Here is a 141240-nt window from a genome sequence, read left to right as displayed (position 1 = left end):
TTGACTTTTTGCAAACGTGGCAAGTCTGTATGGGCCTATCTGTGTCTCTGTTATCGATGTTCTTCAATAAGACGCATCTCAGGCTTGTGCGCTCCTTAAACGTGTCTCACGCCAAATCGGGAGCCATCTTTACGGGACCACATGACCGAACACTAAACAGTCTTGAAAAACAAGTTTCCGTTTTAATTATCACGATGGGCTTACCCCCTTTACAATCGATCGAGGAAGCCTTTGTCAATGTACTGACCCATCAATGAATCCAAAATCATTCGGCTGAATTTGTTCCTTCAATCTTAAATGCCAAATGTTCATAACATAATAGGCTATAGCTTGGTGTAGGCTAATAGCATACATGACGTGAATAAATTAGCCAGATGCAGGCTTTTTTTTACGTGTAGGCTACATTTTCCAATCTTATTAAGGCTAGGCCTATCAATATTTGAAACTGGACAATTTTCCTTGTTCAGTGTTCAAATGGAATACACTGGTCAGACATGCAATTTTTTGGGAAAAAAGTGAAATACGGTGTTTAGTTTCCAAATGTGTTTTAATTCGCTGCGAGAAAAGAGAAAATAAATCGACTGATACAAAACAGAATCTCGCCTATGCACTAAATACCAATATCAAATTATTCGTTTGCAAAGTGAACTTGTTTATTATCTTATACTTTTGTCTTATCAAAAACAAATTCAGTGAAAGAGCATTCATGACTGCCAATAGGTTTCCAGGAAACTAGAGTGAGTGAATAAATATGGTAAATAATAGGAGAACAAACATGTTTAAAACGTTCACAGTTTAGTTACACAGTACTTACAATATTTCAAGCCATTCCAGATGTAAATGAATGTTTAATATTGATACATAATAATGTCGTTTTTATCTTCAACTTTTTCTAATAATCTTTAAAACTGCATTCAGAATTAAAACCTAAACATATATTTGTTAACAATTGTATTTACACTTTGACCCCGAGTATTAACATTCTATCAAAATAAAAAGTAAAATACATTGTTAGGAAAAGTCCTCTTCGACCTGCAGTGAAGATGTGGGTTCTGTTTTATCGGTAGTTTGTCCTTGACAACAACATGGACACATTTGTAAGTGTGCGTGTGTGTGTGTGTATCTGCCCATCGCTCAGCTAATGCCACAAATAGTAACCTAACGAGGCACGAACGATGATCGTATGACTCACGTAGTGCCTCGGGAAACCGGTCCGACCAAGCTTCTCTGTGCGTTTAAAACTATTAATAATTCATGGTGAACCAAATAATATCACCTTGAAGTCAGTTAATAACACAGTCTGAAATTAGAATTTCTAGTTCAGTCAAAAGTTCTCCGGGACGGTGGGCCTCATTACAGGTGTGAGGTGTAGAAGGCGGGCGCGCCATACGCCTGGGACCCCAACATGAAAGGAGACAGAACCGCGTGACTGGAAAGGAAGGGTAACTGCGTGGTGCACACCAGCCCACCCGGCCCGTGACCCGGATAGCCCGTGTGCATTGACAGGTGACCGCCCATGGGGGGAGACGGGCTAAGGGGGCTAAGGCCCCCCAGTCCGTTACCCTGTCCGTTAGGGCCCCCTCCGCCCCCGCCTGTCGGTGCGCTCGTGTCTGCTCCCGGGTTCTGTTTTTTCCACTTGGTTCGTCGATTTTGGAACCAGATTTTGACTTGGGTCTCCGTCAGGCTGAGTGACAGTGCCAAGTTAAGCCTTTCGCACACCGACAGGTATCGAGTGGACTTGAATTTGTTCTCAAGAGCAACAAGTTGTTCATACGTGAAAGCAGTCCGAGCCCTTCGAGGCTTACCAGACTTTGAGTCCGAGCCAGAGCGCTTCCTCTTCGGCTTAGCTTGATGACTTTGTCCATTCGACTCTGATTGCTGGTTCTGCTGACTACCAGACACTGGGCTCTTGCTCCCATGATCGTCGTCATCGTGGTGTCCTAGCTCCCCTTCACCGTTCCCCGTCACCGCGCTGCTGCTCTCCTCACTACACAACTCGTCCGGGGCCTCGCTGTCAGAGTGTGATCCACGGTTGAAGTCGTTCTCACACTCGTCTGACCTGAACACAAATCCGTCCTCTGGAAGTAAATAAACATTAAATTAAATGTTGTTATTTAGAGTAGGCTATATTTGAAAAACGAATGAAATTCTATCAATTTAAACAAGGTAGCCTAATATTTAAAAAACTTCCCACGCTTCGAAGCCATGTAGGCTATTAGTCAGTGCAGGATAACTTTTTCCAACCAGACTTCTCTTCCAAAAAAGACAGAGTGATGACTAGGCCACTATCTCTCCACTCCACATCACCAAATAAAAACGACAGTATTTATCTCATCATCATAGCTATAGTAAATACGTCATTTAGAAAGGAGATGGGCTAATAGTTTGTCTTCAGTGTGATGTTATCGATTGAATGTCTTGGCATATTTCCAGCATGAAAGTTCTGTAGCCTAATCATAGAGGATATAGGTAAACATTTTAACATTAATAGCCTACATGTCATTCGGAATACCATTTGTATGGGTTTTTAATAACATCTTCATTACAGCTATGCCCTTAACACGCATATAGGTATACCGTCATTTAATTGTTTTTTGATTGAGAATCAAAATTGGCTTAAATTGCTTCAAGTCAACAACCCTTAACTAGAGTGAGCAGTTAACTTTTTCCTTGCCTGGGTCTGGTCTGGCTAATTTTACTACAAGACACTGATCACAGATAAAATGTTTTTAACACCACAGCAAAATCAAACACATTTGCTTTATGAACACAAGAATGCATCATCAGTTGTCTTTCTTCTAAAATAACCTACTGGCAATTGTATTTAGTTGGTTAAACTACGAAGACTGTGACATGTCTTTGACATTATATTGTCTAACACAGAAATCCATAGAAATCCGTTTACGCGCTGGTATGCACGTCCAAATAGTCTGTTAGGGCTATTGTCATAATTTTGTGTGTATAACAACATTTTAACTCAGTGTCTGACATGATTTTATTGTGGCAAGGTAACTTTGTGAGGTGAAGTTATATTGACCAAGCATTTAACAAATAGGACTTTACATTCAATTGACTGAATGCAACATACCTTTTCAGAAACACATCACTGATACATGTCCAGTTTAGGCCTGCCTATTACGCCAACCTAATAAAATAGACCAACCTAGTAAAATTACTGCCCAGGCTTCAGGTAAGAGTAGAGAGACCATTGAAATGCATTGGGGCCATTTTGGTAGATTTTAGCAGCTGAGACAAATATGAATCCATGTCTGTTTTTTAAATCAATATTTACATAATAACTATAATAGCTTTTGATAGTGTAATTATCCGAATTTTAACCTTATAATTTAGATGTCGAAGACGAGTGGGCAAGCTGGCTGAAATGTTCGATAATAGGATATTGATCTGCCGTTGCATGCATGTCACTCTGGGCCGATTCCAACCATTTTCTCGCAACTTTAACCTCGCCAGGCACCTTCAATTAAATGTAATCGAAGGCTTTTAATTGTTTTTTCTTTAGATATTACAAGCCTTTAGTCTGAGGCTATTCAGTGACAAAATCAGCTAAATAGGCTTAGTATGCACCATTTTCAACGTTGGTCCATAGTGAATAAAATACACAACAACAACAACAAAATATCAACAACAAAAAATTATGAACTTCTGTGCTTTCCATTGAAATAGTAGCCTATATGCTCCTACCAAGCTAATTGTAGATCTGACACTAAGGCTGTAGCTGAAACTTCTGCCCCAAATAAGTTCACCAATAAGTTAGTTTCGGAATATAGGCCAATAAGTGAATCTATTCGCCTGTTATCCATCTGACATTTACTAATGCTTTAATGACAAGCACCCTTTCAGGATTTCAGCAATACATTAGATGGAAATATCTAGGCTATAGGCCTGTAAAAAATTATGTCTTTTCTGGCTTTTACATTTTTATTTAGGCTATTGAGATTGTTGGAGAGAGAGAGAGAGAGAGAGAGAGAGAGAGAGAGAGAGAGAGAGAGAGAGAGAGAGAGAGAGAGAGAGGGAGAGAGAGCTAGAGAGAGATTTAACATGGTAATATAGTAGTAGCCTTACAGATTGAATACAACATTGAGGTAATAGGCCTATAATTACATTGACCATGAACTTTATCCTACACTATTAAGTCGATGAAAGAAAGGAGAGATACTCACTTATTAAGCCTGTAGGTTTTTTACACGGGTCGTAATCTTCGTATGACTTCTGATCTAAGGCATGGTTTGAGTCGTCTCCACGGTTCTCTTCCCCAAAGGCGAAGTCAGTGCCTGTCCGGTTGGGATTCTGCTTTTTGCTCGTAAACTTATTTGGGTCCAAAATGTCCAAAACGGAAAATGAGGTGGTCCGGTGAACTGTGGGCATCGCCACCGGAGCCGGTTCCTGTCGCGGCGAATTGTTTCGGCTGTCCCCCTGCTGCACTTCTCTGCCCGCGGGACAAGAGAAAACCGATAGTTCGTTGGCAACGAGCCGCTTCTCCCCGTGGTTGTCCATGCTCTCCGGGGCGGCCACGACGATCACTGCTGTTTGCGCAGCTACACCGGACACAGGCGGAACGATGATGTCCCCAGTCTTCTCCCTATTCATGACTTTCCAGACAGGCGCAGGAGCGCGGTCTTCCTCTGCTCTACTATCAGGTCTACCAGCACGAGCGTTAAACTTAAACCACTATCACAATCGAAAACATAATAGCGCGTGCAATTAGAGTCTGGTTAAGGTCTTGTGTGTTGTGCCTAGAATTCCTGCCCTAACAGTGTTGCCAGATCTTTTCTACCGCTGCTCCCCTCTCTGCGGTACACGCGGATGACAGCAGGTGACCGGGCTCTGTTCGATGTTGATCTCAAGTGCTCAACCCCTTTTTTGGTTTTTAACCGTCCCCCCAGGACCCTCTAACGTTTATGTCGCGCACGCACCTCGCTCTCTCTCACGCCCCCTCCCTTCTCGGTCCGTCGCCAAAACTTAGACACAAGCTACGCCTTATTTATGCATTCATATTCAACTGCGGGTTGTAATTGGCTACAAATTAATCCCATGCTGCTAATAGCCTATTATCTCCGTTTGCGCACGCGAGGCCAACAGAGGCGCAAGGGAGTGAAGGATGGTGGAGCTAGTGATGTACTCAGCTGTCAGCGCGTGGTTTCAACTGAAGTTCACTGGACTGGAAAGAGCCTAAATAGGCTTAGTCTTCCTCCCCCTCGCCTCTGACCCGATCATAGACCACGATAATGATTGTTTTATGAATTATTTACAAGAGAATAAGCAACGATCATCTCTGACTGCCGCTTTGGAAATTATGTTTTAGTAAGAGCCGTATTAACACGAATTCTAAAACAACAAAGGTAAAAAATGACAGTAGCCTACAAAAGCATTATAATAGCAAACTTTACAACTGGTCCATAGCAGCAATATACTACTAGTAGTATAGCCTATTGTAACGGTACGCTATGACTTTTATCAATTGTATAAATATTAGCACAAATTAATTTGGTTATTAATGTTCCATTTGTATACGCCTATATGGCTTCTGATATACTGTTCTTATAAGGAGCCTAATATTAAGGATTTCATCACCAACAAAAAAGCCAACATGATTCACAACGTTATAGTCATCTCTGTCTAGACCCCTCAACTAGACAGCTTTTTCCTGATAAAGTTCGTGCTTGATAACCCTAACCCTAGAAATATTCGTTATCTGTAATGCAAATTATGGGACACTTTCAAAAACTCAATTATGCATTGAATAAACTCATTAATACCACTGTCAGTGAAATATTGATTTCTAATCTGAGACGTCATTATTGTGCCAGAAAATAATAGACCAAAGAATTGGATTTTGATTTAAAACGTGTTTATTCCAATCTCGAACTTAATATTCCATTTAGCCTACTCTCGTTTTATGCACCAAAAATGTTGGCGATGCTATATGACACACTTTGTCGGCGGGTATAGGCTATATATATAAATAAAATAAGGCAAAGCTAAACCTAACAAAATTGGATTTCCCACGTCTGGGGCCTGGTGGCATATACAAGGTCAGTTCTTTGCAATTACCGCGGGCAATGATCCTTTGGAAATTAGAAATTAAAAGTTGGGGAAAATAATGGGTAAAACAATCAGCCATAATTTTGGTGGGGATGAACATGATTATCCTATCAGAGGGGCAGGCCCAGAGGGAGCCGGGAGACAGCCCCCCAGCGCAAGGCCAAGCTTTAATTTAACAGCTATTAGATTCTCATCGTATCTAGTCTCTGTGCCAACAGTGATTTCAATAGTCTGTCTTCGACGTTTTTTAGGTTTTCGCCGTTTGTATGATTAAATATGAAGATAATTGCTTCAGGAGAGGACTAGAGTTTGCTGAATTCGGATACAAATTCAGGCAGCCCATTGATATGACTTTATGAACGTCGCTCAGCCTCCGTAGAGACCAATTCAGACGTAGGCCAATTGATTTGACCTTAATGCATACTGTAACGTTTAGGCTGATGGATGGCCCTACATAACACTGATATCATGGTAAAATGTTTTCAGAACAACCATAGAAAACGTTGTCCCTGTGTCTGTCGGTCACAGTAGGATCAAAGGCAATACTGCCACCTTACTTTGGCCGTATACCCGGCTCATTCTGACACATATAGCCTAACTCTATCTGACACGACAACAACGTTTTCTTCCCTACTTTTGTACCACGAGCGATTGGATTGGTTTAAGTACCTTCAAAATTAAACAAAATACTGTAAGGCAACGTCACGTTAATACACTGGTCCAATTTTGTGCATTGAATTAACCAACATTTCATACTGAGGTCCGCGTGTGTCCGGAGGTCTTGCCGTTGCGCGGCAGATTGAGGGGTGTTGGTGTCATAATTAGAATTTCCACGTTTCTGCTCGCAGTCTATTCTCCAGATTTAGATGTAGCACGCCCTTCCATTTGCATGTAAATAGTATCTTTCAAGGGTTCCTCTGGGACCCTCGTCCCAGGAGCTCCCTCAGCCAGAGGCTACTTTCATGCGCGGCAGCCTCGCGTCTATCTAAACAGACACTTCAGAGGGGTTGCCCGTGACGTCGCGTGAATTACCGACAGGGATCTGTCAATTATCTTCACGTTAATCACTGAAGTTAGATCTCACGGCACCGGCATCAACGGCAGAGAGTCATCTGTTGTTAAGAGACAATAGTCTGGTCCGCACGTGGGCACCGGCTCTCTGTGTTACTATAACAAGTGATTAAATAAAACAAAAAGTGTCACACACACATACGCACGCACGCGCGCACACTCACACGCACACACACACACACACACGCACGCACACACACCCACGCACACACACACACACACACACACACACACACACACACACACACACACACACACACACACACACACACACACACACACAAACAAATAGATGTCTGTTTCATTCAAGGAAAGTGACTGTGCCAGATAAAATGATATTTGTGTGTTGTAAATATACCTTTTAGCTTATATCACAGCCTTCATAAAGCCTTTTTTAGATCCAGGTGTCTAGAAACCGAAAGACAATGTGTCTTAAGTGTCTATCCCAGTCAAAATAAGATCAGACATATCTACACTGGCATCATATGGTAAAGAGATAAATCCAGTATGTCAATCTGGCTCATACAAGTTAAACAGACGAATATAATGCAAAGCACCTAATATAAAAAGAGTTACATGTTACTGCTCTCTTGCTAATGGGAGGGAAGTCACCTGCTCACCACATAAACACACACGCACACATGCACACTTATGCAACCACATTACTGCCTCTAAAACACCCACGACACACAAACACACGCATACACACACACACTCACACTCCAATGTTAACACACACAGGCACACACACCACCAGCGTCTCCCTCCCTAATGATCTTAATTAAGGTTAACGAGCTTGGCTCAGCCCCCAGATTATTAAATTAATCTGATCATATAAATGAATCATAATTAGTATAATTAGTAGCTGAGACATTCCTCACAGATGAAACAGCTCTCCACATACTGCCACCAGCACCACCCCCTTCTCTCTGCGCTCGAGGTACACACTCACAGACAGGGAAACAAGCTAGACCGGCCTGCAGGGTTTGATTGAATACCAGGGTCAGAGTCCTTTGTTGTGAATCAGCTTCTACAGCATCTATGTGTGCCTGCTCATTCCTCTGTGTGGACGGATATGATGTGTGGGTGCATGTGTGTGTGCATGTGTGTGTGTGGGCGGCGGGCGGGGGGGGGGGTCATCAGGGTTTAGGATATGGGTCGGGGGGAGTAGGCTGGGTGTGTAGTTCAGGAGAGTGGACGATGCAGGGCAGTTTAAATATTTCAAATGAGGTCTGAGTGGTAAAACCCTGACATCGCCGTAGCGATGGCACATGACAGTTAAAATGAGCAGAAATCAATATTCTGACCGGGTGTCCTGCGCTGATAAGAGCCGCCAAGACAATGTTGACTATTAAACTAGACAGCTTGAGATATTACACTATTAGTTATGCTATTTTTAATAATCTATAATATTTGGGCAAAATTAATTAATTCTGTGGGTCAGATAGTATCGGCTGTGTGGATGAGGTCGACGGGAGCTATTAAGGCTGGTAATGAGAAATCTGAGGACGGAGGCCAGTCAGGGACATACTTTATATATATAAATATATAAAACACTGAAGGGAGGAAGAGAGGGAGGAGATGACGAGTGCAGGGAGGGGAAGAGAGGTTCAGTTGAGAAAAGAGAGGGATAGGAGCGGGAGGGTGACAAAGAAACACAGACATGTATTCCGTGCATACATGTATTTACGTCATAAATAGAGAGACCCGGAGAGGAGAGGAGTGAGATGTAGGGGATGACAGATGATGGAGGGAGGGACAGGTAGCTAACACGGGTAGCTATCTCCCTTCTACTGGAGAGAGTTATGTAGGGGGAGAGCAGAGAGGAGTGGAGCAAGCTCCAGGTAACAGAGGGCCCTGGACAGAGCGCATGGAGGGGAAGAGACCTCCTGTTCCCATCAGCAGTAGTGGGGAGGAGTGCGATCCACAGGGCTGCGGTCGGTAGGTCTGAAACTCCTCCACGCTCCGTCGCTCATGTTTCCTGTTCCAGCTCTGCTATTGGCTGAGCCAAATGCTGGTGGGGCAGAGGCGAAGGGATGTTCAGGGTGAAGGAGAAGGCCATGCCACGCATCCCTGGCCCCTGATTGGAGGTCACCACGGTGTTCGCCCTGGTAACGCTGGGCAAGATGCTGTCTGATTGGCAGATATCACACTCCAGCAGTGTTGGTATTGTACTGATAGTTCTAAGTGTGTTTTGTTTTAGTTCCTCAGTTTTGATATGTTTAGTAAGTTCTGCTTGACTAAAAAATGACACTGCATCACTAGTTTTCAGATACAAACGAATAGTTTTATTTCTATGAGAAGTTATTTAACAGTGATATATCTAAGCCTTAATTGGATAGAGGTTGTTAACAACAGTTGTTATTTGGTTAAATACCTTACACAGATGAGTAGACCTGGTCTCTCTACATGCTTTTTATTGTATTATTGAATCGTTATTTAACGAGGCAGGCCAATTAAAACAAATACAAATGAAAAATACAAATGACAAATGGCCTCCTGTGGAGCAGGGGGCAGGAGAGAGAGACAGAACGTTGTCAGTGGACACACAGGGCCAAAGAGAAAAACATCAGTGTTCTCTGTTTATGAGTCCATGTTTGGTCAGGAGGTCAAACCGGTAGAATATAGGTGACAGAAGTATCTGTTGTTCCTCAGCTCCAGTCAGTGTCAGAGTTACAGCTCATCCTCTCAGAACGAAGGGTTTAACGTGCTGGAGTACAGAACTGGTCACTGATTGGTTTCTGGTTTATTGGAGGTTGACCTGGAGAAGTTACTTTGCCTGGCAATAACTCTGCCTTTATTAGACCCAAGGGCTAGAGGCTAATAAAATGTTGGTTTACTACCCCAGGGCAGCGCCGCCCCACCCGGGTTGCTGCTTGTTGTCCTGGCCTAGTCTCTGCTGGTCAGATCCAAGGGCTAGGAAGTGATGTAGTTTATAAACCAGACTCCAGCAGGAAGATATGGTCAGTAGTTCATAATTAGCTCTGGAGAGGATTCCTAAGAAACTGTCATATCAACCTGCTGATTGGCCATCTTGTTAACGTCAGATCCAATCAAACGCGAAAATGTGAGCATGAGACGAGATAATTAATACAGCATGTTCCACTGAGAGACAATTATACAGCATCTTGACTCACTGACTCTGTCTCTGGGTAGCTGGGCATAGCATTGTCTGACAATGCATCACTATTTATGGTATGTCATTGTCATAACAGTCATTTACACAGTTAACCTTTGCGTCGCCGCTGTTGCGAAACTTAATGATGATGATAACAAGGAATTGGACTTCGCCAAATGCTTGAAACTAATTTAATCACCCACAAAGACAACCAGCTATCTGTCTCTGTTCTCTCTCAGCCACCCCTTTTTCTGATAAGTTGAAATGAATAAAAATGGTTAATATCCCTCAGTGTTGGTAGATGTAATCACAGCTCCTCATTCAGAGATGCCCAGGTTTATAAAACAACAAAATTCACCTCAGAGACAGACAAACTAATCAATATGTTTCCTGTGATAGGCCCACTGTTCTCTCAATACAACCCCCCCAAATGTGTTCGGGCTTTCTAATACATCATGGCTTGAAGCACATTCACTCACAGAAAAGCAAGGACAGGATAGGAGAAAAGCAAATAAAGCCAATAGTGTTATCAACAATTTAGCACACTGATATGGTATTGATTTCCTTCAATGGCGTCTTCTATCTCTCCAACACAATGTATCCACTCTCCTGCACGCAGCTTTTATGGCTGAACATATTCCCCTTAGACAGGGGCTATCAAACACACACACACACACACACGCACACACACGCACACACACACACATTCACACACACACAAACACACACAGATTCAGTAACAATCCTGACTCCAGGTTAGTCTTGTTATGAACCTGTGACCCTCCTCGTCCTACATTATCCATACTTCTGACCTGGCAACTCCCATCTCCACCACTGCTCACACACACACACACACACACACACACACACACACACACATACATACACACACACACACGCACAAACACAGACTGAGCTTTGCTGATGTCTACAACAATAAAAAGGGCCAGGACAAGTAGGAAGGACAGTGGTGGAGAGGTGATAACTATAGGGAGATGGTAACTACAGAACAAGAAGCACCACCCTCTTCACACACTTCTAAACTCAGACGTCCAGCACAACAGCCAAAAGAAAAGAAACTTGTTTTATGGCAGGATAAATGATCTTCTGCCCCAGGCCTTGTCACCGGTTGAATATATTTATACAGAGGCGCTATTCTATCCATCATAGATTAAGTGGAGGCTGTAGCAGGCCTGTAAGACTGTGTTAATCACCAGAGGTTGGTAATTACAGCTCTTCCACGGCTCTGCCGATCCTCCAGCACTCTGCTGCCTATTGTTCATTAAGATCCTGCCCATTAAAGGCCTAATTAACAATTAGCATAAACATAATTAGTGAATGGTGACATTTCACTTGTTTCATTGTTGAAATAATTTCTAGAAATTGCCCTTGGAGAGCTTCTGTCAGAGAGCTATAATGGCAGCCGTTTGTCAGGAAGAGAGGGTGACAGTCACTTGCTGTGTGTGTGTTTGTGTGTGTGTCTGTGTGTTTTCACAGCAACATGCCATCACAGGCTTTTGGAGGCCAAAAGACACACACACACACCCCTGTCTGGCCCTGTGTATGTGTGTGTGAGTGTTTGTGGATGTGCATTGCATGTGTGTGATAGCATCAAGTCCCTGACTTCAGTTAAAACAATCTACTACATTCAGTAGACTGAGCAGCAGTCGGTGTGGCATCCATTCAGTCGAGATAAAGGTCAGGATGTCTGAGCCTTTTCATCCCACTTCTCTGCAACTCCCTGTTTGCCTTCTTATCCCACTCTCCCCGTCTCTCTTTCTCTTTCTATCCCTCGTTCATTCTCTCTTTTTGTTCACCTTTCTCCCTATTTCTATCTTCCCTTCTACTGTTATGGTGGACAATTCTAGCGGCACTGTGTAAATTTGAATAGTCAAGAGATGGCGGTTACAATAAATTTATTTTGCTTGTACAAATCAAGATTTAACAAAGTACTTTGTGATCAGTCATAACGAAGGAGGTGCTAGCCACAGGTCGTTCGCCAGAGTGATGAAGAACAATCATAAACCCCTGCCTTATATAAACTTTAGATCAAATGATTCCTCTGAACTCTGTTGATTGGTCAGCACTGCTCAGTGACAGTTTGACTTCATATCAAGTTCCCACGGTTCTTTAATGTGGCCTCTCTCCCCAAACCAGTAGATAGTAAAACCACAGGAGTTCACCAGTCAAATGGTCAACTGTCCTTTGTGTGGGCAACTTCAAACAAGTCTACAGGAAGGGTCAGAGCAGTTTGATCAGTTAACAATACAATTGAATCCACATTGTCTCCAGACCAGCTGTCTCATCCTCCCCAGGTGTCATAAACTGCAAATGGCATCTTTACCAAATGGAGTTGACTCTTCTTAATCAACTTTAGACACATTCCTCATATATAAAACACACACATTATAACTGTATTCCAAAATTTCCACGACAATTCCACTCTTTTTTTTTTTTTTTTACAATAGCATAAACCCAAACAATTAATCAAGAAAAAATTAAAAAATTCAAACATTAACATAAGAAATGCTAGTCTCAAGACAAAACCCATTGTACCCCGTACACCACAAAGTCCAGGTTGTCGGAACGGATGCCATCTTCAGTTGGCTTGTAGACAAACTTCTTTCAGTCAGTGTAGTCGAGTCCAACCAATTTCAAACGACGATCAAATTGCTCAGGGCAACTTTCAACGACACTGCACTTCGCGTACAGCTCGGAAATTTCCTTGGTACTACGCAGAACGCGTATCCTCTGCTTCCGTCTCCAGACAAGGTGCACGCTTGCAATGGTTAGCGTGTATCCACGTTGCTCTCCCCTCCGATCTTAACCGCCGGATTAGTCGTCAGGAGAATCTGGTATGACCCCGTCCACCTTGGGTTTTACCAGGCGTTTCAGGTCCTTCACCACGATCCAGTCATCTGGTATCAAATCATGCAGCGGTCCAACCACCGGATGAGGAATAGCCTCCTTCACCTGCCTGTGAATCTCACACAAAGTAGACTCCAAAAAAAGGTTGCACAGTGATAAACAAGCACATTCTCACAGAGGTCAGTTAAAGGTAACTGACTTCTTGTCGTCTGACTTAGTCTTCAAATTTCTGTTCTCTCATTCAACTGAAGTGATTAACACAATGTTGAATCCTATCAACACCAAAATAACTTCCATAAACAAGTGTGACCCATTATCATTACATAACCTCAAAGAAAAATCCCATCGAAAATAATCTAAATTAACAAAAGCTTGATCACTGAGCCCCTGAGAAGTCTAAAACTTCTTCCCATCAACAATCATTAAACAGTATCACTTCTCCAAAAATTGAACTCTACAAAATCCATCTATCAATACCCAAATAGTTTCTCTAACCTTAACTGTGAAGCTTATCGTGTTTAAATTCCTTTTCTCATAATACTTGTCCCACATATGAAGTATTAACAAAATGACTATGCATCCATTACAAATCCTCTTGTATGCTAAAATAATGCATTCTTCTTGATATCACACAAACTGTAGAGGCATGATCTTTCCATGTGTTAACTTAGCAAAATCTCAAGATAAATGTTTTATGCAGACCATACAACCTCCATTTTTTATTCTCATATCCTTCCTTTTTCCAAAACGCATTTTCTTGTGGATTAGTCCAAGTTCGAATCTCCATTCCACCATTCCTTTCTCCATCTGTCCGCTGTATTCTGTAATTCTTATCAAATATACTCAAACAAAACAAAATTCTCACTCTGGGTTAAATACAGTCCAATACTTTCAACTCAGCAATATCATATCAGACCCTCACAATCCTATCACAAATCCAAACTACTGAAGCTAAATTCATAAAACCATAAAACCCCCATAGTCACTCTCTGTTTGGATCAGTCAGTCATCAGTCAGTCATAAATTCCTAAACGTCATCTCTTCCTCTCTAAGAAGCCTGCGCTTCCCTTAAAGAATCTGTAACAAATGTTGTATCAAGTTCACACAACAATTTTCCTCAAAAGAGTCCTGTAAGCCCAAATTTGTCAAGTTAGGCTCATCCGGACATAGCAACATCATCTCATCACTTCTTGTAAACATACGTATCAAAGACATATTCTAGTTAGTTCATCAATGCATTCAGGCAATCTAGAAACTGCTCCAGCTAGTATCAGCACTAGCATTTTCCCTGTGGAATAATCATAATTGTTAGAGTGAATTCCACATTTGCATACAGCAAGTTGTGTCCCAGATCAAACTAAGAAACTTCCTGTTTCCATACCTTTCCCAAAATCATATGTAACACCAATGATGTATTTAACTATCAGTAAATATTTTAACTCTTTTCCCTTTTATGAATTAACAAGCTTACACTGAAGCAACCAACTTTTGAACCAATTTGTATAAAATAAAACTATTTTAGAAAACAACCAAATTACCCCATCTTTTAGTCTCATATTATCTTTTCTTATAAAAACCTTTAGGAACAGTTCAAATGAATACCTTTACATTTCAGATTCCCTTTTAATTTTTTTTTCTGTATTTAAATTCACCAAATCAACTCTCTCTTTTTCCAAGACATGTAGAAAACCAGCATCACTACCCTAAACCAGAATTTAATCTGTATGATTCCAAAATAAAACATAGACCATAAAATATTCTTAATGTAACCATTAGCCAAACTTATACCCCATCTATATTTCTATATAGGTTAGATAGGTAGAACTTCATAACTTGCTTTGGCTGCAGTCCAGAACAAGCTACTTCGTTCCAACCATCACACCACAATTTATCAGACTTAATGAGTCTTCCCAAATTATTTCAAAACCAAATTATCATAACCCTCTTTATGAACCAATACCATAATAAAACAACCTCATCACAGCCTAACTGTTTATCCCAAAACATTGTACCATGCCCTTAAGACAAAAGAAAATATAAACTCTCCCTTTTTCTTTTTAAACCTTTAAATTCACAATTTAACATAAACCCGTAAAACAAAACCTTATTCTTTAACTCCTCAAAAGTTTTATCAAAGCATGTAATGTATACACCTTTGAATATTCCTATATTTACCAGCTATCTCAATTACTCTTTGTTAGTGAATCAACTCAAATAAACAATCGCGCATTTCAAAACTCGAATCAAACAAACAGCGCCCTCTGGAACAAAGCAAAAACTCTCAACCTTTTTTCATTTCTTTTAAACAACACAGATGGTTGGCGTTTACCATCTATTCACTTAATTTTGCTAAAGTATAACTTTTCCAATCCAATTAGAACTAATTTATGAACCAGGGTCTAATTTCTGCATTTTACTGAGTACCATCACACATCACAGATTTTCCGCTCGTAAATACAAGTTCTGGTCTGAAAGGCTTCTACCTCCCAGTTTGGCTAGGAATTTAGAACAAATGTTAAATCATACATTCGTAAACCACCAAACTTCAAATTCATCTAAACGGACACATCTTTCACCATTAATACTCACATAAGTATGCAGAATTACACCCTCTGGGATCACCTTTGTAAAACTCATCGTAACGGGACTTTTTTTTTTTGTAGCCCCCACCTTTTCTCGGAATTTCTGAAACTCATTTAAAATGTCCTCAAACAAACAAAAACCTTGTTAGCAAATGTCTCAAAATACTCATCACCCAACATATTTCAAAAATAACCAAATTAATATGTAAAATTCGCTCCAAATTGATCTATTTCTCTAAATTTTCGTCTTAGTCAATTTCTCAATTTCCATCTGCGCATGCGTCATGCGGTTACTCATCCTGGATCTCAAATATCAAGCTGCAATTCCTTTACTAGCCTGTACCCGCCTGTCGGTCTGTTAGTTTGTTAGCCAATGTCGTTGCCATAGTTGCAAATTCAACTTCCTGGACTCTCCTTTGTCTCAGGACAGAACAAAATGCACTTCCTCCACGTTTTCACCATTAGCCATTAACCAACAGTCACAGCCTGGATTTTCTTTACAAGTCTATCAACCATTAGTACTATTTCAATTTCCACATAAAAATTAGGCTCCGAAATCTACATATGCACCTAATATCACTCGTCAGAGAATGACAGTTTACCCATGTATTAGCATTCTGGTTGGACAAAGCTTCAACTTCAAGTCCATTTAAATAGGTAAATATGAATACCACCAAACCCAACACATTTCAACAAATCATCTCAGCAGCAATAAACACACATATGTAGTACCTTTGCCCTTAACAACAATCGCAATTCAGTCTCTCTAACTAGTTCCCCTTGTATACACTTCAGTCCCTCGGACTGGCTCAATCTTTCTAATCACTTCTTCATAACCCTTTACATATTTCTTTAAACAACAGTAACATCTGTGAACTCCCACAAAATTAAAAATTAAACCATCGAACATTTCCAGACATAAACAAAAATATTCCTTAAACAACATAACATTTCCGTTTGAACACATAACTTTCTATAAAAGTTTCAATAACCCCGGGATTGTAATTCTTAAAATGAATACCGCTTTTATTGCCAAAACTGGCCTTTTACCAATTATCCTACCCAAAAACTAAATTTCCAGCACGTTATTCAATAACGAATCAAGCTCATAATATAGAAAATCGGTCTGTACATAATTTCCAAATCAAGAGTATGGCAACTCACAATATTTTCTTAAGTTTGACAAAGAAACAGAAACACACATCTGTTTTCCAACCAATATACTTCTCAATTCAACGTCAAATTCTCTATAAAATGAGTGATGTTTTTTTTGTTTTTTTGCACTCATGTGTGGGCCACTGCACGCAGAATGAGCTTCACTGAAAGAATCAAGCCGCTAGGCTCAAGCGCATGCGCCTCTTTTCAAGTGGAGAATTCAGTCAAAGAATATACATTAGCATTTTCAAAACAGAATGTCTCCGTCTTCAAAAACAAATGCCTTCTGGCGGTAATCAGACCGATGTAAAGTCTAACATCAAATATATAACGGTTAACAGAGTTGTAAAACAATATAACAAGTCAATCGTCTCTCCTCTACCAACAGTGTCATAACCGATAAACATTGTACGTCACCAGTTCGGAACTCAACTTCCGGTCACGAACCCCTCTGATTTGAGAGTTCGCTCACAATTTCTAGAAAACTTTCAACAGTGATGACACGTCTCCGGACATTCACGTACATTTTGCCTAAATTCCCACAATTAAAGCACGCATTTTGGATTGACCATACCTAGCAATTCGTGTTGGCCTACATGTTTTTCAACAGCATGTCAACACGCTCGGCATCAGCTTTGACCATAGCCCACAACACCACTTATTCCAAACACAAAAGGGACTCAAACCCTTTGTTCCGGAGAGGACTTTAACCTCTCCTTCTTTGAAACACAGTATATGCAATCGCAAGTCAAAGCACAAGCCTCAATCTTTGCGGGAATCCAAATCAAATCTATAAACAAATTCCAGGATCCTGCTTTCTTGACTTTTCCTAGATATAACCGGCTGTCAGAAGACATCGGAGTCATAGAGAAATGGCAAATGTCTGACCTCATGTTCATATTCTGTTCTCGCATTCCCGCAAAACCTCATGCGCCTGCGCATCCTGCCGCAACACCCCTGGCTGCGGATGAGGCGAAATTTGTTTGCGGAACAGCCAGAAAATATCAATCGTGAATCTGTGGGGAAATAGATAAAAAATTCCCCACACTATTCTGTCCTAATATTTCTTTATCCCTCTACCTATCTTCATCCAATCAGAAAAAGCTCTCCAATCAGGCTAAAATCTATTCTTTTCTCCACTTAAAAAAAAATCGTGTATCTATTTCTCCCCACGAACCTATTTCGCAATACAATAAGGTCCTTAAAACAAAACGACCCCACAATCGAAAATCCACATTTATCAATCCATATTTGCATTTGCAATAAACTATCGTTACCATACTTTTGTTTCATGTAATCGATGTTTGGACAGGTCAATTCTGCCTCCAGACCATTCATTTTTTAGAATTACAATCCATAAACGATAACCAACGACGGAAAATAAAGACACAATTACCCCTTTTCTTTTCTAAAAACAATTAAATTCCGACTTCACAACTTTCAATGAAAATAACTGCACAATCATAAATTACAAATATTCAAACCGAAAATTAATTAAAATTTTGATTTTTGTAATTTGTATATAGCTTGAATAGTAGACACCATTAGTTATTCTTTTAACCTCAAAAAACATATAAAACAAAAATGAACACGTGTGTAAAAAACTCAAACCTTTGTTTTGAAAATCCCTCAGGATACATCCTTTTCTTTTTTGTTCTCCACCTTCAGGGACTCAAACCCTTTGTAAACACTCACTCACACAGCTGATTTCCTCACAAGTATACTTTTCTCTCGGGACTTAGAATCACGTTTAGGCCGTTAATAAATAAGAACTGCACCAATGCCAATACAATTTCTCAAACTATCACTAACCCAACATATTCTAATCCTTAGGGTCTCAAAAAGACACATAACACGATATAACATGTGAATTTATCTCCCTCTATGTGTTTGTTTGTCAACAACACTAACTCTATGTGTGTCCGTCGACACACTTTTGCAGACATTTTTTACGACTTTCACGTAAAAGATAGGTTCAACAACCTTACCTTATTAATTCGTACGACTTTACACGTACAAGATAGGTTCAACAACCTTACCTTATTAATTCGTACGACTTTACACGTACAGGACAGTTTTACCTCTGCCCAATTACTTACTTAACCGAATTATTGACAATAGCCTAAAAAAAACACACATTTAGACAATTCAATATCACACAGTAACCAAAGGAATATCTCACCGGTTCTTTTGAAGATCCCGCGTCAGCCACAAAACGTCCAACGGGCGCCCCCCCTGGCCCTGCTGTCTCACGCATGGCGGAAGGAAAGGCGGCTTTTTGCCGGAAGATCAATTCGCCGAGAGGAGCCGCCTGCTGAACGCCGTAGACCAATGAGGATCCCGTACTCGGCCACCAAGTGTTATGGTGGAAAATTCTAGCGGCACTGTGTAAATTTGAATAGTCAAGAGATGGCGGTTACAATAAATTTATTTTGCTTGTACAAATCAAGATTTAACAAAGTACTTTGTGATCAGTCATAACGAAGGAGGTGCTAGCCACAGGTCGTTCGCCAGAGTGATGAAGAACAATCATAAACCCCTGCCTTATATAAACTTTAGATCAAATGATTCCTCTGAACTCTGTTGATTGGTCAGCACTGCTCAGTGACAGTTTGACTTCATATGAAGTTCCCACGGTTCTTTAATGTGGCCTCTCTCCCCAAACCAGTAGATAGTAAAACCACAGGAGTTCACCAGTCAAATGGTCAACTGTCCTTTGTGTGGGCAACTTCAAACAAGTCTACAGGAAGGGTCAGAGCAGTTTGATCAGTTAACAATACAATTGAATCCACATTGTCTCCAGACCAGCTGTCTCATCCTCCCTAGGTGTCATAAACTGAAAATGGCATCTTTACCAAATGGAGTTGACTCTTCTTAATCAACTTTAGACACATTCCTCATATATAAAACACACACATTATAACTGTATTCCAAAATTTCCACGACACTACATCCCTCCCACACATCCTCACCAGAGATGGACACAACATGTAGATTATCAGGAAATCAAGGCATGTAACATTCATGTATGTGATTATTGATATGAAATACATCAACAGCTCCTTGCTATTGAATCCCTCACTCAATTACAGCATCCGATGACTACCAACCTAAATCCAAACACCAATCAGAATTCAAATGAGCATTTATTAGTAGTGACAGGTGTCTGCTGTCTCCAGGACAACCAAACTACGTAGCCAGTCGACCTTGGTTCATCTGTGATTGGCTAGCATGTCCAGGGCTTGCCTGTGGTTGGTGGAGCTGGTTGATGATATGAATATGGATGGGGGACAGTGATGAGATACTTCTCTAATGTAGAAGAATGTTCTGAGTGACACTGACAGAGATGGGATGTGACAAAACACTTCTCCTCTCCGCTCCTCTACCATTCTTCGGAAGTATTTTCTGTTGTATCTGCAGGTTTATTTACCTCACTCATATAATAGAAAAATAAACTGCATGGGTCTTTTCACTGGAAAAAATGGAAGAAGGCAAAAGAGGGGAGAAGTGAAGCAGGAGAGAAGAGCAGTGAGAGGAGAAAACCCGGTCTCATCTGAAGACCCCAAAAACAGCAAATTTCTAATTTCCGCTTTGTGGGCGAGCTGTCTAATTGCTCCTTAGTTTCGCCAGTCAAGTAATTCTCAGCGCTGTCTTAAAAGCAGCCACTAGTGGTTAGGGCTGGGCGGCTGGACCCCTGCTGAACAATACTGACATTTCATCACCAGCAGCGGCTGAAGGAGAGGGGGTACCACTCAGCTCCTTCTCCTCTCGAATGGGCAAGCAATCTTCAGAAAATTAACTCTGAAAAGCTGTGGAAGAGGCGCACGATGCATCACCACAGAGTCTGTCAGCCTCACAACTATTAGAGAGAGAGGGTGAGAGCTGCGTGTGTGTGTGTATGTGTGTGTGTGTGTAGTCCTGTCATCTCATCTGTGCTGCCCAGACTTATCCTCCCCTACCAGTCCAGTACGAGACTGCATAGGCTATACAGAAGTGTGTGTGTGTGTTGCTGGCCAGGCTACGTAGCCTCTCAGGGATTTATGTGTGTGTGTGAGTGTGTGTGTGTGTGCCACCCTCTCACCCAGGCCTCATTTGACAAATGTGCCCATTTACCTCCCATCTGAACGCCTGCAGACACACGCTGGCCCTATGATGGATGAGTCTGAGGCAGATAGATCCAAAACTTCAATTGGACTGAAAATGTACACCATTACCCCAATCTGTCGACCTCTTTGGGCCTGTTCTCGGAGCAGAGAGGAAATAGGAAGAAATCATTAAAGGACGTGCAGTTTCAATCTGTTAGTAGACTGTAGCAGTTTCGCTAATGGGAAGGTGCTTTGGAGGAGGAGAGGGTTAGTGAAGAAAGACAGAGAAAGTGTATAACTAGCACCTATACTGGCTCAGTGGTGTGTACAGTGTGTGCGTGCTTGCGTGATCATGCGTGTGTGTGTGCATTTGTCGGCCTGTGTTTTGGTGTGTGTGCACGTGTCTGAGTGCATTTGTACGTGTGTCTGTGTGTGTGTGTTCATTGTCAGTAGCAGTGTTGTTTTGTGATCGTTAAAAAAGAAAGGACAGGAGGCCAGACACTGGCAAGGTCAGGCCCACCTTGTTGTCTAGGAGATGGGGACCAAAGATAAACACACCCCATCGCCATCTACACCCTTCACTCAGGTCAGCAACAAAAGGATGTGAATACAATAGTACCTGTATGTAAATATAGCTACAGCAAAGGAGGAATGCTTAATAGCGTAGAAGCGTTAGCCTAGCCTAGTGTGCTAACGAGGCCCTCAGAGGAACCTATTGATTTTAATTACAGAAGGCTGCCCAGAGGGACCCAGCCACCTAGCTGTTTGTTTAGCCTTGGTGCCAAGCACCCATGATAAAAATCACAGGCCTAATTATGCCCATAATCAGCTCTGATTGGCTGCTGGCTCCAGGGCCTGTCTATATGCTGGGAAGAGATGGGGGGTGGGGGGGGTGGAGGGAGGGAGGATTTAGTGAGGAAGGGATGGAAGGAGAAAAGGAAGACATCAGAGGTAGACAGACTAGTTAAAACGGACGGACGCCACTAGAATTCCTAAACCCCCACCTCCCTCCATCCACCTCTCTCTCCATCTCTCTTTTCTGACTGGTTTCCTGTGACCATCCTCTCCAGAGGAGGGGAATCAGCCTCATTCCACTGTACTGCCAATGCTATCCAGTTAAATTCAATAAAATTCAATCTTATAGTAAATTGTGTTCTATTCTATTCAGTTATCTATTGTATTCTTTATTCTATTTTATTATGCTATCCTGCATAATTTAGTATAATTGGGTGTGCTCAAGCCTTCGGCGAGAGCACAACCTTTGTTCTCTCACATATATATTATTGGGTGTGCTTTGCCTTCGGCAAGGGCACAACCTTTGTTCTCTCACATATATATTATTATTATTATTTTTATTTATTTTTGCCCCCCTAAAACTCAGTCAATATTTGGCCTACATAGACAACGTAGGTGTCAAAAGTTTCTTCTTGGTAGCGATTGAGTTGCTTCTATTGGAATTTACGTTCCGTTGCATGGTTTAGGCTGAAGTTAAGTTTTTGTGGCGAAAAGTGAAGCTAACGGTAGCTAATTTGCTAGCCACAGTCACTGACGTTACTAACGTCACTAACGTCACGAAAACACGCGTGACTACCTTTGGCAGAACATTCGTTTCGCATCTGTTAACTTGGGGGATAGCTAGGCTAACTATAGCTTTACTGCAAGGCAGCTGCAGAAACGCCACAAGCAAAGAGGCCAGGGTGATAACTATTTACTTATTTTACTTTGTGATATGACACACAATTGTGATGTGTAATGTACAGTATAAGCTGATATTATTAAGGAAGTACATCTACTTTCGGAAACAGTAGTCTACTATTTCACTGAAGTATTAGAATCATGACATTAGCCTGTGTTGCCCGGGCAACACATACTACAGTGGTCTATGATGTAGCGTTATCTGTTTTCAATCGTTAAAATAAACATTCCTCACATATACATTTTCGTTGTAGGATTTATTCTGACATTAGTAAACGATTTGTTGGTGAAATTACCATTACCTGTGGTTTCAAACCAGTGTAGCTCACTGCAACGCTGTAGCTTACGCGAGACACAATACAAAAACATCTACACTACACAGCTGTTTAGGAAGTCAAACGGCGACAGAACATGTTCGGCACTCCCCTTACTTAAATCAAAAGTCTAACTACTAACCTGAACTTCATTGCCACAGCCTAAACGTTGTCAATCTGTTCATGAAAATAATTAATTTCATCTTAAACCGTACAACGGAACGTTAAATCCAATTCAACCAACGCAAATCGCTACCAAGACGAACACAGCAGTAGTCTAGTACTGTACCGTAGTAGTACAATTTACCGGGGCAGCTTCTCCACACAGGGCTATATCGCATTTTGCGTTGTTACTGACAATGATCGCTACCAGTGAGCTTTTTATGAATGAGCGATTTTCCACTAAATAAATGTCAAGCTTATTTACGTTTTGGGGGGCATATTTTCAGTTAGCAGATGGTACTGTTTGAATCGCGATTCCATCTTCTACTGCCGGGTAACGTCGTAGAATAATCTTCAAAGGGTGTTCTTTATTAATGAATGAATGCAATGAGTAGGCTAAATGCCTGAAAATATCATGAAGGGAAAAACTTAAAATGACGTTTAAGTCATAGAGATTAGGTCAATTTTTACACCGGTCTGCCAAATTTATTCGTTTTGATTCAACGATGAGGCTGCCTCTTGCAGGGGAAATGAGAAGACATCTATTTAATTCTACACTTCACTCGTATTTTCAGTTGTAAATGAGCAGCAAAAAAAAATGCTTTTAAATCTATGTAATCTTTATAAATAATAAGTATGCATTTTTATATAAAATATACAGAAATATCAGTTGTAAAAATGTCATTCAAAAACGGACCCCTGTACAACCGACGCAAGCAAGCACACCCTACAATTTCCCCAGAAATTGTACCCTCTCTAGTTCTCTACACTAATCTGGTTTAACCTTTAATATATAAATTACTGGGACTGTGTTGACCTGAAGATATAATAGTTTTTCTCAATTGTTTTACCTAAATGTTTGAATGAGAATAACAGAAACAAATGTATAATCTCTGAACAGGGCCTTTCTTGTTCTCACCAGAGTTGAATGTCTTATTCATTAAAGCAAATTGCATGTGTTTTGGCAAGTGTGCAAAAGCATGTACAATTGCCTACAATTGCACAATTACTACACTGAACAGGTTGAACTGATTCTCAGTGAAAGTGTCCTACTCTTCACAATTTTTAAACATTCTTAATCACGTTAGCCTGGACATGCAAACTGATCCATTCAATTATAAAAATCTGTAAAACACATGAATATTCCACAAATGTCTATGACACTGAATGTTTGTTATCTTTTAAGATGGCAAAGACCTGCCAGCTAAAGGACTTTACATGTCAGAAATATGTAAAACTGGACCCCATATTTTTACTGTTCAAATAAAATAAAACATCTCAAATCCTTTTTCTGTTTACTACAGTATTGTACAGTATAACCATAACCTTTCCCTATGAACCTTTTACCTACATTTTGTAGACAATAGAATTGTGACGTCCCATGAAAGTTATGACAATTGTATTTACAGTCTAGAGAATATTACCTAAGACAAAAAAATGAACCTAAACTATTGACAAAAACTATTATCAGACTGCAGTACCTCATAACTGTAGCGAAGTGGTTCGGGAAAGTGCTCTCATGTCCTCGAAGAAGAGTCTGAGAATAGTAAGCTCAAAAGTTTATCGTTTTCTCTTGGTCTTAAGGTAGCTTTTTGGGGGGATACCTGGGTTCGATACCCAGCAGATCACATAAAGTGTCAGTTGTTTGGAGAGAGGAGAGGTTAGTGTGTGACTGTGTGTGTGTGGTGGTGTTGAAGGCCCGGTTCCAGATAAGCCATTCGACAGGCCATGGTCTCCATCACTCTCCCGGTACCCATGGTAATCTGCCTCCCATAGCCAGCGGCAACCCAGGCCTGCCGCTACGGTAACGCTGCCACGTTAACGAATGAACATCTTCCTGCTGTGCTACGGCCCTCCAGACTGACGCTGTCTCTGATTGGATAGTTGTTGCAGCACAATTACTCTAAAATGTCAATTTCACGGCAGCCTATTGGACAGATTAGTCCAGAATGTTTGCTAGAATAGTCTCCAAACGTGTTAAAACGGATAAGGAGGACTTGTGAGTTTGCTTGTGTATTTGTCTCTACTCATACACAATGAAATGACAGGCTAGACACACATACACATGCACACAAACTTGCACATGCATGCTCACACACAGTATAATGTTTGAGGAAGCAGTTGAACGACGGTAGGAAGTGTAGGTAAAAAAAGTAACAGAGGATGACTTGCTATCAGTCAGAACTAACCCAGGCTGGGGTGTACAAGGATGCACACACACACACACACCCACAGGGTTCTTACATTTATGTGTCTGTGTGAGCATGCATTTATTGTGTGTTTGTGTAATTGTGTGTGTGCTAGTGTTTGTGTGTGCTAGTTTATGTGTATGCATGCATTGTACGGTGCGTGTGCTACTGAAGGTGTGTGTGAGTGCGTGTGTTTGCGTCTGTGACAGGTTTGATGGACTGGAGCAGTAGAGGCTTAGAGCCTGCAGCTGACTGTGTTAGCTAGGTGAGCCGAGGATCAGAGAGCCCATTGTTAAAGCCTCCGTCACACTGTCACACGGCCTGACTGACATACTATTCACTGCACCGGCCAATCACACACACACACTTCACAGTCTTCACTTACTCCTCACAGTTCTCACACCCACTTTGCAAACATACCTCAGACACCCTTCACATGCTACACCAGGCATGACCACAGGCCTCAATGCTTTGTCCCTCTGGCTGACTGACTGACTGGTTGACTTGCTGACTGACTAGCTGGCTGACTGACTGAGTGGTTGGTAGGTTGTGTGTGGGAGGGACTCTGGGTCTCGGAGGTCCTTCACCTCTTTTCCTTGCTCTTCTCCTCTCCGTGTTGATTCTTCCCTCTATGGTCATTTATCTAAATCTCTCCTCTCCTTTAGGCAGTTTTATCAAAGTTGGCGGTCAGAGCCCGTGGCCTCCATCCTAAATGCCTCGCCAGAGATTTTAATTTTCTGGAGATTAATGTTCCCTCCAGTTGTGATGCTACAGCCTGCTGCTATCTGGCCTCTTGTCTCTCTAATATACCTACAGTCTCTAGCTAAACCCCACGCATTTGTCACCTCGCCACCCCCACCGACACCGAATCTAACAGGACGCGTCCAACAACCTGATCGCCGGAAAAGGGAATGGAACCATTTTCTCAAATTTCCTCTAAATTAGAAAGTGTCTGGCCCACTTTCCTCATGCACTTAAAATCACGGGAGGAACCATTTTTTCATTACGGACCGGCCATCTCTCGGGGGGCTTAGCTAAACACACACACACACATGCACACACACACACACACACTCACACACACCTGCTTGCCTGCTCACACATATCACTGCAATCATACACACACATGCCTTACAGACACATACGCAAGCAAGCACACGCACACGCTCAAACACACACACACACGAGCAAAGATGATATTTGAACCAGAGTGTCTTGATATACAGTGTTATCAGAGGGATTTTCGTTGTGAAGAAAATCTCTTCAAAATGTAATTATCGAATTGACACTAAAATGATACAATTAACAAAAGAATTGTGTACCAACCAATCTGCTGTACTTTATCGTTGATCAAAAATGTACACAGCTGCCATTGCTGAACAACAGCTGCAAATAATTCTTGATTCATATCCACCACAAAGCGTATAATCCGGTAATGAAATACTTCAACTAACTACACCAAATGTGGGCTACTGATTGTGAACTTATGTTGGTAATGCAGGCATGGCTGGATCCCACAGGTGCCACATCAGCAATTCATTCTCATTAGGCCACAGTGTTAGTTGCACAGCCAAGAGTAAAATTAGTCTGGCAATCACAATTAGAAAATTGCAGAGTCAATTACAACACATTAGGCCCTGCAAGAGCCAGGAGAGCTCCTTCTTCCTCTCTGATTGGCTCTCAGGGACACAGTGCAGTGCACCCAGACCGCACACCTTCATAAAGATATGCTGCAATAATTATAGTAATGGGATTTTCTTCCCATTCAATCTTCTCTTGTTCCTCTAATAACACCATTACAACCTGAATATACACTGAATAGATTACGGCTCTCTGTACTCTGCCCCCCTCCTCCTCCTCTCTCTCTCTATGAGTGTGTAAGGTGTTGCAGCCCCAGATGAGAGGTTAATGATATCCTCTGTAATAACAGCACCAGTAGACCCTCTTGAACTCCCTCTTTGTCTCCTGTACTGCAGCTTTATGTTGCTCCCCCTGATTCACAACCCCCCCCCCCCCCACACACACACACACACACACACCACACACACACACACACACCACACACACACACACAGAGCTCCTCAGAACGCTGACTACCGTGAACCTAGGGAATGAGCAAAAAAACACCATTCTCTATTACCATAAACAAACTGTCCAGTTCACAAATGCTCAGGGTAAATGTATCAGTGTGTGTGTGTGTGTAAACAGTGTGTGATTGGATTGGGTGGGGGTAGGGTTGGTGGTATAAAAAACTATTTTAAAATCTCCTCCCCGTAATAATATTACACCCTTTATCCAATAGGCTCCTTGCTTTGATGTGTGTTTAATTCACTAAACATGAAGAATTAATTAAGTATTCTGCATTTAAAAAGATTTTGCTCCCCTCCGTGGCCCCTCTGGAACCAGAACAGAGAGAGTGTCACATTGAGAGGGCCAACAAAAGAACAGCAGTGTAATAGCTTTTCTTCTTCTCTTTGGGCGGAAACTTTTATCTGGCCGCTCTGGTATTCTGTCTTATTCTCAGATTGCTAGAAAAGGATGCGCTTGACTGGGCCCTCACTGAGATGAAGTGTGTGTAGGAGGGGTGTGTGTATGTGAGAGAAAGGGTCAGTGTGTGTGTCTGTGATGAGAGAGAGGGTCAGTGTGTATGTATGTGTATGAGCGAGAGAGGGTCAATGTGTGTGTGTGTGCGAGAGAGAGGACCAGTTTGTATGTGTGTGTGAGAGAGGGTCAGTGTGTATGTGTGTGTGAGAGAGGGTCAGTGTGTATGTGTGTGTGAGAGAGGGTCAGTGTGTATGTGTGTGTGTGTGAGAGAGGACCAGTGTGTATGTGTGTGTGAGAGAGGGTCAGTGTGTATGTGTGTGTGAGAGAGGGTCAGTGTGTATGTGTGTGTGAGAGAGGGTCAGTGTGTATGTGTGTGTGTGTGAGAGAGGACCAGTGTGTATGTGTGTGTGAGAGAGGGTCAGTGTGTATGTGTGTGTGAGAGAGGGTCAGTGTGTGTTTATGTGTTTATGTGTTTATTTGCTTGTGGCCCAGTGGTCCCAGTAGTGAGACCAGTGTTCCAGACCATTGACACTGAACAGGGGCCTCCAGGTCCAGGGCAGGGTCTGACTCCTGGTGGGTCTTATGATCCTACCACTCTGGTGGCTCTGACGTCCCATGCTCCGGATTCAGACCTACCCAAGATACTACACGCGCGCATGCGCACACACACACACACACTATAAGCACACTACATCACCAAGACATACACCACACTGGATAGTCTATATCATACGTAGGTTCTGGTAATAAATATTGTCTCATTCCACCATCACATTTTTTGTTAATGTTTAGCTTTTGTATTCATTTAATATTAATTCACTTCCATCCAATCATGAGATTGAAAAGCTCCCCTGAGTGGCTGGTCTGGACAGGAAAACATGAACTTGAACAATTAATTTATGTGCAGTGTACAGGGGATTGAAGGGTAAGGGTCGAGGTGTGTGTGTGTGAATGTGTGTGTGTGAGATTGGGGGGAAGGTGAGGGGTCGAGAGGTATGGGAGGTTCTTAAAACACCTGGTTGGATGTTGGCTCTAAGACAATATTAAACAAGACAGTATCAAATTTATCTTTAAATTGGAGTCAGTAAGTGAACGGAGATGCAAAACACTGCTTATCCAGCATGAGGTTTTTATGATACCATTCTACTGTCCAAGATAAACGGCACGGCCAATAATAAAGTGATGATGATGTGGGGTGATACATAATAAGGCTATAATAATAAGAACAATAATAATAATAGAGATAATAATAAGCTAATCTCATTCTTGGAAGACCATCGACATGCTCGTTCAGCGACAGGATATGCATCACCACAGCCCGCCTTAATGACAGCTCAGCTAGCCAATCACATGCATGGCTGAGCCCTGACCTGTGAGGCTCTACACACTCAACCCCACTGACACACACATACACACACGGACACACACATACACACACTGACACACACATACACACACGGACACAAACACGCATGCACACATACTTTGTGGTGACTGCTCTCGATACACACATCAATACGCGTCTAGTAACTAAACCAATTTAGAGCAGATAGTAAATCCTTGCCACAGTTTAGAATTATCACACTACAAGAATATCCACCTAATTCAATCTAACAATTAGGTCCACTTTTCTCTGTCTGTGAAAATTGATTTGAATATTCTGCTGCCTTAAAAAAAATACTTTTTCTAATCTGTTCATAATAATTCCATTTGTGATGGTGGTGTCAGACAGGTCTGGATGAGGTAAATGAGAAAATGGGAGGTAATTGTTGGTATAGTATTGTGTTATCAGTGTAAAGCTGATAGATTAGAGGAGTGTGGAGTGGATGACACACCTCAGGAATATTCAACACTGCTGCTGATGATAATGCCAGCCGGATATGTAAGTGACTGAGATAGGGCAGATTATGTGTGAGTGTGTGTGTGTATGTGTGTGTGTGTGCATGTGTGTGGAGGTCTCTAACAAAGCTGGTGGTAATAGACTTGACTGCCAGCCCCTTCTCAGGCTCAGTAATAAATTATAGGACCAAACAGCTATATACCAGCCCGGCCAGATAACGGCCGCCAGCACAAAATGAAATTCTGCTTTTGTTGAAACATTATGATTTATGTATTTGTAATATAGCACTGCTATGATGCTGTGTGTATGTGAGTGTCTGTGTGTGTGCTTGACACAGTATAATAGTGTGATATTGTGTTAAATTATCGCCGGTGTAAGCAATTTCCTAATTTAATTCAGGCTGTTTGTAAAGGACGTTTTAGCTGTAAATAACACTGAGTTCATATTAAATTATACTAATAAACAGATTTGGTTATTGGTTTAAACAGCTAATCCTGGAATAGAATCCTGGGAACAGAACCCACTGTAAAACCTCCTTTTTGTCATCAATCAATAAAATATGCAGAATTATATGTTTATCATACCAGAGACATTAAATAAAATGAAGTAACGTTTAAATGACATTTGCATTACATGAACCTACTGCCAGATTTCTCCTCTACATGTAAACTCACACATGTTCTGGTCTATGGCAGAAAACATGACATTATTGAAAATCTATATGCAGCCTTTGGCCAATAGAAAGGTCAGCTGGTGAGTTGCCGGGGCAGATAATGGGTTCCTATTAAAACATAGGATGGTCTGTCCAGCCACAACAAGCAGATTTTCAGGTCTTCATATCGTGTTAGTGGTGAGGTGAGGGTGATGGCTGGAGTTGTGGAGAGCAGTCTAATGATGGAGGAGACCGAGCAGAGACACTCAATTGACCCTGAAGGCCAAAGCACTTGACCTCTGACCTCCTCTGGCTCTGCCTGGCTCTGCCTAGAGAGATCCTTACGGAGGACTGTCACACACACACACACACAGACACACACAAACACAAACACACACACACACAAACACAAGTTATGATTCTATACACTGTAGTGGATGGCAACATTTGTTTAAGTACATTATACTGTATGAGGTACAGTGGGACCTCATGTTAAGCGCCCTCCAGTGGTGACTGCTGGTGCTGTGCTACTGTACTTTAGTTTTCAGGAACACCACAGAGAGGACAACAGTGTCTGTGCGTACGGGCCTTGATTATGCTGAACACACACGCGTGTTTGTGTGTGTATGTTTGTGTGCTGCCTTGCAACATGGACTGAGACATGCAACTCCGGCAGTGTGACCAAAGAGTATTTAAGTTTTTAGAACCTTCAACCTTCTCCCTCCCTCATTCCTTCTCTATCCCTTCAGTTCTAACCTATGGGCATGTAGAAACAAGATGTTAAGGTAAAAGTGATTAGGGATAATGAAAACAGTCAACAATATAGACCCTATTGTCCTAACCTAACCTTGACCCGGTCAGGAAAACAGCAGCCAAACAGCTGAGGCAGTCCACATTGTCACCCAGCAGATACAGCCAGCAGAGAGAAACAGCCGTCCAGCAGAAACAGCCTGGCAGTGATCTTAACAGGCTGTCTTCAGAAGCAGTCTGTTGGGGCTGCTGGTAGACCCAGCCTATTTAAATGCTCCATTGGAGAGGGATGAAAGTTTATGCAAGGTCAGTTGGGATGTGGTAATTATAATCACAGCGTTTTGCCTCTGCAATGACAGCCATTTGTTATTCTCAGTCCACTAGTTCCTGCTCCGGCAGGATGTTGACAAGCGTGCTCTGATTTACTGGCCTCAAGACCTCCTCCCCCTCCATGCTCCCCTCCTTCCCTTTCCTCCTCTCTGCCTCCCTCCCTCCTCCCTCTCTCTCCCCCTAGACTCTGCAGCCAGTCAACCAGAAGGCCCAGCGCACTCTTTTCCACCCCAGCTCAACAAACCCCCCAGCCCCGCCCAAATTTGTAGCCCTGCAAACAGGCTGACACGCCTCTTGCAGAGTGAGACCCCCCCCCCTCCGAGGGGTTAAGAACATAGATGTTTGTGTATGTGTTTGTATGTGTGGGTGTTTGTGTACAGTATATGTGTTTGGGTATCTGTGTTGTGTGTGTGTGTGTGTGTGTGTGAACGTGTGCCTGTGTGTGTGTAAGTGTGTGTGTGTCTTCAGATCAGTGGCTGGTGTTGAAGCAGAGAGGTGACAGGAGCAGGGTCAGGGGAGCGGAGCTGAGAGACTCCCTGACCACCCCCAGTCCTCTGTTCTCGCAGGCTGATCAGCCTGTTCCTGCTCTGGGGAGGAGGGCGGTGTAGCCTCCTCCACCCCCCGCTCTCTCGAACAACACTTTGGGTCTTCCCTTCACGTTGGGCAAGACAGCCCCTCTTCTATCTTCCTCTGGCATCCCCTGTTCTCGTCCTTCACCTTCCTCCAACCTCAGCCCCCCCCCCCCCAGCCTCCTCACAACAATGTCCTCAGCATGCTCGGTAGCCATGTAAGACTAACCGTTTTATCAAGCGAACAGCAAGTACGAGAAAGAGGAAGTCCTGTCGAGAGAAGTTCCTGTAAACCTAGCCTCCCCATTCCCAGGCCCGGCTTCTCTCCTCTAGGCCAGGCAGGCTGTGAAGGACAGCTCCTCCTCTACCTCCTTCCACACTCATTAAACATTCACCTCTCAGTTTTGAACCCACACAGGATTGGCCCGGGAATCTGAAGGCAATGCAATTGTGCAATTTGCACACAAAGTGGTCTGAATTGATCTAAAATAAACCCTCAACTTTAAATGTGCAGGGGGGAAAAAAAGACTTGCTGATAATTACATCATTTAGGACATTGATTGCGGCCGAGTCAATGCAAGAGCTTTAGGAAACAGGAGATAAATGGCGACAGCGCCTGTTTCAGGGAGAGCCATCGATGTGCAGGCTGACCACAGGGAGATTATACGTTTTGGGAACGCACAGAGAAGCTGAGGACAAAATCAAAGAGCTGGAGGGGGGACAATAGGAGACAGCATTAGAGCCAACAAAAGATTTCATTAAGCCAAACAAGGCTTAACTACAAAATCAATATGTCATAATTAAACCTGGCTCGGAGCCCAAGGTGCAGAGCTAGGAGACGGACAGAGAGGGTCTTATTTGGACTAAATGATGGTCAGGCTTATTAAGATGGTGAGATAAATGTATTCCTCACACAAAAGACAGTACTCAATATACTTCTGCCTCTCCATTGTGACAGAAATCTCTTTTGGGTGAGGGGTGGGGGGGCTGGGGTGGGTGGGGGTGGGGTGGGGGGGCTGGGGTGGGTGGGGGTGGGGTGGGGGGGCTGGGGTGGGTGGGGGTGGGGTGGGGGGTGGGGGGGCTGGGGTGGGTGGGGGTGGGGTGGGGGGGCTGGGGTGGGTGGGGGTGGGGTGGGGGGTGGGGGGGCTGGGGTGGGTGGGGGTGGGGTGGGGGGGCTGGGGTGGGTGGGGGTGGGGTGGGGGGTGGGAGAGAGTCTCTCAGTCTGACAGAGAGAACTCTGATAGAAGAAAGCAAAAAAAGAGTGAAAAGAGAGTGAGAGCAGTGAGAGCAGTGAGAGCAGGGACACTGGAGATTCAAAATTAGGACAAGAGAGAGGACCAGAGAGACCCAAGAACTATCAGAGAGACAATAGGGAGGCCAGAGAACCAAGGTGCATAAGAGAGACTACATTTCAGAGAGGCAGAGAGAAACTAAAGATGTACTAGAGGAACTCTATACAGAACCTAAACAGACCAGAGACATCTGAAATACACCAGAGAGACAATAAGAAGAAAGGCAATCTTCTCTCCTCCCTCACTTCTCCTCCTCTCTTTCACCTCACAAGTCACCTGCAGCCCAGTTATTTAGATTAACATGTTGGAAGTGTGTGTGTGTGTGTCATACGTCTCTATCAGAAAAGGCAAGGTGGTCCAGCCAGGTCATGCTCAGGTCAAACCCTCTGCCCTAAGGCTGACAGCGGTGTCAATACACACACATTCCCACAAACATACTCACACACACACTCACACAAACACACACATACCTACTATCTCACTCATCTGGCCCAATTTCCATTAATTAGCTCTTATCAATTAATAGACTAGTTAATGTGTTAATTTTGTTGACGGCTTCCGGGAGGTACGCTTGTGAAGTGTTGCCCTCAGGGAGGGAGAGAGAAGAGGAGAGGAGAGGAGGGACAGACACAGAAAAATAGAGGAGTGACAAATAATGTACGAAAAAATTTAGGAAAAAAAATAAAACAATAAAAAGAGATGGAGGGGGGGGGTTAATCAGAGAGAGAGAAAAAAACTCAACCTGCCTTGAAGAGAGGAGAGCAAAGTAGAGATGTTTAGACAATTAAGCATCATTACAATGTTCTGCTCTATTAGGCTCTGGTGCTGTTACTGCTGTAATTACACTGCATGCTGGGAGAGAGGGAACCATGTAGGAACCAGGAGGTGAGTGGTTTAAACCCCACCTGAGGGAATATGCCTGGCAACAGAGCTGCAAGAGGGGGGGTGGGGGGGGGGCACGACCTGCCTGCTGGGGGCGGGGGGGGGACATGCCCCTGACACCACATGCACCCTCTCTCACAGCTGGGAATACAAGAAGGAAGATGGATGTGAACTCATGACTGTCTCAACTGTGACTTAGGCAGGATTAAATGCTGTAAACGCAAGCCAAAAGGGGTCGAAAAATCTGTGTGTAGGTTTTGCTCAATGCACACATATTCGTCTCTAAATAAACTGTTGTATGTGTGTGTGTGTGCTTGCACGTGTGTGTCCAAATGGCCACGCAGCGTTGAGGCCCCTAATCACAAGCATACAGCTCTTTAAGGGTGCGATGTTTGGGAGTGTGGGGAGGGGGTCTGGAGGCAGCCTGAAGCTCAGGAGTCTATTATGGACTTACATATGTAGCAGGGATGAGAGCCAAAAGAATCTGCCCTCAGTCACCTTCCCTCTCCCGGGCTTGCATTAACCCCCACTGTTCTAAGTGAGTGTGTGTGTGTTTGTGCGGGGAGCGAGGGGGGTTGGGGGAAGGATGGGGGGTTGTATCTCTAGGAGAAATAACAAACGAGGCGCTGGGTGCTGATAAGGGGAAGCTTGTGGCCGGTTGCCGGGTGATAGGGAACCCCTCATAGCATCTATCTCATTTCCAGCGGTCAGTCAGCACACCCTTTCCACCCTGCCCACCTCCCCCCACCCCCCCACCCTAACAGCTCCCTCACAGAGACGGAGAAATTAATATGCCCCCCTCCCCTGACACACACACACAAAGTCATTACAATAATTTAATGCTTGCACACAATAAAACATACTGAAGTTTTTATCTAAATGTGTGTCCTTAACTTTGATAATAAAAAAGATACTTGTTTTCTTAACCTTATTACTTAATTATCAGAGAACAAAAAGTAAATGTTTACGTATTTTGATGTACTGGAATTTAAGTAGGCTAATTGTAGCTTAAGATTCAATTGTAGTTCCAGCAGGGAAATACAAGGCTGTTCAAGGTTTCTCTGTTCCAATGTTGACCTTTGACCAGCTCCATGCATAATTTGGTTTTCTTGGTTACACATATGTAAACACGGGGTTAATGCCATGGCCATCCCCCTACCCAGCATCCAAGGTTCTATCAGGCTGCACAGGAAGTCCCTAACCCCTGCTTCCTGCGCCACAACACACATGTTCTGGTGCGGTAATCTATGAAATGAATCTGAGATTGCTGTCAACTCTAAAGTTGGTGTAAATTGATGTGTGTGTGTTTGTGTGTGCGTCTCTGATCCAGGATTTTCACCTCTAACAGTGACGGGGGTGTATTGATGTCAGAAACTTTAATTCAGTAGATTTCTGTCTCCTCTACAAAATGTTTATTTTTATGACAAATAATTAATACCTTCTTTCTCAGAAGTGTACATGCCTGAATTTGATAAGGTGTCGTCCAAGAGGCTGAGATGTGCACGTTAGAGTGGATTAATCTCTCTCTCCCCCTCGCTCTCCCATTCTGTTTCCCATTCCCTCTCCCGTTCCTTCTCCCGTTCTCTCTTTCATTCTCTCTCTCTCCTCTCTCCTTCTCTCTCTGGCCTCCACCTTTCTCCATCTCTCTCTCTCTCCTCTCTCCTTCTCTCTCTGGCCTCCACCTTTCTCCATCTCTCTCTCTCTCTCCTCTCTCTCTGCTCGACTCTGTGTGTGTCTGGGCCTGTTAGGGCACCTCCAGCGTTGTTATCCCGTCCTAACTGAGGGAGTGGAGTGGAAGACCATGTAGATGAGATAGCAGAGCAGGGAGAATTAGGAGACGCTCTCCATCCCCAGGAAGCCTTCAGCTACCCAGCCCAGATAAGGACATGCCAGTAATTAGACTCAGACAAGCGAGGGCCTATACTCCTGAGAAAGAGAGAAAGAGAGAGAGAGAGAGAGAGAGAGAGAGAGAGAGAGAGAGAGAGAGAGAGAGAAAGAAAGAAACAAAGAAAGAAAGAAAGAAAGAAAGAAAGAAGTGAGTGAAAGAAGAGAGAGAAAGAAGAGAGAGAAAGAATGAGACAGTATGAGTAACTAAGGTGTAGAGAGAGAGAGAGAGAGAGAGAGAGAGAGAGAGAGAGAGAGAGAGAGAGAGAGAGAGAGAGAGAGAGAGAGAGAGAGAGAGAGATAGAGAGAGAGAGAGAGCAAAAGAAGAATGAAGTGTGAGAGAGTAACCAAAGTGTAGAAACAGAGACTGGATTCATCAGGATCAATCGAGCAGCATCAGAGAGGACAGGTGATCAAAGGCAAGCTCTCCAGAACTCTTTTGTGTCTTCCCCTCTCTATCGTTCCATCACATTTCCGTGGTAATATCATTTCTGAATTAAATTTTATGGCTCATTACTTTGTGTTGGCGAGAGCGTCGGTAATGGAACTCTGGAGCGGGAAGGTGAGGCCGGTCTTTGTCGTGCTGGCCCCTCTCTCTCTCCGTCTCTCTCTCTTCCACTCTCTCTCTCACTCTCTCTCTGTCTCTCTCTCTCTTTTACTCTCTCTCTGTCTTCATCTCTTTCTTTAAATTTGTTCATCAATATTAAAGTGTGTCATTTAATCGGTGGGAGTCAAGCACGGTTCAGACAAGGATCAACAGTTCAGATCCACACACTCATCTGGAAGCATCATTTCATATCATTGACCTGTTCAGTACGAAAACAAACAGGGTTGGAAGACCATCTCCAGGAGAGAGACAGTGTTTTTACGGTAGCATGGACTCCTCTGCCCCCCTCCCTCTCTTCCATACTCCTCAACCTCTCTCTTCCAGCCACCCCCTCCCCCTCCACAGTCACAAGGTCAGGGGGAGTTTTAATTGTGGTGGGCTGCTGTTCTCCTCCCTGGTCTCCATGTGATGAATAGCTCTGTGGCTGAAAAGCAGGCCTGTATAAACAAGCTTATCAGCCCTCCTGCGCCTGAGAAATGACTCCTGAGTATCATTGTTAATCACAGTAATTGTTAATGTTAAGCGGCTCCGCTCCTCTCTGCCCACAACGTTATTGATTTCATTTTTTTCTCTCTCTTTTCTTTTTTTTTTCTCCCGCGAAGCCCCGCCGAGGCAGCGAGCTCCCGTTGGAGAACGCCAGGATTCTGCTAATTAGTTATTTTGCCCTCCGTGTCGTTGAGCTCTGGCTGTGGCTATCAGGGAGATAAAGAGAATTGCTTGTCCCTGTAGTATTCACACACACACACACACACACACACACACACACACACACACACACACACAGGGAGTCCCAGCTGTGGTGTCAGCAGCATGCCTACATAATAAAGTCACACCTTCACCTTTAGTTCAGCACCAGATAAGCAGCTGAGGTAACCAGTATCTAGATACTCCCATGATACGAGCAACGAGCCCAGCTGTGATATCTAGCACACCTGGATCGATTACTGTTAGCGAAATGCTTTCAAATACACGAGTGCACTCGATTGGGCTTACCCAGCACAATGATATCAATAGATCAGTCCCATAAGTGCCAACTGTTCAATCATATTCACCAAAATTATGTTCACCTACAATACTAACCCAACCAGGACAGTTTCCCTCTCTGATGTGAGTGGCTTGTATGTATTCTTCTGTTTATCACATTTCCTTGCGTTGCTTCAACTCTTCTGTCAAATGGAAATACAGGCACAGACACACTTGCGTGCTTGCACACAAGGACACATACATACACACACACACACACACACACCACGTACCCGCTAACAGCTTGCTCGTAGATGAAACCATACTAGCAAGGCAACATCACCACTTATAATGAATGACCACTTGGCTGACTGCTTGGACAAGCTCGTTCACTAATTAGATGAGCTTCTTCAATTATCTGAAGCAGGAAGCAAGCTAGTGCACTCGTTAAAACTGCCGAGCAGATGGACGGAGGCCCGTTTACATCCAATTTGAGTCACTGTTTGAAAGAGTGGAACTCATGTAAGTGTGTGAACTCTGGGCCTAATGTACTAATGCTTTTGCGCCCACTTCAGGCGTATTTATTTCGCAATTTGCGCGTAAAAGCATGGCGAGGTATGTACAAACATGCAGCACTCAGGTAAAAGCGCATACTGCCTGTCGCTGAAAATGGCAAATTGTGCTTTTCCGTGTCATGCATATGCATTCATGGGAGGGTCAAGGGGAAAGTGGGAGTTTCCCATAAAGAGATGGGAGGGGATGCGTAAAGTGCGCCTATTATGTATTCCACGGTATGTACAAAAACCGCCTGTGAAAGCGCACCTCTATTTTGCGGTGAAATTTCTCCGCCTGTAAAAAGCAGGCTTAAACCAGGACGCGCATATGCCTCCTGGTGAAATGGCAGCCGTAACCCGAGCAATACGAAGACATAGGCCAAAGAATTTTTGCCACAAGGATCAAACTTTTTGAGATTAAGCAGCCATGCAATATTACAGTTACTGGAAGAAATCAAAGATTACATCGAATCTCCGACTCAGCGTTCACATTCCATTCCAGCAGTTATTAAACTCCTCGCTACATTACAAATATTGGCATCAGGATCATTTCAAACTGTCATTGCTGTTTTGACTTTGGTGGCTGATCCATGATAGAAACAGAGAAGGAGGCCCATTCAATTGCGCATTTAAATGCTCGCAATGTACGGTATAGTGGGCGGAGAAAGGCGCTGATTACCCGATGACCTGCAGGTTTCGTAAATACGACGTAAACTGAAGTTTCACAGCGTGCGCTATCTGCGGGTTGGCCATGGCGCTAATAACGCTACGATTGCGAATGTACGTACATGAGGCCCTCAGTGTCCTGATTGCTACTGTGTGTTTCTGTGTGTCTGTAATTTGTGTTGATGATGGTCTCTCAGAGTATGCTAAGCATACCTTGCTGCACATACACACAAACACTCCCCCAGCTAACATACACACACACATACACACACTGCTACAGTTCTACTCCTACTACCCACTTTGTAGCTGGTTAGCGGCCTATAGAAGCTCTTGTGAAGGCGTGTGATTGTTCTAGCTTTCTCAAGCGTAACCGAGCAGGCCTTAAAAGGTCCTGCTGCATGATTTTAATTAAAGATAAGTTGCTCTTTGTGTGTGTGGCAGTCCGGCCTGCTAATCTGAATTCAATATGTCCATATGTAGCAGCCGGCAGGCTGGGGTGTAAACAGGCACGGTATTGAAACCCATTGCATTTAATTTGGCTCTGATCAATTCAGATTGACTGCACTTAACATGCAAATGCCGCCAGGGTCAAATCTGACTTCCTCTTCTCCCACGGTGGCCTGACACCTCTCCTCTCTCCTCCTCTTCTCTCTCCTCCTCTCCTCTCCTCTTTCCTCCTCTTCTCTCTTCTCATCTCCTCTACTTTCTCCTCCTCTCCTCTACTCCCTTGTCTTTTGTCATTCCTCCATCTCCTCTGTTCTTTTGCACACTGACAGAGGTTTCACCTACCTGCTCCTGTCCGCCTTCTTTCCACTCTTTCACTTTTCCTCTCCTCACTGACTTGACTCCCTGTTTACTCTGGTGTTTCTTAGACTTCTCATCTTCTCTCATACAGACAGACGAGCAGACAGACATGCAGGCAGGCAGGCAGGCAGGCAGGCAGGCAGGCAGGCAGACAGACTGATGTGTGTGTTTTCTCAGCTTAATGTAGCCACCGCTGGATCAATACCAGGACGATGTGTGTCAGCTCCTGGTTTTTCTTCCCATTACACACTTCCAGTGAGCTGGCAGGGTAGGAGGGGCTCTGTTAGGCCTGTAATGGATCCTCCCAGTATGTGGTCTCTCTACAAGGCTCTGGAACAATCAGCCCCTTCTACAAGGTAAGCATTCACAAATTGATTTGTTAAACAGCGTTTTCTAGCTTCTCTGTGTCCATTTGTTGCTCCCACTATTTTCCTTAGCCAACCAGGAGCAAGTAATTACAGCAAACAGCCTGTGTCTGTGTGTGTATGTATGAGTTTGTGTGTGCATGTGTGCTTGTGTGTGTCGGCCTGTATCTGTGGCTAATTCCATAATGCGTGGCAACGTTTTGACATCAGTTAGAGGCCAACGGCCTTTCGCTTCCCGCCACGACACATCAAGGAAGTTTCACATGTTTAATTTGTAATTACTCTAACGGGCACGGTGATGCCGGTGTTTATAACAACAATAACAACCGTTAACAGGAGATAATGATGTCGGGCGGCATTGCGACCAGAGGAATTATACGGTAAAATCAGCAGGTTAAATGGCAACACCATCAAAATACCTGATTGAATGCCTTTTTTTCTCCCTTTTTTTCCCTTTTTCATTCTTCTCTTCCCACCTCATCTGCCTCTATTTATCCTCCTTTACCCATCTCCTGCTACTCCTCTTTTTTCCTCTCCTCCTTTCTCATTTTCTCTCCTCCCTCTCCCTCTCCCTCCCCTCTTCTCCTCAGTAATAGCTCTCAGAGTCAGCTGAGCAGGTAAACAAGGGCAGATGGTCAGAGCTCTCCCCTCAGCTCTGTCTCCACCTGTCCATGACATTGATTATGGTAAGGTGCCTCATCTAGAACCTCTCTCTACTCACCTCTCCTGCTTTATCAGATAGCTGGTCAGCCTCAAACTTTCTTACAGACATTTACAGATAGATGAGATTCTCTCTGAGAGACAGTGGCAACCAGCTGCTCGGCTTGACTCAGAGTGTGTGTGTGTGTGTATGTCAGACATTGAGATAGTATATGAGGGTGAGTGTGTGCGTTTGTCGCAAAAAGCTATATAGCATGTGTGTGTGTGTGAGCGTGTGTTTATGGAGGGAAAAGACACTGGTATAAAGGATGAAATTGAATGGATTAGCATGGTCTGTTCTGGGTGTGATTGCTTCTGACTGGCCATATTTGAAAGCCACCAGGGGCCCCTCAGTGTTATGATGCGTCCGTCTCGGCCCCTGCGCACCCAGCACACGCTTCCTCTTATAGAAATTCAATTGATATTTTGTAAACTTCATTTGCGGATAATGTGATCTGACAGGGACAAATGCAGAAGCGAATTGTTTTCAAACCGACTTCAAATGAAACTTATTACGCTCCGTAAATGTGCATTTCTTTGTCTTTCCCCTCCTGCCGGGCGAGGCCCCTTGCCTCGGCGCCCTGAATATGGATCCATTTCCTGGGTAATTGAATTGATGGTGTCACGCGCCGCCCGGGTCGCGTTTGCCGTGGCGATGGTCCGCTCGAGGGGATCGAGCGGACCGTGATTGAATCGGAGAAGGGTGGGAGAAAATCTTTCCTCTGCGAGTGTACGGCGAGCGTGCGGTGAGCGTGCGGCGAGGGCGGGTCAGGAGAAAAACGGGACACACCTCGGTGTTCCGCTGATTAGCTGAGACCCGCCACCCTATTGTCTCTGGGTTATCTGCCTCTGATATAACGCAGACTCTCCTCGTCCCCTCCTCTCAGCCCGGCAGAAAGACTCAGATGGCTCTGCGGCTACATATTCATTTCCTTCTATCCCCGGAAAATTTGCTCAGCTTTAGTTCAGATTCAGTTAGCCGGATTGATGAAAGTGGCAAAAGGATTGGACGTTTACTGATTCCTCCTTTTCACCTTTGATTAGCTCCACTTGTGACTTATTCCTGCTCTGTCACCGTGCTATTAAGCGGCCTGCAGTCCCAGGGAGAAAGGCAGAGAGACGGAGGGAGGAATGGCTGCGATAGAGGGAGAAAGGAATGGCTAGGACAGAGGGAAAGAGGCAGAGGGGAGGTCGAGGATGGAAAAGAGGCTGGGGTTACAGCTGGGGACAGGGTTGAGGTTGAGGAGAGAGGAGAGAGACGGAAAGGGAGAGAGGATGGATAGAGGGAGAGGGACACATAGAGGGAAGAGAGAATGATCGCTTCACAAATCTACTGCTTTTAAGGAAAGCCTTTAAGAATGCCCGTTGGTCCCAGAAGTCAAGATCTACACACACATACAGACAGACTTTTCACTCTGCAGGTAAACCAAAAGAAGAACCAATCAAACATTTACACACTGTTTTTCTCAGTAAATAAACTCACACACACACACAAACGCACACGGCTAATTGCCTATCTCATGTTAGATGATCTTTTATAGCTGTTTGGAGTGGCTGTAATAGGCAGAGGTTGTAAACATTGACTTCTGTCTCCATTGGCCTCCCTTCATAAAACTCATCACCAACGGCAACCTGCCAAGTCCATCTCACCCTGTCATAAAAGACTAATTGCTTATTGACCAGGGAGGAGGAGGAGGAGGATGGACTGAGTATCGAAGATGAGGAAGGGGATAGGGGTTATGAGGGGAGGAGAAGAAGATGAGGGAGGAAAGGGTGTTAGAAGAGATATAGGAGACAGGAGACACACAACTACCTCAACAGAAAGATACACACGATACAGGTCACAAAGAGAGGAGCGGACACAACAGAGGAGGGAAAAGGAGAGCTACTGAGGATAGTAAAGGAATAAAGTGGAGATTCCTGACACTGAAAGAGATCTGTGTATCAGTAACTGGCAGTACAGCCAGCAGCAAAGCTAACATTATAGGAGACTAAAGAGCTTTTAATGATAATGGTCTTCGCTTCCTAAAACACAGTATTAGCTGTTAATATCAGCCTCTACTGCTAAGTGGAATGCTAATAGGCTCGTCTCTCATCCAGCCCTGGTCTGGTAGTGGTGACTGGGCTGAGGGGAGGAAGGCCAGAGCTGTCCAGATGTCTGGAGAGACTTTAGAGAGAGAGAGCAAGGGGGGGGTGGGGGTGGAAAGGGAGAGCAGGAGAGAGAAAAATATAAACTTTTGATGCCCATTAGTAATGGACCTCCTTGCACTGAAACTACACAAGTTTTCTTAACCTTTTCATAATCCTGTTAAATTTGCCTATAAACGCCTAAACAGCATACCCAAAGTAAATTGAAATCTGTTCTTGAACCATTTGGAGTACATGCATGTAAATGATCTCTTTTGAAAGCTGACACTCTACATTTACATTTAGTCATTTAGCAGACGCTCTTATCCAGAGCGACTTACAGTAAGTACAAGGACATTCTCCCGAGGCAAGTAGGGTGAAGTGCCTTGCCCAAGGACACAACGTCATTTGGCACGGCCAGGAGTCGAACTTGCAACCTTCTGATTACTAGCCCGCTTCCCTCACCACTCAGCCACCTGACTCCCTGACTCCACTCTGAAGTTATTTACCCTGTTGTCAGGACCCCTGTCAGTCCTACTGGTGTTGAGTAATACATTTACATTTAGTCATTTAGCAGACGCTCTTATCCAGAGCGACTTACAGTAAGTACAGGGACATTCTCCCCGAGGCAAGTAGGGTGAAGTGCCTTGCCCAAGGACACAACGTCATTCGGCACAGCCGGGAATCGAACTGGCAACCTTCAGATTACTTGCCCGACTCCCTCACCGCTCAGCCACCTGACTCCCCCTAATAGAAGCTTGAACACAAGGAAAGTGAAAGTTTCTATTTCCGCCTAGATTTTGTTTTGAAAACAGAGGCCTGAAGAGGCCTAGAGGTGGTAGGTATTAGCTGGGAGACTAAATTGGACCACAGGTTGAAGCCTTATCCAATTCAAATCAAAAGTCAAACATAATATTCATAATGTTTTTATAAGAGTACATCCAGGCATTTTCTAAAAGGGCCTTTTGGAGACTCCAAAATGACCCTTTGTAACCAAGGTCAAATACTTAGGATAAAAAGGTATTATTTTTCATAATTGTTATCGCTAATGAAAGGTGGTACTTAGAACTATCATATATAATAGCTAAATCCCTAATTAGTATTACTGAAACACAAAAACTGAAGCATGAACACATTGGAGTGCTTTATCTGATTCCCAGGATTGGCGCACAAAGAACACTGATTCTGTCAACCATATTGCGCAATCGACTTTTATTTTGAAGGCTCCACAGACACATACAAATGAGGTATTAGCATTTTCAGCTAGCTGTCAGCTACAAGGCTAACGAGCTAATTTCAGAGCCCGTCGAAGCCAGTTCGAGAAATTAGTTTAGAACGAGTGTGTGTGTGTGTGTGGGGGGGGGGCAGGACGCACAGACCTAGTTGGCTTTAGAGGGCTGTCAACGGGGCATGGAAGCTCCTATTGTATTGGGTCAAACAAGGTGTCAATCAAAAGGAGAGGGTTCAACGGACATTTTGATGCCTTCATATTGTAAATACTCCGTTGCTAACCGGAGAAAAGAACACTTTCATGTGAACAAGTTGTTTCTTCCGTCGGCTAACTTGCATAATGAAACAAAGGATAATGGCTATTCATGAACGTAAAACATTGTATTTGGACGAATTACTTTACATGGTTAGATACTTTGAACCCTTGGGAATGTACGCAGATCAAGTTTTGATGTGTTGTTTGCATACCTGGGGCCCGTTCTCTGTACGTCGCTTATGATCTGGCTAATTCGGTTCTTCGAACACACTTGTTGTTTATGATTAGTATAGCTGGATTGAGTTATACGTTGGTCTAAAAGGGGGTATGTATCGATAGTAGAAACCTTGATCAGCAACGCTGCTATTGGCTGCTCACATAAGTCTATGGCTGCTCACTGTGGCCAAAATGAGCGCCCTGTTTTTTCCGCAACAGAGCCAACAGAGCAACAGCTTGCTCGAAGGTTACTCCAAATTTGAAGATTTTATCAGAACGCCAGGGAACACCTCAAAGTCTGCAAAATCCAAGAAAGAGGGCTGGCAAAAAGTAGCAGACCAAATTAAATGTAGAGGAGTGACCACGCGTTTTATCGCTTATTACAGTAAGCTTTTTTTCTCATACTTTCATATTTTCATTTATCATCTTTAATGTCATATGATGTGGTTTCAACAAATGTATTATGTAAATGACACCCTCACAAAAAAAGATAGGCTATCCTCTCAAAAAGTATAGGCTACCATACTGTATCGCGCTGTGCTTAAGGAGCCTATCTATCACGCAATGAGCAATTAATTCGGTTTCATGTTAAAATTCTGCTAATTATTCTTGCACCTTCTGAAACAGGTTCCTGTAGTAAAAATGGACAAGACATGTCTGTGACAGACTTCCTGTATCACCTCTGCTTGTAAAGCCTCAATCTACATTTAGTCATTTAGCAGACGCTCTTATCCAATCTAATCGTGTTTACATAAAATAAACCTGCTCCCGAGCAGGTTTAAGTTTACGGACCTGTTGCTATGACAGCAAGTCCAGGATGAGCTTCGAAGAACCGAACAATCCAAGATAATGACAAATCGTCAACAATCAAATCCAGCTAACTGAGTTAGCGACGTACGGAGAACTGGCCCCTGGACGACACGGAACCTTTGAGGGTAAGTAGAGACGTTTGGCTTTGTAAACAACACCAAAGTGGTGACTGGACAAAGACGTTGACTAAACTTGTTGTTGTGACTCGATCTTGAAATGGTTTACATATTTACAAGCACAAGAATCGTAGCTTTGATGTATAACATGTGTAGTAGTCTAAAAAATATATTTATTAACATTTAGTGCGTAGTAACTGGGGGAGGAGGGGGCAGTGTTTCGGGCCCGCGGGCGGGCCTGGTCTAAAAAAATTGATAGAGGAAATGGAGAGAAAGAGAAAGATAGACAGTGTGAATTGAAAAGACATCAGAGATGTTGACTTGGAGACAGAAAGAGGTTGAGCAACAGATGGAGACAGGGAGAGAGAGAGAGAGAGACAGAGAGAGAGAGAGAGAGAGAGAGAGAGAGAGAGAGAGAGAGAGAGAGACAAAGAGAGAATAGAGAGAAGTGAGAGAGAGAGAGAAAAAGAGAGAGAGAGAACAAGGAGAGAGAGAGAGGTGTGAAAGAGAGGGGACCGAGAGCGGGAGCAAGGCAGACAGTGTGAGTGTAAAATATATATATATATTTTTTTTTTGGATCACTCTAATGAAAGCCAGGCTGGTTCTGAGGCTAAGTACGGGGTAATATTGACATCCCATTTTCAGACAACTACACAAACAATCAAGCAGAAATCCTTAAAATACGTAGACCAAAATATGTTGCTGTCAGCCACACACGTTTCAGAAAATTACTTTTCAAACGACTACAATTATTAAATGAATGCTTGCTTGACTTTCCCCTGAGTGTGAGGTATTTCTTTAAGTGTTCTGTGATTGCTGGCCATCCCAGTCCAAACAGCCAGTCAGTGGATCGATAGTTAACCTTTAGTTCTTTTATGGGCCTGCTGGATGTTCCAGGGTCCAGGACAGGGCCTGAGGGTAGATCCATAGCTGCTTAATGTTATGTGAATATTCCAGAGCTAGCAGGAATAACCTTGCTGTTGCATCCGATAGACGTCCCCTGCAGGAAGATGGAGGAGCAGTATGTTATTTTAATAGTACTCTAAAACGCCAGCGTCAACAACCATGGAGGATCTCTACAGAGGGACAGCTCCTCCCGCTCATCAGGACCAGTGTGGGACACCTTGAGGACAAACACACACATGTCAACACACACACATACAAGCATGGTTAAAACTCTCCAAAGACCCACGCACCCAAAGTTAAAAAACCCACCGCCAAAACATACACAAATGCACAGACAGTACACCCAATCACACTGGCATGGTTAAAACTTGCAACACACACATATACCCAAATGAGTCCAGCCACAGTCCTGTCTGGGCAGAAGCAGGCCATGAGACACAGCCACAGTCCTGTCTGGGCAGAAGCAGGCCATGAGACACAGCCACAGTCCTGTCTGGGCAGAAGCAGGCCATGAGACACAGCCACAGTCCTGTCTGGGCAGAAGCAGGCCATGAGACACAGCCACAGTCCTGTCTGGGCAGAAGCAGGCCATGAGACACAGCCACAGTCCTGTCTGGGCAGAAGCAGGCCATGAGACACAGCCACAGTCCTGTCTGGGCAGAAGCAGGCCATGAGACACAGCCACAGTCCTGTCTGGGCAGAAGCAGGCCATGAGACACAGCCCCAGAGCTGGGCTCACTCCTCCAGCAGCAGGAACATTATTTCTGCCTCATAACTCCAGAATGGTGCTGCTCTGGAAGAATGTGCTCCTCAGATAATTAAAAAAATTCACAGAGCAGATCCAATTTGAGATTATTCCGTATGAAGTATGTGTGTGTGTGTAAGGAAAGAGATAGAACAGGGGAACGAAGAAGTGAGAGAAAGAGAGAAAGAAAGAGAGCAAAAGAAAATGAGGGAGTAAGACAAAGAGAAAAAAAGAGACATAGAAAGAGAGAGTGAGAATAATACAAAGACAAAGAGAGAGAGAGAGTAAGACAGAGAGATAAAGGATAGAGATGGTGTGTAGAGTACATGTTTGTCTACCTGCATACAGTCACGTGTGGTGTGTGCCTACTGTATGTGTGTGTGTGTATGTGTGTGTGTGTACTGTAACCGTGTGAGTGTGTGTGTGTGACCACCAGCTGACCAGTCCGGCTCCTATCTACTGCTCCTAATAACAGCCAGCCTCATGTAGCAGTAATACCACTTTAAATCCTGTAATATCACACTTAATAGAATCCATTCTGCCCTGCAATGCCCTGATGGTAGGTGTGTGTATGTGTGTGTGTGTGTGTGTGTGTGTGTGTATGTGTGTGTGTATGCGTGTGTGTGTTCAGTGCTTAGTGGTCTTCTGGCTGAAAGTTCAGATCCAGAGAACAGAAAATATGACTCCCCGTCTGCTTGATGGCACTCTGCCACACACACACACACACACACACCACCCCTCTGATCACAGACAACCCTGTCCCCCTCCCTCCACCCCATCCCAACAAAAAAGCGATCCACGAAAAAGCCAGCGAGAGAAATGAGATTCCTTTTTTCCATTTGTACGAGTGTGATAGCAAAGTAAAAAGACAAAACATTCTTTGAAGATAGAAGATACACGCTGGGTGATAAGGGGGTGGGGGAGGGGGGTATTATTTTATCCTCCATGGTAACTTAAACAGAGGGCCGAGGCCTTCACAGAACGTGACCAACACGGAGAAATATGCGCACCCACACTTACACACCCACACACACAGACACACACACACACAGTGGCCACAGCCCAGAACATATCCAGACAGCAGTGGCCGTTCAGAAGAGCTGGAGCTGTAATCATTCATGGAGACCAGGCTCGGAGTTGTGCCTTGGAGATGAATTCCATTACGATGTGTGTGTGAGTGTGTTTAGTTGTCGAGGCTTTGGTGAGAAGAGGTGGATGTATGTGGCTGTCTGGTCAGTCCGCACGGCACACTGCACTATCACAACCCCCACCTGCACACACAAACACACACACACACTTCCAGGTCATGCTGGTATAATGAATGTGTTTGTGGCCCAGGGGCAGAGGCTGCAGAGACAGCATGACACGGGTAAAGCGTGTTACCACGCCAGGCCGCGGGCTAGACCTGTCCCTGACCACTGCTCTACACGCCTGTTACACGCCAAGGCCAGACCCTCTACACGCCTGTTACACGCCAAACCAGCGCCACGGCATGCCACTGACCCTCAACACCTACACTTAACACACAGAGGCCAGGGAGCCTTGAGGAGAAGGAGGAGACCTGGACAAGTTGGGGGGGAGACAGGTAGGGAAGGGAAGGAGGGTGGCAGTGGAGGCAGGCAGGGGGAGACAGGGAGGCAATGGGAGACAGGGAGGCAGGGGGAGACAGGGAGGCAGGGGGAGACAGGGAGACAGGGGGCTGGAGGGAGATAGGGAGGCAGGGGGAGACAGGAAGGCAGGGGGAGACAGGGAGACAGGGGGCTGGAGGGAGATAGGGAGGCAGGGGGAGACAGGAAGGCAGGGGGAGACAGGGAGACAGGGGGCTGGAGGGAGATAGGGAGGCAGGGGGAGACAGGAAGGCAGGGGGAGGCAGGTGGGAGGGAGGGAGGGAGACAGGAAGGTAGGGAGGCAGGAGGGCGACAGGGAGGCAGGGGGTCAGGAGGGAGGTAGAGAGGTAGGGGTGGGAGGAGGGAGGCAGAATAATCTAATGAGGCTGTCTGAGACTCTAGTATCAAGCTCTGCCTCTAGACAGTAATTGCAGGTATCTACAGTATGTGGCTTTGGACAGCAGCTCCTAGAGGAGCATCCTGGTGAGGTGAAGCTGCAATGTTGCCTCCGTTGAGGTTCCCTTAGTTATAAACACAGAAACAGACACACTCATCATTAGCCCTTCTCTATGGGCTGGGAGGATGGACACAGGCAACAATATGGATGGTTTCAAATACACACACACACACACACACCCCCCACACACACACACACGTACACAAACACACACTTATGTATGCACCCACACACACATACCCCCCCACACACACACACCCATGCCCGTGCACACAGAGACACACTCACGTGTGTACACACACACACATCATTAGCCATTTCCCTTGGATCCTGAGACCAAATAAGTAGCCGTTCTATTGGACCATTAAAGTGTCATTTAGGCAGCTGGGCGTGAAGAGCCTTCAGATAACACTCTGCTCCAAAGCCACCACGCTTCCAATCATGGCGGCGCTTAAATCACACTCCACGCGAACACTCGCTACACACGCACACACATTCTTGCGCGCACACACACACACACACACACTTCACACTTATGCCTTTCATTAGAGAAGAAGTCAGTCAGCAAGACAAAATACTTAAGAAAAAAATGTCAACAAAACACTTACTTATGTGTGTGTATTAGCGAGTAAGGAACTGTGTGTGTATGTGTGTGTTGGTTGGTAGATGTGAGTGTGTGTGTTGGAGTGGGAGGACAGTCCTCTCATATATCTCCTAATAGGATGCTTAGTTAGTTAACATTAGGGCTCAGGCAGGAGGAGCTGCAGGATATTAAGAACCAGATCCTGTCTCTCTTATCTTTTAATGGCCGAGCATTCACAGCACAACGGCAAATACACACCGAGGAACACGTCTGAGCCGCCCTCTCTCACGGGAGAAATTGGCAAATGTTAAGATCTCCCCGGCATTACAAATGGTTTAAATAGTTTGAGGTGGCGCATTCTCTTGTTCTCCCCTGGAGACTCTCCTGGCCTGGAGGAGTGAGCTGGGCTGGGTAGAGGCTGGACTGGGCTGGGCTGGGTAGAGGCTAGGATGGGCTGGGGAGGGGCTGGCTTGGGTAGAGACCGGGTTGAGCTAGGCTGGGCTGGGCTGGGTAGAGGCTGGACTGGGCTAGGCTGGGTAGGGGCTGGGCTGGGTAGAGGCCAGGCTGGGCCAGGCTGGGTGAGCTCTCTGGGTGTTTTGCATGTTGTGTTATCAGTGTTGCAGCAGCAGGACTGATGTTGTGCCCCGCCCGGGAGACCTGCTGATACACGGGTTATGAATAGAAGCTCTGCTGTGAATAAAGCAGCTCTCACACACAGACACCATCACAGCCTGGCTGAGACACTCTCTCTTCTCCTTTTCCTAAAGCCATTCATCTAGAAGTAGATCCCACTCTCCTCTCTCTCCCTCTCTCTCTCTCTCTCTCTCTCTCTCTCTCTCTCTCTCTCTCTCTCTCTCTCTCTCTCTCTCTCTCTCTCTCCCTATCTCTCTATCGCACTCTTTTTTGCTGTCTCCCTCTCTCTCTCCAACCCTCCCTCCCTCTCCTCTCCCCATCCCTACACTGTATAACTACACCAGTCGACAGATAGCATCATTTAAAGGCCTACTCCATGATAGGCTTCCTGTCTGAGGGGCCAGCGATGGCTTCAATAGCCGTCTCTCTCCTCCTCTTCCTCCTCCTCCTCCTCCTCCTCTCCCTTCCGACTCTCTCCTCCTCCATCCCCGTCTCTTAAAGACAGTAAATCAGCTGGTGAAAGAAGTATATATTCTGTGGAGATAACCCCATTTCCGACTAGTATTCATTGAAATAATATAATAAGTGACAAGAGGAGGGGAAGAGCGCGGGCAGAAAAAGGAACTAGATAAATATGGTATTTGCAAGTTCTTTTGTGGGGCTCTCTTTCATGGCTGAGTTTGGCGGGTTGGGGGGGGGGGGTTAAACACCCACCATGGGCAGAGTTAAATTGAATGCCAACACCTCCTGTGAGATCGCAGGTCTAAAAAGAAATTCAATTAAATGGGATTTGAGTGTTGTGAAAAGCCCCAGAGTGTCCGCTGCTCTGATAAGGGGCTGGGCTGGTAGGGAGCACCTTTATGTGGCTGCCTCTAAACGTGTAATCCCCCTCAGTGCACAATACGGACGAGGGGAAATATCAATGCAGCCGGGAACCAATTTGGACAGAGGGAATCAGTCGTGGGGGCGAGTGTTGGAGACGGACGGACTTCCTTTCCCTGGCTTAGCGGTGGCCACATATGATAGGCTGTCTGAGAAGGTGAAAGACCGGTAAGGCCGGGACAAAGACTGCACACGCACAAGCGCACACACGCACACACACACAGGACAGAGTTAAGGCAACAGTTCTCCCATAAGAACTCCAGATGATCAGTCTTAGCCTCTAATACGCAGTTGAGAACCACCCTACATTCATATTCACACACTTACACAAACACCCCCCCAAACACCCACAAACACGTACACACACCACCACCCAGCCACACACACACACACGTGCACACATACAGGCAGCCACACAAACACACACCTGTACACACACACATGCAAACACACACACACCCACCCATCCTCACACAAACACATCTACTGTAACGCTCATCTTTAACACAGACCTGTAATGTCAGAGAGTAGGTGTGGTGTTAGGCTAACATTGCAGTAACCTCGAGACAGCGTCGTGAATTAGGTCTGCAAAAAAATGAAAATGAGCGGCCAGAGGAGAGTGTAATTGCCTCAATAAAGGAATTTATGGTCAGTGTCCAGCCTTAACTTGCATCATAAACGCAAAGAGGACAATTCTTAAGGCACACTGTCAGTACTTGGCCATCACAGATAACTGAGAGATCCCACACACACGCACGCATGCATGCATGCATGCATGCACACACACACACACACACACACACACACACACACACACACACACACACACACACACACACACACACACACACACATACACAATCACAGAAATAGCACAAAAATCCAACTCTCAGCTTCAGAGTGAAAGCAATTTTAGAAACATTCAATCCTGATCTAATTTCAATCTGTTTCAGATCACCAGGGGGTAAACAAACCTGGTCCAATGGCACGCCAGGGATAATCACTTAGCGAACCCTTCAATTACCCACTTCTGCACGCTAACTGAATGTCTGCGATTAGGCTTAATTAATGAATTACAGACAGAATCACACAATGGCCAACTATTACCAGCCTTGGGCTGATGGCGCCGCTGGCTGATTGGTCACATAAACATTAGAGGTACATATATAGTAGAGGGCAAAGCAACACAATCTCCACAGTTATTAATTAAAACCAAATCTAAGGAACGATGAGACGCTATTATGTGCCTTTAGCCATTGTGTGCCAGTTCCTCCCTTCCAGCCTAACCTCTCCCTTCCTCCTCCTCCTCCTCCTCCTTTACCCTCCCACGTCCCAGGGAGGCAGATTAAAGTGGCTATTTGAAATCAATTTCTCTAATAATGATGTTAATGAGCTCATCAATTAACAGCACCTTAATGGGTTGTCCCTGTGTGGTGGCAGTTATCACCTACCCATGGCCCATCTATCATAACAGATTACTGGCTAGCACAGTTGGGGAGGGGCCTGAGGGGGTGGGTGGGTGGCAGCCCTAGAGATGGGTGACAGAGGCAGAGAGACTGGACGATTCAGAGATCACAGGGTGCTCCGATCACACAGGGAGATCAGATGGGGGAGATCAGATGGAGGGGATCAGAAAGGGTAGAGAAACTCGAGAGGAGGGAGAGATCACAGGAGAGGATCGAACAGGAGGAGAGACAAATTAGGGCTGGTGCCAGGGAGCTTTGAGGGAGAGGGCAGAGAAGTGAGAGGGGGAGACCAGGGGGGCTGGACGGAGAGAGGAAGGGGAGAGGAAGAGCAGAGGCGGAAGAGACCAGACAGAGGAGGGAAAGAGACCAGAAGAGAAGAGAGACCAGAGGGGAGAAAGAGAAAGACCAGACGAGGAGAGAGAATCAGAAAGAGAGACCTTTGCGAGGGAGGGTTGGGGGGGGAGGGTATGTATACTGTGTATGTATGTATGCATACATGTGCAATATGGATGGATGTCTGTATGGACGTATAGATGTGTGTAATTGTGTTTGTTTTGTATACGTTTGCAAGAAGTTGTATAGAGAGTTCTCTCATACATGTTTCTTTTGTGTGCATGACTTGGAAAAGACGTGTCTGAATGCTAGTATGTTTGAGTGTGTGTGTTTGAGTGTGTGTTTGTGTGTGCAAGCTTGTGTCTTGAAGTGGGCGGGGCTTGGGGAGGTACGGTTCCCGGCAGCCTATTTGAAACTGCTTATGTAAATTAGCTGGATAATGGATTTCAACGTTTGGCCCTTATTTACATAAGTACGCTGCTACGAGGCTGTTCCAGCTCACAGAGCCCATTACAGACGCTTTCACAGAGATGCTTATGAGCTCTGACCTCTCCTCTGACCCCTCTGACACACACATACACACACACAAACACAGAGTGTAATGTATGCATTGTTTAACCAAAGTGAATGGTCCTCTCTTTGAATCCACTCATTTGTTTAACCCCTGGCAAAGAGCTGCTCTCCAACTATGCTACTCTAATCTGTTTACACCTGCATGCACTCTCTCCCTCTCTCTCTCACACACACACACACACCCCTGTCATAAACTCCAATAGATCTAGAGTGTCTGGGACCAATCCAGAGGCTGTGAGATAGAGGAGCACAGGGCTAACCCAGTAGCCTGGCTCTGCCCTCCTACGTACTTCCGCTCAATTTTATTTTTGCTTCTGTACATAGGTCTGGCCATGAGGTACGTAAGTCAGATTTTCAGGTTGATTTTCTACCGGCGAATCAGCGAACAGAGGGAGTGGCTGAGAACGATGACGTGCGCTAGTTTGTGTTGTAGTTCCGTAATGGCGGCGGAAAAAGATGCGAGCAAAGCCATTCGGTCCGTTGTGGCAACGCTGCCGAATATCCAACAGCTAAAGCCGGAGCAAGAACAAGTTTTGCTGAGTTTTGTTGGTGGCCATGATGTTGTGGCCCTCCTCCCCATGGGGTTCGGGAACAGTTTTATTTTCCAGCTACGGCAGCTAGCTCTGTTACAGTAGTGGTGAAGGAATTGGCTAAGGCGAACGCTAGCGATTGGTTATGGCAGATCAGAGTGGCTCTGAGCAGATCTAATAGTTTTAAACTTCAACAGAGTACCCGCCTACAAGGAAGTCAACGCTTGTCAATGGAGCGAGGCCAGACTCTCTGTACAAATGCAATGTACGAGAGTCTGGTTAGGACCAGGCTAGTAACCCAGTACCTGAAAACACCATCAATACATAGTTAAGCCCAATGGTCTGATGACTTCTTTGGATCATTGCAGTCTTCTTGCTATTAATAGAATCTCTTGACTGGTGACAGGCCTGGTAAGAATGAATTGGCAAACGTGGGGATAACTTGTATTAAAGCATGGCTCCACTTTCCCAGTATAACAGGAGTTCTAGACTAGTGCATGTTCTGTAACAGTGGTCATGTGTAACAGGATAATTGTTTTCTGGATCACTTGGTAAGTTAAGGTAACGGTAAGTTATTCTGACTTGTTGCCAGGATTGATCTTGTAGGACTACCGACAGGTGTATGCCTTTAACCCTTGTGTTATCTTCGGGTCGTTCTGACCCATCAGTCATTGTGACCCACCGTCGTATTGCGACAACTTTACCGCATACAAAAACAAAGTGAAGCATTTTCTTTTAACCGTTGGGCTGTCTCAGACCCCCCACATTGCGAAGGTTAAAAGAAAATTATTTTTATTTGTTTTTGTATTGGGTAAAATTGGGTAAACACAACAATGGTTCGTTATGAACCTTTGGGTCATGTGACCCGAAGGCAGCACGAGGGTTAAGAAAACCAGAGTCAGCCACCTGACTCTTTAAGGGGAGTCAGGTGGCTGAGCGGTTAGGGAAGCGGGCTAGTAATCAGAAGGTTGCCAGTTCGATTCCCGGCTGTGCAAAATGATGTTGTGTCCTTGGGCAAGGCACTTCACCCTACTTGCCTCGGGGGGAATGTCCCTGTACTTACTGTAAGTCGCTCTGGATAAGAGCGTCTGCTAAATGACTAAATGTAAAACTGTCCCTGTGATCTGTAGGTGAATCCAAGTAACACATTGTCATACACATATTTCATGTGTTTATAATACACAAATTAAAACCTTAACATTTTAAGGTTAGGTATAGCTCAGTGGTATAGCTCAGTGCTGGAGCATTTAACTGCAGATTTACAATTTCATTTAGTCATTTAGCAGACGCTCTTATCCAGAGCGACTTACAGTAAGTACAGGGACATTCCCCCGAGGCAAGTAGGGTGAATTGCCTTGCCCAAGGACACAACGTCATTTCGCACGGCCAGGAATCGAACCAGCAACCTTCGGATTACTAGCCCAATTCCCTAACCGCTCAGCCACCTGACTCCTGACAGATCAAGTGGTACCTGGAACAGGTCCCCCCCCTGAATGTCTTTTTGGACAAAAGCATTGATTAAATGAAAACAAATTAATAACAACATATGAATAACTTTACCACCATCACTTTACCAAGCGGACTCAAAGGTATCACTGATGTGTCACAGCAACACGTACAGTTACAACTGATGTGTATTTAGGAAACTTTTGGAATCTGATCAAAGTTTAGATGTTCATTCCGCTTCAGTTGCAGTATAACTGGTATCAGCCAGAGAGCATTTGTCAGTCCCAGTGTGCATATTCTAATGATAATTCTAATGATTTATACAGTTTAAATTAATTGTGACGCGCAAGGGTGATTAATTCGTGTACAGCCACACATGATTAATTGATTTATCACATTTCTCAAAGGTACCATTTATTATAGCACAGTGAATGGTTAAAAGCCTTGCATGGAGAGAGCAGAGAGAGAGCGAGAGAGAGGGAGGGAGGGGTGACATGGGGTTAAATGATATTAATATACTAGAACCTTTGTTTTGTGATTTGCCTTTATAGAAGGTGCACATGGGCTACATGAGTAACTGAGGCATCTTGGTCTTGGAATCACTAAAACTTCTAAGAACCATCTTGGATGGTTAACTTGTAAGTAAATAGAACACAGATAAGTACTATTTGTCTCATCCAGTATCCAGGGTTTGAGCACTAGTCTGTTGTTCTTGACGTAGTAGAAGCTTGAATCGGATCACTTCAGTCTGGATTTTGTTTGAATAGGTAGGTTAACTCGTTAACCTGAGATGACAGGTTAGTTAAAGTAGGTTGAGCAGTTATGTACAGGCTGGTAGAGGGTTCAGGACTGAGAGCAGACAGGCAGGCAGGCAGGCAGGCTGGCAGACAGACAAGTAGTCCAAACAGGCAGGTCGAGAAACAGTCAGCACAGGCAGGCAGATAGACAAACAGACAGCCAGAAAAGCAAGAAGACAGGCAAAAAGGAAGGTAGAGCAGTAAGGTAAGAAGCAGGCAGCACAGGCAGGCAGTACATCAGAGGAGCTGTAATGAAATGCTAAAATCACCAGCGCTAACAATCACAGGCCTGTGTAGCAGCTTAGCCTGCTGCTCCCCAGCTATTCGTCATAATCACAGGCTCTTTTCTCATTAGCAGAAACCCATTACCCCTCCAGTTTATCAGACCAGCGCCCTTATCGCCCCGCCGGCAGCTATCCCAGCATGCTGTGCGGGGGCGGATGGCGAAAAGGAGCGTTAATCAGAACCACCACTCCAGAAACTTCAGCGGTTCAGGTGTCAGTATACGCCAAGCCCCACCCGGCTGCTTAACTCCTGCACTGCCAGGAGTACTTACCAAGTGCACCAATCCTCATTTGTCTTCAGTCAAGGGCCTGGTTTTCCTTCAGGTCCTCCTGCCTCTACCGTGGGAGCCAGGGACTTCCCCGATCACGTCTTTGTTCTGCTGTCAACATGACCAATGGGGGCCAAGCCTGAGTGTGATGCATGAATATGACCCTGGTGGTAGCCGGTGTGATCACATCTGACAGAGTAGCTCATCTTTAATGGCCTCCTCCATCTGCAGACACACAGGGAGATGATATCTCTGTGTTTGGGCCAGCATTTCACTCTGGGAGGAAAGGTGAATTAAATGAGGTGGTTTAGATAGGGTATATCATTTATTTAAGGTTTTCCACAATTCCCACGTTTTGCAAATTGTCTAAACTTGTGACAGGAGTAAAAATGCCTGCTTCATAATTTTTTGTTATAAACTGTTCTCACCTCTAGATCAATTGGAAGCAGAAAGTCACAGCCCTAAACTATCCCTCTCTCCACCCCGGCCCTCATCCTTCCAGACATTCAAAATCACTCCAACCATAGAATAGCTTCAGCACACAGTCGCAGTATCAGTGTGGAACTTGATCTCTGTGAATAATGTGTAAAGGACTCTAATGCTATTTGAATCCATGTTAGAAAATACCAATGCCAGGAAGTGCCTCTCTTTATCTCTGACTCTCATGATACATTTCATTAGCCTGAAAATAGTTTTGCCAAGCCTGTCAGTTCCATATAACTGGCAAAGGACCCACAGCTTTGTAACAAATTTGTTTGTATCATTAATAGTCTTTATATTTCCACATCGTTTACCTGGGTAGACATTAGAGGAAATATTGAATTGCATCTCATTTCCTTTTGCTATTTGCTCTGTGTAGGGCCTCATCCATCACTTCCTGCTCTAAGCACTTCCACCCTCCCTGAGAGGTTAGCAAGAGGCTACATATTAGTTATAAGCATGAAACAAGCTAACCCAGTCATGCTGACAGGAGTAACTGCTACAGAAGGCTTGCTAACACAATGGCAACAGGTTTAAGTAAGGCCACTGGCACTGAGTTAGCCTATATCAAACAGGCAGAGTAGTAGAGTTTTCCTACAGACTAGGTTTGGATCTATCCAACACACTACTACTACTAGCTGCAAGCAGCAGTTTGCTAACTAACAAAGACAGGTAAGCTCCCCAGGCTACCTCCGCACTCCACTATATTACACCTTGGTTATTATGACACATCCAACCAAGCAGGCGGTTGAGCAGAGGTCATTAACGGCTTGTTGGCCTTGCTAGCGCCGCCTTACGCTATGCTAGCGAGCACCACTCCGCAGCGCAGCGTCGGCAGGTAATTAATACTGTAGCTTCAACATCTGAGAGGGCTAGCCGTGGTCATGACGGAGTTAAGAGTTAATCACTGGAGCTTCAGGTCTGAGAGGGCTTGTGAGCGCTACGTACGGCTTCCTCCTTTCCTCTCTTAATCTGTATTTTACGAGTGAGAAGCTTTGCATTATGCAAATCGCTGGCTGGGAACAGGTGACATTTCTACACAGCGCGGGGTGTCGGACTGCACGGTCTGCCAGGCTGATTTAGACATTAGTATCTGTCAGAGGAAAGAGCTCGGCACTCATCTGCATAGACAGATCTTTCATTTAATCAGCACGGTTTAAGGTGGACTCACTCCCCAGGAAATTGATGTATTAGGGTTATGACTGTTTCTGTGTGGGTCTGTTTGCTAGGCTTAATGTATGAGAGCATGCATGTGTTTGTGTTTTGGTTTTGTAGTAGCCTTGGTGAGTAATTCAATAATGAACCATGCATCGAGATAAAAATAGCATATCCGTCTGCTCCTCACTAGAATATCAATACAAATGTCATGTTTCCAAGTATTTGTCATAGCGTAATAGCATGCACAGAAGACAATGTGAGGCACAAACCAGCAAAGAATATTCATATTTCTTATTTATTTCATGCTGCAGATTTCCCCTAAATTGTGTATTTTTCATCACCTGGAAAATAGAACAATTTACTTTGCCAAAATGAAGGTTCTCATCTGACAGTCTGTTTAGGTGGGTGCAGGTGTGCCTGTATGTCGTTCTGACAGCCCCCTATCTCTTTGTCTACATGCATGTAGATTAGGTTCCACCTTAACTGTCCTCCCTTCCCTTGCTCGACGGTGCTACACTAATGCTGCTGTCCAATAAAGAGCCAATCAGCATCCACCTGACTCCTCAGATCACGCAGTCACAACTGATGATCAAAGAAGTCATAAAGATCTCATTTCATCTTCCTTCTATCGATCACGCTGATGTCTTCATCCTCTTTGTGCCTCAGTAATACCAGCCCATTACCTCCGAGGCCCAAACAGGCCTGGCGTGCATATAGGGCCAATGGAGCCGCAACGCCTTGATGTGACAGTGCCATCAGTGAGAGGAGGCTAATCTGCACTGGGAATAAAAAAAAGATCTCAATTACTCTTGACTGGATAATATGGGAGACACACACACACACACTTCTGCACCCATACACACTGACATGCTCTGATAAAACATCTCTACCAATTTAGCCACTGTCTGCCTGACTGGTCTCCAACAGCACTCATAACCAATGAGCACTCCATCAGAATGGAAGGGAGGGATTATAGTAAAGGAAGAAAAAGGGGTTCAATTGGGAACCAAATGAGTGGAAGATTGGGGATGTAGATGAGTCAAGTTGTGTTTCTGCAAGACCGAGAGAGTTTCTGGACACAGACACACGCACCTGGACAACTACTCTTGTTAACAGCCGTTTCCTCCTTGCATTTCAGGAACCCTAAAATGAAATATATCCTCAGGTAGCTCGACTTGTAAACACTTAACTCAACACACAACGGATTGAGAACAATTTGAGCTCAATGAAAGCCCATAAACGATATAATCAATACATACAAACGTGGTTCATGCTAGTCTGTGTGGAGCTGTAAACATCACACCGGGCCTGAAATATCTGATGGCAGGATAATAGAATCTAACAACAGCTCTCAAGGGAGGGGGTTATTAATATTAAAACCAATCGCCAGATCAATACACACATAAACAACCTTATCGGCCAATCCCGTTGGAGTACCAAGAGTATTAATTATGAGCAGCGACCTGATAGCGAGAGGGGTTCGAAAATTACACCTTCTACTCACCCCCTTTCCCCCCACCCCCGAAACCTTTAGTAACTATTATTGAGCCAATTATCATAAATCCAACCCCCACCCCTGCACCAATTAACAAAGCAGGAAGCCAGTGCTGTGTGTGTGTTCTAAGTGTTGTAATTAAGGCGAGACGCTATGTTAATTAGCTTAAAGTGACTGTGTGGTTTTATGCTGCTCATCTGCTCGTTAACTCAGACATTTAATTCAATTAGCTTCTTCATTAGCAGGACAACCATGTTCCGGAGCCGACGCGCGCTGGTGCCCTGGCGCCCAAAGCTTGTGCCACACTGATCTGCACAATGGCTTGCATGTGCGTGCGCGCAAATACTTTATCGCATGCATGCTGTGGATGAACAATGTGCCACTCGCGGACAGACAAGCACAGATCCCCGTTCATGTGTAGGGTATCAAAAATATGACTCACAAAGTCTGTGGAACATGGAAGACAGGTGCTCCTGGGAAGAGAGAGGGACGTTAGAAGAAATGGAGGAGAATGATGAGGAAGAGCTAAACACAGACACCAGTACTGCCACGACAGTCCTCTCTCCTCTCCACTCTGGCCAGCCTGATAACAGCCTCTCCTCCATGACACCCAGGGACAAACTCTATTAAGTATAATAGAGAGAGGCCATTCTCTCAGACGGATATAACATCCTGTCCCTGTACCTCTCCCTCTATCTATCTCTCTCCCTCTATGCTCTCTCTCTATCTTCTCTCTCCTACTCTGCCTCTGTCTACTCTCTCCCTGTTCACGTTCGTTCTTTCCTTATACCCTTTATGCTCTCTCTCGCTCTCTCTCTTTCAACTCTCTCTTTTTCTTTCCTGTTCTGTACTCATTCTCATTCTTGCTCTATCTCTTCACCCCTCCCAAGAAGGATGGCTGTGTCTGAAACACTGAAACTCCAGAGACAGGCCTTACCAGAGGCTATCATGGAGCACCGTCCTAATCTGTGGATTAAACAGCGTCTGGCCACAGTTTAATTTGAGGCGGAATGGAAAGTGTCTCCTGTCAGTGCCAGGTTGCCTGTCATGGAGGACACACAGGCTGGGCAACACCAATGTTGTCGTCCATGGGAGGGAATATGATGACAGTGTATTGTTTTTAAACATAAACTACGGGGCCACTGTAATGTTGGACTGAGCTAAACCCTTACACGTGTTCTTTATGTTTAACCTACCCTCAACCCCTGGCCCTGTTGCTATATCACTTCCTATAAGCTGGTGTTGATATTCAAAAAACGAGGTCTAACCAACTTTGTAGAAGGTAAAGCAACCTCCAAACCGCATTTTCAAAATGTACACAGTTTGAATAAAGTCACAGTTTGAATAAAGTCAGTCCATATTAGTGTAGCATTAGTCTGTACGTAGTGCTGTCATCATTAGGACGGCGTCTCTGCTCTCAGCCAGTACTGTACTTGAGCCATCTGGTTGCTAACGGGTTGTGAAATCTCTCCCTTTAATTCATTAGTGTAATAGTCCAGTTAATGAGGAGAGGTGAACGGCCACTTGGACCCCTGTTTTAAAAGTCTTGTAATGTAGAAAGAGGAGGATGAGTAAGAAAGGAAGAGAAAATTAGAGGATAGGAAATGTCACATGTCAACACCCTGATATAAATCACAGGTTCACACGTTCAAGTGGTTCTTACAACATGACTATCTTCTCCATCAACTGATGAATTACTGCAGTCGGCAAGAAAGGGTGCAGTAAACAGCCATGTGTGGGGTTAGGGCTGTGTAGGGGTGTTGTGGCTGTCGTTGTTGTTGTTATTGTGGTTGAGCTGTTGCGGTTGAAGTATGTTGCTGACAGGACATACTGGTCAGAACAGATACCCTCCCCCCTTTCCCCCCGTTCCCCTCCATCAGTGACAACAATGGGACCCCTCCCTCCCGGAGCCCCCACTCCCCTCTCTCAAAACAAACCTCCCCCATTACCAACACCCCAACCGAGGGGTTGCAGAAAAAGAACGAAAGGGAAAGAGAGAGAGAGAGAGAGAGAGAGAGAGGGAGAGTGAGCAAGAGAGAAAAAAAAGTACTGTCAGAAGGAGCTAAACAATAGAGAAAGCATGTAGGTATCCTGCTTGTATCAGCTGATAAATGGCCGCCTCTTTAAGGAACTTATCTCTTTAGCTCCTCCGGCATGAGGGATGGCATCATTTGGCCTGTGAGCCGGGCTGGACCAGTCATCCTGGATCCATTTAAAAGATAGTGTGATACTGTCGACAGCCATGGACAGGGTAATTGCAGAGCCACTAGCGTGGTATAAATTACATCAGTCCTGATGGCAGGGAGGGCTCTGCACAAAGCAAAAACATTCTGACAATCCGACCCCCCCCTCCTCCACCTGCCACTCCTCCCCCTCCCCCCAGCCCCTCAGCTCCCTTATCAACCCTCAGCAGAGAAAAGGAGGCAGGAAAAAAATTAAGTATTGATCAAATTAACAGTTTTTAAACATCGTTTTAAGACTTGTGTGTGTGTGTGTTTGTGTGTGTCTGTGTTTGAAAAGTGTATGCATACTCGTATGTGTGTGTGTGTGTGTGTGTGTGTGTGTGTGGGGGTTAGCGTGTGAAGTTGTGGTTGATGGAGCAATTAAAGTTAAAAGACAATAAGAGGTGGAGGAGGAATGCTGACCTACACAAATGGACACACAAAAACACACACCAGACGCACACACACTCATACACTCCAGACACACACACACTCACACACACCAGACACGTACACACACCAGACACACAAACACAAGAAACATTGCACAGTTCAGATCTAACACACAAAATATCATATACTACCAAAAAAAAAATCTTGGCTGTGACGAAAATGTGCTATCGGAATAGGCCTGTTAAGCATTTTACACTATTTAGTCTTTTTCTATGTCTGTTGTGTATTGATCTGTATTTGTCAATAACGTTCGTTCGGTTGCTAATTGTTCCTGTCTCTGCGAATGGGGCATCATTAGGGCTTAAAGCAGCAGCCAAGACAAAAAACTGTTCAATGCTCTCACACAGAACAGCTGACATTTACATGGACCTGCAGCAAGGATGACGTGTTTTGATTTATTACCTGTTGTTGATAGGTTCAAAACATGTTAATTTTACATTAACCTATACAACTATTTAATTTAAACACATTGCGAATACAATGCAAAAATAAATACTATACAATAAATACAATGCTTGTTGTTGGTTTAGTCCTTCTGTGTTTAATAAGGAGGTCTGTGCAGTGTTCACCATCACTCACACAGTATTCTTCCAGCACATTCCACCAGACAACAAACAGACAGACATTAACACTCCACCTCAAGAAAAACACCAGATGGCCAGACAAAGCACCCTCTACCACCTGGCCTCAGGGAGAGATGACACCAGAGGTGGAAACCTATTCCGTTATTATTTTTCCGCCTCATAAAAGATGAATAAGTTAAACCCTGCAATTAATATTCCGTCCATAAATCTGAATATTTCCATGTATTATTCCAAACAGGAATTGATGTTTTAAAATGTGGTGTTCCAAGCGGACGGGCACTCTTCCCTGGGCTGAGGGAGAATGATATTCCCATCTGGGTGATGGCGCTCCTTGGCAACGTTCCGGAAAGCGGGCTTGGAGACAGCGCCACTGAGCACACTGCACAGTGGGTGCACTTGTTTTCTTTACAGTGGTTTTATGCACCAGTGCTCTGATATCCATTTACATGTATGTGTTGGGGTTATAGTTGTGGTCACTGGGGTGGGAGAGTTAAATCAATGTTACCCTCACTCACCTTCCCTCCTGGGAGGACAGGAGTGGCGAGCACAGGAGAGACCCTCAACTCATATACACATACTGTACAGTGTATGCAGTCATATGCGCTGACCTTGTGACAGACACATACATTGTACAGAGACCTCTTACAGGTCTGTTACAGTATTTTTTCCTAGGTAACTAACATCAGCAGAACTGACCACAGCAGGATTGTCGCGGATCACACATTACATTCAGAACCTTCCTCCCAGACAGAGTTCAAATACAGAAACAAACACATTTACAACATGGCTAACCCTGTTGCACACACACAAATACACACCACGGGTGACAAAGTGGGGGCAGGACCACTTAATATCCTCCAGCAGACGTCGCTTTCATCGCTGATCCCAACATTCCTCACAGAAGATTTTTCCGGGCCTCTCCAGTATCTCTCCCTCTTCATGGCGTAACCTTTTCTAAAACCCCTTGATCTATGCTGTAGACTCTCTATCTCCCTGCCTCTACCGCCCACCCCATCCCCTGCCTCTACCCCCTACCCCATCTCTTGACTCTAGCCCCCACGCCATCCCTTGCCTCTACCCCTCACCCCACCCCCTGCCTCTACTGCCCACCCCACCCCATGCCTCTACCCCCCATCACACTCCCTGCCTCTACCCCCAACCTATCCCCTGCCTCTACCGCCTACCCGATCCCCTGCCTCCACCCCCACCACCACCTCACCCACAAACATGTTCCCAGACACAGCGATGGCTTCAATTTCCAGCTTTTGATAAAATCACACGCCGGCCCCTCTGTGTGCTGGGATGGAGTACCACGACAACGGGAGGGGGGGGGGGGGGGGTGACCTGACACCATATAGCTATAAAGACCCCCAGTAGATAGAAGACCAATTGTAATAAAATATAGACATGTAATTGAGTTAATATGATTTAAAATACCAACTATTTGTTTCACTGGACAGGGTTGTCTAACACATATCCAAGTAAACTCCAGATCCCAGAAGGTGGATCTATGTTTGTTTGCTGTATCACTGTGTATGTATGTGTGTCTGTGTGTGTGTGTCGGTTAAGAGTAATGTTTCAGATGGAACAGTGATGGATCTTGTAGAAGATGCCAAGGGGAATGAACAAGATGACATCTAAATCACAAACACACACACATAATCACATAGACACGCATACTACCATCTGTCATGTAGTGTGTTAGTCAATTTACTACTGAACAATATTGTCCACAGACGTTCACTACAGCAGGACATACAACATTCACAGCCATACATCTACAAACTATAATATATGTTTAAAGCCATATATTACATACATACAGTGGAATATATAGACATATTGTGAACATAAGAACACACATTTCTAACTGTCTAACAGCAATTGAGACAGGAAGGTGCTATGAACTGTGCTTTATAGTCCTTAGGAATCCATCACTTTGAAACTGTCAATTTCTTTTACATGTGCTCAGTTTTAAAACCACATTCATGTTCTATGAATTTCCTGGCACACAAGGAAGCTGAGCTGTTGTTTGATGTCCCCAACAGAATTGTCTGCATGCTGTACAAACCATTCTTTATATTCTTCCTCTTGAAAACAAGCTAAGATGTCAACACAAACAGAGCCAGAGCAGTATTCATAAAATAAAACCATATTACCAATTTCTTCACACAAACAGTATGTGATAGGTGTAGAGGACCCTTGACCCTGGGTGTACACTTGGTTATGGTGCTCAGACCCTGAGGGGTGTGTTTGGTTAAGGTCTTCAGACGGCCCAGACGCTGATGGAGTCTGACAGGCCAGGAGAACCACTTTCCTGTTCTAAACCAGCCAATCAGCCCCTGACCCCCACTGACCCCGCGGGCTATCTCCGTATGTGTGTGTGTGCGTGCGTATGTGTTTGTGGCTGTCAAGCGTACGTGTGTTTAGGGAGGTGTGTGTGTGTTTGGGAGGAGTCAGATGGGTGTGAGAGCAGCAGGGGAGTCAGGACAGGCTGTCCCCCAGGTCACATCATTCTCCAGAGGGTGATGACTCTGTTAGTCCTCCTCTCTCCTCTCCTGTCCTCTCTCCTCTACTCTCCAGTCTTTAAAATTGATGTATCTGTCCCAGACCAGGCCTGGTTGAATCGTGATGAACTGCAGTTGCTAAGGGGACACAGCATCACCAGGTGTTGCCGTGGGTGATGGCTCCATTAGTTCTGTCAGGACTCCCAGCCTGCTCCGCTGATCCAGAGCCAGAGGGGCCAGAGGCAGGAGGCTGTCTGGGGACACAATGGGCTGCCTCCCCACAACAATCTAGAACCCCTCCAGAACCAGCCGTAGACTAGCCACTGTTCCATGACTTTTAAACTCTGTGAGTTGCTGTTCAAATCCTAAATGGTTCGTTCTGAGTGGAAACGTGTCCTGAAACACGACAGTTGGCTCTCCAATCAGCACAAATGTTTGAATTAAACGTTCTTTCGATTGAGGATTCTATGGTTGTCCATGTGGGACATCTTTGAGAAATCTTGAAAATTGAACAAACTTCACTGTTGTTATTTATTCCACTGTGTTTACCTGTTATTATGGCATTCAATCAGGAATGCTAGAATACCTCATTTAATGATTGTGAATGGGATGGTACATATGTGATTTGAGGTGCTCCCTCTATGTTACAGGTGTCATTGCATCGTGAAGTATCACTTCTTCTATCACCTGCCCACTCCGAGGTTTGAACAAGGGCCCGTTGACCCACGCACGCAAGCGGCGACCTTTCACAAATAACTCTTTAGAAAGTGATGAAGAAAGTGTTTTGTCCGTCTCTTCATTAACGGAGTGACTAAGTTCAGTTGAGTTCTGGATTTTAATAAGTATTATCAATCTGCAGATTGGGAGAGAAAACCAGACCCCTGACAATAAATGACAACACAACACCAGGCTTAGGTCTCAATCATGTCTCTCTCAGCTCTGAAAGCCGGAGGAACATCTTTTATAGGGCACAAGAATGTAAACATAGATTGTGACAGTCAGGCAGTAATGACGTTACAACAGTCTCAGAGAAAGAGATTCACAGCTCCCAACACATGACAACTCTCAGACTAGAGAGTTCATAGTTGGAGCTCTCCTTGTAGTCATGACAAGGAACGTTTAGCCAGTACTTTCTCCTGACCCCGAACATCTATTGTACCCTGACACATAGACACAAAATACTCTTATTAATAGCAAGCTTACATGAGAACGTACTAACTAGTATCCAATGACTAGTTCTATTGATTAGTGAATAATGTAAGCACACAGGAAATCCCAATTTCTTCCACAACAGCTACTACCGCTGAGAAGCTAGCAATATGATGGCACAGACGAGGAGTTCAACCAGTTTAACTACAGTAAATGGTGGAGTATTACATTTCTGCGTGAAGCCATCTTGACTAGTACACAATGTGTTTCCAGTCCTGAATACTACAGCCCTTTTGACATTTTCATTTCTACTTGGTGATCAGTAGAGAAAGGTTCAATGCCATCTCTTGCTGGTTGAGGGTAAGGGCTCACTGCTACAGCCTCGGATGATGATAGGTAACCAGCAGTAGCATGGCTGGTTGTTTCTCTGTTTCTTATCGTCTGACCCAAAGACTGCAGACGGCCAGTCACCGCACAAACACACACACACCCACACAGACACGCACACACACTGCCAACACATTTATAAAGTGCCTGGGTGGATAGGTTATTCACTTAGACCAGCGGTCAGCTGTAATTTAAAACAACTAGCCCTGGGAGCTGAGCTGGGAGCGTTCTCACCTTGCCTGTCTCCCTCCATCCTTCCTGTCTCTCTAACACTGCCTGTCTCCCTCCATCCGTCCATCCTTCCTGTCTCTCTAACGCTGCCTGTCTCCCTCCATCCTTCCTGTCTTTCTAACACTGCTTGTTTTCCTCCATCCTTCCTGTCTCTCTAACACTGCCTCTCCGTCCATCCTTCCTGTCTCTCTAACACTGCCTGTCTCCCTCCATCCTTCCTGTCTTTCTAACACTGCTTGTTTTCCTCCATCCTTCCTGTCTTTCTAACACTGCTTGTTTTCCTCCATTCTTCCTGTCTCTCTAACACTGCCTCTCCGTCCATCCTTCCTGTCTCTCTAACACTGCCTGTCTCCCTCCATCTCTCCATCCTTCCTGTCTCTCTAACACTGCCTCTCCATCCATCATTCCTGTCTCTTTAAAACTGCCTGTCTCCCTCCCTCCATCCTTACTGTCTCCCTCTATCCTTCCTGTCTCTCTAACACTGCCTGTCTCCCTCCATCCCTCCATCCTTCCTGTCTCTCTAACGCTGCCTGTCTCCCTCAATCCTTCCTGTCTCTCTAACACTGCCTGTCTCCCTCAATCCTTCCTGTCTCTCTTACACTGCCTGTCTCCCTCCATCCTTCCTGTCTTTCTAACACTGCCTCTCCGTCCATCCTTCCTGTCTCTCTAACACTGCCTGTCTCCCTCCATCTCTCCATCCTTCCTGTCTCTCTAACACTGCCTCTCCTTCCATCCTACCTGTCTCTCTAACACTGCCTGTCTCCCTCAATCCTTCCTGTCTCTCTTACACTGCCTCTCCTTCCATCCTTCCTGTCTCTCTAACACTGCCTGTCTCCCTCAATCCTTCCTGTCTCTCTAACACTGCCTCTCCTTCCATCCTTCCTGTCTCTCTAACGCTGCCTGTCTCCCTCCACCTCTCCATCCTTCCTGTCTCTCTAACACTGCCTGTCTGCCTCCCTTCCTTCCTACCTGGTATCCTTCCTTCTCTCTTCTTGTTCCTGCCTCCCCTTTGCCTGTCTTTACCTCCCTGCTCTGCCTCCCTCTCCTCACCCCTCCCTGCCCTGTCTCCATACCCTCCTCTTCCTCTCCCTCCCTCTCTCTCCTTCTCTGCCCACCGCCCTCCTTCCCTTCCTCCCTGTCCTTTCTCCCTTCCTCCTGTTCACTCTCTCCCTGTCCTCCCTCAGTGAAAGTTTTGAACAGGACATTACACACAAGAGCAGGCAGCAGATTGTGTGAGATTAGGACAACATCCTGAGTCTGGGGGGGCCACTGGGTTGAGGGCCGAGCGCGGCCAGGCAGTAATATCTCCATGTTGGGGCGGTCATGGCCTGTCACCCTAGCTGGCCTGCCGGACACCCGCGCCCCTCCATCACCCTCGACTCTTATTAAATACTGACCTCCATAAAAACTCTACAATGTAATGATGTCTTAAACAAACGCAATTCATCATCCTCTTGCCTCTGACATTCCCATACCTCCCTGCAGCCAGCCAAGCACAGAGACGTGCCTGTCAGCTCAGACCCAACTCTCAAACACACATACACACACACTCCACCGACTGGCCTGGTCTCCCTTCGGTCCAAAACTGTGAAGTGGAACCCCACAAAAACACAGTTCTACGCAGAATGCTGCCTCCGGTTTAAAAGTCACGGGCAACATTTCTACAGCATAATGTCCCGAGGCGTTCCTGCTCCTTCTCACAGCTCTGCATCACCATTCCAAATTATTTACTAGGAAGGAATGCACTTGTATGTAAAAAGTACAGCATAATGTGTCGAAGAGTAAATTAATCTGAACACAACATCATGTGTCAAGGCCATTGGCAAGTCACTTAAAAACAAACACCTTAGCATATGCGATAACCTAGATCAACGTGGCATTAAAATAAGATGGATTGCAACATGAGAATCTAACCGCAATGACCAAAGCTGTGTCCACACAGACAGATTACTCATTGTGTTGTTCTTTCTTCTTTGGCCATCTATGGGTATGATAGCCAAGATGGGTTTCAGCTTTTTGGAACAAACTTGCAATCAATTTGTTAAGAAACTGCCTTTTTTTATTTGAGTTCTCTCATTTACATATTTAACTGAAAGACTCAGATGAATATTTTAATTGTTTACTGAGCCCTGCTGAGCATTTCAGCACCATGGACAGCTCCCCAATCCAGAATCACAACTAGTTTGCACAATATGAAACCGTTTTGTATCAGTGTAAAATTGTCCAGAGCAATGCTTCAGGGGATGTTATCAGTAGTAGATATCAGTTTCAGTAGTTGGAAAGTTATTGCATCATCAGTTTCTCATATGAGTGTGACAATGTGTGTGAGAGTCTGTGAGTGTGGCTGTGTGTGTGTGCGGGCATGTGTATGCGTGTGTACCCTATGTGTGTGTGAGTGCTTGTGTGTAAGTGTGAGTATCTGCATGTATGTGTATGCTTACAATAACCGCATAGTCAGGTCATCGTGTGGTTCACCGCAGAGCCAAAGTTCCTGACACTTAATCAGGAAGGAGATGATTTTTCTATAGCAGCTATTGACTCGCAGCCTATTGATCCAGTAGAATGTATCACACAAATCAAATTGGACCTGATCGATAAAGAAATCTCCCGGAAAATTTATATTAAAAGGTCTTTGTTTGCCTAACTGACTTTGAGATGGTAGATATTGAATGTTTAGCTGATTAATTGAAGAAGTTTAAATTTGACCGCGGCCAGTCCATTAAAGAGTGAATTCTTAAATCAAGTTCTGCCATTGATGATTGAGATGAGGTTTCCTATGTGGCGTGTGGGCCGTTAGATAAATCAGTGGAGCGTTTTACTGTCGACCGTAAACACAACATAACTCTGCATGTGAGCCCAGCTCCCTCCGGCACTTGGCGCTACGCTGCGGTGTCTCTGCTGAACTAAATCGCTGCTCTGCCAGCTAGCTAACTAACTAATTTCTCTATGAGCTATCTACTTAACCAACTTGCTATCTAGTATCTACATAACTAAATAGCTGATCTGTTAGCTACCTAGCTAGATATCTAACTAATCAACTATTTACTCACCTCTGCATAGTTAACATACCATCCATTCACTATGACCAATAGTTCTACAATCAACCATGATCTACCCAACTGACTGACTCCCAGCAAATCTCCTAACACAGTTAACTATGCATGGAAAGCATCCATGTATTTTACTAGGATTCTGGGGATATCATACTGGTTGGCAGGTAGGGTGAGGGGTAGGTGTTAGGAGGGAGTCAGGTGGCTGAGCGGTTATGGAGTCGGGCTGTAAGTCGCTCTGGATAAGAGCGTCTGCTAAATGACTAAATGTAAAATGTAAATGTAGGAGGTGGGAATAGGATGTAGGATGCAGGACTGAGGTAGGAGTAGGACTACGATGGAGGAGGAGAGGGTTAGATGATTAGGAAGGACTGAGAGGTGGAATAGCGAAGCAGGAGTAAGGTAAGCAGTCGGCCAATTCTGTCCTTCTGCAGGACCAGTGAGCAGAGTAATTAGTTTGGCACATGGTAATTGTCTGAGAGACCAGACAGCCATAGAAACATTCATTCCATCCTCTAATTGAGTTGTCAATGTTGGGTCCAGAATGACCCCAGACAATAGACTGGAGCACCTCAAAGGATGAACCTGGCACACACACACACACACACACGACTGCAACAATAGACTGTAGCACCTCAGATAATGAACATGGCGTGCGCGTGCACATACACACACACAAACATCCACACACCACTACCATCTCAGGAGCACTGAAGGGCAACTAGCTCAAGGATGCTGTGTTTTTTGCAGAACTATCGGTTGATCATTTCTGTTTAATTATGTGGGTGGATTTGGGAGTAGATAACACGTCTGTTATCAGCAGCACAGGAGGGATGGAGAGGGTATCAGGAGATAAAGGTTCCTTCAAGATGCCCAGATTGCTACTGTTCAAATATTATAATGATCTTTTTTCCCCTCTCTCCTTAAAACAATGGAAGATGTTAATGTTACCGAAGGCTGGATGGAGAGAGGAAAAATGAAGGACGCGGGATCGGTGTACCAGATGGAGCATGAGGAGACACACAGGTGGTGGCGACGGAAAAACCCAGAAGGGGTGCATGACCTGGAGTGTAGGGGCACACAAGCAGGGCGGAGATGAGGAAAGGAAGAGACAGAGAGAGAGACAGAGAGAGAGAGAGAGAGAGAGAGAGAGAGAGAGAGAGAGGGATGAGTGATGTTTGAGGGATTAAAAGATCACGGGGAGTCCTGAGGTGTGCTCGCCTCTACAGGAGGCAGCAACGATAGAAAGGGAGATACACCTGGAGATGGAGAGATGAGAGGGGAGGTGTTGAGAGGGAGGGTTGTGGAATACAGGAACAAGCAGCTAACTAGACAACTGTCCTTTCTGCTGTCAGTGTCACAACAGAGCGCTTACCTTTCGACAATGCTGCTGTAACTGTAATGTGTATGTGCAGCCCATTTACTTTGTACACTGTTGTGTTTTTCACGGCCAGGCCTCCATAGACACCTCTGGTGTCTAAGTACAACACACACCCACACTCACACACCCACGCACAAATCCACACAAACACAAAGGGCAGAGAGGTAAGAAAGGCGTGGGCCTACAGCTGTATTATTACGAGGCCACTGCAACCAGCTAGGGCCGAGGAGAGAGTAGAGGTATTGCTTCTCTCACACATGTACACACTCACCTGGTCATCTGACCTAACCTTGCCTAACAGCAATCAGTGCTAATCTGACCTCTTCCAGAATGGACAGCCTTTCATCTAACCTCCTGCAGAGAGACTAGACTAATCTGACATAATCTAGAGGGACCATTTTCTAATTTGACATTCTCTGGACTAAAGAGACCAGGGACCGGCGAGCGACCTGATCTGACGTCCTCTGGAGAGACCAGCCTCTAGTCTGATGTCCTCTTCAGAGGACATCAGACTAATATGACATCCTCCGGAAATATCAACCTTGAATCTGACTGAACCACTGGTTCATTTTATACTGAAACATTTCAAATGGGGAAATATTTATATAGAGAGAATCAATGATAGACATAGAGAGGGAGATAAAAAAAAAAAGAAACACAGAAGAGAGAGACAGAGACGGCGGTAGAGGAAACAAGAGTGGGAGTGATGGGAGAAGCAGATTGGCCGCTTAATTACCTCAGGATTTATTCAATCAGCAGACGGCCCCTTAATTAACGGCACTAATTATGCTATCGAAGAACTTCCTGTCTGCCTGAGTCTGTGCCACCTAGACTGGGTCGGCCCGCTTGCCCCCCCCCGCCCCATCGCCATGGCGGCGAAGGTGATGACCTTGTGATAACCTGAATGTTCATCAGTCAAACGACTGTCCCCCGTAATGGCGACGCCACGGCAACGGAACACTGGGGCCGGGCTAATCTGTATTCAAATTACACGGCAGCACACACAGAGGTGCACTCCCCACCCATAACTCAGCCAGCCGGACCCCCCTCCCCACACACACACACCCCGCCCGGCCGATGCCAACCCATTATCATACGTTTCCCAGGTAGGTGAGAGTAAGACAGGCCTATACAGGAGAAGAGCTGATATTGAAAATATTAATCAAATGTCCCCCCACGCCCACTTAATGGTCAATCTGAATTAATTAATTGTTGGAGTGGGGGAGGCAGGGAAGGACAGTGATTGGTTGCGTGAGGGAGGGGAGAGGGACTGATGGGAGGCCATGGGTGAGACTACAGTCATTGCGGGAGGTCACACACTCTGTTCTACTGAGGGCTCGACCTGAAACACACACAAACAAAGACGAGGGCTTGACCTGGACACACAGACTGTTTTACTAAGCAGGTTTCAGCCTAGACACACATACCACACACACTCTAGGTGTTTGACCCTCTTATTTAACGCCTGAACCCCCCATGAAGATAATTGAAGGGTGGTATTTATGGCTTTGGATATGGTCGCCAAGCCAACTGAGAGATTATGGAAATAGTCACTATAAAACTGTAATGGTGTTCAGGTCTGCTTAATGCAGGCCAGGACAGAGACACACACACAAGGCAACAGCAGACAGGAGATCCACACCAGTCCATGGCATTTTATATTCCATTTTTCATTTTAGTTAACCTCATTATAGTACATGCACATTTATTTATTTTTTACAAATATTGAGCTCATCTCCAGATCTCATAGAGGAAATGAGATCTGTTTGTAATCTATCATTTATTCTGCCTGTCAGTCTACTTATCTCTGCCTGTCCATTAGATTAAACTTCCAAAACAAACAAATGTTGTTCAACAACATTTTCAGCCAGTAACTGTCTATATTGGTTTTGGAGTGCAGGTAAAATGTTGGAGCCATATTTGTTTATCTGTCCTATCACGCCATCCAGTGGAGAATTAAATAAGTGTATGAACTAGAGAGTCAACGTTATAGTTGTCTGAATCATCCTCTTGTTCTTCCTTTTATTCTGGCACAAACGGACAACGCACAGACAAATACGTTTGTGATTTAAGACAAACATACAACATGGCAAATATTTGATTAAATTGATTTTTTTATATATTCGAAGTGCAGACACTGCACAAAGCAAGCACCAACTCAGTCCAAACAAGAGATGCCATTTTCATCTATTGTGACACGTTCTTGGTGACTGTTCTGTATTTGGCTGATGTAGATAATATATAATTGTTTAAAGATAAAGGTGCATTCAAGTTCACCAAGTTTGCTGTCTTGCCTGATCTAGTAAACCAGTTCACATATTCCAAGTCCAGGATCAAACACACTATAGTAGAGCTGCTACATCCACTTAATACTGTAAAATCATATAATAATAGTAAAATAAAAAAGTGCTGATAACAATAGTAACGTTATACAGTAAATAAATGCTTAAAGAAAATAAACAGTTTGGCTCTTTACCTATCGGCTAAAGCTGCAAAAGCCATACTCAGACGTCTTTTCTCTTACATTCGAGCCAAACAGCTAACAAAACTTCCCAAACATACAGTATTTGGTGTTTGATTTGATAAAAAAGGGTTATAGACTCCCTATCACAGTTCAACCTGAGAATTAATTTCCAAAACATTACTGACCCAACACACCATGACATGACAGGTTAAAACAATGCAGTTTAGGAAGCAGCGGTTCTCCAGCCATCATTCAATGTTTCTAAAAAAGCTAAGGTAGTGTGTGTGTGTAGCTAGGGTAGTGTGTGTGTGTGTGTCAGGGTTCAGTCTTGCTGAGACAGTGCAAGCCTGGAAGTCTCCACCGAGAGCTGCTGTGTATGCGCAGGTCCAGCCACTCCTGCTGGGCGTGGCCTAAGGCGAGGTAAGACTCTGGTGGAGAGGTGGTGGGGAGGTCAGGGGTCAGAGAGTTGTTCCCCTGGTTCAGGGCCTGCTGGCAGACCGCCCCGATCTCCATGCTCTCCAGGTTGTTCATGCTGCCTGCTGGCTGGTCCACTACACTGGCACTGTTAGGACCTGGCCGACAGATGAGGAGTGTGTGTAAGTGTACAGCACGCGCCTGTTTGTGTGGATGTGTTCTGTACTACCTCAAGCAAACAGACCTGAACACTATCACAGTTTTGTAGTACATGTGTAAGAGTGTGTGTGTGTGCAGACTCACAGCATCGTCTGAAAGGCTCCCAGCCTCGGGAGGGCATGTAGGTCTTGGCCAGGGGCTGCTGGAGCAGACAGACGATGGCAGAGTCCACCTGCTGGAACACCCTGAGGGAGAGCAGGCGCTGGTGCTGCTCCTCTGACAGGCTGTACTCCTCAGACCGGATCAGGTCCCGGATCAGGTCGAAGTCCTGCTTCAGCTGCAGAGCACCCTGGATACTGAACACGGGGGGGAGGGAGGTGAGGGTGTTGGTGGGGTTTGTGTTTACTTGAACCCTCTGTTTGAAAGTGTATGGGTGTGTGTGTGCCTAAACTTGATCTTGTCCTCTAGAATTGTGTGAATGTGCATCTGTGCATGTATGGGTATATATTAGTGATGTTATGCTCGATACCTTGCTCACGAAGCTGTATCGACCTTTCGAAACAATTGGTACTGACACAAACGTGTCGAGCGTGGCTTCAAATGGGCAAAAACCACGTGATCACCTGTCAAAGTGTCGAAGCTTCGATACACGAGCAGCTGAGACAAACGGCGTTTTATTCAAACGCTTAAAAAGACATCAGAAATCACTAATATTCGTAGGTTATAGAGAGGAGACATAGGCCTATTTACGGACGCTATAGAATACATTCATTGACAAAGCCAGAGATAAAGATAGATTGCCAGAGCTAGATAGACAGAGATAGATACAGATGTGAGAGAGTAGGTGTACACAAGCACATACATTCTCTAGTTTTACCAGCCTTCAAATGTGGAAATCCCTTTCCTGGTTGCAAAAGCATGTTCAAAAACCTTAACCGCTAGACTACATTATCATATAATAATGTATTCATTTAGCATATACTTCCAGTAAAACGGGGTACGAGGATGCGATCTCGACTGAGGGTCCGAGCAGCGCTCTTACCACGAGGCCATACTTCTCTTAGCTGTTCATGTAATTAATGCTATAAGAACCAAAAAATAAATGTTATTGTTGAAATGCGTTCATTATGTCCTCAATTGTATGTGATGTGGTGCTGTGCTGTTCTGTGGTTGGATGTATGTTTGTGCCACGGGGAGGCGCTACCTCTGTAGCGTGTGTTGTGGAGGGCACGTCGGCGTCGTTTTTGTTCCAGTTGATTTGTTCAATCAGAAGCTGTCTGACCGTGAGACTGATGTGTCTGCAGCTCATACAATAAATATGCCAAGAACGGCTAAAAGGTGATCAACCTATCGTCCACTCTTTTCCTCCGAATACAACGTTAGCTGCAACAACAGTATAACTCAACAGTTATGAACTTAAAGTAGCAAAGACGCTACGTTGTTTATAATACGAAAGATATATGATAACATATTTTTGACACTTACACATCGACAAATTTGTCACATAACCTTTATTTATCAAGTTGTCAATGACGATTGTGAGACTGACTTCTCGAGGACTTGACGTCACTTGATTCCTTCTATCGCTCGATACAGTCGCCATACCATGAACTGACCCGCAGGTGTCCCTATGGAGAAGATGTATCGAACGCTTCGAAAAAGCGATACTTTTTCGACACAATTGTGTCAAATAGCTTGTTGCTTCGGAAAGCTTTGTTTCCCCCATCACTAGTATATATATATATATATATAAATGTGCGTGTCCCTAAACTAGATTTTCTCCTCTAGAATCGTGTGAATGTGCATCTGTGTGTGTATGTGTTTGTATGTGTGTGTTGTTCCCGCCCCCCGGCCGGCTAACGAGGACCACAGCTGCACCTCGTCAGCCAATCCGCAAGAGCCGCTGCATTAAAGCTGGCCAGTGCAGGGGAGCAAGGGAGCAAGCAACCATGGGGAGAGCTGCATTGTACGAGTAATTCGCCTTTCGTCAGGTATAGAGAGCCAACAGCGGGACGGGACCTGGCCATGGACCTTTCCCTCCACCGAGGAAGTATTTTGGTGTTTTTGAACTTTGGTTTTGTGTTTATTGCTTAATAAATGCCCTTACCTGGGCTGAACCTGTCCCTGGTTGTGCTGTTTTATAAAGTCATACGAGGTATACAGTGTGTGTGTGTGTACCTGAATTTGATCTTCTGTTTGAGGATGTGCTCCATCCAGGCCTCCATGAAGGCGGTCATGGCCTCCGTGAGGGCAGGGACTCTGGCCTCCTCCGGCAGGGGCTGCACCCCCTCCAGCACCTGGCCAATCACACTCTGAGCTGCCAACAACGCATACTCACTAGGGCTTCTGGGAAAATCTGCAGGACGGGGGAGAGAGAAATAATTTTAACAAAAGGAGAGCAACCAGTATACATCACAACTCGTTGAGATCAAAAACCACACAGTGGATGTTTCAGGTTGTGGTGATAGTGTGACCCTTACCCATCCTGTAGGTTAGCCTCCAGTGCTTGGCGGAGGGCATGGTCTGCTCAAAGATTTCTCCAGACATCTTCTTGCAGTCCATGGAGAAGATCCTCATAACCATTTCAGAGAAGACCTGGAGACACCCATGATTACAGAAGTTCCAGCCCAGGGGCCAATGTATCAAACTCGGTGTAAATTCATCCGTAAAAGTATGCATATGGAGAAAACGGGGAAACTCTGTACCAGGGTTCGTACGATACTGTATAATGAAATTCCAGGACTTTCAAGGACTTTTCAAGCACTATTTTGGGGTTTTCAAGGACTGCAAGCAGAGATTTCATTTATCAAACATATACTTTAAAGATCCTGTAAAGTAAATTCCATGTTTTGCTTCTAAGTACATTATATACGTGTGAAATGAGTTCCTGAAAGCATGTGCAAAGCGCTAAAACTTTGTCGCACTGAAATGTGGAGTTAGACCGAAGAACAGTTTCTCCTCCGTTTTCAGATCAGGTTTTAATGGGCGGAGCCAAAAAATGCCCTATCTACGTCATTTCGTCCTATCTACGTCAGATCACTGAATGGCTCCTCCTGCTGTACTGTTATTGTAGCCTACATCAGCTAGCTAGCTAGATTCAGGATGTCTCCCACCAACCGCAACTGCATCTTCCCTGGATGCAAGAACTCCAGCTGCGCTGCAACGCCATTTAAGTTCCCTATTGATAATGAAAGGAAAAATAGGTGGATAGATTTTGTGAAGAGCCACGCTGATGGAAAGCTTCGGATAAACTCCAACAGCCGCCTCTGCAGTGGATAAGAGAGTCTGCTAAATGACTAAATGCAGTGACCATTTCACAGCGGATAGTTTTAACATGGACCAGAGACAGACGGGGTTCGCGGACACACGGCTTCTCTTGCATTGCGGAGCCGTACCGAGCATCGCCCTCCCGGCCGTTCCTCCTCCAGTCGCACCTGGACCATCCACCGCCGCCAGCAGTTCATCACTCTGTTCTATGTGCTTGTTATAATTATACTAGATAACTTTTCCAGAGGTGTCTCTGCTATGAGTTAGTGCAAACCGCTAAATTGATATTAGGCTACTCGGTGTAGAATGATGGTATTTTGGTGAAATGGTAGCTAATGTGTTAGAAGTAGCCTAGTTGGAGAGCTCACTGTCTGCTGTCTCTGGTGTCCATTTTTACTGTTACAGCTCAGGGGAACATTTCATTTATATGCATCTGTATGTTTCACTCATTGAACAAATTAATTCTAATTCTATATGGTTTTGTTCGGCTTGACATAGAGTCTATTATCTGGGTCGGAGGTAGGCACTAGGCAGCGAGGGGCGGAGCTTCAGCTCCTTCAGGCGACACGCCCCCCCAGTCTCAAGCAGAGAAGACTGCTGATTTGTTCACGATTTCAAAGCCTAATTTCACATACTTGTCGGTGTTATTTTTTCATTCGAATTTGGATGGGTAGTTAATAACACATTATTCTGTGGTGTGGCGAACTTAAAACTCGTTTTCAGGTCCACTTTACAGGATCTTTAAATTAATCTTTATTAAAGCTACAAATGTTATTCAATTAAGAGCAGCGAGTGATTTTCTCTTTTTCTTTTGTTCTTTGATTAACATTAATGAGACGGACAGCACTGGGTTTATTAGACGGCTGTCTCTTTAAGACCTGACGCACATGTCGCGGATCTGAGACAAATCCGGTTTCTTCCAGCTCTTCACCTTCATTTAAGACTTTGAAACTAATTTAAGACTGTGCTTAAGAGGATACTTGCCAAAAATTGTCATTTTGACTGTTTTGTCCTCAAGTAGGCCTAATCAATACAGTACTGGCATGCACTGTCTGAGAAGAAGCGGCTTTTCTCTCGGTGTGTGTGAGTCGGGTGTGTGTGCGAAGAATGCCGCTTCAGACAGCGCTTGTTCAGAACCAAATTGATTTCTACTTTGGCTCTTATCCTGCTTGAAAAACACTTAAATGAATTGAGAGCATGATCATATGTCATAACGCAAACCAAAGAATGCCAGAAAAAACGGATGGTGCTTTAATTAAATTAGCATGAGGGGGGATGGGCTGAGGTGTTAATTTTGAGCGAAAACACTGTCTATTTTATTTTATGAACAGTTCAAAATTACTTTGTAAATTCATATATATTGTCTTTAAATAACACTTTTCAAGTACTGTACCTCATCATTAATATGACTGTTTTCAAAGGTTTTCCAGAAAATCAAAAAGTCAAATTCAAGTACTTCAAGCACTTTAAGCATCTTGTACGAACCCTGTCTGTACGCAATGTTTTTCTCATATTTATGAACACTATATACGCGACCGATATCACACGTTTGTCTTCATAAATTCAATCAATTAACCCATTGTGAAAAATGAATGATTCTTCATGGCTACGGCAACAACAAAAACGGTGAAAAAGAAACTTTACTGAATGTGAAATGGAGATCTTAATTACCGAAACAGGAGTAGCATCTTGTTTAGGCTGGCAGTTATTTGAAAGTTGATGGAGTAAAATTGATGGTTTTCTTTCTGGCTAAATAGGCTAAAGTGAGATAATTGGCATAATCTTTGGATAACATATACAATTTACTAACATAAATCACTCTGTGTCGCAGTGTCACATCTCAAAACATGGCGTATGCATGGGTTCTAAAGTGCACAGAAGGATTCACACAGCACCTATTTTTTCATAAATCTGAAACTGTGTAGAAACACGTTTCTGCGTCCGTTTTCATGCCTACGCACCTTCATACATTTGGCCCCAGGCATGCCACCCCTCAGCCCACTATTCTAAACGCACGTATCTACATTTGGAAGTGGCCACGGTGTACTTGGATGGGTATGTGTGTTGATCCCATGTCCCATCTCTGTCCCTCACCTGCAGGTGGGACATGGCCTGCCGCAGTTGGCCTATCTGCTGCCTCATCAATACTGGAGGAAGAGGATGATGTGGATGATCTTCATCCCCAGCCAGGGTTTCCATTTCCTGCAGGAGGCTCTCTACGGACGCTCTCAGCACCTGCACACACACCACACGGGTGCTAAATACATATAGAAAGCATTGTATTCTGACACCTATCAAATCCTGTCAGGTCTGCAGAAGCTAGAATGAGAGGTTAGATTTGGGGGTTCAATAATAATAGTAATTTTATTTGGGGGACGCCTTTCAAAACACTCAAGGACATCTTACATAAAATGGGCCTAAACAGTTGAGTGAAAAAACTGTGGAGGTTAAATATAAGTCTAAAATCAGGGATTGATCAAACAAATACATTGGGAAAGATACAAAACACAAGATGTTATAGGCAGTGCGGAATACATGTGTTTTGAGGAACGTTGTGAATGTGCCAGGTTGTGGAGAGCTTTGGATGTGAGGATATGAGTCTTGAATGTAAACAGGTATAAGTTCAAGTGAACTGTTTTGGCTAGCCATGAGCCTGCCTACCTTCAGGTCTCCCTGGGTGACCAGCAGGAACTTGTTGAGGCTCCAGGATGAGAGGAACTGGTAGGCCTTCCCCATCACCCACAGGGTGGATGTCTGGACAGAGGCCAGCGCTCGCATTGTGCTGCCCCGGAGGAGCTCTGTCCTGGGGGAAAAGGCCTTGCCTGGAGCCCCTGGGTGGAAGGGAGAGATTGGGTCAACATCAAATTATCCAAGCCTTATAACAACCATTCATTTGAATCAGGTGTGTTGTAGCAGAGAAACAACTAAAACATGCAGGACAGGGAGGGGGCCCTGAGGACCAGGATTGGGAACCCCTGCCAGAGATTCCCAATCTGTGGGCCGAGGCCCACTAGTGGTCTGCGAAGGTAATGCAGGTGGGCCGCCAAACCAATGAAAACGAAATATCAAAATATCTGTCAAATTCATACACATTTTTAAATGACATTTTGCCTTTAATTCATCATGACTGAAACGCCAATAGTTACGCTTGGCACGTTGACGGTAGCCCAACTGACATTTCTGCGTTACTGACATTTCTGCGTTAACTTGAATTGTGTATAAGCCCACAAGCAGTTTGCTATTTAACGTTATGTTATATGGAACTATGGGAATGGCTGTAGTTCTGCAGGTTACCTCTCTTTACAATGTGTGCTTACTGTGGCGCTGATGGACACTTCTTTGATAGCTCAAAAGAAAATTGCAGTGAAAGAGAACTGTTTGTCGTCTGTGGTGTTGTTAAACGTGTGATAAGCACAAATTAAGTGAACGGATGTGTTGGGGGGCTGCAATAATATTTGAGCTATGCTAGTGGGTTGCGAAGTGGAAAAGGTTGGGAATGGCTGCCATAGAGATACATGGATTCATTTGTGAGGTAACAATGGGAACGGGTGACAGGGAGGAGGAAGTTGGAATTACCAGGTGTGTGTGTGTGTTTTGTGGGTGAAGGTCGGGGACTGGACGAGTGGAGGTTGGCGTTACCAGGTGTATCAGTGTGTATGTCTGTGTGTGTGTTGGGGGTGTAGATCATGGACTGGAGGAGCGGAGGTTGGAGTTACCAGGTGTGTGTGTGTTGGAGGTGTGGCTCAGCGCCCGGAGGGTGGTGAGGAGGGGCAAAGTCAGCTGGAGGAAGTGTTCCATTGTAGATGTTATCACCATGCTGCCATCACGGTCCGCTCTCGGGAGACACTTGTCCTTCAGCCCAGAGCCCAAGGACACACACAGCACTGCCAGAAAACATCAGGGAAGAAACAAATCAATCAATGAATCGATCAGTCAATCATTAACGAGCTGCTAGTCAGAGATACTGGACTGACCATGGTCCCAGTGTCGGAAAGCTGTGCTGGTCAGGAGCTGAATGGTAAAGTCATCTAGAACTCCTTTGCACTCCTCTGGAACCAGCTCTGAAACACACATACATACACACACAAACCAGTACCCAAACATTATTATTTTCACACGTTTACACTTAAGCGTCATCAGAATCCCAGATAGGCTTGCGCAAGGTGTCCCACCTGTTCTGCAGGCTTGGTTGAGCCACAGTACCAGCTGAAACAGCATCTGGTCGTTCCACTGGTTGACGCTGCCTAAAGTGTCCCCCGGTGGCGGATGCTGGAAGATCATGAGCAGGGCCCGCCCACACTGCTTCCACAGAAGACTCCGGTATTGGCCAAACAGCTGTAGACATGCTCCTGACTGGCCTTCATCCAACCACTGCACAGATCTTGGACGCCTCGCTTCCTGCCTTGGTTGCTCAGGGGGTGTGGTTTCTCCGTTCACAGGAAGTGAAGGTCTGGAACAATAAATAGACTATGTTCTAATGGCTTCTATATCCTCCTGTCATTTCTATGTTTATTTACTGCTTCTTTTGGTCATTCATTTTCCTTTGACTTAATCTTTTTTTGTATACTACTGTATTTACTCTATACTACTGTTCTTCACTGTATTTTCCCTACCTGTGACCATCTTGTGGGGCAGCTGACCCCTCCGGTCCCTGGGTCTTTTCTGGTCGGTCCGTTCTGTGGAGGATCTGGTCGATTCTGTCCGGTGTGTACAGTATCCGGTCCATTCTGTCCGGTGTCTGAAGTCTCCAGTCTGGTGTGTGTCTGTCAGGAGCAGGTCTGTTGGACACGTGTGGGGCCAGGAGCTCTGTGGAGGACACCAGGGCTTGGAACAGCAGCTCCAACGATCTCCGGTCCTGCCGGATGAAGGCTCCCAGGGGCATGCCAGGAGACCAGGGCTGGGCCTGGGGCTTCTCCTCCACAGGGTGTCGCTCAGGGTCTGGTTCTGGGGGGATGTGGTAACATAGAGGGGGTAGCAAAGGGAAATCGTGCAGCAGCTGTTCCCAGGTAGGTGTTGGGGTCCCTGGGTGGAAGATCTGGGTGGTGAGGCCATTCTGCTGGGAAGCCCACCGATGCAGCTGTTCTGCAGCCATCCTTCCTCTGTGTTCTGCCAGGATCCTCATCAGCTGCACCACAGGGAAGGGAGAAGGGTGGTTCCCCCTGGAGCCAGGAGGCCTGCCCTGCAGCCCAGGCCAACCACAACCCTGCAGCACCTGGCACCTCCACACCCTTGTACCGCGATGGGCGTTCTGCTCCTCCAACACCTGGTTGTAGAGCTCGGCAGCAGCCAGCATGTCCTCCAGAGTGTCCCGGGGAACCCTGACCAGCTGGGATGAGGCGAGGGCCCCCAGGACAATGTCCACACACCGCTGCATCAGAACCAACGCCTGCAGGCCCAGGAGGCCCAGGGTCCGACGCATCCCCTCCAGCAGGCCGGTCCTCTGGAACAGGACGGGTCGCAAGTAGGGGTCGGATCGGGCCCGGATGCACAGCGCCTCCCAGTGGCGGACATGGACCCTCAGCTCCTGGCACAGGCTGGCCAGACCTGGGCCCTGGCTCCAGGCGGAGTTGGGTCTATCAAGGAAGGGGCTGTCCTCGTCTCCTTGCTCCCCAAGCTCCCCCTCCAGAAAGCCGGCCAGACGGGCCACATACTCTGAGGCTACCCTGCTCCTGCGGGCGTACTCGTGGAGGAAGAGGAGAAGAGCTCGTTGTTCTAAAAGGTTCTGAAGCTGGCCGTAGTGTTGGCTAAGTGAGGCAGAAGGAGGGTGGTGGAGAACACTCCCTGCCTCCCCTGTCCCTAGGCCCCTGACCCAGCCCTGGGGAAACCCCGTACATGGTTCCCGCACCACCTGGCACTGCTGGGATGCTCCCAGCATGCCCTGTTCCAAGCGCTGCAAGCGCAGTGAGGAGCGGGAGGTCAGGTTCTGGTATGCCACAAAAGTGTCCGGACTCTCGCCGTCCCAGGGGTCGTCTTCGGCTTTGCCACCGAGCAGCCAGCGCAGGCTGGGGTTGAAGCGGGTCCTCAACAGGGCCTCGGCCCTCTGGAGGGACTTAGAGATGGAGTTCTGGGACCAGGAGGCTGAGGTGGTAGGGTCAACCAGCAGAGGTATTCACAAAGACAGATATTTGATAGGAAATTTATCAAATGTATATTTATGTGGATACATTAGGAAGTGTTAAACATCTAGAGAGACAGCATATGGAGAAGAACTCCATATCATACCATCTAGTCTGTCCTTAGAAAGGGGATCTTCACACAGCCCATCTGACAAGGCATTGGATCTCCGCTGAAAGGAACAAGATGAGATTGATGAGAAATAATAAAGCATTTTTCACACAACAGAATGAAAAATTAAAAAAATATGAGTTGATGAGTGGGAGGTTGTTATTGACCTGTTCCTCCTCTGAGAGTTGATTGTTTTCATTCACAGGGCAGCCCTCTGCTCTGTCTGGGTGAATACAGAAACACACTTCATGGGGATGCATAACACACTTTAGACATCATTTGTTATTACCGATATGGGTAAAAAAAACAGTCACATTGGTAGGCAGTAAGTATGTATGTTGTAACTGCTGTTTGTGTGTGTGACTGTGAGTATGAGCAACCATGGATGATGTACCTGCAGACTGGTTCTCATTGACTGGCCCCTCTGTTACCATAGCAGCCCCACTCTTGTTGTCGTCTGGAGAAAAAACGGACGTCTGAGCCATAGCCTCACAACCACCTTGGAGGAGAGGCATATCAATACAGGCTCTGTTGCCAGGGGCCAGGCCTGCAGAACAAGGGATCAGCTCTCCCCCTGGCCCCCCTCAGGGGCTAACTGGCCTCACTTTACTAGAGAGAAAGTATAATACTCAGGAAAAATATAATATGAATCTGCATTTATGTATTCCTATACTACAGTTCAATGGCTGTAAACACAAAGCATCTGTTCTCACCATAATCTCTTTGTGTGAGTACTCAGTAGTCAAATTGTATTCTACCCAGTCTCATGGAAAAGAAACAACACTCTTACCAAAAGTGACTATTAAAGCCAAAACCTGTGTTAGCATGTCATACCGTGATGTATTTTTGCACACTTTGACTATAGTTTCAATAGACCCTGTCTCGTAGGTGACTGTCATAAGTGTCTCAATACTTGCCCAGCTGTATCCAACACCTATCACTAGCAGTCTTAATCGCTATACCTGGCTAGACGTGACACGGTGAGTAACCACTGCGGGATTAATAGCTAGAGAGAAAATTCACAGGCAATATTTATGAATGTCACTTGAGGTACCCAGGACTTGTTGTTTATGATACGAGATCCGTTGTACCTAGGTCAGTAGTTGTAGCTAGGTCATCTTAAACTGAATAATCTGAGAGTAATGGGTCAATCCTTGTGGATGTTGTTGTTCTTGCACAAGTACCCATAGGCTGCTTCAGTGGACAGGCTGCTAAACAAGCCTGCACTTGAAACCTGTTTACCTTAAACTCGATGTCAACATTACAATATTTTAAGATTATATGAACCATATGACAGCGAAATGTTTGCTAACAAAACCACGAATGCCAAATTTACAAAATACATTTTAAAACACGATTATAAATCAACCAGTGTGCTGACTGGCTAATTGAACATCTAAAGTGAACGCGTTGGTAAACTAGCAACATACCATACGAGGTAGAGCTAGCTACTACTGTACTGTACTACTTTACAACTTGGCAGATGTTGTGTTCACCAAACAATGGTGAACACCAATACCTGTGAGGTTAGTCTCCGATTTGATTGTCCAGGGTCCAGGGAAGGGCAACAATCGTATCTTCTTGATGGTCCATCACCTTAACCTCACAACATCGTCCTTCCTTGTTCTCCATGAAAAAACATCGATCTACTGTACAGCAGCTAGCTCGAACGTTTCCCAATTAGCCTTATTATCTTGCATAGCTCCACAGAAAAACATCTAGCTACCATAACATCGATTACAAAGAGTTCTATTTATGTATTATTGACGTCACCATTTAGCATTAGTAACAGTCAGCCTTTTCGACGTATTATTTAGCCAATCCTATTTTAAGGGATAGGTGGCGTTAATCCTTTAGCGCTCACGAAAAACAGACATGGTCCATTTTTAGAACATGTACTGTGGTTAGCAGCACGCTACCAACATCATGAGAGACAAGCAACCAATTGGAAAAGGCGTCTCTTGTTGTTATGGTTAAGGGGAGGAGCCACTGCTGGGTCCCTTGGGTTACACAATTTGTAATGTGCGTTTTAGAAGTTGGTCCGTATGGCAAGCCGTTTTATCATTTAACCAATGAATTCTTGATATCCAAAATTCGAATTTTGGATATCAAGAATTCAATTTTGGATATCAAGAATTCGAATTTTGGATATCAAGAATTGCATTTTGGATATCAAGAATTCGAATTTTGGATATCAAGAATTGCATTTTGGATATCAACAATTCGAATTTTGGATATCAAGAATTGCATTTTGGATATCAAGAATTCGAATTTTGGATATCAAGAATTGCATTTTGGATATCAACAATTCGAATTTTGGATATCAAGAATTGCATTTTGGATATCATCAATTCGAATTTTGGATATCAAGAATTGCATTTTGGATATCAACAATTCGAATTCTTGATATCCAGAATTGAATTCTGGATATCAACAATGTATGCTAATGACTTTCATGTGGGCGGGAGTAGGCAGGCTACGTAAATTCTGTTTGCAAAGGCGTAACATTTTCTACGCTAAGAGCGTTGCCCACTGCGGCCATTGTAGACTTTGCCATCCGTTGGCGTTTGGTTTAGTTCAACATTGATTTTGAAAATGGATGAAGTTGGATGTTTTGAGACCCCAAAAAACGTAATCATTGTCCTTTTTTATTTTTATGAATGTATTGTATGTGTAACATCGTTATCTGGGTTCAGATTAAATTCCACTAAATTGGCAGAACTACGCCATCTACTTTTCAAATGTGTACCTGCTCCGAGTAGCAGGTACACACGAGTAACATACGCACGAAAATGTATGAGACTATACCACCCAATAATTTGAAGCACTACTGGCATACATTAAGCTTTCAATTATTTGTAATAAAACTACTAAACTTTCCTCTTGGAGCTATAGATGCTAAACCGTCCAACACAATCCAAAACCAGCTCATTTTACATAAGTATGACCTATGTTGTTCATGTGGGAGGGAAAAGGCAGACATTGTGTTTTATTATTTCACAAATATGTTGAAATTATGCAGTTCATAACAAAAGATGCAGTCATTAATTCCTAGGACTGGCATTTCCAATGGGTGTTATTAAGTGCTTTGAGCGGCTAGTCAAATCATTCATCTGCTCCTCGCTGCCCCCCACCCTGGTCCAACAGGTCTACAGACGATGCCATCGCTCTGACTATGCACACCGCTCTCTCCCACCTGGACAAAGGGAATACGTATGTGAGGATACTGTTCATTGACTACAGCTCAGAATTCAACACCATTATCCCCTCCAGACTGGTCTCCAAGCTTGTGGACCTGGGACTGAGCACCTCCCTCTGCAAGTGGATCTTCCACTTCCTGACGGGGAGGCCACAGGTGGTGAGAATCGGTGACCGCACCTCATCCGTACTGATCACCAACACAGGCACCCCCCAGGGCTGTGTGCTCAGCCCTCTCCTGTTCTCCTTGTTCACTCACGACTGTGTGGCAACGCACAGCTCCAACCTCCTTGTTAAGTTTGCTGACGACACAACCATGGTGGGCCTCATCTCTGACAGTGACGAGTCAGCCTACAGAGAGGAGGTTGACACCCTGACATCATGGTACCAGGACAATAACCTCTCTCTCAACATCAGCAAGACCAAGGAGATGATTTTGGACTATAGGAGGCGGCAGGAGGAGGAGCATGCACCCCTACTCATCAACGGATCTGAAGTGGAGAAGGTCAACTGCTTCAAGTTCTTCGGGGTGAACATCAGCAACGACCTCACCTGGTCTGTTCACACGGACAAGGTGGTCAAAGCGGCCCGTAAACGCCTCGTCTTCCTGAGGAGACTGAAGAAGTTTGGTATGGACTCAGTCATTCTCACTAACTTTTACAGATGCACTATAGAGAGCATTCTGACTGGTTGCATTACAGTGTGGTATGGGAGCTGCACAGACAGGGACCGCAAGGCCCTACGAAGTGCGGTTCCTTCTGCTGAGTTCATCATCGGCAGGAAGCTCCCAGCCCTACAGGACACCTACCACACACGTTGCCTCAGGAAAGCTGGCAGGATTCTAAGAGACTGTTCCCACCCATCCTTCAGTCTCTTTACCCCGTTGCCTTCTGGCAGGCGTTACCGCAGCATCCGGTCGCGTACACGCAGACTGGACAATAGTTTCTACCCAAGGGCCATCAGGCTTCTGAATGGACACTGATATGGACATTGATTCACTGCACACTAGTCACTTATACACTGTCACTTTCAGTACTGGTTGCACTATCAGTAACACTGCACTACTGTACCTCACTGTACTTCGCCATCAGGCTCCTGAATGGTCATTGACATAGTCACTGATCTGCAATTTTGCACTATTGTACTGTACTCCACCTAGGTTAGAATAGGTTATAGGGTTGTAATAGGTATTATGTGCATTTAGGGTTAGTATGGTGTATTATTTATTGTTATCTGTATATTTAGGAAGTTTTAGTATTAGGGTTAGTATAGTCGATTATTTATTGCTATCTGCATATTTAGAAAGTTTCACTTATTTAAGCTCAGCATAGATGTAAATTATGATCTGTGTACTTATATGTTATGCCAGGTGCTTGCGTTGTCTTGTCTTAAGAATTTCAGTGCCCAGTCTGACCTTGTGTTGTTCTGTGTACCTGACAAATAAAACTTGAACTTGAAGCATTCCAATTACAGTCCTAACTTGGACACACATTGCATCACTGTGTCTGTCTCACTGTACATGCATGTATGGGATTTCCCATGTACTTAAGTTATACACTAATCAATACAACTTTCACAAATCAATAGAACTAGTTATTGGATACTTAGTATGTTGTCATGTGAGTTTGTTATTGATAAGAGTAGATTGTGTGTAGTCAGGTTGAATAGATGTTCAGGGTCACGAGAAAGTACTGGGTGAACGTCCCTTGTGATGGCGGGGAGAGCTCCACCCATGATCTCTCTCTGCCCTGAGTGGTCATGGGCTGGGAGCTGGGAATCTTTCTCTGTGACTGTTGTAACACCATTAATACCTGACTATCAATATCCATGTTGAATTTATTTGACCCTATAAAACACGTTCCCCCGACTTTTGAAGCTGGGAAACATGATTGAGACCTAAGCCTGGTGTTGTGCCGTCATTTATTGTCAGAGGTCTGTTTTCTCTCCCAATCTGCAGATCAATAATACATCTAGTCACTTATAAGAATACAAAAATACAGAACTGAACTTAAGTCTCCGTTAATGAAGACGAACAAGACACTTTCTTCATCAAAGGTGAGTTCTCTGCTGGGGATCATGCTGGACAGCTTGGAGAAGGAGGCTGAGAGTAGCTGATGGCCATCATGGACAACCAATCTCATCCCCACAGCGATGATGCAATGGAGAACCCGCAGCAACAGAATAGACAGCCACAATAATTAGAGGCCACACTACAATTCATTAGCTAGTAAGATAAATGCAGATATGATCAATTTTATGAATACAATGAAATAAACACAATGGAGATGGTGTATTGCAAACAAACTTTATTAAAAGAAAGTGATTATAATTCGTACAATATAAATGTGACTTTGGATTTATTTAATAGCTTCACATAAAACATTACATTGATACCTGCCCCCTCTAATAACTACTTATCCCTAGCACATGAGATGTAAAGGTAAAAGTTTGTACACAATATGGGCACATTCCTCTGATCTAACGTTGCTGACATATCAAATATCAATCAAATAGTAGTCGGAGTATGAGGTGTTGTCTTCTGCTTTTGCTGGTGAGATCAGATTGGATTACCTTTAAAGTCACATTCATATTTGTGCATGTTCAGAAGACCAGCAGCTCAATAAACATAGGTGAACTGTGTCCTTTCTTTAGACTGAATCCAGACGAGCTGTTCAACCAGGTAGACAAGGTCCACCATGTGGGCTGTGGACAGCGGCTTTGGACAAGGTCAGCTTGGTGTTGTCAGGCCAGGTAGTCATGATCCAAGGACTCTGGGCCACCTACAATAAATAAATAAGAGAAAGAAATAAGAGGGAACATTTTTTAGATCAGGGGTATTCAACTTCTATGCAGTCTTGAGTCTGCAGTCTTTCTGTTTTACCTCATCACCGTCACTCACCCTCCCAGCAGTGTCACAGATACAATGTATGCCCTGATTGGAGCCTTCAAATGAATAAAAAAAATAGCTTGTCCAGAGTTACATATTAAGGGACTTAGATTAAAAACAATACCATCATCAGAATTGTGACTGACCCTAGTTCCACATCCCACACATCAAGACGACATGTCTGGGGAAATTAGGACGTTGTGTCACCATACACCATAGGCTACCAGAGTATGTCTCCTTAGACAGGCTCTGGCATTACTTTTCGCAAGCTACTAGTCTATATAGTCCAGCAGTCTCCAAACCTGTTTCTGAAGAGCTACTTGCCTGTAGGTTTTTGATCCAACAACACTCATTTGACCTGATACGAGTTACCTGATCAACCAGATAATAATTAGAATCAGGCGTGCTAGTGTTGGACCTTAAACCTACTGGCAGGTAGCTCTTCAGAAACAGGATTGGAGACTCGTATAGTCTATTATATTCATATCTTTTCACGTTTCATGATGAGCTAGCCTATAGTACAGTAGCATTAACGTGTGCTTGCTAGCTCGACTGTAGTGCTAGTTATCGAACAAAACAAAACAAAGTATAAAAGCCAAAACTAGTACAGTACCTCTTTTGTTGGGTGGTCCACGTAGGTTTCTTATGAGATTATGAGACTTTTTCATTACAAACACTTGCACAGACATCTTCCAACCCGTCTGCTATGGTACGAGCAGACTAAACCCAACAGAATCCCAATTTTTGCGTAGTGTACGCAACGTTTTTTTAAACTCCCCCCACTCCCCTACCCATTGGTTTACAGCTTTAATTACGCAAATGTATGCTAACTTGATATCCAGAATTGCATTTTGGATATCAAGAATTCGAATTGTTGATATCCAGAATTGCATTTTGGATATCAACAATTAGAATTTTGGATATCCAGAATTGCATTTTGGATATCAACAATTCGAATTGTGGATATCAACAATTCGAATTTTGGATATCAAGAATTGCATTTTGGAAATCAACAATTCGAATTTTGGATATCAAGAATTGCATTTTGGATATCAAGAATTCGCATTTTGGATATCAAGAATTGCATTTTGGATATCAAAAATTCGAATTCTTGATATCCAGAATTGTATTTTTGATATCCAAAATTGGAATTGTTGGGTTAGGGTTAGGTTTGTGGAAAGGTCTCAGCCCAATGATGGGCTGGAGTTGCAATGGCACAAGTCCTGTGTTTTTATTCAATGTTTTTTTGTCCCCAGGAAAGAAGGTGAAGAGGAGGATTATTATATTCCCATCCAGGTAGGTATCCTAGCAGGTAAGTATCCCAGGTAAGTAAACCACTAAATACCCTATACTTTAGATCTGTGTTGATATTTTTTCTTTTTTTGTCCTACAGGAACCCTTCTGCCCCCCACTGGTCATCACAGGTAAGTATCACAGGTAAGTAAGTATGTGCATATATACACTCTTTTCTGATTCCTGGTATTGTTAATAACTTTTTTCTCTTTCCCCAGGAATCCCTCACCTCTCACTCAGAAGACAGCAGGGGGTATGCGACCTTTAGATGTTTATAATAATAAATCACTCATCCATAATTTTAGCATTCTCTCTGCGGTTTCAGTGGTCCAGAGAACTGGATCCCGTCCCGTTACCTGGAATTGGAGTTTATCCATCTCAGGTAACGTTTGAAAAGGAGATTTACTATCAACATAAAAGTTAAAAGCGTCAAATAATTTTTGCTGGTCCTTAGCCAACCTGTCAGAGAAATGAATGAATGGCACGTAGACAACAGCTTTAGGAAATCGTTTTTGACAGGTTTTCCCAAGCTGCTGCAGTTGTTTCACGGTGGTCGTGGGTTTCTGTCTGTCGAGACAGTTAACCATCCCTACCGACAGGATGACATGCTCTGTGTTAGAGTTTGGTGTCAATTTCTCCAGTATCCCCCTTAAATGATGACAGTTCGCTCCTGGGAAACTGTCAACTTGGGTTAGGGTTAGGGTTAGGTGTGGTAGCATTAACGAGGAAACACCCTGTGGGACCCCGACGGGACCACAGTTAAGGTGAGACCCCACGAAAGCACTCGCGCTTAAATCTCACTCACCCCGTCTCCAAATATAGATATGAGAGAATCGACGATCCGTCCAACAGTATTATGACCACCAGGGTTGATACCATTGGTGTCCGAAGACTTTGGGATCATATAAAGGTCCTAAAGATTAACTAGTAATCTGATCCTTGGTCTTCATGAGTGATGGATATCAGTCTGAATATCACTGCCCACCAGGGGTTAAGAGATAATCGGAGACTTTAAGACTGAGGATAGGGAGAGTATTAGTCCAGGGTGATGGGATTTAACGTATTCCAGGGGGAGGGGGGATAGGGGTAAGAAAGGAGTATGAGGGAGAGAGAGAGAGAGAGAGAGAGAGAGAAAAAGGGAGAGAAAAAAAGAGCGAGAGGGGAGAGGAGAGATGACCATACAGAGTCGACACCCACGGGGCGAGGAACAATGTCGCCCACAGGGCTTAGTCAGTCCCTGCCTACCATCCAAAGGGAGGTCCCCAGGACGGGAGGAGAGGGTATAGAGGGGCAGGGGGTGGTGAGGCATGAGGAGGGGGTGCGAGAGAGGGGAGAAGAAAAAGGAGAGAGGAGAGGAGAGGAGAGATGACCATACAGAGTCGACACCCACGGGGCGAGGAACACTGTTGCCCACAGGGCTTAGTCAGTCTCTACCTACCATCCAAAGAGATCAAGGATGGGAGGAGAGGGTATAGAAGGGTTGAGGTCAGGCATAGGTCCCCAATGGTTGGGTTTAGGTATAGGTCCCGAATGGTTGAGGTTAGGGTGAGGGGTCGGGATAGGGTTACTTGAGGGTCCATATGTCAGATCCAAAATCGCAAGAGGGTTGGGCTTAGGTCCGAGGTCCCATGGTTAAATTGAGGTGTCAGTCCTAAGTTTTAGGTTTAGGCATGGGTTCCTGTCATTGGTCAGTATTAATCTAATGATCCAAAGGAGCGCCGGTGGGACAGGTCTAGGACTTTTTTGTATCTATAACAGACGTCAGTTTGAGAATCACTGCCCCTCTGGGGTTGAGATAATCGGTGTCCGAAGACTTCAGGACTGAGAGGATAGGGAGATACGAGTTCAGAGTGATGGGATCTAACGGATTCCAGGGGGATGGGGGTAAGAAAGGAGTATGAGGGAGAGAGAGAGACGGAGAGAGAGAGAGAGAGAGACGGAGGGAGAGAGAGAGAGAGAGAGATATATGACCATACAGAGTCGACACCCACGGGTTAGGGTTAGGGTTGTATGTCTGAGAAATCCCATCACCAAGCAGATCGGAAAACCGGTAAGCGAGGATCAGAGTGAGTGCACTGGCATCTTCCAGGGACCCCGGGATACAACGCCAAGAGACAGGGGCTAGGCCCCTCCAGGAACCCAAAAGGGGACCCAGGCCGGGTGTCCAGTGGTACGCAAGCCACCCAACCTCCGGAGTGGAGGAGAACACTCAGGGGGACAGGAAACAGAGGTGGGCACATGGATAGCCCGTCTCTGTATCCACCTAGGCACGCCAGTGAAACAGTGTCAAGGTTAAGGTGGGCGGGGTGATGGTGTGTTGTGGGGGGGTGGTGATTACCGTGGTGGGGGGGACCCCGTCGGTGGGAACAAGGGAGGTTAGGGTAAGGTGGGTGGAAAGGGCGGGTCCAATTGGGTAGGCGGGTATAGGAGAGGGAAGACGGAAGGGTGTGGGTGTGTGGAGGCCGAACCTCCCCAGGGGAAGAGGGGCAGGTGGCGGAGGGGGCCCTAAGGGTCGTGCCAGCAGCCATAGAAATGGCGGAGCACTGACCCCCCGTTCTAGGAGGGGCGGTGGGCAGCAAGGTTAGCCCAGGTACGGGGTCCAATGGGCCAGCATAGCCCGGGCCGTGGACGCCGTCCAGTGGACATCGTCATGTTCCGTATGGAACCTGGCGGGAGGGAGGAGGGGGATGACGGCGGTGTGGGAGGCCAGGAACATGTTCAGCCGTGCCAGGTTGTCCCTTTCGGTTCCCGGTAAGGCCGGGTCCCCATTGACGAGGGGGACCACAATGGTGGCCTGGGGGAACACCGCGTGGGCGCGGCGGACCATGACATCGGCCTGGGGGTGGGCATAGGCCGAGGGTGTGGTTCGGTTGTTAAGGCCGAAGGAGAGGATCACATGGGTGACCTGAGTATTGGGGGTCACGACGCTGTTCAAGATGTTAGTAGCGTGCGTGAATCTGGCCCCGGGGTAGCAGTCAACCTGCACATGGTCCAGTAGAACTGGAGGGAGGCGGTGCAGGTTGGAGTCCCCCATGATGATGACCCGCCTAAAGGGGGTCAGGGACCAGTCCGATTTAAGCCCGGGGCCGTGCCGGGTGTAGAGGGGAAGCGGACGCGCCGCGGGAGGGCGCACCGCCTTCGCCGGTCCAGGGAGTTGAGTGGAGGAGCTGGTACTGGCCCGGGGAAGGGGGGGTGGTGAGGTGGTGGAGGCGGGCGGATGGGTGGTGCATGGGGTGGGTGGAGTAGGGAGGGGTGGTGTCGGAGCGGGAGGGGCAGATGTGGGAGGGATCGGGATGGTGGCTGTAGGGAGGATTGTGGGGGCGTCGCAGATGGCCACTTCCTCATCTGAGAGGGAAAAACTGAAAGAAGGAGAGGGTGGGGGGGGGTAGGGAGGTCTGGAAAAAGGTGGACTCCAGATCCGCGGCGTGATCCGCGAGGATCGCGTCATCGCTGGCCCCCGTGAGGTCCGGGCCAGCGTCGCTCAGGACCCGGGGAGTAATGGGGAGAGGGGGGGAGGGGGAGGGAATGGGCAGGGCCATGGGGGTCGAGGCGGCGACCGGGGTGGGGCTGACGTCCATGGGGGGGTCCTCGAACTCCGCCGCGTGGACAATCGCGCGGACAGAGAAGGTGATGGGGGCGGGGAGGGGAGGTGGTTGTGGAGTGGCAGAAGTGGAGGGGACAGGGGAGGGGTGCCGGGTCAGAGCGGGTGAGGGGGTGGTAGCGGAGGGGGCCATCACGGCGGTGGGGTAAGGCGCGGCGACAGGGGCCGCGGTCGAGCTTACCTCCATCGGGGCGGCGGAGTCGTGTGGCCGGTCCTCCGGTTCCTCAAAGGCGAGGGCCCGGCGGGAGGTGGTGGGAGGGGTGTGTGGCAGGCCCGGGGGTCTGGTGACTGACACCGGGGGGATCCAAGGGACTGCGGGCTCATTGGGAAAGACCCGTCCCGGCAGGAGGGCCTCCACGCACCTCAGAGTTCGCTGAGGCACGGGGGCCCCCAGATCCACGGCGGCCCAGCGGACCGCCAGTTCCCAGGCATCCGGCCAGCCAATCAAAGGCCGGGAATTGGATCTGGAGGTGGCGGACTTTGGCCTCCAACGCCAGGTTGTAGTGTCTCTACAGCGACTGATAGTTGCTGGAGATCCAAGTTGTGGCGTTGGAGTGGAGTTCGTCCCAGTTCTCATAGGTAGGGGACGAGGGGCGAAAGAGGGCCGCCAGCTCCAGCACCTTTTGAGCCGTCAATGCCGTCCCTTAAAAAGGCGGTTACTTGGTCGCGGTGGAAGGCGGTCTTGATCACCCGGTTGATCAATTTACCCGCCTCCGTGATCGCCGGGCCATGTTCCCGGCGTGCTCGGGTTCGGGAGACCGCGTAGAGGTCTGTGGTCAGCGGCAGAGGGGTCTGGGGTTGAGCCGCGGGCCGCGCGGCGGTAGAGGTAGCAGTGGGGGCTGCCGCCGGGATGGAAGGTCCCCGGGAGGGTAGCGTGGTGGTGTGGCGGGCTGGTCCGCTGCTCTGCCCCGTCCGGGGGGTGGCGCGGGCAGGTTCGGCGGTACGCTCCAAATAGCGTTGGCGCGCCTGGGTCCTACGGACACCCCCGCGCCGGCGCCGCCGAGGCGACTGGGCGGTCAGCAGACCGGGCAGAGGTGGTGGAGGAGGAGGGGCCGGAGGTGCGGGTCCACCGCCTTCGGTCCTCCTGGTGGCGGCGAGCGCGCCGTGGGGATGGGGAGGGGGATGCCTGCCGGCGGTGTTCCAGGTGGCGGGCGGCCGCCTGGCGGTCGCTGGCGGAGGGGAGATGGTGGTCAGGGCGACCCACGGGATCCGGTCGCCGGGTAAACTGGTCCGGGGTCATCAGGACCCAGACGTGCCCGGAGGGATCCTGGGGTTTGGGCGCGGGCTGATTAAGCCCAAGACGGGGGGGTAGGAGGGAGGGGGGGAGAAGTGGGAGGATCCGGGGGCGTGGGTAGGGGTCGGGGTTAGCCGGGGGATGGCGGGGATTCCCTCGGGAGTGGTGGGAATTATCCCGACGGTGGTGGGTATCCTCCCGGGAGCGGCGGGAGTCATCCCGGGAGCGGTGGGAGTCATCCCGGGAGCGGCGGGAGTCATCCCGGGAGCGGCGGGAGTCATCCCGGGAGCGGCGGGAAGAGTGGGAATAATCCCGGGGGCGGTCGGATGGGGGGGACATTAGGGACTTTAAGCAGTGACGTTAGAGGGACGGCTACGGCGTCCGCTAAACATTCCATGGGGTTGCCGTAGTAGTGGTATTCGATTATCACTAAGCAACATTGTAACTCTCAACGGCTACTTAATGCGCAACCAACGTTGGTCTGCACATTATTTATGCTACAATGTCTCTTAAAATGGCCCGGGAGCACTTGTTATATTCTTTAGATGATAATTTAATAACAGAGGAGGAGTTTACATTACTGCATGACATGAACAGGTCCAGCCATTTAGATTTGCCGTATAAACAGTATACACCTTTTAATTTGGATGATATGGAGGACGATGAATGCCTTGCTGAGTTTCGGGTGAGAAAAACTGACATACCACTGCTGGTGGAGGCTCTTGGCATACCCGACGAGTTCGTCTGCGAGCAGAGAAGTGTGGTGGCTGGCACAGAGGCGCTCTGCATGCTACTAAAGAGGCTCACATACCCATGCCGTTATAGCGACATGATGCAGCGATTTGGGCAGCGACCAGTACCAGTCTTGTGCATGGCAACAAATTGCGTGCTAGATTTCATTTACGATGTTCACCATCGCAGAATTACAGAGTGGAACAACACAATTTTAAACCCAGTTGCTTTGCAAACATATGCTGACTGCATACAACAAATGGGCACACCACTGGACAACTGCTTTGGCTTCATAGACGGCACAGTACGACCTATCGCCAGACCAGGAATGAACCAGCGGGTGATGTACAATGGCCACAAAAGAGTGCATAGCTTGAAGTTCCAGGCAGTTGCCATCCCAAATGGCTTAATTGCCCACCTACATGGTCCAGTAGGTAAGTTCCCTGACTTATGTGACAAAGTGTTACAGAAAAAATAACACATTTAGGCCTACTCCTAATGCTGAGTTTGATGTAATAAATAATACCTATTTTGTTTTGCAGAGGGAAGGAAACATGATTCAGGGCTTTTAGCAGACTCTGGTTTACTACCTGTAATGGAACAGCATGCAGTGTCCCCAGCCGGCCATCCAATGTGCCTATATGGAGATCCTGCATATCCACTGCGTGTCCACCTCCAGGCCCCATTCAGAAATGTCAATCTCACTCCCCAGATGATGGCATTCAACAAATGCATCAGTGAAGTGAGAGTGTCTGTAGAGTGGATGTTTGGAGACATCGCCAATTATTTTAAGTTCATGGACTTTAAGAAAAATGTACAAATTGGGTTGAGTAGCGTAGGCAAACTGTACATTGTATCTGCTTTATTAAGAAATGCACTCACTTGCCTGTATGGTAATCAGACATCCACATTTTTTAAATTGGATCCTCCACACATTCTGGACTATTTTTCATGAGTTATTTACTCTCTGTCGAGTGCATATGTTAACTAAGGCTAAAGCCTTAACCCACAAATCCATTGAAATAAATTACTAAATTCTATACACCTTTGACATTTTTATGGTATTAGTGTGAATATATATAATGATAATATTGTAGTATAAAATTGTATTTAATTGTTAATCAAGACATGTTATAGTAGCAAGACTAAGATCTCACCTTAATAAAGAGCAATGTCCCGACATGCATGTATAATATTTTGTTTTATTATTAAACATCGGTCATCTCAAAATGATTTGTTTATATTATTATTTATTTTATTATTATTTATTTATTTTATTTTGTGAGTTTTTCAATTAGAGCAGGATGGCCAGACACTGAATATGCTCCAGTCCAGTTTCACTGCAAGAGAAAAAAAGAAAACACAAGTTGCCTGACATGTTTCTAAAAGTAACCAACATGATATCAAATGTCAACAAGATTTGTAAGACACCAGCCAGTGTTCACAAGTAGAATTTACAGTATACATAAAGTGTAATAACATTGCTTTCATCAAAAGCACAGCTGACAGATGCTACATATCTAGTGCTTCAGACATTACCTCTTAAATTGAATCACTGAATCACTATTTGGTTAATCTTTCAATTACAGCAAGCAATGCTTGCCCTTGCTGCTGCTGCTGCTGAAGGAGCATGGCCTGGGTAGCCTGCATTTGGGCCTGCTGTTGTTGCATCATTTGTATCTATCATCTGCTGCTGCGACTGTTGTGCCCTCCTAGCTTGCTCCTCCATCTCTTGATTTTTATATTCTAGCTCTTTCTCTCTCAGCTCTCTGTCAATTTGACTTCTCTCTCTCAAAAATGCAATTGTATCATTGCCACTTCTCCTATGCTTGTTGCTTAACTCCTCTCCATCCTCACTCAGCCTTCGTTTTGTCTGGCCTATCCTCTCCATGGCCCTCTTCCTAGCCTCCTCTGCTTTGGCCCTGTCTGCATCGATCTTCCCTCTGTCACTACATCCTCTCATTTCTTCAACTGCCTTCTCCTTTTCTGTTATTTCCTCAATTAATTGATCTAATTCTGTGATTTCAATTGATGTCCCGCTACTCCTCTCATCTTTACTATTTTTCTTCTTATATTTGTCCTGGATCAGGGCAAACCTCTCTCTCACAGACCTTTGTTAAACTTTAAATTGAAGGTCCAGGGAACTATTCAGGGCGTCTGCTATAGTAGACCAAGTCTTCCCCTTGTCCACACTCCCCTTCTTGAATCGGAAAGGCTCCGAAACTAGAATTTCTCTTGCGAGTATCACATCATGCCTCTCTGTCCACTCCATGGGGGCACTAGATACATTTGGGCAACTAGTTAACCAAGCTTCAAAATATGACCTGCTACATAGTTTTGGATATAAAGTATGCTATAGTTAAGATACCTGTCTTGATAAATAATTATAATCAAAACTGTTGAGAATAGCCAATTTGTTAGCTACAACGTTAGCCTGGCTAACTAACGGTAATGTTACTTACCAGTACTGTGGTCTAGCATCCTCTTGAGTTTTGGCAAATGATGACATGTCTATGAACAAACAGGAAAATTGGTCAAATTAGCCAGTATTTTTAACAAATATACTAATAATCCATAAAGCTACTAACGGTAGAATGGAATGTAAACGAAATGACAGTGTCAAATACGATAAAAACGTATAATCACCTGCTTGAAATCCGACGTTTTTCAGAGTACGGCAAACCAGTCGCTCTCACGTAGTAGACAGTTGGGCTACAACGGCAGGAAATTTCGAGATAGAATCGCGCATGCGCAAAGTGGATTTTAGTTTTCTCGAACGCCGTAGCCGTCCCTTCAACCGTCGCTGCTTAAAGTCCCTATTCTAGGAGGGAGGAGGGGGAGAAAAGGAGAGAGAGAGAGAGAGAGAGAGAGAGGGAAGGAAGGGGGAAAGAGGAAAGGGGGGGGAAAAAGGGGGGGGGGGAGGGGGTTTGAGTGTGTGTGAGTGGAGGGGTGTGTGGGTGAGAGGGTGGGTGCCTTACCGTGATAGGTAGCCAAAACTAATATGAGGGATAAGTGGACCCGGCCAACGGATAACAAAAGGGAATAACAATAACCGTGCAACAATGGCTGAGGTAGGTCTCGGCGGGATGATGAGAGGAATGGTCCAGAGGTGAGCTAGGGGCCGTTAGCAGCAACACACGAGTGTGATGAGGAGGAAAGGAGAGTGTCAGAAGGTGGACACCGCAGACATACATGAGTATGATGAGAGGGGAGAGTGGGGGAGCGTGCGCGTAAGGGAGCGAGCACAAGAGTGGGTACAAGAGTGAGTGAGTGAGCGAGAAGAGAGAGAGAGAGAAAAAGAGAGGAGGGGGAAAGAGTGTGAGAGAGAGAGTGTGTGTGTGAGAAAGAGAGAGAGAGGGGGAGGAAGAGTGTGAGAGAGAGAGAGAGAGTGTGTGTGTGAGAGAGAGAGTGTGAGTGTGAGAGAGAGAGTGTGAGTATGAGTGTGGGTGTGAGAGAGAGTGTGTGAGTGTGAGAGAGAGAGAGAGAGAGAGAGAGCGAGGGGGGGGGGGAAAGAGAGAGAGAGAGAGAGAGAGAGAGAGAGAGAGAGAAGGAGGTAAAGAGAGCGTGAGGGTGCTTCTCAGAGCAAATAAAAGTTGCAGTCCAAAACGTAGACATCGCACTCCGGGTAGAGCTACCTGTAAGCCCTGACCAGAATAAACGGAGCGAACGCGATGGCTAACTGGCCGCGACCGGTTTCGTCCCCCATTAGAAGCCGGGACTCGTCAGGCGGTTGCCAAATGAAGGGAGCACAGGTAAAATGGGGGCGGCCTACGGCTACGAATCAACAGGGGCAGCCTGGGTGGCATAGAGAATGTGGAAAAAATAGTAAAAATACACATCACCAGTCCCCCAGGTGGCCTCAGGTGATTCACCAGAAGCGGTAATTGAGTAGGTATAAACTAGGGAAAAGATGAGAGGTGGGGAGAGAGAGAGAGAGAGAGAGAGAGAGAGAGAGAGAGAGAGAGAGAGAGAGAGAGAGAGAGAGAGAGAGAGAGAGAGAGTAATGGAGGGACAGGGGGGTGGGTAAGTTGGCGCAGGCACGAGAGAAGGTGGGAGGCACGTGTAGGTGATGGAAGGCTGGGTCGTGTCGGTCTAGGAAGGAAGGTGAGGATTAAATAAAGGGCACCCTGGAGGGGGGGAGAGAGAGGAACGTTAACACCACAAGGACAGGATCCACAACCGGCTGGAGATGGTGTGTGCGTGTGCATGTGCGCCAACTAGTGGGTGTGTGCGGGTGTAAAAGGCAGGACTGTGGGGTGGTCCCAGTGGCAACAGTAGATGTGAGGGATGGTATGTTTGGGAGAGGGTAAGAGGGGAGGGGAGAGAGGAAAGATCAGGAGAGTAGAAGTTGGAGGAGGGGTGAAGCTGGGTTACAGAAAGTGACAAGAAGGAGTGTGAGAACCCAGGCACGGCAGAGAGGCGTGTGACTATGGAGTATGTGACAGGCTGGACGGGGGGGTAGGCCCAGGCAGCAATATGTGTGATGGATGATGTGTATGTGAGAGAGTGAGAGGAGAGAGGGGAAGGATCAGGAGAGCAGAGGATAGAGGAGGGGTGGAGCCAGGTCACAGTGGGTGACATGAGTGTGAAAACCCAGGCATGGCAGAGAGGCGTGTGACTGTGGAGTGTGTGGTAGGCTGGACGGGGGGTAGGCCCAAGCAGCAATATGTGTGATGGATGGTGTGTGTGGTAGAGAGTGGGAGAGGAGAGGAAAGGGACCAGGAGGGCAGAGGATGGATGAGGGGTGAAGCTGGGATACAGAGAGTGACACAGGAGGAATATGGGGGGGGGGGGGGAGGAAAAGGTTGGGTTTAGATATGAGGTCAAGGGTTGTGTTTAGGGTAGGAGAGAGGGAAGGAGATCAAGGGGGGGGACAGAAGGTTGAGGCAGGGAAGGGTTGGGGGGGGGGGGGTTTGGGTTTAGGTATGAGGTCAAGGGTCAAAAGAGAGTAGAGGATAGATGAGGGGTGAAGCTAGGGCATATAGAGGCGTGTGACTGTGGAGTGTGTGGCAGGCTGGAAGGGGGGTAGGCCCAAGGGTTAGGGTTAGGGTTAGGGTTAGGTGACAGATCTCAACCCCTTGCAGGGTTGGAGTGGCACTGGCGCTAGCCCCCCGTGTTGGACTGTGGAGGTCTATTGTTCCTGTGAGAATGTGAGCAAAAAGGAAGAAGGAGATTTGAAGGTCTGTAAGGTAAGTGTTTGAAAAATTAGGGTTAGGGTTAGGGTTAGGTTTTAAAAGGAGGCTTTAACACCGAAGTGTTAAGTGATGCACGGGCACAGGAGACCTAAGATAAACCTCCCTAAAATTAAAATATACCACCACAGGGGACATACAAAGTGAGACAAGACAATACCACAACAATAAGACAGAAAAGGGGGAGGGGGGGGGAAATGGAGGGGTAGTGGTTGGGTTTAGGCCCGGGTGGGGGAGACCCAGGGGGGAATTAGGGTTAGGGCCCCAATCCCCCTGGGTTGGGGTTAGGGTAAGGGGCTGGTTGGGCCTAAAAATAATAATAATAATAATAATGTCGCCCGCTTGGGTTTAGGCATAAGTGGGGGGTCCTAAATGCTTTACAAAAAATAAAAAATATATACAAAATGTTGTATATAATAATAAAACTTCTGATTAAGATTACACCTTAGTGTATGTGCAAGTGCGGTCTGCCTATGTCTAGGGAGATGGAAAGGAGCCAGCAGATGGAATCCGGAGTAGAGTTTCGACACCCCCCAAGGTAAGGTAAGTAAAATTCGAAATTCAAAACTGAATATTGTGCAGCCTCCTCTATACTAATCCAATTCTCCCATAGCCAGTAGATGGAATCCAAAGTCCAGATGGAGCTTCAATACCCCCCCAAAAACATCATTTTAAGGTAAGTTGATTCAAAATCAATAATAAGCATTGTGCAGCTTCCTCTGTACTAATCCAACTCCCCCACAAACCCAGGTGCTAAGTGTCCAAATCCACATCCCAACTGTAGTGAAATAATTTGGACACTAGATGGCCTCATTTACACCCGGTGAGACTAGAACTTCTCATTCAGGCCCAGAGGATCAATGGTACCCAATTTCCTAATCCAGCCTCTCTCTGTCTTCTGACGCTGGACTGTGGACCAAGCGAGGTTACTCTCCGCGCCTGAAATGGTAAGGTTCTCCACTGAATGCTCCAAAAAGTGTCTATATAGGAGAGTTTTGCCAAGACCCTTTCCTATATGATACAGATGTTGTTTTAAACGAGCATTCATAGAGTTTCTAGTCTCACCCACATAGAACATCTTGCATAGACCACACTGTACAACATACACGACATTGGTGGTCTCCAAATCCAACCTCTGCCATATTGGTGTTCCTAATCCTGAAAAATTATTAAATAAAAACTTATGAAACCTAAGCAAGGTGTGTAAGGTATAATGCTTAGTGTCTGTTGTTAATCTTGAGTGTACCAAAATGTCCCCCAGATTCCTATTCCTCCTAAATGCTGAGATCACCCGAATGTCCTTGAGAGACTCCATCTCTTCCGAAGCCATCTGAAGGTTGGTTTTGATGGTCTTACAGAAGGTCACCATTGCTGGTGAGTAGGTGCATACCAAGGGGACTAAAGGACGTTCATCTACAGCTTTCTCAAAGTTTCCATATTCTAAAAAGACCTGTTTGACCTCTGCTTTAATGCTCCTCAGAAACCGTTTACTATAGCCTCGTGGCCCTAATGCTTTAAACAAGATCTGGGTAGCCTTTTCTACGTCCTCCGGGAAGGAACAGATCCTATGGAATCTGATGAGCTGTGACTTAATCAAACCTTTAAAGGTATGTTTAGGATGATGGCTAGATTTATATAGCAAGGCATGTCTATCTGTGTCTTTAAAGAAGACCCTCGTAGCCAGCCTCCTATTGTCCCCTTCTGCCCCTTCCACAAAGAACACCTGGGTGTCTAGAAACTCCAACTCTGACTGTTGGGTGTTGTGAGTGATGGTAATGGCCGGATGATGAGAGTTCAAGATGGAAAGAAAGAGTTGGAAATCCTCCATAGAGTGTGTCCAAACCCCAAAAATATCATCCAAGTATCTTAAATACATGAGTGGTAGATTCTTGCACTTGGGGAAAGCTGTTTCCTCCCAAAAGCACATGTATAAATTGGCAAAAGCGGGGGCAAATTTCTTCCCCATTGCTGTGCCATGTACTTGGAGATAAAATTTGCCATTAAACTCAAAATCATTCCTGACCAAGCTTAGTTCCAGTAGCTCCAGGATCGCTTTATCCGGTCGCCGCACATCTGGAAACTGTTCAAACGCCCTGGAAACTGCCTGGAGGCCCAACTGAGTGTCAATGTTAGTGTATAAGGAATTGATGTCTATTGAAAAAAGAAAAGCACCTGTAGGAACACTCAAGGTTTTAACTTTAGCCACAAAATCATAAGTATCCTTAACATAACTTTTGTGTTTCTGAGATAAGGGATTAATAAAAGAGTCAATATACTCTGCCACTCTATAGGACTCAGACCCACAGTCGCTGACAATTGGGCGGCCACTAGGGGTCACAAAGGGGACCGTCCAGGTCTCAGGGGGCTTATGGATCTTTGGTAGCAAATAGAACAACCTGGGTCTCGGTGGATCTGGACCCATAAGGTAAAACATCTGTTTGTCCGTGATGTAATCGGTTTCCCTAAGTTGGCTTAACATCCCCCTAATCATCTCCTGCGTGGCAGGTTGGATAGAGTGGGGGAGTGGGACATAGTGTTGTACATTACTAAGTTGTCTATCCGCTTCTAAAAGGTATTGTACCTTGTCCATAATGACAATCTGAGAGCCCTTATCGGCAGGTTTGATGACAATGCTTTTGTTATTCTTCAACCTGTTCACTGCCTCCATTTGTTCAGAAGTGAAGTTAGGCTTAACACAAGGCTTAGGTTTAAAATGTAAGAAAGACTGAATGTCCTTCTGAATCAGTGTCTGGATGGTATAAGACACCATTTCTGCCCTAGGTTCCCATTTAGATGGATTGGTGAAAGGAACACGTGGGAAGTCTGTATCACATTGGAAATAATCATGTAATTTTAATCTCCTGTGATAGACATACATGTCCCTACACAGCTCCATCCGATCTAAATTAAAGGGAGTAGGAATAAAACTAAGACCTCGTTCCAAAACCTCACGTTCCACTGAGCTAAGACCGAAAGAGGCAGAAAGATTCTTAATATTAGACTGTACGGGGGTTGTTAGTAAACATTCTTCCCCCCTTACATGTTTAAATGTTTAAGCCAATGTTTCAGAATAGCCGCAGCTGTGGGTCCCACCCAGTGGACTGGATCCCGCCCCTCTACCCGGAACTGGATTCTAGGTATGGCAGGTAAGTATTGACATCTTTCTGTTATTATAAAATTCAACCTCCTTATCAAGTCTTGTGATGCATATGGCAATCTATCTGAAAAATGAATAACCGGTACATAAAGCTCAGCATTTGGAAAAACCTTTTCACACACCCTCAAAACTTGTTGTAGTTGTTTCCAGGCTGTACTAGACGTTTGTCTCCTGAGGCAATTATTTAATCCTACAGAAATAATCACCTTCTCTGTCATTGGATTAGGGAGAAGTTTGCACAAAACTCCCCTAAGATGGTCTGCAGTAGCCCCCGGGAAACCGTCCACCTGTACTCTAGGATCTACAAAAGTAGGGATGCGCGCCAGGTTGGAATCACCTATCACTACAATGGGTTTGATTACCTCCAAATTCCACTCAAAGATCTTTCTCTCTGTTCTAGGATGAACCCGTGGCTCCCGGCGAGCCGCATGCCCAGGAGGCGATAACTCAGCAGTTCCAGAGATGTTATGGAATTCTTCAAAACAGGTAACCCCCAGATATTGATCTGTTGTGTTGTCACCTGTCCTTTCCCTATCTTCTGCTCTGCCCCCTGGGTTAGCTGTCTCTGCTAGCGTGGCCTCGGTCTCCTCTGGAGTGGGTTAGGGTTAAGGGTTAGGGGTGGCATTAATAACGGGGAAACACCCTGTGGGACCCCAACGGGACCACAGTACAGGTGAGACCCCAATTAGGCACGCGCACCTGAAACCCCACTAACTCCGTCCCCTTATAATAAACTAAGATATAAGAGCTTGCATAATGTCTAAAGTCCAGTAGAAATTCCAGAAGGGCAGCAACCCCAACTTTTGGTAATATAGGTCTAGCAATGACATAAACTGGATATACCAAGGTCTAGGATGAGAAACGCTAAAAAACGGGTCTGGAGAATGGGAGTTAAAGTATTACCATCCCACCGGGATGACATACCGCTGTCCGAAGACTTTAACACCATTCTTATCTAAATTGGTTAGGGTTAGGGGTTAGGGTTAGGTTTCAGAAGGGTCTCAACCCATTGCTGGGTGGGAGTTTGCGCTGTACAGTATGTTTAATTGCTCTGTTTTATTATTCCCTTAGAAAAGGAAAAAAGAAGAAATTAGTGATTTATTAATATGTATGAAGAATTGAAGGTATTTATTAGGTCAGTTTCTTAAGGTAGGTTCTGCACCATCCACTCTCAGGTAAGTACTATTGGTTCTTCTAGGTGTTAAATGTATGATTTTTGTAAACAATATTTTAACTGTTTTTCTTCCCCCTAGGAATCCATCCTCTCACCGAGAAATGTGATTGGCCGCTTGTCATCAATTCGCTCTACACGGTAAGTATTTTTAAGTATTTGTTACAGTAAAAAATAATAAGTGCAACTGTAATTTGGAGTAGGGATTCAACCATATTGCAGGGCCACCCAGCCAATAAACACAAATGTAATAAATAATAATTCATGGTATCATATTACAACAACAAATATATATATTTTAATATATATATAGGAAAAACTGACAATATGGGAATCCCAATGATCCGTATACGCTACCGATACTCTCCAAGCGGAGTCGAACTGTATCCTCCCACCTTTACTTACTGTATATCAAAAGAGAGACATGCAATACATTTTAATATTTTTCATTCAGACCCAACGGGTCGATGGTTTTCAATAAACGTATCCATGTTCTTTCTGCTTTTTGTCTTGCGGTTCTGGACCAATCCTTTTGGCTTTCTAGTCCTTCAATTCTCATATTTAAAACCCCATGTACTATAAAATGTCTGTATAAAACCGTATCCTTATTCCCTCTCCTGACTTGGTATTTATGTTGTGTAAACCGAGTCTGCATAGAGTGTTTAGTTTCTCCTATGTATAGTTTCTGGCACTTCGCACACCTAATGGCATAGACCGTATTAGGAGTCCTGAAAGCTATTCGGTTCCTTATAGGTACCCCTTTCCCCGAATACCTATTCCCGATATAGGTATTTAGGTTAAAATAATTATTTTCCTCAGGAGATACCGCAGGTTTTCCATTTAGGTTAGAATGTACCAGCCTGTCTTTGAGATTCTTGTTTCTCCTATATGCAGAAATTAGTTTAAAACGCCCCAAGCCTCCCAAGTCTCCCTGGGCCTGCTGGAAGTTAAGCCTTAATTGGCCACCCAAACGTCCTAGAGGTTGTGAGTATGTTGTCACCACAGGTATAATATCTTTCTCTTCTCTCTCCACTACATACCTCCCATTTATTTCAAATATTTGTCTTACTTCCTGTTTTATTTCCCTCAGGAACCGCCGAGAGTAACCCCGAGGCCTGAGGGCTTTAAACAGGATAGATGTCGCCTCCTCCACATCACTCAGGTAAGTACAAATACGATGGAATCTTATTAACTGTGATTTAACTAGTCCTTTGTAGGTATGTTTAGGATGATAACTCTGTTTGTGAAGCAAAGCATGTCTATCGGTCTCCTTAAAGAAGACTTTTGTAGCTAAGGCTTTATTCGCTCCCAAACCGGGTATAAAGAAGACCTGTGTGTCTAAAAACTCCAGTTTTTCCTTCTGGACGTTGTGTGTAATTTTAATTGCAGGGTGATGAGAGTTCAGAATATTTAAAAACACCATAAATTGCTCCATGTCCCCCTCCCAGATACCAAAGATGTCATCAAGGTATCTGAAGTACAGCGAAGGTAGATGAGCGCACTTTAAAAAGGCTGATTCCTCCCAGCCACACATGTAAAGGTTGGCATACGCTGGGGCAAATTTCTTGCCCATCGCTGTACCATGGATCTGTAAATAGTGTCTTTTATTGAACTCGAAGTCATTGCGAATAAGGCTTATCTCCAACAGTTCTAAAATATAATCATCGGGCCGCCCAGAGACAGGGAATTTATTAAAAGCAGCTCGAACCGACTGTAAGCCCAGAGTCGTATCTATATTAGTATACAGAGAATTGATATCTATAGAAAATAGAAAAGCATCTGCAGAAACTGAAATATTCCCAACTTTCTCAACAAAGTCATACGTATCCTTGACGTAGGACGCATGTCTCTGTGAAAGTGGGTTTATATGGTGGTCCAAGTATTCTGCTATGTTTGACGACTCTGAGCCACAGTCACTGACAATAGGTCGACCACAAGGAACCTGACCAGGGATGGTCCATTTATCCAAGGCTTTATGTATCTTTGGGAGCAGATAGAACAGCCTCGGTCTTGGGACGTCCGGTCCCAACAGGTAGGTCATTTGCTTTAATGTTATTACTTTTTCCTGATACATTTTACATAGAATGTTTTTAATCATGTTTTGTGTTTCAGGTTGCATAGAATGGAGCAGCGGCGCATAATGATTCCTGTTGGTAAGTTGTCTATCTGCTTCCAAAAGATATTGAGTCCTATCCATAATTACTATTTGTGAACCCTTGTCTGCCGGTTTGATGACAATAGCTGGGTTGTTTGCCAGAGTGTTAATGGCTTGCAGCTCTATTGTATTCAAATTATGATTTCTTTCCGGTTTTGGTCTGTAGCGTCTCAAGCATTGCAGATCTTTTTGGACAAGGGTTTCAACAGGAGCTGCCACCTCCCGTGGTACCCAACTAGACGGATCAGTGAAAGGTACATGAGGAAAGTGGCTCTCATATTTGAAATGATCTAATAATCTCAATCTCCTGTGATAGGTATGGAGGTCCCTGCGTAGTTCCCTGCGGTCGGGCTGCTTTGGAGTAGGGATAAAGGTAAGACCCAGTTCCAACACCCTTTTCTCAACCTCACCAAGTCTGTAAGACCTCGAGAGGTTCATGATGTTAGATGCGGGAGTTGTGTTGTCACACTCCTCTCCCTCTAAAAGTTTAAATGGCCCCGCCATAAATTAAAAATCCTATCGGCAGTTTCAGGTGTCCAGTGGACTGGATCAAGTGGTAACACCCGAAAGTGACGCTCCTCCAAGACAGGTAAGTAATGACATCTTTCAATAATTGTTTTGTTTAATTTCCTCAACAGGCTCTGCTGGTTCTTATTAAGCTGATCAGAGAAGTGGATCTGTGCCACATAAACTGTGGCATGTGGGAACACTCTCATGCAGACCCGTAGTAGTTGCTGAAGCTGTTTCAGTGAAGTGTCTGGTTCCTGTTCAGAGAGACAGTTGACCAGGCCTACCGAGAGTAATACCTTCTCTGTTTCCAGGTGGGGTGTTAGCTTTGCTATTACCCCCCTTAGATGTTCACAATCGGCTCCCGGGAAACTGTCTATCTGGATGTTCTCATCTTCAAAGGTAGGTATTTTAGAGAGATTCGAATCTCCTACAACTATTACGGGTTTAACAACCTCCAAGTTCCAATCATTAATTTTTCTCTTCCTGTTAGGGTGTCTAACGGGTTCCCTCCGACGGGTGGTCCTGGATGGCGGCTGGCGGCGAGGACTCAGGTAAGTGGGGTCTGGGGAATTAGGGGGAAAGGGAAGAGGGGGAGGGGAAAGGTTGGGGTTAGGAATGGAAAGGGGAGGGTTGAGTTTAGGACCAGGGGTCTGGACCAGGATAGGCCTCCCATCAGTCCCCATAGAGGAATTGGGTTCAAGGATGGAAGGGGGAGGGAAGGGGGTGGGGGTGGGGTTAGGGTTAGGTTTGGGTTAGGGTAGGGTTAAAGAGAAAAACTGGATGGTCTTAAAAAGCGCGGGCCTATCATTTCTGTGTTTAAAAATATATAAAAAAAGAAAGGAAGGAAAACAGAAGTACAAAAAACGTGTTGTGAAATAATGTGTGTGTTTTCTTTTACAGGTGCTGTGTGGTGATGGCTGAGTGGATGGTGCTGAGGATTGGAGGACCAAGGTAGGTGTTGTTGAGTTTGTTCTTTAGTGTGTAGATCTATGTGCCAGTATGTAAGTGTGTGCGTGTGTATGGATACATAGTCAGGTGAGTTATGTGTGTGTATATTATTTTAAGTAATGTATGCGTAAGAATATGTATGAGTGGGTACATGTATATGTTCCAAAGTGTTGTGAGGTAATGTGTTTGTTCTTTTGCAGGTGCTGTGTGGCGATGGATGAGTGGATGATACTGATCAAGGTAAGTATTGTTGAAGGTGTAGTCTATTTATGAGTGAAGTAGGTCCTGTATGAGATGAAGAGTGTTATGTTTTTTCATTCAGTCCCAGGGGTGTAATTGTATTTAACTGTGTGATCCATTTTCTTTCGGCGTGTTTCCGCTGTCCACTGGACCACCCGGACCCCGACTCCACACCAGATATGATGAGGTGAGTGACGGGGTACTCCTGGAAGTGTGTGACGAGTGTTGTTTGTAGGTGTGCCCGTGAGATGTTGTACAGATGTTGTTTGAGTCTGGTGTCTATTGAAGAGCCGGTTTCTCCTATATAGTGTTTGTGGCAGAGGGTGCAGGTGATGATGTATACGGCGTTCGAGGTTTGTAAGGTGAGGTTGTCCGGGACCGGAGCTGATGTGTGGCTGTGAGGGTTTGTAATGAATTTTCTGTATTTATAGTGAAGTGTATGAGGTTTGGCTGCTGGAGAGGGCATGGTGCTGAATTTGGTGTGTATGAGTATGTCCTTTAAACTTTTATTTCTTCTGTATGCCGAAATGATCCTGTAGGGTTTTAGTGCGGGGTATGTGCGTTGGGCCGTGGTGAAGTTGTGTTTGAGTGCATGTTGCAGGGGTCGAGTTTTGTGTGAAAATGTGGTGACTAGGGGAATGATTATTAACGGGTCCGTGACGGTGTCTGAGGTGAACGGTGTGCCGGTGTTGGTTGTGGGTGGTGGGGCCAGGGGGGTGAAAACAGAATCCTGAGTATTGTTAAAATCAGGATCGGGAAGGATGGTGGGGTTAAAGGGCGGGTAAACAACCAGTGGGGAATTAGGAAGGGTATTAAAGGTAGGGTGGGGACGGGAAGGCAGGGTGGAATTAAAGGTAGAGTGGGAATGGGAAGGCAGGGTGGGGTTAAAGGGCGGGTTGAAGGGACCTTTAAAGGGAGGGTTGGGTTTGGGCCTAGGGTTAAGGGGAGGGGTGGGGTTACAGGGAGGGTTGGGGTTGGGTATGGGGTCGGAGGGAGGGTTGGGTTTAGGCCTAGGGTTAAAGGGAGGGGTGGGGTTACAAGGAAGGGGATTAAAGGTAGGGTGGGAATGGGAAGGCAGGGTGGGGTTAGAGGGCGGGTTGAAGGGACTTTTAAAGGGAGGGTTGGGTTTGGGCCTAGGGTTAAAGGGAGGGGTGGGGTTACAGGGAGGGTTGGGGTTGGGTATGGGGTCGGAGGGACTTTTAAAGGGAGGGTTGGGTTTAGGCCTAGGGTTAAAGGGAGGGGTGTGGTTACAGGGAGGGTTGGGGTTGGGTATGGGGTCTGAGGGGTTGGGGTTAGGATGAGGGACCAGGTTGGGTGTAGCTCTTGGGGCGGGCAGAGAGGGGTTAAAGGGAGGGGTGGGGTTACAGGGAGGGTTGGGGTTGGGCGTGGGGTCCGAGGGGTTGGGGTTAGGGTGAGGGACCAGGTTGGGTGTAGTTCTTGGGGCGGGCAGAGTGGGGTTAAAGGGAGGGTTGGGTTGGGGTTTAAGACGGCGGATGGAATTGAAGATGGGGTAGTGACGGGGTGTTGGATGAGGTCCCGCAGCAGGGTCCCGGGAGGTTCAGGGCTAGGAGGGGGGTTGGGGGAGGATGCAGGATACGAACCCGGTGTAGGGTAAGGGGAGGGATTCGGGGGGGATGGGGAAAGGAGGGAGAGGGACCGTGCTGCGGGTTGTGTATGTACTGATGCTTGTGTTTGGAGTGTAGGAATTGTGTGTGATGTGTGTGTCGTGTGTGTGTTGGTTGTGTATGTGTCTACGTGTGGTGCGGTGGGTGTATGTGTGGGCTGAGTGGGAGAGAGGGCTGCCAAAGTGTCGTTCTTGATTATGCGCAGAAACCGTTTGGAATATCCCCTGTGCCTAAGTGCGTGAAATAGTGTTGAGATGGCTATGTGTAAATCTTCTTTGTGAGAAGATATTCTATGAAACCGGATTATTTGTGATTTAACTATACCTTTAAACGTGTGCTTGGGATGGTAACTGTGTTTGTGTAATAGGGCGTGTGTGTCTGTGGGTTTAAAGTATACGCGTGTCTGTAGTGTCTTATGTGTTGTATTTATTGGGTGAAAATATACTGTGGTGTCCAAAAAGTGAATTTGCTGTGGGTCAATTATGTATTTTACTGTTATTGACGGGTGATGTGAGTTGAGTATGCGTATGAATTCCGTGAAATGTTTGATGTCGTGTGGTCATGCTCCTATGATGTCATCTAAAAATCTGTAGTAAAATGATGGTTGTAGTGGACACCTTGACAGCGCTTCTCTCTCCCACTCAGCCATGTATATGTTTGCATAGGCGGGTGCGAACTTTTTGCCCATAGCTGTTCCCGATGTCTGTAGATAGTGTTTATTGTTAAATAAAAAGTCATTGCTGTCTAAACTAATTTGGAGTAATTGTAAAATGTCCTGATCCGGTCTATTGGGGTCTGGGTGTTTTTGGAATAATGACTTGACAGCCTGCACACCCATAGTGGTGTTAATGTTGGTGTACAGGCTGTCAATGTCAATGGTGAAGATGTGTGTGTGGGAGGGAACAGCTATGGGCTTGAGCTTCTCCAGGAAATGGTAGGTGTCTTTGAGGTAACTGGGGTGGCGGGTGGATAGGGGGTTGATGTAGTGATCAATGTATTCCGATATGTTATATGATTCGCTGTTGCAGTCTGAGACTATGGGTCTACCAGGAGGAACTTCAAAGGGAATGGTCCAGGTGTCCGGTTCTTTATGGATCTTGGGAAGTAAGTAAAATAGTCTCTGTCGTGGTGTGTCTGGTCCGTATAAGTAGTCCCGTTGTTTGGCTGTAATGTATTGTCTGTTGTAAAGTGATTTGATGATAGTCCTGAGTTTAACCTGTGTCTGTGGTTGTATGCTGTCCGGTATGATCTTGTAATGTCTGTTGTTGTTTAATTGCCTGTTTGCTTCAAAAATGTACTGGTGGTTATCTAAAATGACTATCTTGGATCCTTTGTCCGCTGGTTTGATGACTATGTGTGTGTTGTTTTTAAGTGTTTGTAGTGATTCTCGGAGTGTGGTCGTGAGGTTGTCTGGTCTGTCCGTCTGTGTGTTGTTGTGGTCCCGTAATGTCCTTCTGTCTGTCTTAATGAGGTGCCTGATATGGTGATCCACCTGGGAGAGTTTGGGCTCCCAGGTGGAGGGCTTGATAAATGGCAGGTGAATGTCATTGTCCGTGAAGTCAAAGTAGTCCAAAATCTTGAGTCGTCTGTGGTATTTGTGAATGTCCCTTTGAAGTTCCTCCTGGTCAAAAGTGGTGGGGCGGGGAATGAAGGTGAGGCCCCTCTCCAGCAGCGCTATTTGTGTTAGTGTCGGATGAAATGTTTTGGACAGATTCAGTATGTTGGAGTTAGACGGTAGTGGTGCGTGAGAGAGCTGAGAGGCGGAGAGAGGGGGGGCAGTAGATGTGTGTGTCGTCAATAGGTGAGTGGTGATGTTAGAGGTATCCGGGTTGTGGGTAGGGGTGATTATAAATTTAGTTGTGCACACCAGTGTGAGAAAATTGCTGTTGCTGTTTCCGGTGTCCAGTGAATGGTGTCCCTAGTGGTGCGGAATGAGTCCTTCGGTATTTCAAAGAGTGTGGGTAGATGTGTGCTGATGTAACCGTTCATTATCTTGATGTTTTGTTTCTGTTGTGGGGTGAGAAGTGGTGAGTGGTTTATGATGGGGACATAGATGGTGGCGTTGGGGAAAGTGCTCTGGGCTTCCTTGTACATGCTTGCTAACTGTTTCAGTGATGTCTGGTATGGGTCGTGGTCCTTGTTGTTGAGACCCACCGAGAGGACCACCACCTCTGCGTGTGGGTGTATGTCTGTTTTTTCTAGAACCTTTTGGAAATGATAGAAAGTGGCCCCAGGGTAGCTGTCCACCTGTGCCATAGGGTTCTGGAAGGAGGGGATTCTATTGAGGTTAGAATCCCCAATGAACAGATGGGACTTGGTGCCCTTGATCGTCCAGTCCGCCACCTTGCGTGAGGGGCGAGCTATATGGTAGGAGGGTTTGAATGATGTGTGTGCGTGAGAGGAGGTGGTTTGGCTGTGTGATGGAGGCTGGGGACTATGTGTTGGTTCTAAAGATGTGTGTGCGGAGGCGCCAAGTCGTGGAGAGTCCCCCACAGGCCCCTTGGTAGGGTGGAAAGGGGAGGGCTCAGAGCAGGCTTTCTCCAAAGGTGATTTGCCTTTTAGGTGCCCTTTCATCATTTTAGCCTGCAATGAGGGCCTGTTTTTTGGGGGACTCTCCTGTCTGGCGCCTGGGGAAGGGAAAAAAGAGGGTTAGGGTTAGGTGTGACATTAATAACGAAGAAACACCCTGTGGGACCCCAACGGGACCACAGTACAGGTGAGACCCCAATTAGGCACGCGCACCTGAAACCCCACTCACTCCGTCCCCCTGAAATGAATGAATGAGCAGGAGTCTGTTTTATAGGCTCCTCCCTTTCCACTGCCAGACCTATTGACCAATAGGAGTAGTATTAGTAACCCTCAGGGAAACAATTGTCCGAAGACTTTACTACCACCTATTGTTACATAGGATATTCTTCTTGGACGTATTGTTCCTGATGATCCTATGTCCATGACTTGTTTTCTTCTTTCCAACCTGACCCTATTGGCAAATAGGAGCCTATCAGTATTAACAACCCCCAGGGATGACATACTGTTGTCCGAAGACATTAACACTACCCATTGCTAAGGTCATCAGAATAAAAAAATCTTGTGTCCAAGTCTTCATCCAACATCTTGTGTCCAAGTCTTCTTCCAATAACCTATGTTCAAGTCTTCATCCAACATCCTGTGTCCAAATCTTCTTCCAATATCCTGTGTCCAAGTCTTCTGTCACTGTCTGGTCTTCTTTCAGACCTAACCTTTTTTGGCAAGTAGGAGCCTATCAGCATTAACATCCCTCAGGGATGACATACTGTTGTCCGAAGACTTTAACACTACCCATTGCTAACACAAGTACAGCTGTCTTAGCGTCTGTCAGTCAAGTAAAAGTGAGAAATAAATCCAAATGTGAATCTAAATTGTGGAAACACATCATCAGTAGTATACCTAGGATCATCGGGCGTTTCGGCCTTCGAAACACTAGACACCCTCCCCATAGGCAGGCCCACCAGGGTTGATCAAATCCCCAGTGTGTGTTTCCAGTCCAATTGGTAAATCAACATATAAATTTGGAAAAAATAGTCTGGTCCACAGAAAAACAGTCCATCCTAATGCAGTCTTGAGGTGTAACTGGGGATAATAAAGAAAATACAAGCGGAATACATATACATCTATTAATTAAACAGCCGCCTTGAACCAAAGCGTCTTTACAATAAAAAGTCACTTAACAATAAAACAACATGAATGTCAACAATAATACTTACCAATAAAAAGTCACTTAACAATAAAACAACATGAATGTCAACAATAATACAACATGAATGTCAACAATAATACTTACCAATAAAAAGTCACTTAACAATAAAACAACATGAATGTCAACAATAATACAACATGAATGTCAACAATAATACTTACCTGTGCTGGGAGTAAAAGAGGGTTAGGCTTAGAAGAGAAAGCAAGGAGGGTTAGGTTTAAGACAAGAAAGAGAGAGACCCACCAGGGGCCTAGGGTTGGGGTTAGGATAGGGTGCAGGTGGGGTTAGGGTCGAGAGCAGGAGGGTTGGGTTTAGGTAAGAGAAGGAGAGGGAAATTAAATCAGTGACTCATACAGGGTCGACACCCACAGGGCGAATGACACTGTTGCCCACAGGGCTTGAGTCGAATTCTCCCGTCCAGCCCAAAGGAATCAATCCCAGGGGGTGGAAGGCAGAGACAGAGTAGGAAAAGCAGGGAATAGTGAGGAAGATCTGTTTGACCCGGTCCAGAATGATGTGAAAAAATCCTGTAGAAGACTGGAATGAGGAAATCCTGTTTACTTCAGTCCAGAGTGTTGTGAAAAATCTTGTTCAATCTTGTCCAGAGTGTTGTGAAAAATCCAAAAATAGGAGAGTAAGGCCACAGGCCATCTTACAAAAATTGTAGAGTGAACAAAACCTTGTAAAATATCTTCTTGAGGCAATATAGTAAATAAGAGCGGAAATGGAAAAGGGGGCAATAGGAGCAAGTAGGGCCAAGGCCCCGGCAGAGTTAGGTGTGACATTAATAACGAAGAAACACCCTGTGGGACCCCAACGGGACCACAGTACAGGTGAGACCCCAATTAGGCACGCGCACCTGAAACCCCACTCACTCCGTCCCCCTGAAATGAATGAATGAGCAGGAGTCTGTTTTATAGGCTCCTCCCTTTCCACTGCCAGACCTATTGACCAATAGGAGTAGTATTAGTAACCCTCAGGGAAACAATTGTCCGAAGACTTTACTACCACCTATTGTTACATAGGATATTCTTCTTGGACGTATTGTTCCTGATGATCCTATGTCCATGACTTGTTTTCTTCTTTCCAACCTGACCCTATTGGCAAATAGGAGCCTATCAGTATTAACAACCCCCAGGGATGACATACTGTTGTCCGAAGACATTAACACTACCCATTGCTAAGGTCATCAGAATAAAAAAATCTTGTGTCCAAGTCTTCATCCAACATCTTGTGTCCAAGTCTTCTTCCAATAACCTATGTTCAAGTCTTCATCCAACATCCTGTGTCCAAATCTTCTTCCAATATCCTGTGTCCAAGTCTTCTGTCACTGTCTGGTCTTCTTTCAGACCTAACCTTTTTTGGCAAGTAGGAGCCTATCAGCATTAACATCCCTCAGGGATGACATACTGTTGTCCGAAGACTTTAACACTACCCATTGCTAACACAAGTACAGCTGTCTTAGCGTCTGTCAGTCAAGTAAAAGTGAGAAATAAATCCAAATGTGAATCTAAATTGTGGAAACACATCATCAGTAGTATACCTAGGATCATCGGGCGTTTCGGCCTTCGAAACACTAGACACCCTCCCCATAGGCAGGCCCACCAGGGTTGATCAAATCCCCAGTGTGTGTTTCCAGTCCAATTGGTGAATCAACATATACATTTGGAAAAATAGTCTGGTCCACAGAAAAACAGTCCATCCTAATGCAGTCTTGAGGAGTAACTGGGGATAATAAAGAAAATACAAGCGGAATACATATACATTTATTAATTAAACAGCCGCCTTGAACCAAAGCGTCTTTACAATAAAAAGTCACTTAACAATAAAACAACATGAATGTCAACAATAATACTTACCAATAAAAATAACATGAATGTCAACAATAATACTTACCAATAAAAAGTCAGGGTTAGGGTTAGGGTAGGTGACAGATCTCAACCCCTTGCAGGGTTGGAGTGGCACTGGCGCTAGCCCCCCGTGTTGGACTGTGGAGGTCTATTGTTCCTGTGAGGATGTGAGCAAAAAGGAAGAAGGAGATTTGAAGGTCTGTAAGGTAAGTGTTTGAAAAATTATGAAACATACAGTTTGTCCTCTATGAGGGTGCAAGAAACCGATGTTTCACCCCTTTTCTCTCTCCCCAGGTGGATCCCTCGACATTGAATGCAGCAAGGAAGGTAAGTGCAACTGCATTTTTTGGAGTTGGGATCCCCCACATGGCGGGGCAACAAGCACCCAACAAAAATGTAATAAATCATAATTCATAGTATTATTATTACAACAGAAAACACATATACATATTAATATATATGAGAACCCGCCATGTGGAGGATCCCAACTACCTGTAATGTCTACAGGTACCCCCAAGGAAGACCAAGGTAAGCTTTTTTCCAACACTCCCTAATGTTTGAATAGGGCCTTTTTGGATTTTTAATATTTTTCATTTAGCCCTAGCGGGTCAATTGTTTTTAAAAGGTGTATCCAGGTCCTTTCAGCCTTCTGTCGTTGAGTTTTTGTCCACTCTTTATGGCTCTCCAGACCCTCAATCCCCATGTTGTTAACCCCATGCATTACAAAGTGCCGGTAAAGGACTGTATCCTCGTTTCCTCTCCTGACCTGATACCTGTGCTGTTTAAAACGGATCTCCATGGAGTATCTGGTTTCTCCTATGTACAGTTTCTGGCAACTGGAGCATCTGATAGCATAGACCACGTTGTAAGTTTTAAAATCAATGCTATTCCCTATAGGTACCCCCCTCCCAGAATATCTATTCCCAATATAGACATCCTGTTGGAAGTGTTGTTGTTCTGTTAGGGATACCTTAGGTTTTTTATTCAGGCTCGAGTGTACCAGTTTATCTTTAAGATTTTTGTTTCTCCTGTATGCAGAGATCAATTTAAAATCACCCAGGTCCTCCAGGGTCTCCTGGGCCTGTCCAAAGTTGAGCCTCAGCTGGCCACCCAAACGTCCAAGAGGATGAGAGAACGTTGTGACCACAGGTATAATTTTCTTCTCATCATTTTGCACTACATATCTCCCATTTGTTTGAAACACCCGCCTCACTTCACTCCTTATCCCCCTCAGGAACCTCCGAGAATATCCCCGAGGCCTCAGGGCTTTAAAGAGGACCGATGTCGCCTCCTCCACATCACTAAGGTGAGTACAGATGCGATGGAATCTGATCAATTGTGATTTGACCAGACCCTCATATGTATGCTTAGGATGGTAACTGTTTTTGTGGAGCAATGCATGCCTATCTGTTTCCTTAAAGAAAACTTTAGTGGCTAAAGTTTTTGTTGTTGCTCCCAAACTGGATGAAAAGAATACCTGTGTGTCTAAGAACTCTAATGTTTCCCTCTGGATGTTGTGTGTTATTTTGATGGCCGGATGATGTGTGTTTAAAACTTCCAAGAATGCTTTAAAACTCTCCATATCTCCCTCCCAGATACCAAAGATGTCATCCAGGTACCTCAAATACAGCGACGGCAGATGGCGGCATTTCACAAATGCTGATTCTTCCCACCCACACATATACAAATTGGCATAGGCTGGGGCAAATTTTTTGCCCATCGCTGTACCATGGATCTGGAGGTAGTGTTTGTTATTAAACTCAAAGTCATTCCGGTCAAGGCTCATCTTTAACAGTTCTAAAATATACGCATCAGGTCTTCCTGGAACAGGAAATTTATTAAAAGCAGCTCTTATTGACTGTAGGCCCAAGGTCGTATCTATGTTGGTGTATAGAGAGTTAATGTCAATAGAAAACAAAAACGCATCAGCTGAGACTGAAATTAACCCAACTTTTTCCACAAAGTCATACGTATCCTTTATGTAGGAAGCATGTTTGTGTGAAAGAGGGTTAATGTGCAGGTCCAGATACTCAGCGATGTTAGACGACTCTGAGCCACAGTCACTCACTATTGGTCGACCACAGGGAACCCGGCCCGGGACAGTCCATTGGTCCAGGGCCTTGTGTATCTTCGGCAGCAGGTAGAAGACTCTTGGCCTGGGGACATCCGGCCCCAACAGGTAAGTCATTTGTTTTGATGTTATTATGTCATCCCGGAACATATCACACAAGATGGATCGGATCATGATCTGTGTCTCGGGCTGCATTGAATGTAATAAAGGTGTATAATGATCTCTGTTGGCCAATTGCCTCTCTGCTTCCAATAGATACTGTGTCCTGTCCATAATCACAATTTGTGATCCCTTATCTGCTGGTTTGATTACTAGAGCCGGGTCGTCCGCCAGAGTCTTAATGGCTTGGAGTTCCTCTATGCTCAAATTGTAAGTATGTTCCGGCATCGGTCTAAAAGCCCTTAAGGCTTCCAGATCTTTTTTGAAAAGGGTCTCAATTGTGTTTGACACTCTCCCTGGCACCCAACTAGACGGGTCCGTGAAGGGTGTATGGACATATTCATTTTCATAATTAAAATGATCTAAAAGCTTCAATCTCCTGTGATACACATGGAGATCTCGGCGTAATTCCCTGCGGTCTGGCTGCCTCGGAGTAGGAATGAAGGTAAGTCCCAGTTCCAACACTTTTTTCTCGACCTCATTCAGTCTATAAGACCTCGAGAGGTTCATAATGTTGGATGTCGGAGCTGTATCATCACACTCATCTCCGTCTAGTTTAAAAATTCAAGCCAAAGTTTAAAAATTCTATCCGCAGTTTCCGGAGTCCAATGGACCGGGTCCCTTGGCATCACACAGAAGTGGCGTGTCTCCAAGACAGGTAAGTATTCACAATGTTTAACAATATCCTTATTGAATCTCCTTAGTAGGCTCTTTTGTTTGTCATTCAGCCTATCTGAGAAGTGGATCTGTGCTACATAAATAGTAGCATGTGGAAATGCTGTGTCACACACTGCTAGAAGTCGTCGCATCTGTTTTAGTAACGTATCAGGTACGTTCTCCTTTAAACAGTTCACCAGGCCCACAGAAAGGATAACCTTTTCTACTTCTGTGTGAGGCGTTAGCTTTGCTATTACTCCCCTCAGGTGATCACAAGAGGCTCCTGGGAAACTGTCCACCTGAATGTTGTTATCCTCAAAGGTGGGTATTCTTGCGAGATTAGAGTCTCCATATTAAACGGATTTTTGCAACAGGGAGTCGGAACAGGGGCTCGCTCCGTCCGCTCCGCGCATCGCCCCGGTATTGCAGCGTCTCCGGGAAGGGTGCACTCTTTCTAAGCGTGTCAAAGAGAAAAGCTAGTGAAAAAAAGGGGGTGTGGGCGGAGCCCTGTCGGCCGGTGGCGTTTTCCCGCCCTTTTAGATATAAAAAAATAAAAAAAAAAAAAAAAAAGTGAGGTGAGTGACCTCAAAGGGGGGGGGGGGGGGGGGGGGGGGGGGGGCGGCTGTGAGTGAGTGAGAGAGAGAGAGACAGAGAGAGAGAGAGAGAGAGAGAGAACTGGCTGACAGTCAGCGGCCGAGGTGAAAAATGGGAAGGCAATCGGAATGAGTTTTTTATCGCCGTGTCAGCCCACACCAACACGGAGTCGACTGGCTGGAAGGCGCATACGATAAACACGTAGGGATCTTAATCGAGAAAAAGCGATCCGTGAAATGGAGAAATTGCGGCGATAAAAGAAAAGCCAAGCGGGCGGGCCGAGCCCCTCTGCGGCCCGTGGCGTTTCCGCGCCTTTTTTTCCCGATAAGGATGCGGTTCGCCGCCGCGGACGGGTGAGTCAGGGCCAACGGAGGGGTTGGGGGTAGGCCGTTTGGGCCGTTTCAAATCGGCACTCTGGTTCCCCTTCAGCACGCACAAGCCTTTCGCCTTTTACTAAAGACTTCCGTGGAGGGGAACGCCGACGAGTGGAACGTGGTATTTTTGGGAGGCTTTGCCCGAGGGAGGGCAGAGCCTGATGGACGTGTGACAAAAGCAGGGTAAGGTTGGCTTTGGGGTTGAGTGCGTGCGTGCGTGCGTGCGTGCAAGGCAGGTTTTGTTTTTGCATCTTCTGTAGCCGTTTCAATTCTGTTGCCTTTTCCTTTGATTTCCTCTTCCGTCCCCGCTTCTTCTGCGGCTTTTGGCCTGGGCTTTCCGCTTCCGTCCCTGCTTGGCTTTGGGGTTAGGTGCGTGCGTGCGTGCGTGCGTGCGTGCGTGCGTGCGGGTAAGGCTTTTGTCTTTGCTTCTTCTGTAGCCGTTTCAATTCTGTTGCCTTTTCCTTTGAGTTCCTCTTCCGTCCCCGCTTCTTCTGCGGCTTTTGGCCTGGGCTTTCCGCTTCCGTCCCTGCTTGGCTTTGGGGTTAGGTGCGTGCGTGCGTGCGTGCGTGCGGGTAAGGCTTTTGTCTTTGCTTCTTCTGTAGCCGTTTCAATTCTGTTGCCTTTTGGCCTGGGCTTTCCGCTTCCGTCCCCGCTTCCTCTGCGGCTTCTGGCCTGGGCTTTCCGCTTCCGTAGTTTCGGCCGTTCTTGGTGTGGCGACCGAGTGGCCCAGCCGGTGCACGGAGGGTCCGCGCGCGGGGGGCGTCCGATAATGCGGTCATCGCTTCTCGGCCTTTTGGCTAAGATCAAGTGTAGTATCTGTTCTTATCAGTTTAATATCTGATATGTCCTCCATGCGAGGACAACATATTAAACGGATTTTTGCAACAGGGAGTCGGAACAGGGGCTCGCTCCGTCCGCTCCGCGCATCGCCCCGGTATTGCAGCGTCTCCGGGAAGGGTGCACTCTTTCTAAGCGTGTCAAAGAGAAAAGCTAGTGAAAAAAAGGGGGTGTGGGCGGAGCCCTGTCGGCCGGTGGCGTTTTCCCGCCCTTTTAGATATAAAAAAATAAAAATAAAAAAAAAAAAGTGAGGTGAGTGACCTCAAAGGGGGGGGGGGGGGGGGGGGGGGGGGGGGCGGCTGTGAGTGAGTGAGAGAGAGAGAGACAGAGAGAGAGAGAGAGAGAGAGAGAACTGGCTGACAGTCAGCGGCCGAGGTGAAAAATGGGAAGGCAATCGGAATGAGTTTTTTATCGCCGTGTCAGCCCACACCAACACGGAGTCGACTGGCTGGAAGGCGCATACGATAAACACGTAGGGATCTTAATCGAGAAAAAGCGATCCGTGAAATGGAGAAATTGCGGCGATAAAAGAAAAGCCAAGCGGGCGGGCCGAGCCCCTCTGCGGCCCGTGGCGTTTCCGCGCCTTTTTTTCCCGATAAGGATGCGGTTCGCCGCCGCGGACGGGTGAGTCAGGGCCAACGGAGGGGTTGGGGGTAGGCCGTTTGGGCCGTTTCAAATCGGCACTCTGGTTCCCCTTCAGCACGCACAAGCCTTTCGCCTTTTACTAAAGACTTCCGTGGAGGGGAACGCCGACGAGTGGAACGTGGTATTTTTGGGAGGCTTTGCCCGAGGGAGGGCAGAGCCTGATGGACGTGTGACAAAAGCAGGGTAAGGTTGGCTTTGGGGTTGAGTGCGTGCGTGCGTGCGTGCGTGCAAGGCAGGTTTTGTTTTTGCATCTTCTGTAGCCGTTTCAATTCTGTTGCCTTTTCCTTTGATTTCCTCTTCCGTCCCCGCTTCTTCTGCGGCTTTTGGCCTGGGCTTTCCGCTTCCGTCCCTGCTTGGCTTTGGGGTTAGGTGCGTGCGTGCGTGCGTGCGTGCGTGCGTGCGGGTAAGGCTTTTGTCTTTGCTTCTTCTGTAGCCGTTTCAATTCTGTTGCCTTTTCCTTTGAGTTCCTCTTCCGTCCCCGCTTCTTCTGCGGCTTTTGGCCTGGGCTTTCCGCTTCCGTCCCTGCTTGGCTTTGGGGTTAGGTGCGTGCGTGCGTGCGTGCGTGCGGGTAAGGCTTTTGTCTTTGCTTCTTCTGTAGCCGTTTCAATTCTGTTGCCTTTTGGCCTGGGCTTTCCGCTTCCGTCCCCGCTTCCTCTGCGGCTTCTGGCCTGGGCTTTCCGCTTCCGTAGTTTCGGCCGTTCTTGGTGTGGCGACCGAGTGGCCCAGCCGGTGCACGGAGGGTCCGCGCGCGGGGGGCGTCCGATAATGCGGTCATCGCTTCTCGGCCTTTTGGCTAAGATCAAGTGTAGTATCTGTTCTTATCAGTTTAATATCTGATATGTCCTCCATGCGAGGACAACATATTAAACGGATTTTTGCAACAGGGAGTCGGAACAGGGGCTCGCTCCGTCCGCTCCGCGCATCGCCCCGGTATTGCAGCGTCTCCGGGAAGGGTGCACTCTTTCTAAGCGTGTCAAAGAGAAAAGCTAGTGAAAAAAAGGGGGTGTGGGCGGAGCCCTGTCGGCCGGTGGCGTTTTCCCGCCCTTTTAGATATAAAAAAATAAAAATAAAAAAAAAAAAGTGAGGTGAGTGACCTCAAAGGGGGGGGGGGGGGGGGGGGGGGGGGGGGCGGCTGTGAGTGAGTGAGAGAGAGAGAGACAGAGAGAGAGAGAGAGAGAGAGAGAACTGGCTGACAGTCAGCGGCCGAGGTGAAAAATGGGAAGGCAATCGGAATGAGTTTTTTATCGCCGTGTCAGCCCACACCAACACGGAGTCGACTGGCTGGAAGGCGCATACGATAAACACGTAGGGATCTTAATCGAGAAAAAGCGATCCGTGAAATGGAGAAATTGCGGCGATAAAAGAAAAGCCAAGCGGGCGGGCCGAGCCCCTCTGCGGCCCGTGGCGTTTCCGCGCCTTTTTTTCCCGATAAGGATGCGGTTCGCCGCCGCGGACGGGTGAGTCAGGGCCAACGGAGGGGTTGGGGGTAGGCCGTTTGGGCCGTTTCAAATCGGCACTCTGGTTCCCCTTCAGCACGCACAAGCCTTTCGCCTTTTACTAAAGACTTCCGTGGAGGGGAACGCCGACGAGTGGAACGTGGTATTTTTGGGAGGCTTTGCCCGAGGGAGGGCAGAGCCTGATGGACGTGTGACAAAAGCAGGGTAAGGTTGGCTTTGGGGTTGAGTGCGTGCGTGCGTGCGTGCGTGCAAGGCAGGTTTTGTTTTTGCATCTTCTGTAGCCGTTTCAATTCTGTTGCCTTTTCCTTTGATTTCCTCTTCCGTCCCCGCTTCTTCTGCGGCTTTTGGCCTGGGCTTTCCGCTTCCGTCCCTGCTTGGCTTTGGGGTTAGGTGCGTGCGTGCGTGCGTGCGTGCGTGCGTGCGTGCGTGCGGGTAAGGCTTTTGTCTTTGCTTCTTCTGTAGCCGTTTCAATTCTGTTGCCTTTTCCTTTGAGTTCCTCTTCCGTCCCCGCTTCTTCTGCGGCTTTTGGCCTGGGCTTTCCGCTTCCGTCCCTGCTTGGCTTTGGGGTTAGGTGCGTGCGTGCGTGCGTGCGTGCGTGCGGGTAAGGCTTTTGTCTTTGCTTCTTCTGTAGCCGTTTCAATTCTGTTGCCTTTTGGCCTGGGCTTTCCGCTTCCGTCCCCGCTTCCTCTGCGGCTTCTGGCCTGGGCTTTCCGCTTCCGTAGTTTCGGCCGTTCTTGGTGTGGCGACCGAGTGGCCCAGCCGGTGCACGGAGGGTCCGCGCGCGGGGGGCGTCCGATAATGCGGTCATCGCTTCTCGGCCTTTTGGCTAAGATCAAGTGTAGTATCTGTTCTTATCAGTTTAATATCTGATATGTCCTCCATGCGAGGACAACATATTAAACGGATTTTTGCAACAGGGAGTCGGAACAGGGGCTCGCTCCGTCCGCTCCGCGCATCGCCCCGGTATTGCAGCGTCTCCGGGAAGGGTGCACTCTTTCTAAGCGTGTCAAAGAGAAAAGCTAGTGAAAAAAAGGGGGTGTGGGCGGAGCCCTGTCGGCCGGTGGCGTTTTCCCGCCCTTTTAGATATAAAAAAAAAAAAAAAAAAAAAAGTGAGGTGAGTGACCTCAAAGGGGGGGGGGGGGGGGGGGGGGGGGGGGGCGGCTGTGAGTGAGTGAGAGAGAGAGAGACAGAGAGAGAGAGAGAGAGAGAGAGAACTGGCTGACAGTCAGCGGCCGAGGTGAAAAATGGGAAGGCAATCGGAATGAGTTTTTTATCGCCGTGTCAGCCCACACCAACACGGAGTCGACTGGCTGGAAGGCGCATACGATAAACACGTAGGGATCTTAATCGAGAAAAAGCGATCCGTGAAATGGAGAAATTGCGGCGATAAAAGAAAAGCCAAGCGGGCGGGCCGAGCCCCTCTGCGGCCCGTGGCGTTTCCGCGCCTTTTTTTCCCGATAAGGATGCGGTTCGCCGCCGCGGACGGGTGAGTCAGGGCCAACGGAGGGGTTGGGGGTAGGCCGTTTGGGCCGTTTCAAATCGGCACTCTGGTTCCCCTTCAGCACGCACAAGCCTTTCGCCTTTTACTAAAGACTTCCGTGGAGGGGAACGCCGACGAGTGGAACGTGGTATTTTTGGGAGGCTTTGCCCGAGGGAGGGCAGAGCCTGATGGACGTGTGACAAAAGCAGGGTAAGGTTGGCTTTGGGGTTGAGTGCGTGCGTGCGTGCGTGCGTGCAAGGCAGGTTTTGTTTTTGCATCTTCTGTAGCCGTTTCAATTCTGTTGCCTTTTCCTTTGATTTCCTCTTCCGTCCCCGCTTCTTCTGCGGCTTTTGGCCTGGGCTTTCCGCTTCCGTCCCTGCTTGGCTTTGGGGTTAGGTGCGTGCGTGCGTGCGTGCGTGCGTGCGTGCGTGCGTGCGGGTAAGGCTTTTGTCTTTGCTTCTTCTGTAGCCGTTTCAATTCTGTTGCCTTTTCCTTTGAGTTCCTCTTCCGTCCCCGCTTCTTCTGCGGCTTTTGGCCTGGGCTTTCCGCTTCCGTCCCTGCTTGGCTTTGGGGTTAGGTGCGTGCGTGCGTGCGTGCGTGCGTGCGGGTAAGGCTTTTGTCTTTGCTTCTTCTGTAGCCGTTTCAATTCTGTTGCCTTTTGGCCTGGGCTTTCCGCTTCCGTCCCCGCTTCCTCTGCGGCTTCTGGCCTGGGCTTTCCGCTTCCGTAGTTTCGGCCGTTCTTGGTGTGGCGACCGAGTGGCCCAGCCGGTGCACGGAGGGTCCGCGCGCGGGGGGCGTCCGATAATGCGGTCATCGCTTCTCGGCCTTTTGGCTAAGATCAAGTGTAGTATCTGTTCTTATCAGTTTAATATCTGATATGTCCTCCATGCGAGGACAACATATTAAACGGATTTTTGCAACAGGGAGTCGGAACAGGGGCTCGCTCCGTCCGCTCCGCGCATCGCCCCGGTATTGCAGCGTCTCCGGGAAGGGTGCACTCTTTCTAAGCGTGTCAAAGAGAAAAGCTAGTGAAAAAAAGGGGGTGTGGGCGGAGCCCTGTCGGCCGGTGGCGTTTTCCCGCCCTTTTAGATATAAAAAAATAAAAATAAAAAAAAAAAAGTGAGGTGAGTGACCTCAAAGGGGGGGGGGGGGGGGGGGGGGGGGGGGGCGGCTGTGAGTGAGTGAGAGAGAGAGAGACAGAGAGAGAGAGAGAGAGAGAGAGAACTGGCTGACAGTCAGCGGCCGAGGTGAAAAATGGGAAGGCAATCGGAATGAGTTTTTTATCGCCGTGTCAGCCCACACCAACACGGAGTCGACTGGCTGGAAGGCGCATACGATAAACACGTAGGGATCTTAATCGAGAAAAAGCGATCCGTGAAATGGAGAAATTGCGGCGATAAAAGAAAAGCCAAGCGGGCGGGCCGAGCCCCTCTGCGGCCCGTGGCGTTTCCGCGCCTTTTTTTCCCGATAAGGATGCGGTTCGCCGCCGCGGACGGGTGAGTCAGGGCCAACGGAGGGGTTGGGGGTAGGCCGTTTGGGCCGTTTCAAATCGGCACTCTGGTTCCCCTTCAGCACGCACAAGCCTTTCGCCTTTTACTAAAGACTTCCGTGGAGGGGAACGCCGACGAGTGGAACGTGGTATTTTTGGGAGGCTTTGCCCGAGGGAGGGCAGAGCCTGATGGACGTGTGACAAAAGCAGGGTAAGGTTGGCTTTGGGGTTGAGTGCGTGCGTGCGTGCGTGCGTGCAAGGCAGGTTTTGTTTTTGCATCTTCTGTAGCCGTTTCAATTCTGTTGCCTTTTCCTTTGATTTCCTCTTCCGTCCCCGCTTCTTCTGCGGCTTTTGGCCTGGGCTTTCCGCTTCCGTCCCTGCTTGGCTTTGGGGTTAGGTGCGTGCGTGCGTGCGTGCGTGCGTGCGTGCGTGCGTGCGGGTAAGGCTTTTGTCTTTGCTTCTTCTGTAGCCGTTTCAATTCTGTTGCCTTTTCCTTTGAGTTCCTCTTCCGTCCCCGCTTCTTCTGCGGCTTTTGGCCTGGGCTTTCCGCTTCCGTCCCTGCTTGGCTTTGGGGTTAGGTGCGTGCGTGCGTGCGTGCGTGCGTGCGGGTAAGGCTTTTGTCTTTGCTTCTTCTGTAGCCGTTTCAATTCTGTTGCCTTTTGGCCTGGGCTTTCCGCTTCCGTCCCCGCTTCCTCTGCGGCTTCTGGCCTGGGCTTTCCGCTTCCGTAGTTTCGGCCGTTCTTGGTGTGGCGACCGAGTGGCCCAGCCGGTGCACGGAGGGTCCGCGCGCGGGGGGCGTCCGATAATGCGGTCATCGCTTCTCGGCCTTTTGGCTAAGATCAAGTGTAGTATCTGTTCTTATCAGTTTAATATCTGATATGTCCTCCATGCGAGGACAACATATTAAACGGATTTTTGCAACAGGGAGTCGGAACAGGGGCTCGCTCCGTCCGCTCCGCGCATCGCCCCGGTATTGCAGCGTCTCCGGGAAGGGTGCACTCTTTCTAAGCGTGTCAAAGAGAAAAGCTAGTGAAAAAAAGGGGGTGTGGGCGGAGCCCTGTCGGCCGGTGGCGTTTTCCCGCCCTTTTAGATATAAAAAAAAAAAAAAAAAAAAAAAAGTGAGGTGAGTGACCTCAAAGGGGGGGGGGGGGGGGGGGGGGGGGGGGGCGGCTGTGAGTGAGTGAGAGAGAGAGAGACAGAGAGAGAGAGAGAGAGAGAGAGAACTGGCTGACAGTCAGCGGCCGAGGTGAAAAATGGGAAGGCAATCGGAATGAGTTTTTTATCGCCGTGTCAGCCCACACCAACACGGAGTCGACTGGCTGGAAGGCGCATACGATAAACACGTAGGGATCTTAATCGAGAAAAAGCGATCCGTGAAATGGAGAAATTGCGGCGATAAAAGAAAAGCCAAGCGGGCGGGCCGAGCCCCTCTGCGGCCCGTGGCGTTTCCGCGCCTTTTTTTCCCGATAAGGATGCGGTTCGCCGCCGCGGACGGGTGAGTCAGGGCCAACGGAGGGGTTGGGGGTAGGCCGTTTGGGCCGTTTCAAATCGGCACTCTGGTTCCCCTTCAGCACGCACAAGCCTTTCGCCTTTTACTAAAGACTTCCGTGGAGGGGAACGCCGACGAGTGGAACGTGGTATTTTTGGGAGGCTTTGCCCGAGGGAGGGCAGAGCCTGATGGACGTGTGACAAAAGCAGGGTAAGGTTGGCTTTGGGGTTGAGTGCGTGCGTGCGTGCGTGCGTGCAAGGCAGGTTTTGTTTTTGCATCTTCTGTAGCCGTTTCAATTCTGTTGCCTTTTCCTTTGATTTCCTCTTCCGTCCCCGCTTCTTCTGCGGCTTTTGGCCTGGGCTTTCCGCTTCCGTCCCTGCTTGGCTTTGGGGTTAGGTGCGTGCGTGCGTGCGTGCGTGCGTGCGTGCGTGCGTGCGGGTAAGGCTTTTGTCTTTGCTTCTTCTGTAGCCGTTTCAATTCTGTTGCCTTTTCCTTTGAGTTCCTCTTCCGTCCCCGCTTCTTCTGCGGCTTTTGGCCTGGGCTTTCCGCTTCCGTCCCTGCTTGGCTTTGGGGTTAGGTGCGTGCGTGCGTGCGTGCGTGCGTGCGGGTAAGGCTTTTGTCTTTGCTTCTTCTGTAGCCGTTTCAATTCTGTTGCCTTTTGGCCTGGGCTTTCCGCTTCCGTCCCCGCTTCCTCTGCGGCTTCTGGCCTGGGCTTTCCGCTTCCGTAGTTTCGGCCGTTCTTGGTGTGGCGACCGAGTGGCCCAGCCGGTGCACGGAGGGTCCGCGCGCGGGGGGCGTCCGATAATGCGGTCATCGCTTCTCGGCCTTTTGGCTAAGATCAAGTGTAGTATCTGTTCTTATCAGTTTAATATCTGATATGTCCTCCATGCGAGGACAACATATTAAACGGATTTTTGCAACAGGGAGTCGGAACAGGGGCTCGCTCCGTCCGCTCCGCGCATCGCCCCGGTATTGCAGCGTCTCCGGGAAGGGTGCACTCTTTCTAAGCGTGTCAAAGAGAAAAGCTAGTGAAAAAAAGGGGGTGTGGGCGGAGCCCTGTCGGCCGGTGGCGTTTTCCCGCCCTTTTAGATATAAAAAAATAAAAATAAAAAAAAAAAAGTGAGGTGAGTGACCTCAAAGGGGGGGGGGGGGGGGGGGGGGGGGGGGGCGGCTGTGAGTGAGTGAGAGAGAGAGAGACAGAGAGAGAGAGAGAGAGAGAGAGAACTGGCTGACAGTCAGCGGCCGAGGTGAAAAATGGGAAGGCAATCGGAATGAGTTTTTTATCGCCGTGTCAGCCCACACCAACACGGAGTCGACTGGCTGGAAGGCGCATACGATAAACACGTAGGGATCTTAATCGAGAAAAAGCGATCCGTGAAATGGAGAAATTGCGGCGATAAAAGAAAAGCCAAGCGGGCGGGCCGAGCCCCTCTGCGGCCCGTGGCGTTTCCGCGCCTTTTTTTCCCGATAAGGATGCGGTTCGCCGCCGCGGACGGGTGAGTCAGGGCCAACGGAGGGGTTGGGGGTAGGCCGTTTGGGCCGTTTCAAATCGGCACTCTGGTTCCCCTTCAGCACGCACAAGCCTTTCGCCTTTTACTAAAGACTTCCGTGGAGGGGAACGCCGACGAGTGGAACGTGGTATTTTTGGGAGGCTTTGCCCGAGGGAGGGCAGAGCCTGATGGACGTGTGACAAAAGCAGGGTAAGGTTGGCTTTGGGGTTGAGTGCGTGCGTGCGTGCGTGCGTGCAAGGCAGGTTTTGTTTTTGCATCTTCTGTAGCCGTTTCAATTCTGTTGCCTTTTCCTTTGATTTCCTCTTCCGTCCCCGCTTCTTCTGCGGCTTTTGGCCTGGGCTTTCCGCTTCCGTCCCTGCTTGGCTTTGGGGTTAGGTGCGTGCGTGCGTGCGTGCGTGCGTGCGTGCGTGCGTGCGGGTAAGGCTTTTGTCTTTGCTTCTTCTGTAGCCGTTTCAATTCTGTTGCCTTTTCCTTTGAGTTCCTCTTCCGTCCCCGCTTCTTCTGCGGCTTTTGGCCTGGGCTTTCCGCTTCCGTCCCTGCTTGGCTTTGGGGTTAGGTGCGTGCGTGCGTGCGTGCGTGCGTGCGGGTAAGGCTTTTGTCTTTGCTTCTTCTGTAGCCGTTTCAATTCTGTTGCCTTTTGGCCTGGGCTTTCCGCTTCCGTCCCCGCTTCCTCTGCGGCTTCTGGCCTGGGCTTTCCGCTTCCGTAGTTTCGGCCGTTCTTGGTGTGGCGACCGAGTGGCCCAGCCGGTGCACGGAGGGTCCGCGCGCGGGGGGCGTCCGATAATGCGGTCATCGCTTCTCGGCCTTTTGGCTAAGATCAAGTGTAGTATCTGTTCTTATCAGTTTAATATCTGATATGTCCTCCATGCGAGGACAACATATTAAACGGATTTTTGCAACAGGGAGTCGGAACAGGGGCTCGCTCCGTCCGCTCCGCGCATCGCCCCGGTATTGCAGCGTCTCCGGGAAGGGTGCACTCTTTCTAAGCGTGTCAAAGAGAAAAGCTAGTGAAAAAAAGGGGGTGTGGGCGGAGCCCTGTCGGCCGGTGGCGTTTTCCCGCCCTTTTAGATATAAAAAAATAAAAATAAAAAAAAAAAAGTGAGGTGAGTGACCTCAAAGGGGGGGGGGGGGGGGGGGGGGGGGGGGGCGGCTGTGAGTGAGTGAGAGAGAGAGAGACAGAGAGAGAGAGAGAGAGAGAGAGAACTGGCTGACAGTCAGCGGCCGAGGTGAAAAATGGGAAGGCAATCGGAATGAGTTTTTTATCGCCGTGTCAGCCCACACCAACACGGAGTCGACTGGCTGGAAGGCGCATACGATAAACACGTAGGGATCTTAATCGAGAAAAAGCGATCCGTGAAATGGAGAAATTGCGGCGATAAAAGAAAAGCCAAGCGGGCGGGCCGAGCCCCTCTGCGGCCCGTGGCGTTTCCGCGCCTTTTTTTCCCGATAAGGATGCGGTTCGCCGCCGCGGACGGGTGAGTCAGGGCCAACGGAGGGGTTGGGGGTAGGCCGTTTGGGCCGTTTCAAATCGGCACTCTGGTTCCCCTTCAGCACGCACAAGCCTTTCGCCTTTTACTAAAGACTTCCGTGGAGGGGAACGCCGACGAGTGGAACGTGGTATTTTTGGGAGGCTTTGCCCGAGGGAGGGCAGAGCCTGATGGACGTGTGACAAAAGCAGGGTAAGGTTGGCTTTGGGGTTGAGTGCGTGCGTGCGTGCGTGCGTGCAAGGCAGGTTTTGTTTTTGCATCTTCTGTAGCCGTTTCAATTCTGTTGCCTTTTCCTTTGATTTCCTCTTCCGTCCCCGCTTCTTCTGCGGCTTTTGGCCTGGGCTTTCCGCTTCCGTCCCTGCTTGGCTTTGGGGTTAGGTGCGTGCGTGCGTGCGTGCGTGCGTGCGTGCGTGCGTGCGGGTAAGGCTTTTGTCTTTGCTTCTTCTGTAGCCGTTTCAATTCTGTTGCCTTTTCCTTTGAGTTCCTCTTCCGTCCCCGCTTCTTCTGCGGCTTTTGGCCTGGGCTTTCCGCTTCCGTCCCTGCTTGGCTTTGGGGTTAGGTGCGTGCGTGCGTGCGTGCGTGCGTGCGGGTAAGGCTTTTGTCTTTGCTTCTTCTGTAGCCGTTTCAATTCTGTTGCCTTTTGGCCTGGGCTTTCCGCTTCCGTCCCCGCTTCCTCTGCGGCTTCTGGCCTGGGCTTTCCGCTTCCGTAGTTTCGGCCGTTCTTGGTGTGGCGACCGAGTGGCCCAGCCGGTGCACGGAGGGTCCGCGCGCGGGGGGCGTCCGATAATGCGGTCATCGCTTCTCGGCCTTTTGGCTAAGATCAAGTGTAGTATCTGTTCTTATCAGTTTAATATCTGATATGTCCTCCATGCGAGGACAACATATTAAACGGATTTTTGCAACAGGGAGTCGGAACAGGGGCTCGCTCCGTCCGCTCCGCGCATCGCCCCGGTATTGCAGCGTCTCCGGGAAGGGTGCACTCTTTCTAAGCGTGTCAAAGAGAAAAGCTAGTGAAAAAAAGGGGGTGTGGGCGGAGCCCTGTCGGCCGGTGGCGTTTTCCCGCCCTTTTAGATATAAAAAAAAAAAAAAAAAAAAAAAGTGAGGTGAGTGACCTCAAAGGGGGGGGGGGGGGGGGGGGGGGGGGGGGCGGCTGTGAGTGAGTGAGAGAGAGAGAGACAGAGAGAGAGAGAGAGAGAGAGAGAACTGGCTGACAGTCAGCGGCCGAGGTGAAAAATGGGAAGGCAATCGGAATGAGTTTTTTATCGCCGTGTCAGCCCACACCAACACGGAGTCGACTGGCTGGAAGGCGCATACGATAAACACGTAGGGATCTTAATCGAGAAAAAGCGATCCGTGAAATGGAGAAATTGCGGCGATAAAAGAAAAGCCAAGCGGGCGGGCCGAGCCCCTCTGCGGCCCGTGGCGTTTCCGCGCCTTTTTTTCCCGATAAGGATGCGGTTCGCCGCCGCGGACGGGTGAGTCAGGGCCAACGGAGGGGTTGGGGGTAGGCCGTTTGGGCCGTTTCAAATCGGCACTCTGGTTCCCCTTCAGCACGCACAAGCCTTTCGCCTTTTACTAAAGACTTCCGTGGAGGGGAACGCCGACGAGTGGAACGTGGTATTTTTGGGAGGCTTTGCCCGAGGGAGGGCAGAGCCTGATGGACGTGTGACAAAAGCAGGGTAAGGTTGGCTTTGGGGTTGAGTGCGTGCGTGCGTGCGTGCGTGCAAGGCAGGTTTTGTTTTTGCATCTTCTGTAGCCGTTTCAATTCTGTTGCCTTTTCCTTTGATTTCCTCTTCCGTCCCCGCTTCTTCTGCGGCTTTTGGCCTGGGCTTTCCGCTTCCGTCCCTGCTTGGCTTTGGGGTTAGGTGCGTGCGTGCGTGCGTGCGTGCGTGCGTGCGTGCGTGCGGGTAAGGCTTTTGTCTTTGCTTCTTCTGTAGCCGTTTCAATTCTGTTGCCTTTTCCTTTGAGTTCCTCTTCCGTCCCCGCTTCTTCTGCGGCTTTTGGCCTGGGCTTTCCGCTTCCGTCCCTGCTTGGCTTTGGGGTTAGGTGCGTGCGTGCGTGCGTGCGTGCGTGCGGGTAAGGCTTTTGTCTTTGCTTCTTCTGTAGCCGTTTCAATTCTGTTGCCTTTTGGCCTGGGCTTTCCGCTTCCGTCCCCGCTTCCTCTGCGGCTTCTGGCCTGGGCTTTCCGCTTCCGTAGTTTCGGCCGTTCTTGGTGTGGCGACCGAGTGGCCCAGCCGGTGCACGGAGGGTCCGCGCGCGGGGGGCGTCCGATAATGCGGTCATCGCTTCTCGGCCTTTTGGCTAAGATCAAGTGTAGTATCTGTTCTTATCAGTTTAATATCTGATATGTCCTCCATGCGAGGACAACATATTAAACGGATTTTTGCAACAGGGAGTCGGAACAGGGGCTCGCTCCGTCCGCTCCGCGCATCGCCCCGGTATTGCAGCGTCTCCGGGAAGGGTGCACTCTTTCTAAGCGTGTCAAAGAGAAAAGCTAGTGAAAAAAAGGGGGTGTGGGCGGAGCCCTGTCGGCCGGTGGCGTTTTCCCGCCCTTTTAGATATAAAAAAATAAAAATAAAAAAAAAAAAGTGAGGTGAGTGACCTCAAAGGGGGGGGGGGGGGGGGGGGGGGGGGGGGCGGCTGTGAGTGAGTGAGAGAGAGAGAGACAGAGAGAGAGAGAGAGAGAGAGAGAACTGGCTGACAGTCAGCGGCCGAGGTGAAAAATGGGAAGGCAATCGGAATGAGTTTTTTATCGCCGTGTCAGCCCACACCAACACGGAGTCGACTGGCTGGAAGGCGCATACGATAAACACGTAGGGATCTTAATCGAGAAAAAGCGATCCGTGAAATGGAGAAATTGCGGCGATAAAAGAAAAGCCAAGCGGGCGGGCCGAGCCCCTCTGCGGCCCGTGGCGTTTCCGCGCCTTTTTTTCCCGATAAGGATGCGGTTCGCCGCCGCGGACGGGTGAGTCAGGGCCAACGGAGGGGTTGGGGGTAGGCCGTTTGGGCCGTTTCAAATCGGCACTCTGGTTCCCCTTCAGCACGCACAAGCCTTTCGCCTTTTACTAAAGACTTCCGTGGAGGGGAACGCCGACGAGTGGAACGTGGTATTTTTGGGAGGCTTTGCCCGAGGGAGGGCAGAGCCTGATGGACGTGTGACAAAAGCAGGGTAAGGTTGGCTTTGGGGTTGAGTGCGTGCGTGCGTGCGTGCGTGCAAGGCAGGTTTTGTTTTTGCATCTTCTGTAGCCGTTTCAATTCTGTTGCCTTTTCCTTTGATTTCCTCTTCCGTCCCCGCTTCTTCTGCGGCTTTTGGCCTGGGCTTTCCGCTTCCGTCCCTGCTTGGCTTTGGGGTTAGGTGCGTGCGTGCGTGCGTGCGTGCGTGCGTGCGTGCGTGCGGGTAAGGCTTTTGTCTTTGCTTCTTCTGTAGCCGTTTCAATTCTGTTGCCTTTTCCTTTGAGTTCCTCTTCCGTCCCCGCTTCTTCTGCGGCTTTTGGCCTGGGCTTTCCGCTTCCGTCCCTGCTTGGCTTTGGGGTTAGGTGCGTGCGTGCGTGCGTGCGTGCGTGCGGGTAAGGCTTTTGTCTTTGCTTCTTCTGTAGCCGTTTCAATTCTGTTGCCTTTTGGCCTGGGCTTTCCGCTTCCGTCCCCGCTTCCTCTGCGGCTTCTGGCCTGGGCTTTCCGCTTCCGTAGTTTCGGCCGTTCTTGGTGTGGCGACCGAGTGGCCCAGCCGGTGCACGGAGGGTCCGCGCGCGGGGGGCGTCCGATAATGCGGTCATCGCTTCTCGGCCTTTTGGCTAAGATCAAGTGTAGTATCTGTTCTTATCAGTTTAATATCTGATATGTCCTCCATGCGAGGACAACATATTAAACGGATTTTTGCAACAGGGAGTCGGAACAGGGGCTCGCTCCGTCCGCTCCGCGCATCGCCCCGGTATTGCAGCGTCTCCGGGAAGGGTGCACTCTTTCTAAGCGTGTCAAAGAGAAAAGCTAGTGAAAAAAAGGGGGTGTGGGCGGAGCCCTGTCGGCCGGTGGCGTTTTCCCGCCCTTTTAGATATAAAAAAATAAAAATAAAAAAAAAAAAGTGAGGTGAGTGACCTCAAAGGGGGGGGGGGGGGGGGGGGGGGGGGGGCGGCTGTGAGTGAGTGAGAGAGAGAGAGACAGAGAGAGAGAGAGAGAGAGAGAGAACTGGCTGACAGTCAGCGGCCGAGGTGAAAAATGGGAAGGCAATCGGAATGAGTTTTTTATCGCCGTGTCAGCCCACACCAACACGGAGTCGACTGGCTGGAAGGCGCATACGATAAACACGTAGGGATCTTAATCGAGAAAAAGCGATCCGTGAAATGGAGAAATTGCGGCGATAAAAGAAAAGCCAAGCGGGCGGGCCGAGCCCCTCTGCGGCCCGTGGCGTTTCCGCGCCTTTTTTTCCCGATAAGGATGCGGTTCGCCGCCGCGGACGGGTGAGTCAGGGCCAACGGAGGGGTTGGGGGTAGGCCGTTTGGGCCGTTTCAAATCGGCACTCTGGTTCCCCTTCAGCACGCACAAGCCTTTCGCCTTTTACCACCACAACGAGGCCCTACAACGCCTTAGCCTCCTCCAACTCAGAGGATTCGACGTGACCCGGGAGCTGTCAGAGACCAAGGAACATCTGGCCACACTCTATCGGGAAGAACAGGAGAGGAAGACCTTCAGGGATAAAATCCGGGGCCTGGAGGAGGAGGAGAAATGCACAAGATTCTTTTTCCGCAGGGCACGGTCCAAACAACAAGGCATCCAGTCCCTCTATAACACCAGCGGCCAGACCGTCACGGACAGCGACGACATCAGGGAGGTGACCGAGGAGTTCTACGGCCGGCTGTTTGACACCAAGCCGGCAGACGGGGCTCTGGCGGAAACCTTCCTTGACGGTCTGGACCAAATCAAAGAGGGGGGCGAGAGCGAGGAACCAGAGCTGAGCCTGGAGGAGCTCACCCGGGCCGTGCACTCCATGAACACCCAGAAGGCCCCGGGACCGGACGGGATCCCGGCGGAATTCTATCAGGCCTTCTGGGAACTCGTCAAGGGCGATCTGGCCCAGGTCCTCCGGGCAGTCTACAGGGAAAGGAGGCTAGGAGAATCAATGCGACAGAGTACAGTTACACTAATACCCAAGAAGGGGGACCTCAAGGACCTTCGGAACTGGCGCCCCATCAACCTCCTCTGCTCGGACTACAAGATTCTCACGAAGGCCCTCATGTGGCGCTTCCAAACACACCTCCCCACAGTCATCAACCCGGACCAGACCTGCGGCGTCCCCGGAAGGTCCATCAATGACAACTTGCTCCTGGTGAGAGACCTCATCTTCCACTCCCAGGAGCGGAGGTCCCCCTTCGCGCTCCTCTGCCTCGACCAAGAGAAGGCCTTCGACCGGGTAAGCCATGGCTTCCTGCAGGAGGTGCTAGGGAGGATGAACTTCCCAAAACACCTCATCCACTGGACCAGGCTCTGCTACAACAACATCACGAGCAGAGTCCTGGTCAACAAACAGCTCACAGACCCCTTTCCTATCCGGTCAGGGGTCAGACAAGGATGCCCCCTAGCACCCCTGCTGTACGTCATCTACCTGGAGCCTTTCCTCCGTAAAATCAGAGCTACACACACCATCCAGGGTTACCACCTCCCGGGGGCCCAGGGAGAGAGGCTTCAGGTGGTGGCGTACATGGACGACATCACCATCGTCGGCACGGATAGTCGGTCCATCGCCGCGGCAACAAAGGTGGTGGACGACTACTGTGCAGCCACTGGCGCCCTGGTCAATCGAGGCAAGAGCGAACTGTACCTGTCGCAACACTGGAAAGAAGCGATGACCACCTCTTTCCCTGTAAAAACAGACAACATCAAGCTGCTCGGAGTCATCTACCAGAACAACGGGAAAGGGACCCTGACCTGGGCCAACACCATCAGTCAAGCCAAACAGAAGATCGCCCAATGGAGTGCACGGTCCCTCACAATAACGGGTAAGATCCTGATCCTGAAGGCAATAATCCTCCCCATTCTCCTCTATGTCGGTAGGGTGTTTCCCCCGGACAGGGTGACGAGCAAGACCATCGAGCGGCTGATGTTCACCTTTGTCTGGGGGAGCAACATGGAGCGCTTGAAGAGGACCATCATGTACAGCGCAGAGGAGAAGGGGGGGAAGGGGGTCCCAGACATCCTCAACATCATAAGGGCACAGGGCCTCTCCCAACTGGTCACAAACATCCATAAACCGGACAGGAAGGCAGGAGCCTTTGAGAGGTACTTCGCCACACCCATACTCAGAGCACTCCGTATCACCAACACCACCATCAACCACACTGTGCCCTACTGCTGGGACCCCCCGAAAGTATACAAGGAGTGGAAGAACTTTGCCTTCAGGACGGGTCTGCCCGCAGCCGGCCTGGCCTCCTGGAAATACAAGGACATCATGGCACACATCAGAGGGAAGGACAACATCACACCACCCAAGGCCAGGCCGGCCCTGGACATCCAACAGGTATGGAAAAACATCAGCCACAAGAGCATCAGCAATAAGCAAAAGGATTTAAACTGGTCAACTGCTCACGGCTGTCTCCCCACCAGAGAATTCATGTACAGACGGCACATAGCCCGTACCGAGCTCTGCCCCCACGGTTGCACTGACACTGAAAACATCTACCATCTGTTTGTCAAGTGCACCGTGGCCAGGCGGGTCTGGGCCCTGTTTGTTCCCTCTGTCTCCCTCTACAGGAACATCATCTTGCCTCGCTTGGCGGCGGACGACATCCTGTTCGGTCCTCCGGGAGGCTGCACGACCCCCCGCCTACAACATCAGTGGAGGATCGTCAGCGCCGTCAAGCAGGTGATATGGGAGACAAGGAACATCAGGGTCTACCATAAACAGGACCAACCTCTCACCGTCCAGAGGAGGAGAATCACTCTCCTCCTCAGGGACTACGCCATCCTGGACTTCAAACACCACCCGGACACCGCCAGAGACACATGGGGGGTTGAAAGGGGTGGAAGGACGTGTCCATCTAGCTCAGCCCTCCATGCCACCACATCGCCACACCAGCTCTGCACTCCGCCCTCCGTCCCCGAAGGCCAGACGGCGTTCCCCGTTCAACACCCTCATCGCCCCCACCACCACCACCTTCCGAGCAGCCACCACTTCACCCGTTCCGGCACCAAGCCCGAAGACCCGGGGGCACCAACACCTGCCCCCAGTACGAGGGTCCGGAGAGGAGAAACCCACCAGGCTCAATGGGAAGTACACAGAACACTACACCTGCACCCCAGTACCCTTTCTCACCCCCTTCCTTCCTCCCCTCTCCACCATCTCCCACTATCACCTCACAGGGTTCCAGTTCCAGTTGGCCACATCAGCCCAGCAGCAACATCCTCCACGCCCCAAGGACCGGTCAACCCCCCCAACCCCCCCCCCCAGCACATCCGCTGCAGCACCTGGAACCCTCCTCCCTGGACCCCCGAAAAGGACACAACAGCCCCCCCCCCCCCCCTCCTGGCACAAGGACAAGCCCCCCTCACCTCATCAAGAAGACTGGCCCCTCCCCCCCCCCCTCTTCACCCATACACCCCACCCTACTTACCCGGACACCACAGGGCACACTGCACCGCACCTGGACTGGGCCCGACCTGCAGCACCCCCAACCATCCCTGGAGGAGGGGATACCCCCTCGAATGGCTCCTCCCGAGGTTTCTTCGAAATTTTCTCAAAAGAGTTTTTGTGAGGAGTTTTTCCTCGCTTTCCTGGAGGGTTTTAGGTTGGCGCAGGGAGGGCCCACACTCTGGTGAAAGATTTTTTGAGGTAATTGTCATTGGGTGATTGTATATGTTTTTGTATTATTTGCATTGGGTGAAATGTGGTGGAAGTTATAACATGTATTTGTAAATACTTGTTTTAATTTTGGTAAAACCAATAAATACGTAAAATTTTACTAAAGACTTCCGTGGAGGGGAACGCCGACGAGTGGAACGTGGTATTTTTGGGAGGCTTTGCCCGAGGGAGGGCAGAGCCTGATGGACGTGTGACAAAAGCAGGGTAAGGTTGGCTTTGGGGTTGAGTGCGTGCGTGCGTGCGTGCGTGCAAGGCAGGTTTTGTTTTTGCATCTTCTGTAGCCGTTTCAATTCTGTTGCCTTTTCCTTTGATTTCCTCTTCCGTCCCCGCTTCTTCTGCGGCTTTTGGCCTGGGCTTTCCGCTTCCGTCCCTGCTTGGCTTTGGGGTTAGGTGCGTGCGTGCGTGCGTGCGTGCGTGCGTGCGTGCGTGCGGGTAAGGCTTTTGTCTTTGCTTCTTCTGTAGCCGTTTCAATTCTGTTGCCTTTTCCTTTGAGTTCCTCTTCCGTCCCCGCTTCTTCTGCGGCTTTTGGCCTGGGCTTTCCGCTTCCGTCCCTGCTTGGCTTTGGGGTTAGGTGCGTGCGTGCGTGCGTGCGTGCGGGTAAGGCTTTTGTCTTTGCTTCTTCTGTAGCCGTTTCAATTCTGTTGCCTTTTGGCCTGGGCTTTCCGCTTCCGTCCCCGCTTCCTCTGCGGCTTCTGGCCTGGGCTTTCCGCTTCCGTAGTTTCGGCCGTTCTTGGTGTGGCGACCGAGTGGCCCAGCCGGTGCACGGAGGGTCCGCGCGCGGGGGGCGTCCGATAATGCGGTCATCGCTTCTCGGCCTTTTGGCTAAGATCAAGTGTAGTATCTGTTCTTATCAGTTTAATATCTGATATGTCCTCCATGCGAGGACAACATATTAAACGGATTTTTGCAACAGGGAGTCGGAACAGGGGCTCGCTCCGTCCGCTCCGCGCATCGCCCCGGTATTGCAGCGTCTCCGGGAAGGGTGCACTCTTTCTAAGCGTGTCAAAGAGAAAAGCT

At 46.9% G+C, this 141240-nt stretch overlaps 2 protein-coding genes, 2 long non-coding RNA genes, 21 other non-coding genes and 1 pseudogene across 25 annotated transcripts; 22 read left to right on the top strand and 4 right to left on the bottom strand.

Annotated features, from left to right (window-relative positions):
• Positions 1-1353: 1353 nt before the first annotated feature.
• nkx1.2lb (NK1 transcription factor related 2-like,b) lies at positions 1354-4608 on the bottom strand. Its single transcript, XM_062476888.1, has 2 exons — positions 4182-4608; positions 1354-2078 (listed from the first exon to the last, which is right to left on the bottom strand). The coding sequence occupies exons 1-2, from the start codon at positions 4606-4608 to the stop codon at positions 1354-1356; spliced, it is 1152 nt and encodes a 383-aa protein (XP_062332872.1).
• Positions 4609-73706: 69098 nt separating this feature from the next.
• Positions 73707-86492, bottom strand: ccdc142 (coiled-coil domain containing 142). The gene is made up of 14 exons (XM_062476655.1): positions 86115-86492; positions 84990-85052; positions 84763-84818; positions 84593-84656; positions 82984-84448; positions 82543-82820; positions 82345-82431; positions 82087-82254; positions 81032-81201; positions 80465-80605; positions 77584-77698; positions 77282-77459; positions 75248-75459; positions 73707-75102 (listed from the first exon to the last, which is right to left on the bottom strand). Exons 2-14 carry the CDS (start codon positions 85027-85029, stop codon positions 74846-74848), a joined length of 3231 nt encoding a protein of 1076 aa, XP_062332639.1. The 5' UTR covers positions 85030-85052; positions 86115-86492; the 3' UTR covers positions 73707-74845.
• A 3592-nt stretch (positions 86493-90084) lies between these two features.
• LOC134032518 (uncharacterized) lies at positions 90085-91416 on the bottom strand. Its single transcript, XR_009932029.1, has 2 exons — positions 91294-91416; positions 90085-90573 (listed from the first exon to the last, which is right to left on the bottom strand). It is a non-coding gene; the product is annotated as an uncharacterized LOC134032518 (long non-coding RNA).
• A 7344-nt stretch (positions 91417-98760) lies between these two features.
• On the bottom strand, positions 98761-100351 carry LOC134032016 (uncharacterized). Its single transcript, XR_009931977.1, has 3 exons — positions 100187-100351; positions 100003-100051; positions 98761-98880 (listed from the first exon to the last, which is right to left on the bottom strand). It is a non-coding gene; the product is annotated as an uncharacterized LOC134032016 (long non-coding RNA).
• A 20987-nt stretch (positions 100352-121338) lies between these two features.
• On the top strand, positions 121339-121465 carry LOC134033094 (U2 spliceosomal RNA; annotated as a pseudogene).
• Positions 121466-122014: 549 nt separating this feature from the next.
• LOC134033106 (U5 spliceosomal RNA) lies at positions 122015-122132 on the top strand. Its single transcript, XR_009932093.1, has one exon. It is a non-coding gene; the product is annotated as a U5 spliceosomal RNA (small nuclear RNA).
• A 624-nt stretch (positions 122133-122756) lies between these two features.
• Positions 122757-122947, top strand: LOC134033093 (U2 spliceosomal RNA). Its single transcript, XR_009932082.1, has one exon. It is a non-coding gene; the product is annotated as a U2 spliceosomal RNA (small nuclear RNA).
• Positions 122948-123496: 549 nt separating this feature from the next.
• Positions 123497-123614, top strand: LOC134033105 (U5 spliceosomal RNA). The gene has a single exon (XR_009932092.1). It is a non-coding gene; the product is annotated as a U5 spliceosomal RNA (small nuclear RNA).
• A 620-nt stretch (positions 123615-124234) lies between these two features.
• On the top strand, positions 124235-124425 carry LOC134033092 (U2 spliceosomal RNA). Its single transcript, XR_009932081.1, has one exon. It is a non-coding gene; the product is annotated as a U2 spliceosomal RNA (small nuclear RNA).
• Positions 124426-124974: 549 nt separating this feature from the next.
• LOC134033104 (U5 spliceosomal RNA) lies at positions 124975-125092 on the top strand. Its single transcript, XR_009932091.1, has one exon. It is a non-coding gene; the product is annotated as a U5 spliceosomal RNA (small nuclear RNA).
• A 632-nt stretch (positions 125093-125724) lies between these two features.
• LOC134033091 (U2 spliceosomal RNA) lies at positions 125725-125915 on the top strand. Its single transcript, XR_009932080.1, has one exon. It is a non-coding gene; the product is annotated as a U2 spliceosomal RNA (small nuclear RNA).
• Positions 125916-126460: 545 nt separating this feature from the next.
• Positions 126461-126578, top strand: LOC134033103 (U5 spliceosomal RNA). Its single transcript, XR_009932090.1, has one exon. It is a non-coding gene; the product is annotated as a U5 spliceosomal RNA (small nuclear RNA).
• A 632-nt stretch (positions 126579-127210) lies between these two features.
• On the top strand, positions 127211-127401 carry LOC134033090 (U2 spliceosomal RNA). The gene has a single exon (XR_009932079.1). It is a non-coding gene; the product is annotated as a U2 spliceosomal RNA (small nuclear RNA).
• Positions 127402-127950: 549 nt separating this feature from the next.
• Positions 127951-128068, top strand: LOC134033102 (U5 spliceosomal RNA). The gene has a single exon (XR_009932089.1). It is a non-coding gene; the product is annotated as a U5 spliceosomal RNA (small nuclear RNA).
• A 632-nt stretch (positions 128069-128700) lies between these two features.
• Positions 128701-128891, top strand: LOC134033089 (U2 spliceosomal RNA). Its single transcript, XR_009932078.1, has one exon. It is a non-coding gene; the product is annotated as a U2 spliceosomal RNA (small nuclear RNA).
• A 547-nt stretch (positions 128892-129438) lies between these two features.
• LOC134033101 (U5 spliceosomal RNA) lies at positions 129439-129556 on the top strand. The gene has a single exon (XR_009932088.1). It is a non-coding gene; the product is annotated as a U5 spliceosomal RNA (small nuclear RNA).
• A 632-nt stretch (positions 129557-130188) lies between these two features.
• Positions 130189-130379, top strand: LOC134033088 (U2 spliceosomal RNA). The gene has a single exon (XR_009932077.1). It is a non-coding gene; the product is annotated as a U2 spliceosomal RNA (small nuclear RNA).
• A 549-nt stretch (positions 130380-130928) lies between these two features.
• Positions 130929-131046, top strand: LOC134033100 (U5 spliceosomal RNA). Its single transcript, XR_009932087.1, has one exon. It is a non-coding gene; the product is annotated as a U5 spliceosomal RNA (small nuclear RNA).
• A 632-nt stretch (positions 131047-131678) lies between these two features.
• On the top strand, positions 131679-131869 carry LOC134033114 (U2 spliceosomal RNA). The gene has a single exon (XR_009932100.1). It is a non-coding gene; the product is annotated as a U2 spliceosomal RNA (small nuclear RNA).
• Positions 131870-132418: 549 nt separating this feature from the next.
• LOC134033098 (U5 spliceosomal RNA) lies at positions 132419-132536 on the top strand. Its single transcript, XR_009932085.1, has one exon. It is a non-coding gene; the product is annotated as a U5 spliceosomal RNA (small nuclear RNA).
• Positions 132537-133168: 632 nt separating this feature from the next.
• On the top strand, positions 133169-133359 carry LOC134033113 (U2 spliceosomal RNA). The gene has a single exon (XR_009932099.1). It is a non-coding gene; the product is annotated as a U2 spliceosomal RNA (small nuclear RNA).
• A 546-nt stretch (positions 133360-133905) lies between these two features.
• LOC134033096 (U5 spliceosomal RNA) lies at positions 133906-134023 on the top strand. The gene has a single exon (XR_009932084.1). It is a non-coding gene; the product is annotated as a U5 spliceosomal RNA (small nuclear RNA).
• Positions 134024-134655: 632 nt separating this feature from the next.
• Positions 134656-134846, top strand: LOC134033111 (U2 spliceosomal RNA). Its single transcript, XR_009932097.1, has one exon. It is a non-coding gene; the product is annotated as a U2 spliceosomal RNA (small nuclear RNA).
• Positions 134847-135395: 549 nt separating this feature from the next.
• Positions 135396-135513, top strand: LOC134033095 (U5 spliceosomal RNA). The gene has a single exon (XR_009932083.1). It is a non-coding gene; the product is annotated as a U5 spliceosomal RNA (small nuclear RNA).
• A 632-nt stretch (positions 135514-136145) lies between these two features.
• On the top strand, positions 136146-136336 carry LOC134033099 (U2 spliceosomal RNA). Its single transcript, XR_009932086.1, has one exon. It is a non-coding gene; the product is annotated as a U2 spliceosomal RNA (small nuclear RNA).
• Positions 136337-141025: 4689 nt separating this feature from the next.
• On the top strand, positions 141026-141216 carry LOC134033087 (U2 spliceosomal RNA). Its single transcript, XR_009932076.1, has one exon. It is a non-coding gene; the product is annotated as a U2 spliceosomal RNA (small nuclear RNA).
• Positions 141217-141240: the final 24 nt, after the last annotated feature.

Source organism: Osmerus eperlanus, chromosome 13, assembly GCF_963692335.1.
Source record: "Osmerus eperlanus chromosome 13, fOsmEpe2.1, whole genome shotgun sequence".
NCBI classification, from domain to species: domain Eukaryota; kingdom Metazoa; phylum Chordata; class Actinopteri; order Osmeriformes; family Osmeridae; genus Osmerus; species Osmerus eperlanus.
This window is presented reverse-complemented; position numbering and strand designations above follow the sequence as displayed.

What these genes read in the sequence shown, in the direction of transcription:
- nkx1.2lb (XM_062476888.1), bottom strand. Translation starts at nt 4,608, where the DNA reads ATGAATAGGGAGAAGACTGGGGACATCATCGTTCCGCCTGTGTCCGGT. An exon ending in AAAACCTACAGGCTTAATAA is followed by an intron (nt 2,079 to 4,181) that starts GTGAGTATCTCT and finishes ATTTACTTCCAG; the next exon opens with AGGACGGATTTGTGTTCAGG.
- ccdc142 (XM_062476655.1), bottom strand. Translation starts at nt 85,029, where the DNA reads ATGGTAACAGAGGGGCCAGTCAATGAGAACCAGTCTGCAG. An exon ending in GCCCCACAAGATGGTCACAG is followed by an intron (nt 82,821 to 82,983) that starts GTAGGGAAAATA and finishes TTATTGTTCCAG; the next exon opens with ACCTTCACTTCCTGTGAACG. An exon ending in GAGGCTAACCTACAGGATGG is followed by an intron (nt 77,460 to 77,583) that starts GTAAGGGTCACA and finishes CCCGTCCTGCAG; the next exon opens with ATTTTCCCAGAAGCCCTAGT.